This window comes from Chiloscyllium punctatum, chromosome 5, assembly GCF_047496795.1.
Source record: "Chiloscyllium punctatum isolate Juve2018m chromosome 5, sChiPun1.3, whole genome shotgun sequence".
Classification (NCBI taxonomy): domain Eukaryota; kingdom Metazoa; phylum Chordata; class Chondrichthyes; order Orectolobiformes; family Hemiscylliidae; genus Chiloscyllium; species Chiloscyllium punctatum.
This window is the reverse complement of record NC_092743.1, coordinates 88,638,758-88,782,936: the sequence shown is the minus strand read 5'-3', so window position 1 is coordinate 88,782,936 and position 144,179 is coordinate 88,638,758. Positions and strand designations below refer to the sequence as shown.

At 41.1% G+C, this 144,179-nt stretch overlaps 1 long non-coding RNA gene across 1 annotated transcript; it reads right to left on the bottom strand.

Annotated features, from left to right (window-relative positions):
* Positions 1-40,272: 40,272 nt before the first annotated feature.
* LOC140476751 (uncharacterized) lies at positions 40,273-109,403 on the bottom strand. Its single transcript, XR_011960589.1, has 3 exons — positions 109,283-109,403; positions 46,074-46,227; positions 40,273-40,690 (listed from the first exon to the last, which is right to left on the bottom strand). It is a non-coding gene; the product is annotated as an uncharacterized lncRNA (long non-coding RNA).
* Between the last annotated feature and the right edge of the window lie 34,776 nt (positions 109,404-144,179).

Sequence of the window (144,179 nt, the reverse complement as noted above, 5' to 3'; positions counted from 1 at the left end):
CTGATCCTTTCACTATCAGGATAGACTGCCTGAAACTACAGGACATATGGACTGTATGGACTGTAGAGGAGCTTGGCCTGCATTACAAATCTGGGTGGAATGGATAACTAAGGTCAAGCAGACAGTGCACATGTGGGAGAAAGGCTCACCATCCATTGTGCATGAAAACCCCCACATCAGGTGCAATGTCCTCTCAGTGTTGCCTCACATTGTGCAGGGCTGGCTCCTACCTCACTTCTGAAGTGTTTCAGCCTCTTGCACTTTATCAGGAGGTCAAAAATGGTGCACAGATGAAGGATAAGCATACCCATTGTCAATTTAATCATGATCATAGAATCCCTGACAGTGTGAAACCAGGCCATTTGGCCCATCAAAACCATTCTAACACTCCAAGGAGCTTCTGACCAAAACCCACATTTCCCATCACTAATCCACCTAATGTACATACCTTTGGATCGTGGGAGGAAACTAGAGCACCCAAATGAAACACACAGACACAGGGAGAATTTGCAAACTCCACTTAGAGTCACCCAAGTCTGGAATTGAATCTGGGTCCCTGACACTGTGAGGCAGCATTGCTAACCACTGCACCATTGTGCTGACTGTGATGTCTACACTGAACTATTGAAAGGTTACAGCTCAGAAGGAGACCACTCAGCCCATCATAACTGTGCCAGCTGAATAAATTAGCTGCACATTCTGAACTCAATTTCCACCTATGTGTGGACCAGCATCCAGCTATGTGTGGATCATTGCAATAAAGACATCCAATGCTGAGGTTCTATTGATTTTGTGTGCCATTAAAGGTGATTTTGGCCACAGTCAGTTTTGTGTGTCGCCCTACTAAACTGTCATTGAAATGTTCATGCTGATAAACACATCCTTTGACTACACAGTCAGCAGGCATGGTCGTAACTTTCATGAGCCCCTATAGCAAGAGAAAATGGTGAATCCTGTCAAAGAGTTTCCTGAGCAAATTGTCAAAATCATTTGAAAAATGCCTTATCACAAGACTTTCAAATAGACACCAAAATTTGACGATTCACGCTGTGGCTACCACTGATATGAATATCTCAGCAAGTGACCCAGCAATCACTTCCCAAGCTTCCCATGAAGTTCTAGGGTACACCTGATGAGATCCCTGATATTTATCCTCCTTTATGCAGTTTAAGATGTTTAGCACCTCCTCCTCTGTAACATGGACATCTTTCCAAATGTGCCGATTGATTTCCCCAAGTTCTCTAGCTCCCATATTTTTCTCCACAGTAAACACTGATGCAAGATGCTCATCACAAACTGGACTGTTCCCAGCCCCTCTGAGGTGACCATCTGGGGATGTATCGCCAGTCAGAGTGGTAGCACTTCTGAGGAAAAGTCACTTGACCCAAAATGCTTATTTTGATTTTTCTCCACAGACGCTGCCAGACCTGCTGAGTGTTTCCAGTAATTTCTGTTTTGTTTCAGATGCAAAATACTCATTAAATATCGCCCCATCTCCTGCGATTCCACATCTGTCCACATGTCATGTGTCCCTGAGCTCCAAAGTGAAGTCCCAAAGTGCTAAAGTGGCCTGACAGCAGGCATGTCGATGGTTTGTTCAGGGGCTGGTGGTTTGTTGATGGAACTTGCTTAGACAAAGGTTGGGAGGGGACAGAGTCCATGGAGCATGCAGGGATATTGTGGCAAGGACAGAGCTGGGTGAGGGTCCAGTGAATCAAATGTGAAATTGCTGCCACCAGGTAACTGCTCTGACCTTCTTGTCAGGAATTAGAGTCACCCAGTTATTTAGGGAAGAAATGGAGACTTGGAGACTGCACAGAAACGAGATGGGTTAAATGATAGTGAGATGCAAATACATGAAAATAAGATGGTTGCTGCTCATTAGCAAAATTCTGAACTTGCCATTTAAACACGAAGGGGAAATAGGACAATATTTTTCTTGGTGATGCTAAACTGATTTTTCCATTTTCACTGCATTTTTTCCAAATTTCTCAACATTGACTACACTATCCAGGGAGTGGAAAACTCCACTGCATGACATAGTTCATCAACTTGAAAGCCCTCTGTAATAAATAATTCCATGAATTAACTACTTTGACTTTGATATTGATTTTTTTGTCATGTGTATTTTACAGTGAGAATACAATAAGTACAGTGAAAAGCTTTCAGCTGTCAACACAATATATAACCATTTTGAATAATTTAAGCATAAGGAGAAAGAATGAATGATATAGCTTGACAAGAGTCCACCTTCAGAAAGAAAAAGCATTTCTCCTCATCTCTGTGTTCAATGGGCAACCCCAGATCCTGAGATTATACCCTCTGGCCCAAGACTCACTCACAAAGGGAAACAATCTTTCCATATCTACGCTGTCAAGCCCCCTAAAGGTCAGCTATACTTTCAATGATAATAGCAATAGCTTTTAGGGAATTTAATTTCCAAAAGGATCGAACCAATCAGATTGATAAAGGAAATCACTAGCTGAGGCATCATTCCTGGATATTGGTTAACCAAGTGGCCAGTATCGATATGTAAATCGTAGAGTCATAGAGATGTATTGCATGGAAACAGACCCTTCAGTCCAACCCATCCATACCGACGAGATATCCCAACCTAATCTAATCCCACCTGCAAGCACCCAGCCCATATTCCTCCAAACCCTTCCTATTCATATACCCATCCAGATGCCTTTTAAATGTTGCAATTGTACCAGCCTCCACCACTCCCTGTGGCAGTCCATTCCACACATGCACCACTTCTGCATGAAAAAGTTGCCCCTTAGGTCTCTTTTATAGCTTTCCCCTCTCACCCTAAACCTATGCCCTCTAGTCTGGACTCCCCCGCCCCAGAGAAACGACCTTGTCTATTTACCCTATCCATGCCCCTCATGATTTTATAAACCTCTATAAGGTCATCCCTCAGCCTCTGTCACTCCAGGGAAGACAGCCCCAGCCTATTCAACCTCTCCCTGTAGCTTTAATCCTCCAACCTCGCAACATCCTTGTAATTTTTTTCTGAACTCTTTCAGGTTTCACAACATCTTTCTGATAGGAAGGAGACCAGAATTGCATGCAATAATCCAATAGTGGCCTAACTAGTGTCCTGTACAGCCACAACATGACCTCCCAACTCCTGTACTCAATACTCTGACCAATAAAGGAAAGCATACCAAACGCCTTCCTCACTATCCTATCTACCTGCAACTCCACTTTCAAGGAGCTATGAACCTGCACTCCAAGGTCTCTTTGTTCAGCACACTCCCTAGGACCTTACCATTAAGTGTAAGTCCTGCTAAGATTTGCTTTCCCAAAATGCAGCACCTCGCATTTATCTAAATTAAACTCCATCTGCCACTTCTCAGCCCATTGGCCCATCTGGTCCAGATCCTGTTGTAATCTGAGGGAACTCTCTTTGCTGTCCACTACATCTCCAATAGGCCTCCTAATAGTCCTAGAATCGTTGAAGAAAGGATTGCGAAGATGATTCAGGAGAAGAGTGACAGTAATAGGGTGATTGTTATGGGCGACTTTAACTTTCCTGATATTGATTGGAAAAGCTATAGCTCAAGTTCGTTAGATGGGTCAGTGTTTGTGCAATGTGTGCAGGAGAGTATCCTGACACAATATGTAGATAAGCCAACAAGAGGTGAGGCCATACTGGATTTGGTTCTGGGTAACGAACCAGGCCAGGTATTAGAACTAGAGGTAGGTGAGCACTTTGGGGACAGTGACCACAATTCGGTGATTTTTACTCTAGTGATGGAGAGGGATAAGTGTGTACTACAGGGCAAGAGTTATAGCTGGGGGCAGGGAAATTATAATGCGTTGAGGCATGACTTAGGATGTGTGGATTGGAAAAGTAGATTCCAAGGCAAGAGCGTAATTGATATGTGGAACTTTTTCAAGGAGCAACTATTGAGTGTCCTTGATAAGTACGTACCTATCAGGCAGGGAGGAAAGGGTCGTGTGAGGGAGCCGTGGTTTAATAAGGAGTTGGAATCCCTTGTTAAATGGAAGAGGGTGGCCTTTGTAAAGATGAGGCGTGAAGGTTCAATAGGGGCGATTGAGAGTTATAAGGTAGCCCGGAAGGACCTGAAGAGAGAGCTAAGAGCAGCAAGGAGGGGACATGAAAGGTCCTTAGTTGGTAGGATTAGGGAAAACCCTAAGGCTTTCTATAGGTATGTTAGGAATAAAAGAATGACTCGGGAAGGAATAGGTCCAATCAAGGATAGTAATGGGAAGTTGCGTGTGGAGGCTGAAGAGATTGGGGAGGCACTGAATGAATACTTTTCGTCAGTATTCACTCAGGAACAGGACATTGTTGTCGATATGAATACTGAGGCACGAATAAGTAGAATGGATGGCTTTGAGATATGTAGAGAAGAGGTGTTGGAAATTCTGGCAAGGGTGAAAATAGATAAGTCCCCTGGGCCTGATGGCATTTATCCTAGGATTCTCTGGGAAGCAAGGGAGGAGATTGCAGAGCCATTGGCCTTGATTTTTGTGTCCTCTTTGTCTACAGGAGTAGTGCCAGAGGACTGGAGGCTAGCAAACGTGGTTCCCTTGTTCAAGAAGGGGAGTAGGGATAATCCTAGTAACTATAGGCCAGTGAGTCTCACTTCTGTTGTGGGCAAAGTCTTAGAGAGAATTGTAACGGATAGGATTTATGCACATCTGGATAAGAATAATGTGATCAAGGATAGTCAGCATGGTTTTGTGAAGGGCAGGTCATGCCTCACAAACCTTATTGAATTCTTTGAGAAGGTGACTAAGGAGGTAGATGAGGGGAAAGCGGTAGATGTGGTATATATGGATTTTAGTAAGGCGTTTGATAAGGTCCCCCATGGTAGGCTACTGCAGAAAATACAGAGATATGGCATTGAGGGTGAGTTGGAGGTTTGGATTAGGAATTGGCTGGCTGGAAGAAGACAGAGGGTAGTAGTTGATGGCAAAGGTTCATCTTGGAGTGCCGTCACTAGCGGTGTTCCGCAAGGATCTGTTTTGGGACCATTGCTGTTTGTCATTTTTATAAATGACCTGGAGGAAGGGTTAGAAGGTTGGGTGAGCAAGTTTGCGGATGATACGAAAGTCGGAGGAGTTGTAGACAGTGAGGAAGGATATGGCAGGTTACAGCGGGATATAGAGAAGCTGCAGAGCTGGGCAGAAAGGTGGCAAATGGAGTTCAATGTAGCTAAGTGTGAGGTGATTCACTTTGGTAAGAGTAATAAAAAGATGGGGTACTGGGCTAATGGTCGGATACTTGGTAGTGTGGAAGAGCAGAGGGATCTTGGTGTCCATGTACACAGATCTCTGAAAGTTGCCACCCAGGTAAATAGTGCAGTGAAGAAGGCATATGGCGTACTGGCTTTTATTGGTAGAGGAATTGAGTTCCGGAGTCCTGAGATCATGCTGCAGTTGTATAAGACTCTGGTGCGGCCGCATCTGGAATATTGTGTGCAGTTTTGGTCGCCATACTATAGGAAGGATGTGGAGGCACTGGAACGGGTGCAGAGGAAATTTACCAGGATGTTGCCTGGTATGGTAGGAAGATCCTATGAGGAAAGGCTGAGGCACTTGGGGTTGTTTTCATTGGAGAAAAGAAGGTTTAGGGGTGACTTGATAGAGGTGTACAAGATGATTAGGGGGTTAGATAGGGTTGACAGTGAGAACCTTTTTCCACGTATGGAGTCAGCTATTACAAGGGGGCATAGCTTTAAATTAAGGGGGGGTAGATATAGGACTGATGTTAGGGGTAGGTTCTTCACTCAGCGAGTCGTAAGTTCATGGAATGCCCTGCCAGTAGCAGTAGTGGACTCTCCCTCTTTATGGGTATTTAAGCGGGCATTGGATAGGTATATGGAGGATAGTGGGTTAGTGTAGGTTAGGTGGGCTTTGATCGGCGCAACATCGAGGGCCGAAGGGCCTGTACTGCGCTGTATTCTTCTATGTTCTATGTTCTATGTTCTAATATTGGTGTCATCTGCAAACTTATTTACTGTACCTCTCATGCTTGCATCCAAATCATTGATGTAGATGATGAGAAGTAGCGAACCCAGCACCGATCCTTGTGGCACTCCACTGGTCACAAACTTTCAGTCTGAACAACAACCCTCCATCACCACCCTCTGTCTTCTACCTTTGAGCCAGTTCTGCATCTAAATGGCTAGTTCTCCTTGTATTCCGTGAAATCTAACCTTGCTAACCAGTCTCCCATGGGGAACCTTGTCGAACACCTTATTGAAGTCCATATAGATCATTTCTACTGCTCCGCCCTCATCAATCCTCTTTGTTACTTGTTCAAAAAACTCAATTAAGTTTGTGAGACATGATTTCCCACACACAAAATCATGTTGACTATCCTTAATCAGTCCTTGCCTTTCCAAATACATGTACATCCTGTCATTCAGGATTCCCTCCAACAACTTGCCCACCACCGATGTCAGGCTCACCGGTCTATAGATCCCTGGCTTGTCCTTACCAGCTTTCTTAAAAAGTGCCATCACGTTAGCCAACCACCAGTCTTTTGGCACCTCACCTGTAACTATCGATGATATAAATATCTTCACAAAAGGCTCAACAATCACTTGCCTAGTTTCCCACAGAGTTCTAGGGAACACTTGATCAGGTCCTGGGGATTTAACCACCTTTGTGTGTTTCAAGACATCCAGCACTTCCTCCTCTGTAATATGGACATTTTTCAAGTTGTCACCATCTATTTCCCCACATTCTACATCTTCCATGTCCTTCTCCATATTAAACACCAATGCAAAATACTCATTTAGTATCTCCCCCATTTTCTGAGGCTCCACACAAAGGCCGCCTTGCTGATCTTTGAGGGGCCCTATTCTTCCCTAGTTACCCTTTTGTCATTAATGTATTTGTAAAACCCTTTGCATTCTTCTTAAATCTATTTGCCAAAGCTATCTCATGTCCTATTTTTGCCCTTCTGATTTCCTCTTAAGTATACTCCTACTGCCTTCATACTCTTCTGAAGATTCACTCGATCTATCCTGACCTATGCTTCCTTCTTTTTCTAATCAAACTCTCAATATCTTTAGTAATCTATCATTCCCTATACCTACCAGCCTTTCCTTTCACCCTAACAGGAATATAATTCCTCTGGATTCTCGTTAACTCGTTTCTGAAGGCTTACCATTTTCCAGCCGTCCCTTTACCTGCAAACATCTGCCCCCAATCAGCTTTTGAAAGTTCTTGCCTAATATCGTCAAAATTGGCCTTTCTCCAATTTAGAACTTCAACTTTTAGATCTGGTCTATTCTTTTCTATCACTATTTTAAAACTAACAGAATTATGGTCACTGGCTCCAAAGTGCTCCCCCACTGACACCTCAGTCACCTGCCCTGCCTTATTTTCTAAGAGTAGGTCAAGTTTTGCACCTTCTCTAGTAGGTACATCCACATACTGAATCAGAAAACTTTCTTGTATACACTTAACAAATTCCTCTCCATCTAAACCCTTAACATATGGCAGTTCCAGTCTATGTTTGGAAAGTTAAACTCCCCTACCAGAACCACCCTATTATTCTTACAGATAACTGAGACCTCCTTACAAATTTGTTTCTCAATTTCCCGCTGACTATTAGGGGGTCTATAATACAATCCCAATAAGGTGATCATCCCTTTCTTATTTCTCAGTTCCACCCAAATAATTTCCCTGGATATATTTCCAGGAATATCCTCCCTCAGCACAGCTGTAATGCTATCCATTATCAAAAATGCCACTCCCCCTCCTCTCTTGCCTCCCTTTCTATCTTTCCTGTAGCATTTGTATCCTGGAACATTAAGCTGCCAGTCCTGGCCATCCCTGAGCCATGTTTCAGTAATTGCTATGGTGTCCCAGTCCCATGTTCCTAACCATGCCCTGAGTTCATCTGCCTTCCTTGTTAGGCCTCTTGCATTGAAATAAATGCAGTTTAATTTATCAGACCTACCTTGTTCTCTGCTTTGTCCCTATCTTCCCTGACCGTTGGCCTCAGTTCTTTTCTCAATCATACTAGTTTCAGATTGATCTCTTTCCTCACCATCTCCCTGGGTCCCACCCCTCCCACCTTACTAGTTTAAATCCTCCCGAGCAGCTCTAGCAAATCTCCCTGCCAGTATATTAGTCCCCTTCCAATTTAGGTGCAATCCGTACTTCTTGCACAAGTCATTTCTGCCCCAGAAGAGATTCCAATGATCCAAAAATGTGAATTCTTCTCCCATACACCAGCTCCTCAGCCATGCATTCATCTGCTCTATCCTCCTATTCCTACCCTCACCAGCTCATAGCACTGGGACTAATCCAGATATTACTACTCTCGAGGACCTTCTTCTTAAATTCCTGCCAACTCTCTGTATTCTCCCTTCAGAATCTCATCCTTTTCCCTTCCTATGTCTTTGGTTCCAATGTGTACAATGACCTCCTGCTTGCCCTCTCCCCCTTGAGAACATTTTGTATCCTCTCTGAGGCATCCTTGATCCTGACACCAGGGAGGTAACACACCATTCTGATTTTTCGCTGCTAGCCACAGAAACGTCTGTCTGTGCTTCGGACTAGAGAGTCCCCTCACGCAATTGATCTGTGGTAGGTGATTTATTTCAGAAGGGATCTGGGTGAGCCCAATTGTTTTCTGTCTTAAAGTTAACAAAGCTCAGTAGTGATCAATAACACAATGATAACTACAACCTTTTTGTTTTGGGTACATTTCAAGTTAACCCACAAAACGCTTTCTGTGTGGAGGGAGTCCTGAGGGATAGGATTTGCACATATTTGCAGAGTCAAGGAGTCAAGGTACTCCCTCCTTTATTGGTCAGTGCATTGAGTATAGGTGTTGTGAGGTGATGTTGCAGCTGTACAGGACATTGGTTAGACTAATACTGGAATATTGCATGCAATTCTGCTCTTCCTGCTATAGGAAGGATGTTGTGAAACTTGAAAGGGTTCACAAAAGATTTAAAAGGGATGTTGCCAGGGTTGGAGGATTTGACCTATCGGGAGAGGCTGAACAGGCTTGGACTATTTTCCCTGTTGACGGCTGAAGGGTGACCGCATAGAAGTTTATAAATCATGAAGTGCTTGGATAGGCTAAATAGACAAGGTGTTTTCCCCAGGGTAGGGGAGTCCAAAACTAGAGGGCATAGATTTAAGGTGAGAAGGGAAAGATTTAAAAGGACCTAAGGGGCAACTTTTTCATGCAGAGAGTTGTGCATGTATGAAATGAGCTGCCAGAGGACGCAATGAAGGCTGGTGCAATTACAACATTTAAAAAGGCATCTGGAGGGGTATATTGAATAGGAAGGGTTAAAATGTAAATAGCAGCAATATTGTCCCATTCAAAAGGTCTTTGAATTATTGTTAGGATTTCAAGTATTGTTCACATGAAGTTCTATTTATGTAATGGTGTAAAGGTTAATGCAAAGATGTTACATGTTCGTGGCTGCCTACTATTCTGATGAGATAAATATTTAGAAGCTTTTGTGGGAGAAAAAGAACTCAGCTACTCGGGTTTGGTCCAGGAAATCTGGTTTGCCTCTTTGACAGGTAACAATTATAGGGTAATAGTTTGCCTTAAAGGAATGTGACTGTTTGGGGCCCAGTCCCAGAGGGATCTGGTTTACCTGTTAGCAGGTGGAGTCTGTATGGTTTAGGTAAGTAGGCACACACTACATTCCACAGAGTCAATTTACTGTTCAAGGCACAAGAATAACCGTAGGGTAAATGAGGGTTAGCTGAAATAAGAGATTGCCAGAATTTAATTTTAAACTTTAGACAGATTCTAAAGAGTACTACCCCTGCAAGCACTATATGTGATGCATAAAATTTGTCTTTTATAAGCGAGCACTCTAAGAAATTTCCATAATATCCAGCTTAATTTGGAAATACAAGTTAATAAAACACAATCATAAATGATTTGTGTGTGCTTTTCAAAAAGTTGTCTGTTTTGCACCGTTTGTCCCTTTTAGTAAACATGTGAATGCTGCGAAATGAACATTTTGCATAAGAACAGTCAGACTGATTGCATAATTTAAGCACATTACATGCAAATGCCCAACTGAGTATTTTAGTGCAAAATTTATTGTGCAGTATGAAATGTGAAAACTTTTAACCCAACGTGAAAATTGTAAACAAATAAAGAACTGAATAGGACGTCAACATCTGTTTCCTCTCCCACCAACAAAAAAAAACAGAATTGCCGCCCTTTGTTTAAAGGTAAAGCTGTTGTCTTTCATCTTAATCATCTAATGAAGTTCCTGATCCTGAGCCATAAACTCCTGCACTGTCTTCTTTTATTTAAATGTGTTTTTTGCTGGCTGCCACATGTATATGCAATGTAAAATTTATTTTTAGGAAATGTGATTATTATGAGGAGTTCCTAGTTTACAATATATGGAACTGAAGATTATATGTGAAATAAAAGGATTTCTAAAAGGAAAGTCACATTTAATCAACCTCATTGAATTCTTCACTGTAATAGAAAGCATATACAGTGTATGTGGACTTTCAAAAGATCACAGATAAGCTGCCACCTCACAGGAACCTCTTAGGAAAGATCAGGAAGAATCCAGTCTGGGATCAGGTGGAAGAATGGGTTTAAAGAAAACTCAAAGCACATGGTGGGAATTAAAGGAGGTTTCTCAGATTAATTGGTGTTCTCCCAAGATCTAGCCGGGACTACTGATGTTCACTGTATGAAGGTGTGATTTTGTATACAGATGATAATGTGGAAGTGTGCGCTGAAGTACATTAAGTCACAAACAGGTTTGCAAAGTCAGCTAAGAAATGACAAATGAAATTCAAAATAGTAAAACGTGAATTGGCTCACTTTCCGAAAGTCATATAATGAGCACTTATTCCTTGCAATATAAGAAACGAAAATTGGATAGATGAAGAAAAAGGTCCGGCAATTCAGGTCAGTAAATCAACATTAGTAGGAAAATGTGTAAAATGTTGAAATAAAGTTCTGCAGTTAATTTTTACAGGAACAGCAAAAAGTAAATGTTGACTTTACCTGGAAGCATGGTTAGGGAGGATTACTGTATCTTGAACAGCATCTCACTTCCACTAGAATTGATACATTGAAGTAAATGGTAAGATTTAACAAGAAAAAGAAAATATTGTGGGGAAAAGTATCCACAAGTAGGAAAAGAATACAGTAACACTGACTTTATGTGTTAGATGTCAGGTTTACTGAATGCAACTAGGCTTCAATTTGTATGTCATTTGAGTGATGATAGATTACTTACAGTATGGAAACAGGCCCTTTGGCCCAACAAGTCCACACCGACCCGCCGCAGCGCAACCCGCCCATACCCCTACTTACCTAACACTACAGACAATTTAGCGCGGCCAATTCACCTGACCTGCACATCTTTGGACTGTGGGAGGAAACCGGAGCACCCCGAGGAAACCCACGCGGACACGGGGAGAACGTGCAAACTCCACACAGTCAGTCACCTGAGTCGGGAATTGAACCGGGTCTCTGGCGCTGTGAGGCAGCAGTGCTAACCACTGTGCCACCGTGCCACCCAGATAAGAGAAAACATTGAGAAATAAATCCTCTTTGCAATATGCATTACTTTTTTTTATTAAAGAGTCTTTCTTTGGTTGCAAACCAAAACGGTACAGAAATTGAACAATTACCTTATAGTTTTCTGACTTTAGGAAGCTTAATTTCTTCTGTCACAGCAAAATTGTATATCCATTTTTTACAACTGTGTTTTGGGATCCTGCTGTGCATAAATTACTCTTCCAAAGTATTTCATTGAATTTCCTCTTTTTAGCCAGAAGTAATGTTTTAACCTCGAACCTAATGAGAAGTGGTCAGCCACTGATGTTCTTCAATGGGTCTTGTCAAAGATCTATCAGTGCCTAAGATATAATCAATAAATGTTTCAAAAGACATTCCTTATCAAACATTATGCGATGGCCTATGGATATTGTCTCTAGACTTAATCCAGAGACCCAGGTAATGTTCTGGGGAGCCAGATTCAAATCCTGCTACAGCAGATAGTGGCATTTGAATTCAATAAATATCTGGAATTAAGATCCTGTGAGAACCAGAATCCATTGTTTATTGTTGGGAAAACCCATCTGGTCCATTAATGTCCTTTAAGGAAGGAAACTGCCATCCTTACCTGGTCTGGCCTACATCTGACTCCAGAACCACAGCAATGTGGGTGACTCATAACTGCCCTCTGGGCAATTAGGTATGGGCAATATATGCTGGCCTAGCCAGCGATGCCCTCATCCCGTGAATGAATAAAAATAATTACAGTGGCTGGAAAATTATAGAGCAATATCTAGGATAGTTTGTCCTGTTACATATGAAAGGGACACACGAGTAAGACTTAAAGCAGAAACAATGGTCCTCTCAGTCAGGATAGCTTCTTCTGACACACAGTCTGAATGATATAGGCACAGACATTTTCAGCATCTGTCAGCATATAATTGTTTGGGGTTAATGACTAGGTGGAGAGCCTGTAGCCTGTGGTGTTGTTGCTAATTGTTATGATGACAAAAGAATGTGGTGTTGATCTGTGAGGCCACTGAATTGATCTGCAATAATTACTGGTCCAGTCCAGAGGCTAACTGGACTCTTTGCTGCTAATTAAGACCCCGAGGCAACTTTGGTTTTCAGTCTGAAGAGCATTTGTAATAACCTGTTGATAATATTATGTGCTTTGTGATGTTTAGCAAAGAGTGGTAAGACCAAAGAAAGCAGAAACTTGCCAATTTTGTAAATACAATAAGACTAATTTTTAATAAAGGCACTCTGAGAGAATGGGCCTAATCATTCCAGAATCTGGCAAAGTGTCTTTTTTTTGGTGAGTTTTATGGAGGGCTTCCTCTGTGAGGCCTGGTGAGTTTTCTTACACTATTGTCCCAGATTTGCCTAATTAACTATGTGCCACACCCCTATGGTATGCACTTGTTGTATTCTCCCACTCACTTGCTACTACCAGGAAGGGATTTCTGGCATTACGTCATCTTTAAGGGCCAGTCAAGTGCTGGCATCTGGAACTGTCCTGCATGTTTCAAGTAATTTGCTCTGGACGTAGCGGAGAAGGGGAAATTGGTGCTGTGCTTTGCAAAGTCCTGGAAATTCCAATGGATGGAATGGTGTAGAAGAGGGTGTTGTCTTCCCCAAGGACTGACAGAGGAAGCCATGACACCAGCCCCTGCCTGGACTGACGTTGCCACTCAGATCAGTGCAGTTTCCACAGACTGAGAAATGCCCAGCACTGTAGGAAGAAGGTCAATGGCCTTCTCTGCTTTGCCAGGCTAATTGCCACTATCTTCTCTGTGCTACGTCACACTCTCTCCATCTCTCATAGTGCACTTTCTGGTGAACACTTGCTGTTGCACCTCAAAGTTGACAAGGAAGAAACATCACAGGTCACTGCCAATTGGAAGACAGTCAAACACCAGACACCTGGCCAGCCCAAGGCAGGAGGGCACCCCATGGGTACTTGCAGTCAGGGACTTCATAGAAATGCACAAGCAGACACAGGAGCAGCAGGAAGGTTTATCCAGGGCACTGGGAAATTGAACAGCACTGCGACTGAGACCCTCCTGCTTTAGGCATGCAATTGTCTGACTGCCTCCAGACTGGCTGCCTTTAGACAGCCAGGTCTAGCAGCCTTAGAGCCTGCTGGATATATGTATAGATCAGCACTCCAACATATTAACCATTGGTGCTCAACACCAACAGCAAGACAAGTGGCGAATGAGGAACATAGAACATAGATCTATTCAGGAACAGGTCCTCCAGCCCATTCAGGTCAGTGCAGTTTCTACAGACTGGTAAAATGCCCAGCACTAGGGGAAGAAGATGCTAAGTCTGACTCCTTTCTAAACTAATCCCATTTACTTACACATTGTCTGTATCCCTCTATCACTGCCTATTTATTTATCTTCTAAATGCCTCTTACATTTTGTTATCATACATGCTTCCACTGACCCCCCCGGCAGCACATTCCAGGCACTTATCACCCTCTGTCTAAAAAAACTTTCCTCGTACATCTCCTTTAAACCTGTGCCAGTTAATACGTGACAATTTCACTCCAACTATCCAATCCTGTTCATGCCTCTCATAATTATATATAATTCTCAGGTCAGCCCACAGCCTCTGACCCTGTAGCAAAAACAATCCAAGTTTGTCCAAACTCTCTTTATAGCTAACACATTCCAATCCAGGCAGCACTCTGTCCAAAACCTCCACATCCTTCTTATAGTGCAGCAACTAGAACTGCACACAATGATCCATATGGGGCCAAGCTAAAGTCTTATTTGGCTACAACATGATTTGCCAACTTTTATACTCACTGCCCTGACTAATGAAGGCAAACGAGCAATTTGCCTTCTTTACCACCTCATCCACTTGATTTTGAACTTTCAGGGAGCTATGGACTTGCACCCCAAGATCCTTCTGTATGTAAGTGCTCCCGAGGCTCTCATTTAATATGTACTTCCCTTTTGCGTTTGACCTCCCAAAATACATCACCACAGACTTGTCCACATTAAACCCCATCTGCCATTCCTCTGCCTAATTTTCCAACTGATGTAAACGCTGTTATATCATTTGATAACCTTCCTCACTATCCATAACTCCAACAACTTTTGTGTCATCTGCAAACTTATTATTAGATATGCAATGCTTCTCCTCTATCCCTTCAGTTAAAATGCACTACGTCACACTTCTCGGTATTAAGTGTTCCATGACTGTTTTTATCCACTTGATGTTCTTATTCCCCCTGTCTTTCATCTAGTCTTGTAGCGGGAGGGTGATTGTTTCTTCAGCTTCAGACCCAACTAGTCCTGCTGTACTTTTTGTCATCTGGACCAGAGTGATCAGTGTTAGCAGGTCATGACCGTGTTATGTCTCTGAACTCTTGTTGTCTCTGATGATGCTGACGATACCCCCCCCTCAACTAAACTGATCACCCAGCTGAAGAATTCCACCCTTCTTTCACCAGATTCCACTCGGGCAGCTTTCACTAATCTTCCTCCTTTTTTTGCACCTCACTTGCACACATGCTTAATATTTGAATGTTTGATTTATTTACTGGGTATAGCCCATGACACTCCAGAATTCAGTATTCTTGCTTTCCTGGATTAAAACATTTTCTATGGAGAATCTGTAAAAGCCAAGATGTTCCAAAAATCCTATTAGTTTTGATGGGTGAGGCATGGCGATGCCTTGTTATGTCCTGGCATCAGCAAGTGCAAACTTCACGAATCTCAATAACTTTCTATTTAAAATTCAATTATAATCAATCACAGGTATTCAAAATTGGACTCATTGACAACAAAACTTCACTTATGAATTTGGTTCTGAAGATGATCCACTAAAGTTTGGTAGAAGATTTGTAGCTCGGGTGCTCGTTGTTGTGGTTCTGTTCGCCGAGCTGGGAATTTGTCTTGCAAACGTTTCGTCCCCTGTCTAGGTGACATCCTCAGTGCTTGGGAGCCTCCTGTGAAGCGCTTCTGTGCTGTTTTCTCCGGTATTTATAGCTAACACAGGTATCGACCTGGACCCAATATACCGGCCACTGCAGTGGACAGCTCGAACTGACAACCGGAAGTGGCAGAGACAGGCCACTATAAATACTGGAGAAAACAGCACAGAAGCGCTTCACAGGAGGCTCCCAAGCACTGAGGATGTCACCTAGACAGGGGACGAAATGGTTGCAAGACAAATTTCCAGCTCGGCGAACAGAACCACAACAATAATCCACTAAATCTGAAAATTTCTCTCAACAGCCTCTTGCACTCACACATTCAGTCACACACACAAGCTTTGTAAGATTACGCAAGACCTTGGGTAATAATAATAATAACAACAATAAGTTACCAAATAGAACTGTCCCTAGAATTTAAACCTGAATTTAAATTTAAACCATACTCCCCCTACTTTTATCACCCTTTTACTATTGATATGCTTATAGAAAATTTAAGGATTTCTTTTCATGTTAGTTGCCAGTCTTTTTTCATAATCCTTCTTTGCTTCTCATACTTTCTTTGATACCTTCCTCCAGAACCTACTGTATTCAGCTTGGTTCCCAATTCTATTTACTACCTGATACCTGTCATGAGTGCATTTTTCTTCTTTTGCTTAATTTTGATCTCCTTTGCCATCCAGGAGACTCTAGATTTATTTGTTCTGCCTTTCCCTTTTGAGGGAATATACCTTGTCTGTGCCTAAACTATCTCCTCTTTGAAGGTATTCATTTGTTCAGTTCCTGTTGTTTCCACCAACCTTTAGTTCCAGTTTATTTGACCCAACTCTGCCCTTGTCCCATTGACACCTGTTCTCTGCCAGTTGATTAATCTTAATCTAGAAAATTCCTTCTTTTCCAGTACTGTAATGCGTCCCTTAACCAAAAATGTCACCTCTCTTCCTTTATCCTCCTTTCATATCCTCTCTGAACATCTTGTAATCTGAAATATTTAGCACCCAGATCTGCCCTTTCTTAAGGCATATCTCCATTATCACCACAACATTGTAATCTCACAAAATTATCTGTGCCTATAACCTTATTAACTATACCCGGTGCATTCACATGCATATGTAGTGTGACCTTGATTTCAACTGCATGACGACATCCATTGCTCTCACTCCACCAATTACCGCATTACCTCTGTTATAATGCCATGTGCCTGTCACACTATTTTGTGTGCCTGGTATTACTTCAATTATTCACTATTGGTTCCCACACTTCTACTGAGTTAATTTAAATCCTAACCAACAGCATGAATAAAACACTCTGCAAGGTGCTCACTCCCAGCTCTGTTCCAGAGCAAGGAGTTGACCTCGACCGAGTGTTGCAGACTGGCACATTTCAAAGTCCAGGATTACATGCTGAAGGACACACCAAAGCCTGGCACAGCCAAGGCACAGTGGGGAAAGACCACTGGGGTTTTTCTGCCAAAGTTAAATGGGTGTCTGTTCAGTTATCAGACCCTCTTGATGCCTCAAATGCACATAAATATAGTCTGGTTCAAGTAAGAGATGCCTTTGGTTTTTTGGATGGAGTCAAGTGGCAATGTTTGTTTGTTTCCTTGATATGTCACTGTACAGAACTGAGTTGCAAACTATGTATATATAAAAAGTTATTTTTTATGAACAAATAATATTTTTGAACTTAGAATAATGTCGGGCTTGTACAAGTGCAATGTCCCCCAATGCCCTAGGAATCTAAATGCTTCCCTCTTGCATCATCTTTCCAGCTACTCATTCATCTGTCTTACCTTCTTATTCCTGAATGTGGCTTTGGGAGCAATATGGAAATTCCTGTTTTGGAGGTCCTGTTTGCTAATTAACTATATCCCTAAATTCCAATTGCTAGGTCACATCCCCTTTCCTACTGACTTCAGATATTTGGCAATGAAGTGTGCTTCATGGTCTGGAAGCTGTGGCTGCATTTGCATTTTTTGTTGCAGGACACAGTTTGCAAGATTCAGCACAGGAAATGGGCAGGACCACCAATATATTTGAGGAACTTAGCAACAAAGCTGCTGAAAATCATGAGGCAGTTTAAACCCCAATAATATCAGCTGAGGCCATTAAAAATCAACCCTGATGAGGACTGCTTGTGAGCTGACCTACGTAGGTGTATCTGATATGAAGCAGCACTTTCAGGTATAGTATTTGGCCTTTCAGGATTGTGTGGTGCACACAATTTAACCAAAAGAGAACTGTGTGATAGTGTTTGGACAAAATAGTCAAGGAATGCATAGTAGAGCAAAGGCTACAAACATTTCTGAAAAGCAGTACTGTTCAATTCTTCAAGCACAGGATGAAAAGCTACCGACTTAAGTGGTGGCTGTGGTGGTCTTTTTATTGATCCGCCTGGCATTAACAGCTTCCTGGATACTCTGTTGTGTGTTGGTATCCATAATAAACTATCATATTTCTTACACCTACGTAAGATAATATATGTAGCTTACAGAAAGAGGGCTGGCTGTGGCACAGAACAACAAAAGGTTTTCAGACTAAACTCTATACACTCTCATTGTGCAGCACAGAGTTGCTGACATGTGCAGTGATGTGAAGGGAGTCATGAGCTGTGCTTTCTTTATTCTCCAGTTTTTTTTCTCACCAAGTTCCCTTCTCTTCTCTCTCGGCTGACAGTGGTCATCCACAGCTAACTGGCTGCTATTGTCTGTGAACATTAGAAATATACATCAGTCCCTTTAGTCTGATTAATTCAATTATACCTGATCCATATCTCAACTTTGCTTCCCACTTGTTTCCTTAACTAGTAACATCCTCAGCAGAGTAAAAACAATGACTGCAGATGCTGAAAATCAAATACTGGATTAGTGGTGCTGGAAGAGCACAGCAGTTCAGGCAGCATCCAACGAGCAGCGAAATCAACGTTTCGGGCAAAAGCCCTTCATCAGGAATAAAGGCAGTGACCCTGCAGCATGGAGAGATAAGCTAGAGGAGGGTGGGGGTGGGGAGAGAGTAGCATAGAGTACAATGGGTGAGTGGGGGAGGAGATGAAGGTGATAAGTCAAGGAGGAGAGGGTGGATTGGATAGGTGGAAAAGAAGATAGGCAGGTCGGACAAGTCAAGGAGACAATAAGTGAGCTGGAAGTTTGGTTGCCCCGTGGCCCAACATTTCAACTCCCCCTCCCACTCTGCCGAGGACATGGAGGTCCTGGGCCTCCTTCACCGCCGCTCCCTCACCACCAGACGCCTGGAGGAAGAACGCCTCATCTTCCGCCTCGGAACACTTCAACCCCAGGGCATCAATGTGGACTTCAACAGCTTCCTCATTTCCCCTTCCCCCACCTCATCCTAGTTTCAAACTTCCAGCTCACTTACTGTCTCCTTGACTTGTCCGACCTGCCTATCTTCTTTTCCACCTATTCACTCCACCCTCTCCTCCTTGACCTATCACCTTCATCTCCTCCCCCACTCACCCATTGTACTCTATGCTACTCTCTCCCCACCCCCACCCTCCTCTAGCTTATCTCTCCATGCTGCAGGCTCACTGCCTTTATTCCTGATGAAGGGCTTTTGCCCGAAACGTTGATTTCGCACATCCTCAGCAGAGCTTACTGTCTGGTTGTACACTTTTTTTCTTAAGGTAAAGGTAAAATTGCCATAGTCTCAGAGGACTGCATTTTCCTTACAGAGCAATAACTGGTGGAGAGTTTAACTTCAGGGTCACCATATCACAGTTTAGAAGGAATGTTCAAGGTGAGGTCAGCTAGTGCAGGAATTGAACCTGTGTAGTTGGCATCACTTCGGTGTCCAGCTAACTGAACTAGCCAAACCTCCTGTTCTTAAACACATCAATTAGGTCTCCACCCTTTCTTCTTTACTCAAGGGAACTCAAATCTAGGCTATGCAATCTGTCTGCATAGCTCAGTCCTTGCAGCCCACTATTTGGCTCCTCCATAAACATGTGCACAGCTGACACTTTGCTACACATACTCAGAGTTGCACTAAGTCTTGTTCACTCACCACTTCTCACTGAACATCAGGTCACTATCAGATAATGCTTCAAGTTTTAAATTCTCAACCTTCATGGCCTTACTCGTCAATAACCCTGTAGTTTCCTCCAGCCCTGTAATGCTCTGAAGATATCTGATCTCTACTAAATCTGGTGTCTTGCATTTCCCTAATTTTAACTGCTCCATCATTGAGCTGTGACTTCAGTAGGCCCAAAGCTCTGGAATACACAAACTAACCCACCCCTCCACTGTTACAAGGCATCCCTTAAGAGCTACTTCTTTTTCCAAGGTTTTAGCCATCTGTTCTGTGGTTCAGTGTCAACTTTGATTTGATCATTAATTCACCTAGAAGGTGTCTTGGGATATTTTACAATTTGCTATGCAAATTTAGTTGATGTTGTTTCAAATCAGACCAGGAAGAGAAAAGGAGGAAAGAGAATGTAAGAGAAAAAGAAGAGGCCATTGGAAACAAGAAGGGAGGATATCCATTTTAAAGCATTAGGCCATTGATGGGAGCCCATGTGACAATTGGAAATTTCTATCTTCATGAGGATTTTCTTGATGTAAAACTGGAGCTGTAAGCACAATTAGCTGAAAATCTTGCACTGAGGATTTGACCAACATTGATTGCTCTGAGTACAAGCACTAATTTCAAATCAGTTGTTATGATTTGCAGCCAGTTTTCAAAGTTGAATAGAAATAATAATTCAAATTTTGCTCAAAGAATGAAATTAAAATAGGAAGCAAACCAGAGAATTAACTACAGAGAGTGGAAAATGCATGACTGCATTGAAAAGGGAGCTCAAATCCATTTCTCCACCTTGCAGCTTGCTTCAGGGGAGGAATATTATTAAATTCCATCATGGAGACTGAAATTTCTTTTTAAAACCATGGTTCGACTTTCCCCTCAGTCCTGGTGAAAATAGCTGATAAGCCCTGATATCCCAAGTCCCACCCCGAACACGGCACATCTCACTTTTGCAGGGGGGGTGGGAAATGATATCGCCTGGCATTTTCATATGTGCGGTTCATGGGAGAACCTGGCTGTCAATTGAACTCAGATGTTGCATTCTAGAAGGGAGCCATCTGACATTTGTAGAGCAGACCTGGTCGGGGGAGGGCTGAACCGTGTAGGGGCATTTAGAGATCCAGAGAACATCTTGACGAGGTGAGATGTAACACTTTTGGCTCTGCTCTCAGAATATCTTTGGTGGAGATCAGGTGCCCAAAGGAGAAGTAAGATTGTCTTTTGAATCAATAAAAGGAGGCATAAGAAAATATGTGTGTGTGTAAAAAGTACATAAACGCTTTACTCATTGGAACTATTAAAAGGCCTGTCAAATCAAACACCAAAATTGTAAGAAGCACCTAAATGAAATTTGTTACTATAAGGCATTATTGAAGGAATATAAAAAGCAGTAAATTAGGCTCTTATAAGTGAGAATAATCTTTCAAGATAGTGAAGTCAACAAAAGACTCTTTGCACTGTATCTTATTGAACATTATTTTATCTAATCTCTGCAAGTGTACCAAGGTCTTCTCATGATGGATACTAAATGTGTTGGCAAGGATAGGAGAAAGGGAAAATAATGATGGATGGGAGGACATGGGTTCAAACAGGGACCATAAAGGGCCAGGGAGTGTTTCTGGAGGTGCATAAGATGACATGGAAAGTCAGGCATACATTATGGGTATAGAAGAGTATAGGATAGCATGGATGGCATGAGAATTCATTGAGGTTGTTTGGAGATAATGTTCAGGCCACCTCTGCACCCAGCAGTCTCCTCAGTTTGTTTGGGTTTCTTACTTTAATCCAGTCTGCCTCCTGACCTGAAAATCTGACACCCGAGCAGCCATTGTTAAAGTTGGGAATTATTCCACCTCCACACAGCAAACATGGGAACAAACATCACTTCAAATGTTGCCAAGGGCATGTGAATGAAAAAAATAGGAGAAATGTCATGAGGTGAGTTAATTAAATGTAATTGAAATTGAAGGATTTTGTTCAGATGTGGAATATCACATTGTTTTTATATCAAGTGCAGTCAAAGAACAGAAAAGGTTAAATATTAATGAATAGTTACTTAAAATCTCTACAGAGAGCATTTAAAGAAAAATTTGTCATTCAAAACTCAGATTATTGAGTACGCCTTTCTTTTCCTCAAAAGAAGGATCTACAATATTAGCATAACTTCAAGGTTAAAATATATCTGAGGATCATTATGTTATCACCATTTAAATCAGTTAAGAACACAGATCAATTGAACTAATTCTCAGGAGCTTTGTAGTTTTGTCTAGGGCAAAAATAGAGCCACTCAATAGGAAGTAATACATGGTGTATAGGAAGCATTGTTACGGCTAGAATCAAGCTCAATGATAACAATTCCTCACATAGTATTAGCTATTTGACTGAAGTTGTAGAGTGTATACAACATCCAGCTAAGAGTTAACAACCTTCAGGAAAAAATGGAAAGAGGGATAAATTGGCAAGAGACAAAAACATGGCTTATGAAAAATTAATTTATTAAAACTTAATCAGATCATCGAACCACATGTCTATAGTGAATTTGTTTAGTTTTGTAAAATTCAGCAGTAGTTGGCTTTATGGTGCATAAAATAACCCAGAATACTGTTGTAAAAGCAGCTGTTGTTTTATGGGATGTAACTGAATGATGGATGGATTTTTGGAATTCAGTGGGATTAAAAATCCTGACATCTCCAAAAGTCTGTCACTTTTACTCCCCTCTACAGCTGCCATATGCATGCCATTGGCAGGTGAATTTTGATTTCCTACAGGGCAGTTGGCATTGAATTAACAAAAAAAACCTCAAATATGAATACATTACTAAAATTTTCACACTATGTTTAAGAATAAAAACCATCCAGAAATAAATAATTGTACCCAATCATAAACCTACCAATCAAACTAGTACCTTGGTTAGTTTGACAGTTGAACAGTCAGGGTCAATCTATTGTCCAAGCAAACATTAAAATTGCCCATTTCAGCAATCTGACTATGTCGCTGCATCTTCCCATTGATCTAGATATGCAGCTTATCCAGCCACTGGTAGTCCATCCAAAGCCTTTGACTTTTTTGAGATATTGTTTTATTCCTGGTTTGTTCAGTCAGGGCAAAGGGTATAATATCAATGGTTTACAGTGATCCCTGCTAAAATTCTATATGTCACTCCTTACTGTTGAATCACACATACATGAAATGACTATGTTGCATAAGAAACGGGGATGATTGTGGTCAAAATTAGCCGATCTATCATTTTCCTTGCTGAGACCTGTCAATTCAGCTCAGGGCATAGATTGAATTTGGGATCCTTCTGTTTTGTGTGTGAGACAGTGTGATTTAATTTAACTTTGAACTATTGGGGAAATAAACCAGAATGCTAATTCCATAGCTGAATTACTCTAACATCAACAGGTACATGCAACTCTTTGGTGGTTCCACCTAAACCTTGATCCTATATATTAATGTCCTTATCATTATTTTTTCAACTAGACATTTTTCTAATGATTTTCCAAAGATCACGCTCACATTGTTTTTTCCTTCCATCTACATGGCAGAAGTACCTTTCACAACAAGTGAACAATCTTCCTCGCCCTATTCTGAAGAAGGGTCACTGGACTTGAAACGCTAACACTGCTATTTCTCCACAGATGCCACCAGTCCTGCTGAGTTTCTCCAGCAATTTCTGTTTTCATTTCAGATTGCCAGCTTCCTCAGTGCCCTGTTTTATTTTATTCTTCCTGATCCCTCTTTTTTTGCCCTCACCATTTCTCTTCTCATGTATTGCATAACCAGACGGATTCAAATGAAAAGTGCTTGTGTTGCCCTGAAACGATGGATAACGTCATGAACCATAATTACTCAGTTCCTGTGCTGACTCATTAGCACCATTAAATGTAACCTCTGTCCAGTTTTTCAAAACGCAAAATTCAAATATTTGTGTGTGGTAAATTATTCGCTAAATTGAGGGGGGCTATTATTACTCTACCATTGACGTTATTACATAAGATCTTTTCTTTAGTAACAAATTACTTTTGTTCAGAAATTGGTTTTAGTAAAGGACTACATTTTAAATGCAATAAGTTGGTTTCACTATCTCTTTTCCTGTCAGATCCTGTTCAAATAGCTTTTGTCACTGCCCTAAGTACACACTGCTCTGAAATAACTTGCTCCCTTTTGGCATTAAAGTTTGAGAGAATAATAACTTGCTACTTCTTTATGTACTTGTAAATATAAATCTGGTGAGCACTGTACAGCTTTGGAGTTAAAATGTCCTCAGAGGTTGATGTATAATGTGAATGAGTGTGTGTTTCTGATTTATGAGAGGACAGAATACCACACCATCATTCCTGTCATGAGGTATGGGTTGTTAGGCAATTACTGACCAAAGACCTAATAGTACACTGGACGTGGCTTTAATTGATTAAAATAAATCACTGTCTCACACTCAATGAGAGAATTTTGTCTGAGAAAGCTGTCTGCCAATCTGATTGGCCATTGGTTCTATAGCCCCTGGAAGGTTACAATGATGATGGACAAGTCAGTTGCTCCAAAGGACAAAGAAGATACTGAAAAGGAGGTGACCTCCTTTCCTGCCAGACAACAATATTGGGGACAGATCAGGGATGGCTGGGAAGGTGATAGACTTGCTAACCACCTGCTTTATTTTACAAATCCCCATATTGAAATAGAAATAGCAGAAGATTGTAAAATTTAGTCCAAAAATTTATTCTCTCTCTCTCCCTTTCAATAAACTCTCCACCCTCAGTTTGTATCCAATCTACTGGAGTGTTTCTGGTCTTAGAAGCATTAGAAATAAGATGGATGAGCTTGAGGCTCTTTTGGAAATTGGCAGATACGATATTGTGGAGATAACTGAGATGTGGCTTCAAGTGGACAGGGCCTGGGAAATGAATATTCAAGGCTACACGTGCTATCGTAAGGACAGACTCACAGGCAGAGGGGGTGGGTTGGCCATGTTGGTAAGGGATGATATTCAGTCCCTTGCGCGGGGGGACCTAGAATCAGGGGATGTACCGTCAGTTTGGATAGAGCTGAGAAATACTAAGGGTAAAAAGACCCTCTTGGGAGTTATCTACAGACCCCCAAACAGTAGTCTGGATGTCGAATGTAAGTTAAATCAGGAGCTGAAATTGGCCAGTCGTAAAGATGTTACTACAGTTGTTATGGGGGATTTCAACATGCAGGTAGACTGGGAGAATCAGGAAGGTATTGGACCTCAAGAAAGAGACTTTGTGGAGTGCCTCAGAGATGGATTCTTAGAACAGCTGGTGCTGGAGCCAACCAGGGAGAAGGCAATTCTGGATCTGGTATTGTGTAATGAACCAGAATTGGTCAGGGACCTCGAAGTGAAGGAGCCATTGAGAAGTAGTGACCATAATACAATAATCTTCAATCTGCAATTTGAGAGGGAGAGGGTACAATCGGAAGTGACAATATTTATGTTGAATAAAGGGAACTATGGAGTTATGAGGGAGAAGCTGGCCAAAGTTCAATGGTGCAATACCTTAACAGGGATGACAGTGGAGGAACAATGGTGGATATTCTGTGTATAATGCAGAAGTTGCAGGATCAGTTCATTCCAAAAAGGAAGAAAGATCCTAGGGGGAGGCATGGGTGGCCATGGCTGATGAGGGAAGTTAAGAAACATATAAAGTTAAAAGAGAAAAAGTATAACATAGCAAAGATAAGTGGGAAAACGGAGGACTGGGAAGCTTTTAAAGAACAACAGAGGATTACTAAGAAGGAAATACGCAGAGAAAAAAATGAGGTACGAAGGTAAACTGGCCAATAATATAAAGGAGGATAGTAAAAGTTTTTTTAGGTGTGTGAAAGACAAAAAAATGGTTAAGACTAAAATTGGGCCCTTGAAGACAGAAACAGGGGCATATATTATGGGGAACAAAGAAATGGCAGAAGAATTGAATTGGTACTTCAGATCTGTGTTCACTGGGGAAGACACAAGCAATCTCCCTGAGGTAACAGTGGCTGAAGGACCTGAACTGAAGGGAATTTATATTTGCCAGGAATTGATGTTGGAGAGACTGTTAGATCTGAAGGTTGATAAGTCTCCAGGGCCTGATGGTCTACATCCCAGGGTACTGAAGGAAGTGGCTCGAGAAATCGTGGATGCGTTGGTGATTATTTTCCAGAGTTCGATAGATTCGGGACCAGTTCCTGCGGATTGGAGGGTGGCTAATGTTGTACCACTTTTTAAGAAAGGTGGGAGAGAAAAAGCAGGAAATTATAGACCAGTTAGTCTGACCTCAGTGGTAGGAAAGATGCTGGAGTCTATTATATAGGATGAAATTGCGACACATCTGGATAGTAGTAACAGGATAGGTCAGAGTCAGCATGGATTTATGAAGGGGAAATCATGCTTGACTAATCTTCTGGAATTTTTTGAGGATGTAACTCTGAAGATGGACAAGGGAGATCCAGTAGATGTAGTGTACCTGGACTTTCAGAAAGCTTTTGATAAAGTCCCACATAGGAGGTTAGTGAGCAAAATTAGGGCGCATGGTATTGGGGGCAAAGTACTAACTTGGATTGAAAGTTGGTTGGCTGATAGGAAACAAAGAGTAGTGATAAACGGCTCCACTTCGGAATGGCAGGCAGTGACCAGTGGGGTACCGCAGGGATCAGTGCTGGGACCACAGCTTTTTACAATATATGTTAATGATATAGAAGATGGTATTAGTAATAACATTAGCAAATTTGCTGATGATACTAAGCTGGGTGGCAGGGTGAAATGTGAGGAGGATGTTAGGAGATTACAGGGTGACCTGGACAGGTTATTGTGAGTGGTCAGATGCATGGCAGATGCAGTTTAATGTGGATAAATGTATGGTTATCCACTTTGGTGGCAAGAACAGGAAGGCAGATTACTACCTAAATGGAATCAATTTAGATAAAGGGGCAGTACAGAGAGATCTGGGTGTTCTTGTACACCAGTCAATGAAGGTAAACATGCAGGTACAGCAGGTAGTGAAGAAGGCTGGCCTTCATAACAAGAGGATTGCGTATAAAAATAAAGAGGTTCTTCTGCAGCTGTACAGGGCCCTGGTGAGACCACACCTGGAATACTGTGTACAGTTCTGGTCTCCAAATTTGAGGAAAGACATTCTGGCTATTGAAGGAGTGCAGCGTAGGTTCACGAGGTCAATTCCTGGAATGGCGGGATTGCCTTACACGGAAAGACTGGAGCGACTGGGCTTGTATACCCTTGAGTTTAGAAGACTGAGAAGAGATCTGATTGAAATATATAAGATTATTAAAGGATTGGACACTCTGGAGGCAGGAAACAGGTTTCCGCTGATGGGTGAGTGCCGAACAAGAGGACACAGCTTAAAAATATGGGGTAGACCATTTAGGACAGAGATGAGGAGAAACTTCTTCACCCAGAGAGTGGTGGCTGTATGGAATGCTCTGACCCAGAGGGCAGTGGAGGCCCAGTCTCTGGATTCATTTAAGAAAGAGTTGGATAGGGCTCTCAAGGATTGTGGAATCAAGGGTTATGGAGAGAAGGCAGGAACAGGATACTGATTAAGGCTGATTAGCCATGATCATATTGAATGGTGGTGCAGGCTCAAAGGGCAGAGAGGCCTACTCCTGCACCTATTGTCTAATGTCTATTGTCTTTGCAGAAGTGGATCCATTCCTAATTTGATGCCAAAACATCACATTTTCTCTTAAGTGTCCACTTATCCATTCTGACTTGTTGTTTCACAACACTGTTCCTGGTGAATTCCCCATAATCTGATAGCCTGGTACTTTTTTTCTTCATAGTAAATGATGGGAATTCAATTTTTTACTATACTAGGACCCATGAACTCATCTTCTTACTTGTCCTACTTGCTGTCAAAACTCAAAACACCACCAATCTTCTTACTTTAACTTTCAAAATCTAATGTTCACATCAGTGTAGGATTGTTAAGAAGTAAATACAGTTAAGCATTCTACTTCTTATCACCATTAATATGTCATAATTTCCATAAACTCCTTTATGATACTAAAGGGGCATTCTCAATTGCTGTTCTCCAGTTAATGTCATTGGTTAAACTAACAAGTCAAATGATTATACTCACTTTCTGAATGATTTTCATTTATTGTTACATGTATTTGGGAAAAGTGTTTTGTTTCCACAATCTGACACCATTTTGTATTACAAAATGCATAAAAGTTCAACTTTACAGTCCTTCTTGTCAAGCATGGTGCTGGGATTTTTAAAGGTGTTCAGGGTTTCTGCCTGGTGTTCTGGTCTCCAGGCTGTAATGAAATCCCATCCCAGGTCCAATTGATGCCCCAGGAATCCTCAGCTCCACTGCTGCCATTTTGTCAACATCGCAAGTGGTTCTGTTCCAGGCCCACCATGCAGGCTATCACCTCACTGACATTGCTAGGAGTGCTGCTCTGGGCCCACCATTCAGGCCGCCACCTCACTGGCATTGCTAGGAGTCCTGCTCTGGGCCTACCATGCAGCCAAAGCTCCAGCCACCACTTTGCCAAAACAGTTAGGTATAGCCAGTCAGGGCCTACTGCAACCATGAGCAACCACTGGAGCTGCCACCTTTGCCATGAATCATGCTCCAGCCTCCTTCATGATGACATCTCCTCCGCCACCGATGAGAAAAAGATGAAGGAGAAGAAAGAAGATGAAAAGGAAAGAGAAAGAACAATGAGGCCGACCTGAGTGGACAACTCAGGAGCTCAAACATTACCTACCTTTCCAGTGCCACCATCTTGTCTCAGGTTCTTTCTGTTCCCACATTAGGAGAGGACCAAAAGTGTTAATTTCATCTTTGTGTTTTGTACCCAAAATTTGACATTGTATTGGACTCTTTTCATTTCTGGTTTATTTTTATGCTTTTAGAAAATCATATCCTTATAATCTGCATTGTTTTTACAGCACTGCATGCAGGTAATCTTTCTAGATAACTGTTATGACATTACCGAGAGTTTTGCATTACAAACTGCCTTTCTCAGCTCGTTTAGCTAACTCAGTCTGATAAAACAGTAATTATTTGTGATGAACAGGAAATAAAGAAAAAAAAGGGACCTTGTATGCATTACACAGAAAAATAGAGCAGGCAGGGGCAGGTTACTGAATTAAACAAGGATTGTTATTAATTTGAATTTTGTGGAAATCTTGGATCACTCTTGCCTGAGTCTGACCTATCCCCACCCCATACCCTTCAAAATATCAATGTAATGTAGAAGATTGTTGCTGTGCATCTCCAGAGGTAGCCTCTTGTCAATCAAAATCTCATTCTTTCCCAGCAGCACCTTATCATTCACCCCCCATTGGGGTTCAGTTTTGAACTGCACAATGTAAAAGAAGACTGGTTGTAAAGTACATAATTTTCTCTGCTCTTGCTGGAATCGTCAGCCACTGTGGGCCTGCACATGTCCAGGAGTTAAAATGTATTTTTTTCAAACAATTTGTTTATTCAATAATAGTGTACCTAACTCGATGAAATGACTGCTGTAATAAATAAACTTTGCTCTATCCATTTTGATGTCTTTTGTGTTTGGTTTGGTGTCTATCTGAGATTGAGTCTGTGCAAGAACATGAATCAGACTACCTAGAAGAATAGGCAGAAGTGGGTACTGCAGATGCTGGAGATTAGAGTGAAGATCAGAGTGGTGCTGGAAAAGCACAGCAGGTCAGGCAGCATCTGAGGAGCAGGAAAATCGACGTTTCGGGCAAAAGCTCTTCATCTACCTAGAAGAATAGCCGAGTTAGTACTGGAAAATCGATGTCTGATCTAGTAGATTATGAACAAGAACTGCAGTCAGACCAAACCCGAGAAGGAGGACAAGCAGAGGCCCCCTAGGAAATATATTTTGAATTGTGTGAACAACATTAAGATCTGTTGACTCTGGCTTCATGACATCACCTCCTCTGTCCATGTACTCAGGCCCAACACTCCCAAGATTGGTCCTAAAACATGTCTATTTTAAGGATTCTACCTTCCCATGCCAACTGGAAAGCAACAGATAGCTTCTTCCCCGGAATTGTCCTGGAGATGAATCTTCCTTTCCTGGGGGCTCTAGGAAAATTTCAACAAGTTGGCGACTCTAGAATGTGCCATGCAGAGGACCAAAAGAAGGTGAGGCAGAATGTGAGATACCGAGGACCTGAAACTACAGACAAAAAAAAGGATTTCTTTCAACTCAGTTATATGCAATTAATGGGAAACTGCAAAATATTGGTTTTGGGGCTTGAACAAATCGGCTGCATCTTTCTCAGTCTTGTGTTCTCTTTCTCTTTTCTGAGTTCTCATGCATCATTGGTTGAGATTGTCCATGTCATGTGGTTAAGTCAACTCTAGATAGTAAAGCATCTGAAAAATTAACAATGAAGGTAATCAGTAAGACTTAGAGAGTTTACTCATTTGAATTTTCTTGAGCTAGAAATTGTGATTGATCTATTAAGAAGTGATTACAACTTAAAATAACATGTAATATTAAAACATGCTGATCACCATGAATTGGAATTCCCAAATTGCTATCAATCAATAATGTTGCGGTTCCACTTTGGCTTATAGATATCTGTCACCAATAAAGTAATGAAGGTAATGATCAGATAATAAAAACAACAAGTCTGCCCTTTTTGATCGTTCTCAACGTCTCATCACTTTGTTCTATAACATTGCTCATTCACATTTTACTTGATCCTGTGCTTTATGCCAGTAGTGTTACCTGAACTTTAAGGTGTTGGTTTGGAATATCTCGGACTGTGGGTGTTGACACATACACTGTCCCTGAGGCTGCTTGCTTCTTATCTCTAAGTACAGCTCTTCAACCCCTTATGTACTATAATACGTCTTTATTTATGCATGTTCATAGAAGTTGTTAGGTACAACTCTAGTGCAGTGTCCAAGACCTCTCCTTTCACATACTCATTCTAGCCTGATGTCTTCTACCTTACTGATGTCATGTCAAAATAACGTCTTCATGATTTACATAAATCTCATTGAATCACTCTTTTGTCATCAGAAATATTTCCAGGTTTGAAGTTCTTTTTTCTCAAAAACGTAATAAATAATTGAATTTGGCATTCAACAATATTACTGCCTTTCCCCAGTCCAACCTTTAGCACTTAGTCAGACATATTGCCAGCTTATATTGCTGCGCCCACCACTGCATGAGAGCTTGGCTGCCTCTGGGGGCCTGTGACTGATATTTGCATATCCTCTGTACGAGGCTAGTGCATTTGGCAGGGCAGTCTGTCCTGGACCTGCTGCTTGCCTTTATGGTGGATGCAGTGCTCACATCACATGTCCCTTCCTGATTCTGACAATACAAAGACCTCAGGACTCTGTATGTTCCTGCTCAATTCAGCTGCATTGTTTCCTCTGGGTATTTATTCCCCTGGATTCATTGTGCATGCAATTAGGCTTTTTATTGCAGTTCTATGCAATACTCATTTGTGCTTTTAAATTGTTTATTTATTATCATTTTTCCCAATAAAATAGGACTAGGTTTAAAAGAAAACTAGAGACTTGCAATGAAACAATGACTTCCATGGCCTGAAAACATCCCAAAGTGTTTTACATCCAATTACATCCTTTTGTAGCGTTGTTACAATTGTGAAGTAGGCATGCAGTTTTTCTAGTTCTCAGCTGTATACAGATGATTAGAACTTCAGTTCACATACTTACAATCACTTATACAGTAATTCATGATTGGGAATTGCTGTTCCTCTCTTTCAATATTGCAGTAATTTGGTACAGTTTATGTAGCTGCAGATGTTCACCATGTTATCAGGCTCTATTTTGCATCACAGATGTGAGACAGCATTTATTGATTTTATAAACAGTGAGATTTATTTGAACTTAATTCAATATTTGTTTTTGTAGTGTTCAATAGGTTTCTAGACAGTTAATTTTCAACAAGATATTTCAGAATATTATTCATCTTGATTTGATTTGAGAAACTAATGCATCATAAACCAATGCAGCATTTGCATCACTAATATTCATCAATTTATTCAATATCAGATTATCATAATGTAAGGTAAACTGAGTTTTCTGCTGTGCATTTGTGAAAGACACCCAAAATACAGCTAAGTATTGTTCAGCTGTGAGTAAAATCTGGTTATCATTTTGCTCGTTCACTTTCTGTGCAGGAATTACTCATCAATGTCAGCATTACACTGTCAGGTAAAAAGGTATTTGGATGATTGATTTAAGCTTACAAGCAGCCAGCAAGGAAATACTTGACCGCACAACCCCCTCATCCACTTTCCATGTGACAACACATGAGCCAAATGGAATCATGAAAATCTGGGATTTAAAAAAGATAAAACATTTGTTGAGGAACTACTGAGACAATCCACAATTTTCACACAGTCTGCTTACACTTCAAATCACTGCTCCCTGGGTCAGTCCAGTGAAACTTTAATAACAGTTCTGATTTGTGTGAATGAAGGTTAAAAATCCCAGTCAAGATCTCTTGTTCCTCTAGATTGCCCCTCCGGTCTTTATACCTGTCATCTGAAGTCCTGCTGTGACATATTTTAAAAAGTCTAATCTTCCTCTTTATAGTTCTTCTGACCTATAAATTCCTTCATCACTTCTTTCAATTGGAACAGGAACCTGCCCAAAATCCATCCAAAATACAAACAAGTTCTGACTCAGGATAATAGTTAGAATGACAAAATAGTAAGCCAAAGATCTACATGCTGTGATACCACTACAATGAGCAGTACCTGTATTCACTGAAGATTGCAATGCACAGTATCATTCACAACTTCAGGTACTGAAGCTGTTCTTGATCATCTGCATCAAGATCTGGACAACTTTCAGGCTTAGTTTGATTTGCAGCAAATAATATTTGTGTCATACAAATGCCAGGCAAATAATAACCGTTAGGTAAAAACAAGGACTGCAGATGCTGGAAAACAGAGTCTCGATTAGAGTGGTGCTGGAAAAGTACAGCAGGTTAGGCAGTATCCGAGGAGTAGGAAAATCGACGTTTTGGGCAAAAGCACTATAATAACCGTTATCAACATGAGGCAATCTCATTACCTCCCTGTGTTATTCAAAGGCAGTACACATTAGCAACTGATAATTGTATAATTTAAAGATTGACTTCTGGTCTCCTTCAACAACTTGTCAAACATTTAAGACAGTATTCAAAGTTAAAAATCTCACAGCACCAGGTTCTAATCCAGCAGGTTTGTTTGGAAGTACGGTATTAGCTTTCACAACACTGCTACTTCATCAGGTAACTAGTGGGGCAGGATCATAAGACACAGAATTTTATAGCAAAAGATCACAGTGTTGTGCAATTAAAATGACATATTGAATAAACCTAGGTTGCTGTTAAGTATTTCATCTTTTAAAATGGGTTGCAGGCTTTGGTTATTTAATATGTAAATCCTAGAACTTCTTTTAAGTCACATTATTGAGATAATTTAAGATTTTATAAAAGAAAGGTGACACCCCAGCTCAGATAATGTATTAAAGCTATGAGGTTAGAGTCTATTTTTAAGATGGTAGCAGAGTTCCTTTGTTTACATGTAAAGTCTGGAAACTAAGTATGCTTTTTAAAACAGAAAATTACAACTTGAGTGGATTTTTGTGAAGAATAGGTGAAGGTAAAAATAAATCATCAGGGTAAGATTATTTGCCAAAGCTCTCAGCGTCTCAACCTTGTGACTAGTGGAAGAAAAAAGTTGATATGCGGACAAGGATTAAATCCCTCCCAAAGGGGAAACAGATATGGTCTTGGCATTGCTTCCTGACAAAAGCAAACTTAGAAGCAAAATATTTTATGAGCTAGAAGTCCACCAGTTGGATATTTAAGCTGGTTTGGCTCTGCTATTAGGTTTCATGAGTAACATTTATCAGAAATATGATCCAACAGAAGCCTATGAGGCATAGACAGACTTTGTTAGATTTTGAACAATGGATGGTCATTCAATCGAAGAATATACCTGGATTCTAAAAAGCTGTGTAAATGATTACAGAAATGCAAAGTGGGCATTCCGCGTTCAACACTAACTGGATTGCTGGACTGGGGTTAGTGTTTGATGTGGACATGATCATGCTCTTAACTAAGAGTTCTCAGAAAGAGCCTCCCTTTGGAGCAGATGTCTGCTGCTTTGAAAGGTTTCCTGGGGAAGCAGTCATTTCCAACAGTCTTATGACATTAACGGGACATGGAGGGCTCGATGATTGTGGCATTTCCAAATTGTCCTGATGCTGGACAAATGAGGTGTTCCAAATAGAGGAATGAGAATCAAAGCAATTGTAGCAGATCTGAATATCACAGCTGATGACTAAAACAGAGAGATGGTGGTATGGTCACTGGACTAGTTACGGTACGAGCCCTAAGCCATGGCAGCTGGTGAAATTGGATTTCAATAAAAATCTGGAATAAAACCTAGTCTCATGGTGACTATATAACCATTGTCAACTGCTAGAAGAACTCATCAATGGTTCACTAACATAATTTAGGGAAGGAAATCTGCCATCTTAGATGTCTGGCCTACAGAAATGTGGTTAACTTTTAATTGTCCCCTCTGAAATGACCATAGAAAGTCAATTCGTTCAAGGACTACTAGGGATGTGCAACAAATGTCAGTTTGCCAACAACCTCTGCATCCTGTACAAGAATAAAGTGTTAAAAACTGGAGAAACAATAGTAGGTAAATGAACCCCAGAGTACCTGGGGAACAGTTAACCAGTGCCTCACACGTATCTCTCTTTGTGATTAACTGTCCAAAGTTGAACAAAGTCGATTCTCAAAGTGACATACGATAGTTGGAGGCTAATGATGATGAATCTGAAGGAATTATACTAGGCACAAGAAGCTTTTCTCTGGTGTTGAGTGTATTAGTCACAGATTCACTTAAATGTGTGGTATTAAGTAATAGTTGCATCTCGACAAGGTGTGGAACAGAGGATTGATTGCAGTTCAGGTAGTTTGAAAGTTCTATGTATGTCAGCTTAGGTAATGACAACACAATGAAGCCCTTTTATCGGTGCTGGTGTAGTTTCAAGGGAGATAATTTGTGTTTGTCTTCCATGAAAAAAGTACAGGCAAAACTGGACATGGAACATGATAAAAGAAATTCATTCTGAAATGTAAGGGCACCTGCAATTTCCTCAAAGTTTTACAAAATCTGGTGTTACTAATCAGAATGTTAAAGATTCCAGTGATCTATCATTAGATGAGTGGAATCAGAGAGAAACAAATACTGTGAACGGTCTTAAAGTCATACAGCCAACTGGCTACGTTTCTTGTTAAAGTCAAAAATTGTACAAAAGGGTACACATTGGTTGATGAGGGGTATACAAGGCTCATCAAAAAGATTAGTGTACCATGTGCAACAAGGTGCTAGATCATACTGGCGTGTCCAATCATTTTGCATTGGAACTTGACTTTAACAAAGTACATGTACTTGTTGTGGATCTGAAGATATGCAATAAAGGGATGGCACGGTGGCTCACAGCACCAGGGACCTGGGTTTGATTCCAGCTGTGGGCCACTGTGTATGTGGGGTTTGCATGTTCTCCCTGTGTCTGTGTGGGTTTTCTTCAGGTCCTCTGGTTTCCTCCCACAGTCCAAAGATGTGCAGGTTAGGTCAATTGGCTACGCTAAATTGCCCATAGGTGTTCTAATTTTTTTATAAAAAAAGAGACAGAAATAATTTCATTTTACAGTTTGTAAACATAGCTATCAGGCTTGGTCTTTCTACAGCACTACGATGAAAAAGGACAAAGGGGTGATTATAATTATAGCCATAGAGAAGTAAATAGGGGCCTGACTTGGAGCCCTGGGTAAATACCTAACTGATAATGGAGGGGAATTTGCTGGTGATGAGTTTGGAGATTTGTGAAAAATAAACATTGTCATCAGGAGTACCACAGCAGAAATGTCTTTCAGAAATGAACTCTGAAAGTATTCAAGCAGTGATAGATGAAATACTGCATAGAATCTTTGCAGATCCACCAAACTGCAAGTTAAGAATAGCAAAGACTTAAATTGTTCATGCAAAGGATTCAGTGCAGATGATTGAATCCCTATCAACTAACGTATGGGCGAAATCACAAATCATTTTGTGTGTTGGACAATAATACCTTGTATATTTACCATTTACATGCAGGAGGAAGGTTTTCCTCAGGGCTGAGTTTGCAGAGAAATTATTTGGTGAGTTTTAAGACATCAAGTAAGGCTGTCCAACATAGGCTTTCAGTTTGGGAATTCTACAAAATTAGAAATGGAAGGAATGTTAGGAAAGCAGGTGTGATAGTAAGACAGAGTTTATCCATCTTGGCAACCAAATAATTAAGGCTCATTCCTCATGGTTCGTCAGTATTGATTACAAACCCTTAGAATCTCCGCCAGCACAGAAAACTGTAGTGAAGGAATGATCCTATGGGATCTGAGGAAATTTAGCTAATTGGATGCAACATTGGCTCAAAGGCAGGAGTCGGAGGATGATGGTTGAGGTGAGTTTGTGTCACTGAAAGCTTATGTCCAGTGGGGTTCCACAGGATGTTATTTGTGATATATATAAATGATTTAGTCTTGAATGTAAGAGGGTTGATCGGTAAGCTTGCAAATAATATGAAAATTGGTGGGATGGTAGATAATGAGGAGGATAGCACCTGATTACAGGAGGATGTAGATGGGCTGATCGGTGACAAATGGAATTCAAGCCAAATATATGTGAGATGCTGCACTTGGGCAGGACATGCAAAGGCAAGGGAATACATGATGAATAGTAAGGTCCGGAGGATGAAATGAACCTTGGTTTGCATGTCCACCAGTACCTTAAGGAGTGGAACAGAGGTGCCCTTCATTGCATTGATCATGCAGCTGTTGGCAGATATTAGTTTGATCAATGTTATCAAAGTGGCTAAGGATCTGAAGGGGTTAATGTTGAAGTGTGTTTTAAACATCACCCCAACGATGACATGAGACAGAATTAGGGGGAGAACACCTTTGTATCTCAAAGGACTATCATTTGGGTCATCCTCATAACTATCATAACTGAGATTGTTATATCAATGTTACTTGTTGCAGGTCACTATCATGCAATAAACTTCATCTAACACAAGAGTCTTTTCTCATCCTAGCCAAATCCTAGCCACCCATCGCCTGAAGGAAGAATATCTCATCTTCTGCTTTGGGACCCTCGAACCACACAGCATCAACATCGATTTCGCCAGTTTATTCATCTCCCCTCCTCCCTCCTCATCTCAGATCCAACCCTCCAACTCGGCACTGTCCTCCTGAAACGTCCTACCTGTCTCTTTCCCTTCCCAACTACCTGCTCCACCCTCATCTCCAACCTATCATCATCAACCCCTACCTGCATCCACCTATTGCCTTCCCAGCTACCTTCCCCCAGACACCTACCACATTAGACAAAGCAGGCTCTGTAGATTCCTATCAAGAAAGAGGTTGGTGACAGCTGATGTATCCGATAGCTCATAAAACCTGTTGAGAATGATCTTATTCAGCATAGTCAGCATGGATTGCAAATGGGAGTTTATGTTTGGTGAACTTATTGGAGTTTTTTGATGGATGTGTTTTACATAGATTTTTAGATAATATCCCCACAGGAGGTTGGTTAGAAAAGTTCAAGTACACGGGATAGGAGGTAATGTTCTGGCATAGATTGAGAATTGGCTAACAGACTGAAAAAACAACAAGTAGAAATAAATGGGTCATTCTCACATTGGCAGACTGTAACCAGTTGGGTATCTGGGAACCAGCTATTCGCAATATATATATCAATGATTTTGAGGAACCAAATATAATGTTTTCAAATTTGTGATGATACAAAGCTAAATTGGAATGCATGCTGTGAGGAAGATACAAAGTGATTTTAGCATGATTTGGGCAAAATTAGTGAATGGGTAAATGGCAGGTGGGATGGAAAAAATGTATGGCTTTCCACTTTGTTTGGAGAAACAAACGAGCAAAGTCTTTTTTTAAAATGAAGAGAAGTTGGAAAGAGTAAATGTACAAAGGGATTTGGGTATCCAATGAATAAGTTACTGAAAGCTAACACGCAGAAGCAGCAAGCTAGTAGGTAGGCTAATAAAATGTTAGCCTTTATTGTAAGAGGTTTTGAGCACAAGTCAAGGAGGTCTTCCTTCAATTGTATCAGAGCTTGATTAGACTGCAATGGGATAGTTTGTGCAGTTTTAGTCTCCTTATATCAAGACAGATTTTATTGCCATAGAGGAAGTGCAATGAAGGTTCACCAGACTTGCTCCTGAGATATTGGAACTGTCTAATGAACAGAGATTAGACAGACTGGGACAAAGTTTTGATGAATGACAGGTGATCTCATTGAAACCTATAAAATACTTAAAGGTACAACAGAGTAGATGCAGGTAAGTTTCATGGACAATTTTTCTCCGCCAGACCTAGTGTGTTTTCTCACTCTATCATCCCAAACTCACCTCATTAACATTAACAATGTACAACACTCCTATGGTGCACTGTCCATTCAATACTAACCCAACTCTCCCACTCACCGTAGGTAGAGGTACCTGCCATTACCAGGATATTCCAGGATTCATAGCACTGATGCTATATTTGGATGCTAGCCATGAACTTGGAGTCAAGCAATGGCAGTGTATAGTTGCTAATATATTTATCTGTATCATTGTCCATGTATTGAGAGGACAACCACAAACCAATACTTCTCAGGGCACATAGGTGGCATGACAGACACTTCCTCACACATACAGCCACATACCCCAAATGTTGTTAACCACATCTCATCTTACAATGCTCCAAGTCCCAGCTATTTCCTACTGTGGGCCAGCCTTTTCCTATTGTTTAATATGGAACCTTCACATAAAGAAAAGCCTTCAAACACTTTAAAACAGTCCCTGGCATTCAACAACAATTGCTAACAGAAAACAAACAGAAACTGCATTTACAATGGAGATCACAAATAGATTGTTCATCTTTCCAGCAATAAGGGGTGGCACTGCTGCCTCACAGCGCCAGGGACCTGGATTTGGTTCCACCTCCTAGCAACTGTGTCTGCATGAAACAAAAACAGAAATTGGTGGAAAAGCTCAGCATGTATAGCAGCATCTGTGGAGAGAAATCAGACCTAACGTTTCACGTGGCCCTTCCTCCTGTGTTGATATGGGTTTCCTCTGGGTGCTCTGGTTTCCTCCCACAGTCCAAAGATGTACAGGTTAAATAGATTGGCCGTTCTAAATTGCCCATAGTGTCCAATGAAGTGTAGATTAGGTGGATTAGTCATGGAAAATGCAGGGCTATAGGGATGGAGTGGGGCTGATGGGATGCTCTTCAGAGGTAAAAACAATTACTGCAGATACTGGAAACCAGATTCTGGATTAGTGGTGTTGGAAGAGCACAGCAGTTCAGGCAGCATCTGAGGAGCAGCGAAATCGACGTTTCGGGCAAAAGCCCTTCATCAGGAATAAAAGCAGTGAGCCTGAAGCGTGGAGAGATAAGCTAGAGGAAGGTGGGGGTGGGGAGAAAGTAGCATAGCATACAATGGGTGAGTGGGAGAGGGGATGAAGGTGATAGGTCAGGGAGGAGAGGGTGGAGTGGATAGGTGGAAAAGGAGATAGGCAGGTAGGACAAGTCCGGACAAGTCATGGGGACAGTGCTGAGCTGGAAGTTTGGAACTAGGGTGAGGTGGGGGAAGGGGAAATGAGGAAACTGTTGAAGTCCACATTGATGCCCTGGGGTTGAAGTGTTCCTAGGCAGAAGATGAGGCGTTCTTCCTCCAGGCGTCTGGTGGTGAGGGAGCGGCGGTGAAGGAGGCCCAGGACCTCCATGTTTTCGGCAGAGTGGGAGGGGGAGTTGAAATGTTGAGCCACGGGGCGGTGTGGTTGATTGGTGCGAGTGTCCCGGAGGTGTTCCCTAAAGCGCTCTGCTAGGAGGCGCCCAGTCTCCCCAATGTACAGGAGACCACATTGGGAGCAACGGATCAGTGTGGACTGGATGGGCCAAATGGTCTGCTCCTGCACTATAGGGATTCTATGATGTATAAGAACTTTACATTCACTATACTAATCACAACATTTGCCTCTCATCTACAGGAACCAGGTGTCAATGAAGTCCTGTCTTGCTTCTAACACCCAATGCTGCAGTGCTTTATCATGATGAGAGTGATGTTCCACCTGCTCAATGTTCTCACTTTCTTCCTTGGACGTCTGCTCTGCTCTTCAATCTCACTATCCCACTTTGCCTTCTTAAGTTGTATCGAGTTTATACAACACACTCTATGGACTGTGGGTGCATTCTTGATGAAGGGCTTATGCCCGAAACATCGATTCTCCTGCTCCTCGGATGCTACCTGACCTGCTATGCTTTCCCAGCACCGCACTTTTGACTCTGATCTCCAGCATCTGTAGTTCTCACCTTCTCCTACACTGTGTGGACTGCACTGCAAGGAGCCCCCAGATTTGCTCAAGCAATGTAACTTTGTCTTCAGGAGGCCTATTGGCAACTCAAGCACGGTCCTCAGTAGTGGTCGTGGGCTGCATAATAGAGTCAGTAGCTATGATCACTCAGGAGGGGTGCACTGTTCAGGACTGCAGGGAGAAGGCAGGGAAGTGACTGTGCTGTAACCATTCTCTAATGTTGTGGAAGAGATGACAATGCAGAATCAGCACAGGCAACCATCTTGATATGAACTCTGCTCCCCTGACCTGATTTCCCTCAAGTGGAGAGATTGAATTGCTCGTTGAATATATTAGATATGATTAAAATAGCAATGGCCAAAACAAAAGCTAGTCCATGTCAGCATCATTTATATGAAAAGAAAGACATCTGTTTCTAAAGCAGTCCTCAAGACATTAGGATTTCCAAAGATGTGTTAATGACAATGCTTTCAGAATCTAGTCACTGTTGTCATGCAGGTAATACAGCAAGCAGTTTTCACCATGCAAGGTATCTCAAACAATAATGTGAAAATGACCAGATAATCTATTTCAGTGATGTTGTTTGAGTGTTAGGAATTCGCAAACAGCAATGTTACAATGACCAGATAATCTCTTTCAGTGAGATTCTCTGAAGGATAAGTAGCAGAGTTAACTCCCCTGATCTTCCTTAAAATAGGTTTCTATTCATCTGTAAGACAATTGGGGTGTCAGGTTAATATCTCATGTGAAAGATGGCATCTCCAACCATGCAGCACTGGTGTGTCTGGAGTTATATCTGTGGAGAGAGAAACAAAGTGATCTGATATGACAATAATCACCACCACTTCCACCCCCACCAGCGCCATTCACCTGCATTCTGCTGACACGGCCCCCACAGACCCCCCTGTCACTATACCCACACTCCAGAACCCCGAGGGCAACATTACCCCTGCTCATGCCTCCACCCCCATTCCCCCCACCATCACACCCACTCCAGGTACTGGCTCCGACCCCACTCCCAGCTCCACACCCACACCAGATCACAGCTCCCGGCCCTGCCGAGTTTTCACCATCCCTCCAGACCTCCCACTCACTGAGGACGAACGATCAGTCCTCAGCAAAGGACTCACCTTCATCCCCCTCCGTCCACGCATCAATGAATTTAATACACGACGTGACATCGAACAATTCTTCCGTCGCCTCCGCCTCCGAGCTTACTTTCACAATCAGGACTCCCGCCCACCTTCCGAGGACCCCTTCGCCCACCTCCAACACACTGCATCCACCTGGACACCCCGCGCTGGCCTATTACCTGCCCTCGACCTCTTCATTTCCAACTGCCGCCGGGACATTAACCGCCTCAACCTGTCGTCCCCCCTCCCCCACTCCAACCTCTCACCCTCACAACGCGCAGCCCTCCAATCCCTCTGCTCCAATCCCAACCTCACCATTAAGCCAGCGGATAAAGGGGGCGCAGTGGTAGTCTGGCGCACTGACCTCTACACTGCTGAAGCCAAACCCCAACTCGAGGACACCTCTTCCTACTGCTCCCTTGACCATGACCCCACCCCCCATCACCAAACCATCATCTCCCAGACCATACAGAACCTCATCACCTCAGGAGATCTCCCACCCACAGCTTCCAACCTCATAGTCCGGGAACCCTGCACTGCCCGGTTCTACCTCCTTCCCAAGATCCACAAGCCTGACCACCCTGGCCGACCCATTGTCTCAGCATGCTCCTGCCCCACTGAACTCATCTCTACCTACCTTGACACTGTCCTATCCCCCCTAGTCCAGGAACTCCCCACATACATTCAAGACACCACCCACGCCCTCCACCTCCTCCAAGACTTCCGTTTCCCTGGCGCCCAACGCCTTATCTTCACCATGGATATCCAATCCCTCTACACCTCCATTCGCCATGACCAGGGCCTCCAAGCCCTCCGTTTTTTCCTCTCCAGACGTCCCCAACAGTACCCTTCCACTGACACTCTCATTCGTTTGGCCAAACTGGTCCTCACCCTTAACAATTTCTCCTTTGAATCCTCCCACTTCCTCCAGACCAAAGGTGTAGCCATGGGCACATGTATGGGCCCCAGCTATGCCTGTCTCTTTGTTGGCTATGTAGAACAGTTGATCTTCCGTAATTACACCGGCACCACTCCCCACCTCTTCCTCCGCTACATTTATGACTGCATTGGCGCCACCTCGTGCTCCCGTGAGGAGGTTGAGCAATTCATCAACTTCACCAACACATTCCACCCTGACCTTAAATTTACCTGGACTATCTCTGACACCTCGCTCCCCTTCCTGGACCTCTCCATCTCCATTAGTGACGACCGACTTGACACTGACATTTTTTACAAACACACTGACTCCCATAGCTACCTGGATTACACCTTTTCCCACCCTATCTCTTGCAAAAATGCCATCCCGTATTCCCAATTTCTCCGCCTCCGCCGTATCTGCTCCCAGGAGGACAAGTTCCACCATAGGACACACCAGATGGCCTCCTTCTTTAGAGACCTCAATTTCCCTTCCCACATGGTTAAAGATGCCCTCCAACGCATCTCGTCCACATCCCGCATCTCCACCCTCAGACCCCACCCCTCCAACCGTAACAAGGACAGAACGCCCTTGGTGCTCACCTTCCACCCTACAAACCTTCGCATCAACCAAATCATCCACCGACATTTCCGTCACCTCCAAAAAGACCCCACCACCAGGGATATATTTCCCTCCCCATCCCTTTCCGCCTTCCGCAAAGACCGTTCCCTCCGTGACTACCTGGTCAGGTCCACACCCCCCTACGACCCACCCTCCCATTCTGGCACTTTCCCCTGCCACCGCAGGAACTGTAAAACCTGTGCCCACACCTCCTCCCTCACCTCTATCCAAGGCCCTAAAGGAGCCTTCCACATCCATCAAAGTTTCACCTGCACATCCACCAATATCATTTATTGTATCCGTTGCTCCCGATGTGGTCTCCTCTACATTGGGGAGACTGGGCGCCTCCTAGCAGAGCGCTTTAGGGAACATCTCCGAGACACCCGCACCAATCAACCAAACCGCCCCGTGGCCCAACATTTCAACTCCCCCTCCCACTCTGCCGAGGACATGGAGGTCCTGGGCCTCCTTCACCGCCGCTCCCTCACCACCCGACGCCTGGAGGAAGAACGCCTCATCTTCCGCCTCGGAACACTTCAACCCCCAGGCATCAATGTGGACTTCAACAGCTTCCTCATTTCCCCTTCCCCCACCTCATCCTAGTTTCAAACTTGCAGCTCAGTTACTGTCTCCTTGACTTGTCCGACCTGCCTATCTTCTTTTCCACCTATTCACTCCACCCTCTCCTCCTTGACCTATCACCTTCATCCCCTCCCCCACTCACCCATTGTACTCTATGCTACTCTCTCCCCACCCCCACCCTCCTCTAGCTTATCTCTCCATGCTTCAGGCTCACTGCCTTTATTCCTGATGAAGGGCTTTTGCCCGAAACGTTGATTTCGCTGCTCGTTGGATGCTGCCTGAACTGCTGTGCTCTTCCAGCACCACTAATCCAGTATTTGATTTTCAGCATCTGCAGTCATTGTTTTTACAATGCAGCATAAGAGCTGAGTTTGAAGAAGTTGAGGATTTATTTCCCCCCAGGAATAGGAATAAAGTAGGCCATTTGGCCCATCAAGAGTGCTCTACCATTCGAGTAGACTATGGCTGGTATTCTATCTCAATGTCAAGATTGAAAAGCTTCAGCACATGTACCAATAGGTTCAAGAACAACTTCTTTCCTGCTGTTATTAGACTGTTGAATGGACCTCTCAAATTTCCAACCTAATGTCAATCTTGCTTTTTGTGCACTTTCTCTGCAGCCATAACTTTGTATTCCTCGCTCTGTTCAATCACCCTGTGATCTTTGTACTGATCTGCCTGTACTGCACGCAAAACAAAACTTTTCACTGTACCTAGGCTCATGTGACAATAATAAATTGAATTAAATCAAATCTTTTACCACACTATCCTTGTCACTCTTGATACCTCTACTATCTAGAAATCTATTTATTGCTGCCTCAATATGCTCAATAGCTGAATTTCCACAGTCCTCTAGAGTGGTTTTTTTCTAATGATTTATCTCTCTAAATGAAGAGATTCCCCCGCAGCTCAGTCCTAAATGATTCATCGTTATTCTTTTTCCTGCTTCTATAATTCTGGCTGGGGAAATATCCTTCCTCTATCTATCCTGTTGATCCCTGTCAGAATAAGATCATAAGATCATATGACATATCAGCAGAAATTAGGGCATTCAACCCATCTAGTCTGAACTGCCATTCAATCACGGCTGATAGGTTTCTCAACCCCCATTCTCCTGCTTTCTCCCCATAACCCTTGATCACCTTGATACTCAAGAACCGACCTTCATCTTAAATATACTTAATGACCAGGCCTCCTCAGCCTTTTGTGACAATGATTTCCTTAGATTCACCACTTTCTTGCTGAAGAAGTTTCTCCTTACTTCCAATATAAAAAGTCTTCCATTTACTCTAAGGATGTGCCTTTGGGTCCTAGTCTCTCTTGCCAGTTGAAACATCTTCCCAACATCTACTCTGTCCAGGCCATTCATTATTCTGTAAGATTCAATTAGATTCCCCTCTCATCCTTCTAAACTCCATTGAGTAGAAACCCAGAGTCCTTAAATGTTCCGCATATGTTAAGCTTTTCATTCCTGGGACCATTTTCATGAACCTCCTCTGAACCCACTCCGGGGCCAGTACATCCTTCTTAAGATATGGGGCTCAAAACTGTGAACCATACTCCAAATGTGGTCTGACCAGAGCCTTATAGCGCCTCAGAAGGTACATCCCTGCTTTTATGTTCAAGTCCTTTCGAAATAAATGCCATCATTGCATTTGCCTTCCTCACAACAGACTCAACCTACAAGTTTACCTTGAGAGAATCCTGCACTAGAACTCCCAAATATCTTTGCACTTCAGACTCCTGAATTTTCTCCCCATTTAGAAAATAGTCCATGCTTCTATTCTTCTTACCAATGTGCATGACCTCACACTTTCCCATATTGTAATCCATCTGCCACTTCTTTGCTCACTCTCCTAACCTGTTCAAACCCTTTTGCAGCCGCCCTGCCTCGTCAACATTACCTGTCCCTCTACCTATCTCTGTATCCTCTGCAAACTTAGCCAGAATGCCATCAGTTTCTTCACTTAGATCGTTCATGGAGAAAGTGAACGTCTGTGATCCCAGCACAGACCCTTGTGGAACATCACTTGTCACTGAATTTTCCATTGTATTATCCCTCTTTCTTTTAAACTCTGGGGGATATAGGCCCCTTCTCCTCAATCTCTCCTCATAGGATAGTCCCATCATTCCAGCAATCAGCTTGGTGAATCCATTCTTGGAGGTTATCATTCTTTAGGTAAGGGGACAAGAACTATATACAGATATGGTCTCACCTAGGCTGCATACAACTGCAGCAAGACTTCTTTATTCCTGTCCTCGAATCATTTGCAATAAATGCCAGTGTGCATTTTGCCTTCCCAATCGCTTGCTGCACCTTGAACCCAGCTTTCAGTGATTTAAGAACAAGGAAATAAGTCCACAGATTAAATTTAAGTAATTTCAGTCAAAATGTGTCTGTAGTTGTTATGATTTGGAGAGGCTGGATTGAGGTGTACAAAGTTAAAAACCACACAATTCACCTGATGAAGGAGCAGCACTTCAAAAGCTAATGCTTCCAAATAAACTTGTTGGACTATGATCTGGTGTTGTGTGATTTTTAACTCTGTAATTGTAATCACCTTTGCTCTCTTATTACTGCAAAAAAAGTTACCTTCAATTTTTTTCAGCCAGGTTGGCTCAGCATGTTCAACATGCATATGTTTTTCACTGTGGAATGTCCAGGCTGATGGTTCTGTTTGGCCAAATTATGCAGAAGATTCATTCCATGAATATTTTGCATTCTGTTTATCGGGCCAATTCCTCATGTGGATTAGTGGTGCTGGAAGAGCACAGCAGTTCAGGCAGCATCCAAGGAGCTTCGAAATCGGCGTTTCGGGCAAAAGCCCTTCATCAGGAATACTCCAAAACGTCAATTTCGAAGCTGTGCTCTTCCAGCACCACTAATCCAGTATCTGGTTTCCAGCATCTGCAGTCATTGTTTTTACCTCAATTCCTCATGTCCCAGGTGTTGGAAATATACAATGAGCTTCAAGCATTAATTCCATCCTTTGCAGATAGGCGTTCTGAACTTCATTGTTGTAGACTTTCATTTCTAAATGCTGCCTTAGGTATCATCAACCTGCTTCCAAATCCACTGATCTGTGGGAAAAAGAAAAATAATTCCACTGTGATGTGTTATTTTATAGTTCAACCCTATTGTATTAAAATCTTGGTTATGTAGCCCAGTCACCACTGAAGCAATATGTGTTGTGGATGACCATAACATGTAGGGGTAGAAGAAGGCCATTCAGCTCATCGAGTCTGCTCCACCATTCAATGTGATCATTGGTCAGAGTATTGAGTACAGACATTGGGACAACATGCTATGGACATACAAGACGTTGGTAAGGTCATAATTGCAGTACTGCATATGATTCTGGTTCCCCTGCTATAGAAAGGATGTTATTAAATTAGAAATGGAGCAGAAAAGATATACAAGAATGTTGCTGGGACTGAAGAGTTTGAGTTATAAGGAGAGACTGGATAGACTGGGACTTTTTGTCCTGGAGCATCAGAAGCTAAGGGGTGACCTTATAGAGGTTTATCAAATCATGTGGGACATACATAAGGTGAATTGCCAAGGTCTTTTTCCATAGGATAGGGGAGTCTAAAACTAGAGGGCATAGGTTTAAGGTGAAATGGGAAAGATTTGACATGAATTGAATTGAATGATTTATTGTCACTTGTATTCAACAAATAAATAGAATGAAAAATGTAATATGTTGCCACACTCCAGCACCATTTTGAGTTACAGAAGATATTAAAATATAACTAGAATATGATTAATAACAGAGTTCTCTCTCCCTTTTTGTGCTCTGGACAACATCGGATGGGGTGTCCCCAAGGGCTCCATGCCCACCAACACCCCGGCATCACAACCCATTTCAGGAGGCCCTCTATTACTCCACCATCAGGAACACCACCCTGGGCCTACTATACTGCTGTCACAAGCTCTCCATGCTGGGCTCGCTCTCCCCAAGGACTCAACTCTTCTCACCATTGCCACACATGGTCGGGAACCAGGTCCACTCTTGCCCTGCTGAAGACACAGAAAAGGCCTCCAAAGAGAAAGAAAAGAGAAAGTGAGCAAAAGAAAAGGACAAAAGCAAAAAGCTGAAGTTAAACAAAAAATCAAAGAAAGCAGACACGTCCTGGGCCAGGAGCTTGGACACATCACCACTGCCATCTTGGACCAGACACCAGACACGTCAACTTTTTCACCCAGAGGGTGGTGTATATATGGAATGAGCCACCAGAACAAGTAGTAGAGGGAAGTATCATTACAACATTTAAAAGACATTTGGACAGGTACATGGATAGGAAAGGTTTAGTCGGACATGAGCCAAATGGGACTAATTCAGTTGAGGAAACCTGGTTGGCATGGATGAATTGGTCTGAGAGGTCTGTTTCCATGTTGTGTGACTTTGTGACTCTATGGCCGATCGGATGATCCTCCACTTTTCTGACTTTATCCCTATAACACTGGATACCCTTATGGACGTGCACTCAGATCCTGCACAGACCAGCTGGCAGAGTATTTGCAAAAAACTTTAACGTCTTCATACTATAATGTGAGGTTCCTGCTTGCTTCAAGAAGACTACTATCACCCCAGTGCCTTAATGACTACTGCCCAGTGGCTCTAACATCCATCGTTATGAATTCTTCGAGAGGTCAGTAATGGCACTCATCAACTCCAGCCTCCCAGATTGCCTTGATCTGCTACAAGTTAACTACCATCACAATTGATGCATGGCAGGTGCCATTCCTGGGAACATCTGGATAACAAGGACACCTACATCAGACTCCTATTTATTGACTTTAGCTCTGCCTTCAGCACCATAATTCCAATAAAACCCATCTTCACACTCTGAGACCTAGGACTCTGCTCCCCGCTTCTGTAATTGGATCCTTGACTTCCTGACATATAGACCACAATTAGTAAGGATAGGTGACAACACCTCCTCCACAACAATCCTCAGCACAGGCTGCATGCTCAGCTCCTTACTATACTCCTTATACACTCATGACTCTGAGGCCAAATCCAGCTCTAATTCCATTTACAAATTTGCTGATGACTCTACTGTAGTAGACATGATTTGTAGGTTGCATTTCAAACAACGACAAGACAGAGTACAGGAAAGAGGTAGAGAGGTTATGCAACACCAGTCCTATTAGCTCTTCTTACCATTCAGGACTGCAAACACTCCAAAGAAGTGAAGCAGTTATATAATTATATTTCTTCCAAATCAGTACATTGTACTCACTGCTCACTCCATCATAGCGGATCAGTCACAGATTCATGAAACACCTCCATTCAGTGCAACCTGACCTTCTGATCCCTTGACATTCTAATACTCTGTCCCTCAGTCCCACTCCCACTTTGACCTTCCTGCCCCTGACTAACAGGTCAAGTTGAATAAAAGTTTGAGGAAGCTTACTGTTGGATTAGACTTTTCATACCTTCCCTTAATCAATATTGAGTTCATCAACTTTGTTCAAAGCTACTGCACCCACCTTTTTTTTTGGACAGTAGCTCTTGATAATAAATCAGGGCTGGAGGTTGCCAGTTACTCAGCACCCATCTTATCATTCTTTATATGTCCCTATTGACTTGTAGCATCATTTCTTTCAACATTTAATCACTCCTGTCTTCCACGAAAACAAAATCCTTCTCTTTCACTCTTTTTCCTTTCCAATTCAACTTTTTCTCATCTTATGTTTGTCATGCAGGTAAGATTTTCCAGTTTTGCTGGAAGATCATCAACCTGGAACATTAATTCTGTTTCTAGAGTCATGGAGAATTACAGCATGGAAACAGATCCTTCAGTCTAACTTGTCCATGCCGACCAGATATCCTAAATTAATCTAGTCCCATTTGCCAGCATTTTGCCCATATCCCTCTAACCCCTTCCTATTTATGCACCCATCCAGATGCCTTTTAAATGTTGCAATTGTACCAGCCTCCACCACTTCCTCTGACAGCCCATTCTTTGCATGAAAAAGTTACCCCTTAGGTCCCTTTTAAAATTTATCCTTCTCACCCTAAACCTATGCCTGCTAGTTCTGAATTCCCCCACCTCAGGGAAAAAAACCTTGTCTATTTACCTTATCTATGCCCCTCATGATTTTATAAACCTTTATAAGGTCACCCCTCAGCCTCTGATGCTCCAGGGAAAACAGCTCCAGTCTATTCAGCCTCTCCCTATAGCTCAAACCATCCAACTCTGGCAACATCCTTGTAAATCTTTTCTGAATCCTTTCAAGTTACACAACATCCTTCCTGTTGGAGGGAGACCAGAACTGCACACAATATTCCAGAAGTGGCCTAACATGAAATCCCCAACTCCTATACTCAATGATAAAGAAATCCTCTCCACTGACTCTATCAGATCTACTGCAAATGTCCAGGAATTTCTGTTTCAATTTCAAACATATAATCGTTCAATGAAGAATGCAGGAGGCCATGCCAGGAGGAGTACCAGACATGCCAAAAATGAGATGTCAAACCTGGTGAGGCTACCAAACAGGACTAGTCATAGTCATAGAGATGTACAGCACGGAACACTTGTATGTCAAACAGCATAAGCAGCAAGTGATTGATGGAGCAAAGCAGATCCACAACCAATGGGTCAGATCTCAACTCTGCAGCTCTGCCATGTCCAGTTGTGAATGGTGGTGGACAGTTAAACAAATCACTGAAGGATGAGTCTCTACAAATGCCCCCAATGTGAATGAGCCAACTGCAAAAGATAAAACTAAAGCATTTAAAAGTACCATCAGCCAGAAGTACCAAGTAAACAACCATCTCGACCTCCTTCAGTCGTCCCCAGCATTAACAGGTGCCATTCTTCAGCTAATTCAGTTCACTTTACATGATATCAAGAAACAGTTTGAGACACTGGACCCTGTAAACATTCCAGCAATAGTACTGAAGATTTGAGCTCTGAAACATGCTGTTACCATAGCCAAGTTACAACAGCTACAACATGACATCTACCAACAATGGAAAATTGCCATATATGTCCTATGTATAAAATGCAGGACAAATCCAACTCAGTCAATTACTGCTTCATCAGTCTACTCTCAATTATCAATAAAGTGATGGAAGGTGTCATCAACAGTGCTATCAAGCAGCACTTGCTCAGTAATAATCTGCTTCATGCTGTCCAGTTTGACTTCCATAGGGCCACTTAGCTCCTAACATCATTACAGCCTTGGTTCAAAGATGGACAAGAGAGCTGAATTCCAGAGGTGAGGTGAGAGTGAATATCCTTTACATCAAGACTACATTTGACCAAGTGTGACATTGAGGACCTCTGTCAAAAATGGAGTCAATGGGAATGGGGGGAAACTCTCTAATTGTTGAAGTCATGTTGACACATAGGAAGATGGTCATAGTTACTGGAGGTCGATCATCTCAGTTCCTGGAATTCTTCAGGATATAATCCTTCAGAGATGCCTGATACAGGAGTCATCCCTCTGGATTGAAAAATTGCACATGTCACACTGCATTTAAGAAGGGCAATATAGGAACACGAGGAAATTATAGACCAGTTAGCCTAAAATCTGTGATGGTGAAATTGTTGGGGTCTATGATCCAGGGTGGGTTAATAAACACCTCAAAAATTTTTAGTTAATCAGGGAGAGCCAGCATAGATTCATGACAGAAAGGTCATACCTGACAAACCTCATTGAAATTTTGAATAGTTGAAATGGGTACAATTACAACATTTAAAGGGTATATTAAAAGAAGGGTTTAGAGGAATATGGACCAAATGCTGGCAAATGGGACTAGATCAGATTGGGATGTCTGGTCTGTGCTGACGAGTTGGCCTGAAGGGCCTGTTTCATGCTGTATGACTCTCTGGTTCCAAGACTAAGGTAATGGACAGGGTAATGTCCAAAATTGGATTTGTTTTGTGGACTTCCAGAAGGCATTTTATGAAGTCCCACATCAGACACTGTTTGCTAAGGTAGAAGTTCACAAAGTTGAGAGCAAATTACTGACATGGTAGTATGCGACAGGCAATAAAAAGTTGGGATAATGGGTAAATGTTCGAATGGCAGGATGTGACCAGTGGTGTCCCACAAGGATCTATGATAGAACCTCAATTATTCACTTTACTTATTAATGACTAGATAATGGCATAGAAAGTCACATATTCAAACTTGCTGCTGACACAATGTTAGGTGGCATTATGTAGATGATAGCATCAAATTACAAAGGTATATTGACAGACTAAGTACGTAGCAGATGGAGTTCAATGTAGGCAAGTGTGAGGTTATCCATTTTGCACTGAAACAAGTTAGATCAGGGCATGAAGTTAAATACAGTCAATGTCCAAAGAGACTTGCGGTTTGAGGTGAATAGATTTTCAAACTGTCATGAGCAGATACAAGTGAAAGCAATCTTGTCCTTTATATCTGGAGGACTGGAGTTTAAGGATTCAGAAGTTGTGCTGCAGTTATGCAAAACCTTGGCTAGACCCATTTGGAGTATTGTGATCAGGTCTGGGCACCACACCTAAGGAAGGATATATGTGTCTTGGAGAGTGTACAAAATTCGTTTACAAGAATGAAACTTGGACTTTAGGGTTTAAGTTATGAGGAGAAATTACGTAAATTTGGCCTGTTTTTCCCCAGAATTAACAAGGTTAAGGAATGACCTGACTGAAGTCTTCAAGATATTAACAGGAAAAGAGGAGGTAGATAAAGATAAAATATTTCCACTGGTTGAGGATTCTAGAATTGGGGGCATAGTCTAAAAATTATAACCAAACCGTTCAGGAAGTATTTCTATGCACAAAGAATGGTGGATGTTTTGAACTCTACTCCACAAATGGCAATGGATGCTGGATACATAGTTAATTTTAAACCTGAGATAGATAAGTTTTTGTGAAGCAAGGTATTAAGGGGCATGAACTAAAGGCAGGTATATGAAGTTAAGTCACAGATCAGCCATGATGTCATTGAGTGGTGGATTGACTAAACAAGATGCTTAATGGCCTATACCTGTTCCTATGTCCCAGGTCCAACCAACTTAAGCTACCTTCATCAACAACTTTCCCTCCACCATATGGTTATAAGTGGAAATGTTCAGTGATGATTGCACAATGTTCAGCACCACTCATGACTCCTCTGACACGAAAGCAGTCCATGTCCAAATGCAACAAGACTTGGACAATACCCAGGCTTTGGATGAAAAGTGGCAAGTAACATTCGTGCCACACAAATGCCAGGCAATGGCCATCTCCAACAAGAGGCAATGTAATCACTGCCCACTGATATTCAATGGTGTCACCATCACTGATACCCTAACTATCAACAGCCATAGAGTTGACATCGATCAGAAACTGAACGTCCAGAAGGAAAATAATAAAACCTGCAAATGATGCATAATGGTCCAGCTAGTTTTGTATACCTTAGAACTCCTGTTCATTCAGTGCCGTTGGGTCAAAATCCTGGAATTCCCTCCGGAATGATATTGTGTGTCTACCTACAACAAATGGACTGCACTGGTTCAAGATAGAGTCATAGAGTCATAGATATATACAGCATGGAAACAGGCCCTTCGGTCCAACCCGTCCATGCTGACCAGATATCCCAACCCAATCTAGTCCCACCTGCCAGCACCCCAGCCCATATCCCTCCAAACCCCTCATATTCATATACCCATCTAAATGCCTCTTGAGAAGATTACATTACAGTGTGGAAACAGGCCCTTCGGCCCAACAAGTCCACACCAACCCACAGAAGCACAACCCACCCATGCCCCTACATTTACCCCTTACCTAACACTACGGGCAATTTAGCATGGCCAATTCACCTGACCTGCACATCTTTGGACTGTGGGAGGAAACCAGAGCACCCGGAGGAAACCCACGCAGACACGGGGAGAATGTGCAAACTCCACACAGACAGTCGCCTGAGGCGGGAATTGAACCTGGGTCTCAGGCACTGTGAGGCAGCAGTGCTAACCACTGTGCCACTGTGCCGCCTACTGCCACCGTGCCTCTTAAATGTTGCAATTGTACCAGCCTTCACCACTTCCTCTGGCAGCTCATTCCATACACGTACCACCCTCTGCGTGAAAAAGTTGCCCTGAAGGTCTCTTTTATATCTTTCCCCTCTCACCCTAAACCTATGCCCTCGAGTTCTAGACTGCCCAACCACAGGGAAAAGACTTTGCCTATTTACACTATCCATGCCTCTCATAATTTTGTAAACCACTATAAGGTCACCCCTCAGCCTCCCTCCGAAGCTCCAGTGAAAACAGCCCCAGCCTGTTCAGCCTCTCCCTATAGCTCAAATTCCTCCAACCCTAGCAACATTCTCGTAAATCCTTTCTGAACCCTTTCAAGTTTCACAACATCTTTCCAATAGGAAGGAGACCAGAATTGCATGCAGTATTCCAACGTGCCAAACCAATGTCCTGTACAGCTGCAACATGACCTCCCAACCCCTGTACTCAATGCTCTGACCAATAAAGGAAAGCATACCAAACGCCTTCTTCACTACCCTATCTACCTGCGACTCCACTTTCAAGGAGCCAAGAACCTGTACTTCAAGGTCTCTTTGTTCAGCAAAACTCCCTAGGACCTTACCATTAAGTGTATAAGTCCTACTAAGATTTGCTTTCCCAAAATGCAGCACCTCGCATTTATCTGAATTAAACTCCATCTGTCACTTCTCAGCCCATTGGCCCATCTGGTCAAGATCCTGTTGTAATCTGAGGTAACCCTCTTCGCTATCCACTACACCTCCAATTTTGGTGTCATCTGCAAAATTACTAACTGTACCTCTTAAGCTTGCATCCAAATCATTTATGTAAATGACAAAAAGTAGAGGACCCAGCACCGATCCTTGTGGCACTCCACTGGTCACAGGCCTCCAGTCTGAAAAACAACCCTCCACCACCACCCTATGTCATCTATCTTTGAGTCAGTTCTGTATCCAAATGGTTAGTTCTCCCTGTGTTCCGTGAGATCAAACCTTGCTAATCAGTCTCACATGGGGAAACTTGTCGAACACCTTACTGAAGTCCATATAGATCACATCTACTGCTCTGCCCTCATCAATCCTCTTTGTTACTTCCTCAAAAAACTCAATCAAGTTTGTGAGGCATGATTTCCCACACACAAAGCCATGTTGACTATCCCTAATCAGTCCTTGCCTTTCCAAATACATGTACATCATGTCTCTCAGGATTTCCTCCAACAACTTGCCCACCACCGAGGTCAGGCTCACTGGTCTATAGTTCCCTAGCTTGTCGTTACCACCCTTCTTAAACAGTGGCACCACGTTAGCCAACCTCCAGTCTTCCGGCACCTCACCTGTGACTATCGATGATTCAAATATCTCAGCAGGAGGCCCAGCAATCACTTCTCTAGCTTCCCACAGAGTTCTCAGGTGCACCTGATCAGGTCCTGGGGATTTATCCACCTTTAACCATTTCAAGACATCCAGCACTTTCTCCTCTGTAATCTGGACATTTTGCAAAATGTCACCATCTATTTCCCTACAGTCTATTTCAGTATGTGGATGTTGATTCAGTATGTGGATGTACCTACGAGAGAAGGTGCAAACCTTCACCTACTCTTGGGAAATAAGGCAGGGCAGGTGACTGAGGAGTCAGTGGGGGAGCACTTTGGGGCCAGCGATCATAATTCTATTCATTTTAAAATAGTAATGGAAATGGATAGACCAGATCTAAAGTTGAAGTTCTAAATTGGAGAAAGGCCAATTTTGATGGTATTAGGCAAAAACTTTTGAAAGCTAATTGGAGGCAGATGTTCGCAGGTAAAGGGACGGCTGGAAAATGGGAAGACTTCAGAAATGAGATAGCAAGAATCCAGAGAAAGTATATTCCTATCAGGGTGAAAGGGAAGGCTGTTAGGTATAGGGAATGCTGGATAACTAAAGAAATTGAGGGTTTGGTTAAGAAAAAGAAGGAAGCATATGTCAGGTATAGACAGGATAGATCGAGTGAATCCTTAGAAGAGTATAAAGAAAGTAGGAGTATACTTAAAAGGGAAATCAGGAGGGCAAAAAGGGGACATGAGATAGCTTTGGCAAATAGAATTAAGGAAATTCCAAAGGGGTTTCACAAATATATTTTGGACAAAAAGGTAACTGGGAAGAAAATAGGGCCCCTCAAAGATCAGCAAGGCGGCCTTTGTGTGGAGCCACAGAAAATGGGGGAGATACTAAATGAATATTTTGCATCAGTATTTACTGTGGAAAAGGATATAGAAGCAGTTATAAAATTACATTAGGAGTCAGCATTCAAGTGGTTATAAAATCTCTTCCGGAATCAGTATTCAGTGGTTTAAAAATTACACCAGGAGTCAGGATTCAAGTGGTTATAACATTACATCAGGAGTCACGATTCAGGGGTTATAAAATTACACCTGGAGTCAGGATTCAGCTCTCATAAAATTACATCAGGAGTCACAATTCAGCAATTATACAATTACTGCAGGAATGAGGATTCAGTGGTTACACAATTACATCAGGAGTCAGGAATCAGCGAATATAAAATTACTACAGGAATCAGGTTTCAATGGTTATAAAATTACATCAGGAGTCAGGATTCAAGTGGTAATAAAATTACATCAGGAATCTGGATACAGCTCTTATAAAATTACATCAGGAGTCACAATTCAGCGATTATAAAATTACATCAGGAGTCAGGATTTTCAAGTGGTTATGAAATTACATCAGAAATCAGGATTAAGCAGTTATAAAATTACATCCAGAGTCAGCATTCAAATGGTTATAAAATTACATCAGGAGTCAGGATTCAAGTGGTTATCAAGATACATCAGGAGTCAGAACTCAGCGATTATAAAATTCCTTCAGGAAACAGGATTCAGTGGTGATAAAATTAAATAGGAATCAGGATTAAGTGGTTATAAAATTACATCAGGAGTCAGGATTCAAATGGTTATAAAATTACATCAGGAGCCAGGATTCAGCGATTATAAAATTTCTTCTGGAATCAGGATACCGTGGTAATAAAATTACATCAGGAGTTTGGATTCAGCAGTTACAAAATTACATCAGGAATCAGGATTCAGTAGTTATAAAATTACTTCCAGAATCAGGATTCAGTGGTTATAAAATTACATCAGGAGTCAGGGTTCAGCGATTATAAAATTACATCAGGAGTCAGGATTCAAGGGGTTATAAAATTAGATCAGGAGTCAGGATTCAGTGGTTATGAAATTACATCAGGAGTCAGGATTCAGGTGATTATAAAATTACTTCAGGAATCAGGAATCAGTAGTTCTAAAATTACTTGAGGAGTCAGGATTCATCGATTATAAAATTACATCCAGAGTCTGGATTCAGCGGTTATATAATTACATCAGGAGTCAGGATTCAGTGATTATAAAATTACATCAGGAGTCTGGATTCAAGTAGTTAAAAAATTACATCTGGTGTCAGGATTCAGGTGATTATAAAGTTACTTCAGCAATCAGGAATCAGCGATTATTAAATTACATCAGGAATCAGGATTCAGTGGGTATATAATTACATCAGGAGTCAGGATTCAGTGGTCATAAAGTTACATCAGGAGTTAGGAATCAGCGATTATAAAATTACTTCAGGAATCAGGAATCAGTAGTTCTAAAATTACTTGAGGAGTCAGGATTCATTGGTTATAAAATTACATCAGGAGTCAGGATTCAGCAGTTATATAATTACATCAGGAGTCAGCATTCAGGTGATTAAAAAGTTACTTCAGCAATCAGGATTCAGCAGTTATAAAATTTCATCAGGAGTCAGGAATCAGCGATTATAAAATTACTTCAGGAATCAGGATTCAGTGGTTATAAAATTACATAAGGAGTCAGGATTCAAGTGGTTATGAAATTCCACCAAGAGTCAGGATTCCGCGGTTATATAATTACATCAGAAGTCATGATTCAGCCATTATAAAATTACTTTCAGAATCAGGATTCGGTATTTATAAAATTACATCAGGAGTCAGGATTCCGCAGTTATAAAATTACATCTGGAGTCAGAAATCAAGTTGTTATAAAATTACATTAGGAATCAGAATTCAATGGTTACAAAATTACATCAGGAGTCAGCATTCAAGTGAATATAAAATTACATCAGGAGTCTGGTTTCAGCGATTACAAAATTACATAAGGAGTCAGAATTTAAGTGGTTATACAATTACATCAGGAATCAGGATTCAGTAGGTATAAAATTACATCAGGAGTCTCGATTCAGTGGTTATAAAATTACAACAGGAGTGTGGATTCAACAGTTATAAAATTACATCTGGAGTCTGGATTCAGTGAGTATAAAATTACGTCAGGAATCAGTGGTTACAAAATTATATCCGGAGTCTGGATTCAAATCGGCATAAAATTACATCAGGAGTCAGGATTCAGTGCTGATAAAATTACATCAGGAGTCAGGATCCAATTAGTTATAAATTACATCAGTAGTTAGGATTCAGCAATTATACAATTACTTCAGGAATCAGGATTCAGTGGTTATAAAATTACATCAGTAGTCAGGATTCAGCAATTATAAAATTACTTCAGGAGTCAGGATTCAGTTGTTATAAAATTACTTCAGGAGTCAGGATTCAGTCGTTACACAATTACATCAGGAGTCAGGATTCAGGTGATTATAAAGTTACTTCAGCAATCAGAATTCAGCAGTTATAAAATTACATCAGGAGTCAGGATTCAGTGGTCATAAAGTTACATCAGGAGTCAGGAATCAGCGATTACAAAATTACTTCAGGAATCAGGAATCAGTAGTTCTAAAATTACTTGAGGAGTCAGGATTCATTGGTTATAAAATTACATCCAGAGTCTGGATTCAGCGGTTATATAATTACATCAGGAGTCAGGATTCACCAGTTATATAATTACTTCAGGAGTCAGCATTCAGCGATTATAAAATTACATCAGGAATCAGGATTCAGTGGTTATAACATTACATAAGGAGTCAGGATTCAAGTGGTAATAAAATTACATCAGGAGTCACAATTCAGCAATTATACAATTATTGCAGGGATGAGGATTCAGTGGTTATACAATTATATCAGGAGTCAGGAATCAGCGAATATAAAATTACTACAGAAATCAGGTTTCAATGGTTATAAAATTACATCAGGAGTCAGGATTCAAGTGGTAATAAAATTACATCAGGAATCTGGATACAGCTCTTATAAAATTACATCAGGAGTCACAATTCAGTGATTATAAAATTACATAAGGAGTCAGGATTCAAGTGGTTATGAAAGTACATCAGGAGTCAGGATTCAGGGGTTATAAAATTACATCAGGAATCAGGATTAAGCAGTTGTAAAATTACATCCAGAGTCAGCATTCAAATGGTTATAAAATTACATCAGGAGTCAGGATTCAAGTGGTTATCAAGTTACATCAGGAGGCAGAACTCCGCGATTATAAAATTCCTTCAGGAAACAGGATTCAGTGGTGATAAAATTAAATAGGAATCAGGATTAAGTGGTTATAAAATTACATCAGGAGTCAGGATTCAAATGGTTACAAAATTACATCAGGAATCAGGATTCAGTGGTTATAAAATTACTTCCGGAATCAGGATTCAGGGGTTATAAAATTACATCAGGAATCTGGATTCAGCTGTTATAAAATTACATCAGGAGTCAGGATTCAAGGGGTTATAAAATTAGATCAGGAGTCAGGATTAAGTGGTTATAAAATTACATCAGGAGTCAGGATTCAGTGGTTATAAAATTACATCAGGAGTCTGGATTCAGCGATTATAAAATTTCTTCTGGAATCAGGATTCTGTGGTAATAAAATTACATCAGGAGTTTGGATTCAGCGGTTACAAAATTACATCAGGAATCTGGATTCAGTGGGTATAAAATTACATCCGGTGTCAGCATTCAAATGGTTATAAAATTACATCAGGAGTCTGGATTCAGCTGTTATAAAATTTCATCAGGAATTAGGATGCAAGTGGTTATAAAATTAGATCAGGAGCCAGAATTCAGGTGGTTATAAAATTACATCAAGAGTCAGGGTTCAGCGATTATAAAATTACTTCCAGAGTCAGGATTCAGTGGTTATAAAATTACACCAGGAGTCAGGATTCAGAAATTATAAAATTACATCAGGAGTCATGATTCACCAATTATAATATTACTTCAGGGATCAGGATTCAGCGATTATAAAATTACATCAGGAGTCAGGATTCAGCGATTATAAGTTTACTTCAGCAATCAGGATTCAGCAGTTGTAAAATTACATCAGGAGTCAGGATTCAGCAGTTATAAAATTACATCAGGAGTCAGGATTCAGGTGATTATAAAGTTTCCTCAGGAGTCAGGATTCAGTGGGTATAAAATTACATCAGGAGTCAGGATTCAGTGGTCATAAAGTTACCTCAGGAGTCAGGATTCAGTGGGTATAAAATTACATCAGGAGTCAGGATTCAGTGGTCATAAAGTTACATCAGGAGTCAGGAATCAGCGATTATAAAATTACTTCAGGAATCAGGAATCAGTAGTTCTAAAATTACTTGAGGAGTCAGGATTCATTGGTTATAAAATTACATCCAGAGTCTGGATTCCGCGGTTATATAATTACATCAGGAGTCAGGATTCAGCAGTTATATAATTATATCGGGAGTCATGATTCAGCCATTATAAAATTACTTTCAGAATCAGGATTCAGTGTATATAAAATTAGATCAGGAGCCAGAATTCAGGTGGTTATAAAATTACATCAAGAGTCAGGGTTCAGCGATTATAAAATTACTTCCAGAGTCAGGATTCAGTGGTTATAAAATTACATCAGTAGTCAGGATTCAGTTAGTTATAAATTACATCAGTAGTCAGGATTCAGAAATTATAAAATTACATCAGGAGTCATGATTCACCAATTATAATATTACTTCAGGGATCAGGATTCAGCGATTATAAAATTACATCAGGAGTCAGGATTCAGCGATTATAAGTTTACTTCAGCAATCAGGATTCAGCAGTTGTAAAATTACATCAGGAGTCAGGATTCAGCAGTTATAAAATTACATCAGGAGTCAGGATTCAGGTGATTATAAAGTTTCCTCAGGAGTCAGGATTCAGTGGGTATAAAATTACATCAGGAGTCAGGATTCAGTGGTCATAAAGTTACCTCAGGAGTCAGGATTCAGTGGGTATAAAATTACATCAGGAGTCAGGATTCAGTGGTCATAAAGTTACATCAGGAGTCAGGAATCAGCGATTATAAAATTACTTCAGGAATCAGGAATCAGTAGTTCTAAAATTACTTGAGGAGTCAGGATTCATTGGTTATAAAATTACATCCAGAGTCTGGATTCCGCGGTTATATAATTACATCAGGAGTCAGGATTCAGCAGTTATATAATTATATCGGGAGTCATGATTCAGCCATTATAAAATTACTTTCAGAATCAGGATTCAGTGTATATAAAATTAGATCAGGAGCCAGAATTCAGGTGGTTATAAAATTACATCAAGAGTCAGGGTTCAGCGATTATAAAATTACTTCCAGAGTCAGGATTCAGTGGTTATAAAATTACATCAGTAGTCAGGATTCAGTTAGTTATAAATTACATCAGTAGTCAGGATTCAGAAATTATAAAATTACATCAGGAGTCATGATTCAAGTGGTAATAAAATTACATCAGGATACTGGATACAGCTCTTATAAAATTACATCAGGAGTCACAATTCAGCGATTATAAAATTACATAACCATTTGAATCCTGACTCCTGATGTAATTTTATAATCGCTGAATTGTGACTCCTGATGTAATTTTATAAGAGCTGTATCCAGTATCCTGATGTAATTTTATTACCACTTGAATCATGACTCCTGATGTAATTTTATAATTTCTGAATCCTGACTACTGATGTAATTTATAACTAACTGAATCCTGACTACTGATGTAATTTTATAACCACTGAATCCTGACTCTGGAAGTAATTTTATAAATCGCTGAACCCTGACTCTTGATGTAATTTTATAACCACCTGAATTCTGGCTCCTGATCTAATTTTATAACCACTTGCATCCTAATTCCTGATGAAATTTTATAACAGCTGAATCCAGATTCCTGATGTAATTTGGTAACATTTGAATGCTGACACCGGATGTAATTTTATAACCACTGAATCCTGATTCCTTAAGTAATTTTATAATCGCTGAATTCTGACTACTGATGTAATTTATAACTACTTGGATCCTGACACATGATGTAATTTTTTAATCGTTGAATCCAGACTCCTGATGTAATTTTATAGCCACTGAGTCCTGTCTCCGGAAGTAATTTTATAATTGCTGAATCCTGACTCCTGATGTAATTTTATAACCACTTGAATCCTGACTCCTGACGTAATTCTATAACCACTTAATCGTGATTCCTGATTTAATTTTATAACCACTGAATCCTGACTCCTGATGTAATTTTATAACTGCTTAATCCTGATTGCTGATATAATTTTATAACCCGTGAATCCTGACTCCTGATGTAATTACATCAGGAGTCAGGATTCAGGGGTTATAAAATTATATCAGGGGTCAGGAAACAGCGATTGTAAAATTACTTCAGGAATCAGGATTAAGTGGTTATAAAATTACATCTGGAGTCAGGATTCAGTGGTTATAAAATTACATCAGGAGTCAGGATTCAGCAGTTATAAAATTACATCAGGAATCAGGATTCCGTGGTAATAAAATTACATCAGGAGTTTGGATTCAGCGGTTACAAAATTACATCAGGATTCAGGATTCAGTGGCTGTAAAATTACTTCTGGAATCAGGATTCAGCTGTTATAAAATTACATCAGGAGTCAGGATTCAGCAGTTATAAAATTACATCAGGAGTCAAGATTCGGGGTTATGAAATTATATCAGGAGTCAGGATTCCGTGGTTATAAAATTACATCAGGAATCTGAATTCAGTGGTTATAAAATTACATCAGGAATCAGGATTCAGCAGTTATAAAATTACATCAGGAGCCAGGATTCGGGGTTATAAAATTTCATCAGGAGTCAGGGTTCAGTGGTTATAATATTACATCAGGAGTCTGGATTCGGTGAGTATAAAATTACATCAGGAGTCAGGAAACAGTGGTTACAAAATTATATCCGGAGTCTGGATTCAAGTGGGCATAAAATTACATCAGGAGTCAGGATTCAGTGGTTATATAATTACATCAGGAGACAGGATTCAGACGTTATAAAATAACATCAGGAGTCAGGATTCAGCGATTATAAGGTTACTTCAACAATCAGGATTCAGTGGTCATAAAGTTACATCAGGAGTCAGGAATCAGCGATTATAAAATTACTTCAGGAATCAGGAATCAGTAGTTCTAAAATTACTTGAGGAGTCAGGATTCATTGGTTATAAAATTACATTCAGAGTCTGGATTCAGCGGTTATAAAATTACATCAGGAATCAGGATTCAGTGGGTATAAAATTACATCAGGAATCAGGATTCAGAAGTTATAAAATTACATCAAGAGTCAGGAATCAGTGATTACAAAATTACTTCACGAATCAGGATTCAGTGGTTATAAAATTACATAAGGAGTCAGGATTCAAGTGGTTATGAAATTACACCAAGAGTCAGGATTCAGTGGTTATAAAATTACATCCAAAGTCTGGATTCCGCGGTTATATAATTACATCAGGAATCAAGATTCAGCCATTATAAAATTACTTTCAGAATTAGGATTCAGTGTATATAAAATTACATCAGGAGTCAGGAATCGCGATTAGAAAATTACATCAGGAGTCAGGAATCCACGGTTACAAAATTACATCCGGAGTCTGGATTCAAGCGGTTATAGAATTACATCAATAGTCAGGATTCATTGTGGATAAAATTACATCAGGAGTCAGGATTCAAGTGGTTATAAAATTACATCACGAGTCTGGATTCAGCGATTATAAAATTACATCAGGAGTCAGGAATCAGTGGGAATAAAATTACATCAGGAGTCAGGAATCAGTGGGAATAAAATTACATCAGGAGTCTGGAATCAGCGATTATAAAATTACTTCAGGAGTCAGGATTCAGTGGTTATAAAATTACATAAGGAGTCAGGATTCAAGTGGTTATGAAATTACACCAAGAGTCAGGATTCAGTGGTTATAAAATTACATCCAAAGTCTGGATTCCGTGGTTATATAATTACATCAGGAGTCAAGATTCAGCAATTATAAAATTACTTTCAGAATTAGGATTCAGTGTATATAAAATTACATCAGGAGTCAGGATTCAGCAGTTATAAAATTACAACAGGAATCTGGATTCAACGGTTATAAAATTACATCAGGAGTCAAGAATCAGCGATTATAAAATTACTTCAGGAATCAGGAATCAGTAGTTCTAAAATTACTTGAGGAGTCAGGATTCATTGGTTATAAAATTACATCCGGAGTCTGGATTCCGCGGTTAAATAATTACGTCAGGAGTCATGATTCAGCCATTATAAAATTACTTTAGGAATCAGGATTCAGCGATTATAAAATTGCATCAGGATTCAGGATTCAAGTGGTTATAAAACTTCGTCAGGAGTCTGGTTTCAGCGGTTATAAAATTACATCAGAGTCTGGATTCAGTTGTTATAAATTTACAGCAGGAGTCAGGATTCTGTGGTTATACAATTACATCAGAAGTCAGGATTCAGCCATTATAAAATTATATCAGGAGTCAGGATTCAACTGTTATAAAATTACATCAGGAGTTAGGATTCAGTGGTTATGAAATTCCATCAGGAGTCAGAATTCAGTAGATCTAAAATTACTTCAGGAATCAGATTTCAAGTGCTTATAAAAGTACATCATGAGTCAGGATTCAGCAATTATAAAATTACTTCAGGAATCAGGGTTGAAGTGCTTATAAAATTACATCAGGAGTCAGGATTCAGTGATTATAAAATGACTTCATGAATCAGGTTTCAGTGGTTGTAAAATTACATCAGTAGTCAGGATTCATCTATTATAAAATTACATCAGGAATAAGGATTCAGTGGTTATAAAATTACATCAGGGAACTGGAGTCAGCGGATATAAAATTACATCAGGAGTCAGGATTCAACTGTTATAAAATCACATCAGGAGTCAGGTTTCAGCGATTATAAAATTACATCAGGACTCAAGATTCAGTGGTTATAAAATTACATCAGGAGTCAGGATTCACTGGTTAAAAAATTAGATCAAGAGTCAGGATTCAAATGGTTATCAAGTTACATCAGGAGTCAGGATTCAGCGATGATAAAATTACTTCAGGAATCAGGATTCAGTGGTTAGAAAATTACAACAGGAAACACGATTAAGTGGTTATAAAATTACGTAAGGAGTCATGATTCAGTCATTTTAAAATTTCATCAGGAGTCAGGATTCAAGTGGTTAGAAAATTACTTTAGGAGTCAGGATTCAGTGGTTATAAAATTACATCAGGAATCAGGATTTAGTAGTTATAAAATTACAGCAAGAGTCAAGATTCAGTGCGGATAAAATTACATCAGGAGTCAGGAATCGCGATTAGAAAATTACATCAGGAGTCAGGAATCCACGGTTACAAAATTACATCCGGAGTCTGGATTCAAGCGGTTATAAAATTACATCAATAGTCAGGATTCATTGTGGATAAAATTACATCAGGAGTCAGGATTCAAGTGGTTATAAAATTACATCACGAGTCTGGATTCAGCGATTATAAAATTACATCAGGAGTCAGGAATCAGTGGGAATAAAATTACATCAGGAGTCAGGAATCAGTGGGAATAAAATTACATCAGGAGTCTGGAATCAGCGATTATAAAATTACTTCAGGAGTCAGGATTCAGTGGTTATAAAATTACATCAGGAATCTGGATTCAGCGATTATAAAATTACATCAGGAGTCATGATTCTGTGGTTACGAAATTACATCAGGAGTCAGGAATCAGTGGGAATAAAATTACACCAGGAGTCAGAATTCAGCGATTATATAATTACATCAGAAGGCAGGATTCAAGTGGTTATAAAATTACATTAGGAGTCTGGATTCAGAAATTATAAAATTACATCAGGAGACATGATTCAGCGAGTATAAATTACATCAGGAGTCAGGATTCAAGTAGTTATAAAATTACATCAGTAGTCAGGATTCAGTGGTTATAAAACTACATCAGGAGTCAGCATTCAAGTGGATATAAAATTACATCCGGAATCTGGATTCAGCAATTATAAAATTACATCATGAATCAGGATTCAGTAGTTATAAAATTACATCAGGAGTCAAGATTCAGTGGTTGTAAAATTACGTCAGGCGAAGGATTCAGCTGTTATAAAATTACATCAGGAGTCAGGATTCCGCGGTTATAAAATTACATCAGGCGACATGATTCAGCGATTATAAAATTACATCAGGAGTCTGGATTCAGCGGTTATATAATTACATCAGGAGTCAGGATTCAGCAGTTATATAATTAAATCAGGAGTCAGGATTCAGTGATTATAAAATTACATCAGGAGTCTGGATTCAAGTAGTTAAAAAATTACATCAGGTGTCAGGATTCAGGTGATTATAAAGTTACTTCAGCAATCAGGATTCAGCGGTTATAAAATTACATCAGCAATCAGGAATCAGCGATTATAAAATTACATCAGGAATCAGGATTCAGTGGGTATAAAATTACATCAGGAATCAGGATTCAGAAGTTATAAAATTACATCAAGAGTCAGGAATCAGTGATTACAAAATTACTTCACGAATCAGGTTTCAGTGGTTATAAAATTACATAAGGAGTCAGGATTCAAGTGGTTATGAAATTACACCAAGAGTCAGGATTCAGTGTTTATAAAATTACATCAGGAGTCAGGATTCAGCAGTTATAAAATTACAACAGGAATCTGGATTCAACGGTTATAAAATTACATCAGGAGTCAGGATTCAGCGATTATAAAATTACTTCAGGAATCAGGAATCAGTAGTTCTAAAATTACTTGAGGAGTCAGGATTCATTGGTTATAAAATTACATCCGGAGTCTGGATTCCGCTGTTAAATAATTACGTCAGGAGTCATGATTCAGCCATTATAAAATTACTTTAGGAATCAGGATTCAGCGATTATAAAATTGCATCAGGATTCAGGATTCAAGTGGTTATAAAATTACATCAGGAGTCAGGACTCAAGCAGTAATAAAATTACATCAGGAGTCAGGAATCAGCGATTATAAAATTACATCAGGAGTCAGCATTCAAGTGGATATAAAATTACTTCAGGAGTCTGGATTCAGTGGTTATAAAATTACATCAGCAATCATGATTATGCAATTATAAAATTACTTCAGGAATCAGATTCAGTGGCTATAAAATTACATCAGGAGTCTGGATTCAGCGGTTATAACATAAATTCAGGAATCAGGATTCAGTAATTATAAAATTACATCAGGAATCAGGATTCAACGGTTATAAAAGTACATCATGAGTCAGGATTCAGCGATTATAAAATTACTTCAGGAATCAGGGTTGAAGTGCTTATAAAATTACATCAGGAGTCAGGATTCAGCGGTTATAAAAGTACATCATGAGTCAGGATTCAGCGATTATAAAATTACTTCAGGAATCAGGGTTGAAGTGCTTATAAAATTACGTCAGGAGTCTGGATTCAGCGGTTATAAAATTACATCAGGAGTTAGTATTCAGTGGTTATAAAACTATATTCGGAGTCAGCATTCAGGTGGATATAAAATTCCATTTGGATTCAGGATTCAAGTGGATATAAAATTACATCAGGAATCTGGATTCAAGTGGTTATAAAATTACATCAGGATTCAGGATTCAGTGGTTATAAAATTACATCAGGAGTCAAGATCCAAGTGCTTATAAAATTACATCAGTAGTCAGGATTCAGCGATCATAATATTACTTCAGGAATCAGGATTCAGCAGGTATAAACTTTCATCAGGAGCCTGGATTCAGCAATTATAAAATTATATCTGGAGTCAGAATTCAGGTGGTTATAATTACATCAGGAATCAGGATTCAGCTGTAATAGAATTATATCAGGAGTTAGGATTCAGTGAGTATAAAATTACATCAGGAGCCTGGAATCAGTGGTTACAAAATTAGATCCGGAGTCTGGATTCAAGTGGGCATAAAATTACATCAGGAGTCAGGATTCAGTGGTTATAAAATTGTATCAGGAGTCAGGATTAAAGTGTATATAAAATTACATCAGGAATCCAGATTTAGCAGTTATAAAATTACATCAGGAGTCAGCATTCAAGTGGGTATAAAATTACATCAGGAGTTAGGATTCAGAGGTTTTAAAATTGCACCAGGAGTCAGGATACAGGGGTTAAAGCATTACATCAGGAGTCAGGATTCTGGGGTTATAAAATTACATCAGTAGTCAGGATTCAGCGATTATAAAAATCCATCAGGAGTCAGGATTCAGTGGTTATAAAATTACACCAGGAGTTTGGATTCAGCGATTATAAAATTACACGAGGTGTCAGGATTCAAGTGGTTATAAAATTACGTCAGGATTCAGCGATTATAAAATTACATCAGGAGTCGGGATTCAGTGGTTACGTATAAAATTATATCAGGAGTCAGGATTGAGTGGTTATAAAATAACATCAGACATCAGGAGTCAGAATAGTGTCTCTGAAATTCCAATTTGCAACAATTAAAGAGATTGCGATCTGGGTCAGGCAGGCACTTTGGTTGCCTCAAGATGACTGGGTGAGAATAAATCTGGAAAAGTGCAGTTTGCTTGCAGGGCTGCTTATCTGGCAGTTTAAATAGGAATTTAGGAACAAGAATTGGCACTTCACTTCCTCATGCCTGTTCTGCTATTTAGTTAAATCATGGCTGATCCATATCTTAACTCCATTCACCCACCTTGCTTCCATAATCTTTAATGACAAGAAATCTCAGTGTTGGATATTTTACATTAACCCAACCTCAGTAGTTTTCCTGACAGAGAGAGTTTCCAGATTTCCATTAGCCTTTGTGTGAACAAACAGCCCCTGGTATCACAGACAATGATATCAGCCCTGGCCAACATTACTCTCTGATCCACCCTGTGCCTGTTGGACAAGGTGGCTTAAAATTGTCCCACAGGATTTGGTCTGAACAGTGTTGCTGACATAAAATTGCTTTAGCATTCCCTATTTAATGTTGAATTCCTCAATGGTACTTCACTCTTTGTCAACTAATTATTAATAGACGTAATCTGTTCTATTCCTTATTCAGCTTTGATTGTATCAGAATATTGTTTGTGCTCTCTGCGCTCTTCGTTTAAGTTCCCTTTTTACATGCATCATGTACTTCGTGACTAAAACAACAAGGAAGGTTTTCTTTATTTCAGAATATTAAATACTGCGGGCACTGGAAATCTGAACAGAGAACACTGGAAACATTCAGCGCTTCAGGCAAACCCGGTGAAAGGAGCAAAACATTTGATGCTTCAGGCTTGGCCTTTTTCTCATGATTTTAATAAATATTTGGATGACATACGGAAAGGACTACAGCGAGGAATAGATTTTATCCAAAGTTGTCCTTTTCCCTCTTTCTGCTTCTGAAAGGATTGACTGTAGTAAAGAGGCATTCACTATTCAAGCACAAATGTGGAGGGGAATTGTTGTCAGGCTATTTAATCAGAGAGAGCAATCACAGACAAGCCCAAACCATTCCTCATCTGCTTCAGGAATTGATAGATAAGGGCCAGCAGCAAGAAACTAACTGGAATTTTCTCCTCCTGATTCAGGGAGAAAGTGAGTGGGATTTTTGAGGCCAGTTCATAGATCTTTACTATCTGGTGCCCCAGCTGAAGTCAGATAATGTAGTAATATTGCACTGTGACTTAAAGAGCTGAGCCACTGGACAACTCTTTAAAGAAAATGTTTAAATGGATTACAGCCAGCAACAACAAACATGGCTTGCATTTATATAGCATTAACTTCATTGAACATTCCAAGAAGGATTATAAAATAACATTTAAGACCGAGCCATATGAGGAGATATTAGTGCAGATGACTAAAAGGTTGAGTAAAGAAGTCAGCTGTGGACTGTTTTAAATGTGGAAAGTAAGGTAGAGAATTGGAGATGTTTAGGCAAAGATATTTGATGTTTGAATTATTATTGTCATGTGTACCTAGGTACAGTGAAACATTTTATTTGTGTGTAGTACAGGCAGCTCATACCATACAAAGTACATTGGAGTAACAGAATAGAGCAAGGAAAGCAATATTATAGCTGCACAGAAGGTGTACAAAGAATAAGGTCAACATTAAATTTGAAATTTGAGAGGCCCATTCAGAAATCCAGTAACAGCAGGGGAGAAGCTGTTCTTGAATCTGTTGGTACACGTGTTTAAGCCTTTGCATCTTCTGCCCGACTGAAGAGATTGGAAGAGATTTTAACCAGGACAGGTGGGGTCTTTAATTACGTTGGCTGCCTTTCTGAGGCAACAGGAAGTGCAGAGGAAGTCAACAGATGAAAGGTTGCGTAATGGGCTGGGTTGTGTTCAGAACTCTCTGTAGTTTCTTACGGTCCTGGATACAGCAGTTTCCACACCAAGTCCATGATGCATCTGGATAGAATGCTTTCTACTGTGCATTTATATAAATTGATAGGGGTCATTATAGATATGCCGAATTTCCTTAGCCTCTTGAAGAAGAACTCTAGAACTCAAGTTTGTGGATTAGTGGTGCTGGAAGAGCACAGCAGTTCAGGCAGCATCCGAGGAGCAGTAAAATTGACGTTTTGGGCAAAAGCCCTAGAACTCAAGACCTTACACACATGGCCACTAGTGGTGATGCCATTAAAGTCAGGAGGAGTGCAAGAGGCCAGAGTTACAGGAGTATATCTATCATACTGATTTGTAAGACTGCAAGATGCTATAGAGATAGTGAGGGATGAGGTATGGTAGGATTTCAAAAAAAGAATGACAAATTTAAAATTGAGGCATTACTTAAACAAGGGTTCATATTGACTAATGAACAGTGAAATGATAGAATCCCTACAGTGTGGAAGCAGGCCATTCAGCCGACTGAATCCACACCAACCCTCCGAAGAGCATCTCTGCCAGACCTACACCCCCACACTATCCCTGTAATCCCACATTTCCCATGGTTAATCCTCCTAGCAAGTGTGATTTGGTTTGCATTAGAACATACTCCTTGAAAATGGAGTCTCAGGTAGATAGAATAGTGAAGAAGGTGTTTAATATGTTTTCCTTTATTGGTCAGTGCATTGAGTATAGGAGTTGGGAGGTCATGTTGCAGCTGTACAGGACATTGGTTAGGCTACTTTTGGAATATTGTGTGAGATTCTGGTCTCCTTCCTATTGGAAGGATGTTGTGAAACTTGAAAGGGTTCAGAAAAAATTTACAAGGATGTTGCCAGGGTTGGAGGATTCGAGCTGTAGGGAGAGGCTGAACAGGCTGGGGCTGTTTTCCCTGGAGCATTGGAGGCTGTGAGGAGACCTTATAGAGGTTTATAAAATCATGAGGGACATGGATAGGGTAAATAGATAAGGTCTTTTGCCTGGGTTGGGGGAATCCAGAAATGAAGGGTATTGGTTTAGGGTGAGTGGGGAGACGTTTAAAAGGGACCTAAGGGTGTGTATGGAGTGAGCTGCCACAGGAAGTGGTAGAGGCTAGCACAATTACAGCATTTAAATGTCATCTGGATGGGTACATAAATAGGAAGGGTTTAGAGGGATATGGGCAGATGGGACTAGATTAATTTAGATATCTGGTTGGCATGGATAAGTTGGACCATAAGGTCTGTTTTCATGCTGTACATCTCTATGACTCAAAGACAGACTGCAGAGATCTCATGTTTACAGTGACCTGCAGCAACTTAAAGGGGATACAACAAGTATAATGGCATGTGAGAAGAATTATGGAAAGTTAGTAATCCAGCAGGGGGATGGGAACCAAAATTGTAGGTCGAGTATAGAAAAGGTTGAGAGTAGGGAGGTCCGAAATCAAGTTTCAGGGATGCAAGGTGGCACTGGCAAGCAAGAAGTTGGTTTGAAGTGTATCTACTTCAACGCCAGTAGCATCCAGAATAAAGTGGGTGAACTTGCAGCAGGGTTGGTACCTGGGACTTCGATGTTGTGGCCATTTCAGAGACATGGATAGAACAGGGACAGGAATGGTTGTTGCAGGTACCAGGATTTTGATGTTTTAGTAAGAACAGAGAAGATGGTAAAAGAGGGGGAGGAGTGGCATTGTTGGTCAAGGACAGTATTGCAGTTGCAGAAAGGATGTTTGGGGACTCGTCAACTGAGGTAGTATGGGCTGAGGTTAGAAACAGGAAAGGAGAGGTCACCCTGTTGGGAGTTTTCTATAGGCCTCCAAACAGTTTCAGAGATGTAAGATAGCAAAGATGATCCTCGATAGGAGTGAGAGAGACAGGGTAGTTGTCATGGGGACTTCTACTTTCCAAATATTGACTGGGAACACTATAATATGAGTACTATAGGTGGGTCAGTTTTTGTCCAGTGTGCGCAGGAGGGCTTCCTGACATAGTATGTAGACAAGGTAAAAACAATGACTGCAGATGCTGAAAACCAAATACTGGATTAGTGGTGCTGGAAGAGCACAGCAGTTCAGGCAGCATCCAACGAGCAGCGAAATCGACGTTTCATCAGGAAAGGCCAACGAGGGGAGAAGCCACATTAGATTGGTACTGAGTAATGAGCCCGGCCAGGTGTTAGACTTGGAAGTAGGTGAGCAGTTTGGTGATAGCAATCACAATTCTGACATGTTTACTTTAGTGACAGAAAGGGATAGGTGTATACCACTGGGCAAGAGTTACAGCTGGGGGGAAAGAAAATTACGAAGCGATTCAGTAAGATTTAGGAAGCATAGGATGGGGAAGGAAACTGCAGGGGATGTGCACATTAGAAATGTGGAGCTTATTCAAGGAAAAGCTCCTGAGTGTCCCAGATAAGTATGTACCTGTCAGGTAGGGAGGAAGCTGTAGAACACGGGAGCCATGGTTTACAAAGGAAGTGGAATCTCTGGTCAAGAGGAAGAAGCAGACTTATGTTAGGATGAGATGTGAAGGCTCAGTTAGGGTGCTTGAGGGCTACAAAGTAGCCAGGAAAGACCTAAAGAGAGAGCTCAGAAGAGCCAGGAGGAGACATGAGAAGTTGTTGGTGGATAGGATCAGGGTAAACCCTAAGGCTTTCTATAGGTATTTAAGGAATAAAAGAATGACGCGAGCAAGATTACGACCAATCAAGGATAGTAGTGGGAAGTTGTGTGTGGAGTCAGAGGAGATCGGGGAAGCACTAAATAAATATTTTTCGACAGTATTCACTCTAGAAAATGACAATGTTGTCGAGGAGATTACTGAGATACAGGCTACTAGACTAGGTGGGATTGAGGTTCGCAAGGAAGAGGTATTAGAAATCCTGTAGAGTGTGAAAGTAGATAAGTCCCCTGGGCTGGATGGGATTTATCCTAGGATCCTCTGGGAAGCCAGGGAGGAGATTGCCGAGCCTTTGGCATTGATCTTTAAATTGTCATTGTCTACAGGAATAGTGCCAGAAGACTGGAGGATAGCAAATGTGGTTCCCCTGTTCAAGAAGGGGAGTAGACAACCCAGGTAATTATAGGCCAGTCAGCCTTACTTCAGTTGTTGGTAAGGTATTGGAAAAGGTTATAAGAGATAGGATTTATAATCATCTGGAAAAGCATAATTTGATTAGGGATAGATTGCACGGTTTTGTGAAGGGTGCCTCACAAACCTCATTGAGTTCTTTGAGAAGGTGACCAAACAGGTATTTGAGAGTAATGTGGTGTATACGGATTTTAGCCAGGTGTTCGATAAAGTTCCCCACAGTACACTATTGTACCAAATGCGGAGGAATGGGATTGTGGGAGATATAGCAGTTTGGATCAGTAATTGGCTTGCTGAAAGAAGACAGAGGGTGGTGGTTGATGGGAAATGTTCATCTGGAGTCCAGTTACTAGTGATGTACCACAAGGGTCGGTGTTGGGTCCACTGCTGTTCGTCATTTTTATAAATGACCTGGATGAGGGCGTAGAAGAGTGGGTTAGTAAATTTTCAGACGACACTAAGGTTGGTGGAGTTGTGGATAGTGATGAAGTATGTTATAGGTTACAGACAGACATAGATAAGCTGCAGAGCTGGGCTGAGAGGTGGCAAATGGAGTTTAATGTGGACAAGTGTGAGGTTATTCACTTTGGTCGGAGTAACCAGAATGCAAAATACTGGGCTAATGGTAAGATTGTTGGTAGTGTAGAGGAGCAGAGAAATCTCAGTGTCCAGATACACAGATCCTTGAAAGTTGCCACCCAGGTTGACAGGGCTGTTAAGAAGGCATACAGTGTTTTAGCTTTTATTAATAGAGGGGTCGAGTTCTGGAACCATGAGGTTATGCTACAGCTGTACAAAACTCTGGTCCGACCACACTTGGAGTATTGTGTACAGTTCTGGTCACCGCATTATAAGAAGGATTATAAGCTTTGGAAAGGGTGCAGAGGAGATTTACTAGGATGTTGCCTGGTATGAAGGGAAGGTCTTACGAGGAAAGGCTGAGGGACTTGAGGCTGTTTTCGTTGGAGAGAAGGAGGTTGAGAGGTGACTTAATAGAGACATATAAGATAATCAGAGGGTTAGATAGGGTGGATAGGGAGAGCCTTTTTCCAAGTATGGTGATGGTGAGCACGAGGGAGCATAGCTTTAAAGTGAGGGGTGATAGATATAGGACAGTTGTCAGAGGTAGTTTCTTTACTCAGAGAGTAGTAAGGGTATGGAATGCTTTGCCTGCAATGGTTGTAGAGTTGTCAACTTTAAGTACATTTATGTCGTCATTGGACAAGCATATGGACGGACATGGAATAGTGTAGGTTAGATGGGCTTCAGATTGGTATGACAGGTCGGCGTAACATCGAGGGCCGAAGGGCCTGTACTGCGCTGTAATGTTCTATGTTCTATGTTATCTCTCTGCAAAGTTCCTGCAAATTCTGCAGGGATGATATCGTTGAATCGTAGAGTAGTTATAGCAAAGAAAGAAGACTACTCAGTCTGTTGAGTTCATACTGGCTCTCTGAAACTGTGCTCCACTAGTCCCACTTCCTCACCCTTTCCTCTTGGTCCTGTAAATAGAACATAGAACATAGAACAATAGAGCACAGAACAGGCCCTTCGGCCCACGATGTTGTGCCGAACTTCTATCCTAGATTAAGCACCCATCCATGTACCTATCCAAATGCCGCTTAAAGGTCGCCAATGAATCTGACTCTACCACTCCCACGGGCAGCGCATTCCATGCCCCCACCACTCTCTGGGTAAAGAACCCACCCCTGACATCTCCCCTATACCTTCCACCCTTCACCTTAAATTTATGTCCCCTTGTAACACTCTGTTGTACCCGGGGAAAAAGTTTCTGACTGTCTACTCTATCTATTCCTCTGATCATCTTATAAACCTCGATCAAGTCACCCCTCATCCTTCGCCGTTCCAACGAGAAAAGGCCGAGAACTCTCAACCTATCCTCGTACGACCTACTCTCCATTCCAGGCAACATCCTGGTAAATCTTCTCTGCACCCTCTCCAAAGCTTCCACATCTTTCCTAAAGTGAGGCGACCAGAACTGCACACATTACTCCAAATGTGGCCTAACCAAAGTCCTGTACAGCTGCAACATCACTTCACGACTCTTGAATTCAATCCCTCTGCTAATGAACGATAATACTCCATAGGCCTTCTTACAAACTCTATCCACCTGAGTGGCAACCTTCAAAGATCTATGTACATAGACCCCAAGATCCCTCTGTTCCTCCACCTGACCAAGAACCCTACCATTAACCCTGTATTCCGCATTCTTATTTGTTCTTCCAAAATGGACAACCTCACACTTGGCAGGGTTGAACTCCATCTGCCACTCCTCAGCCCAGCTCTGCATCATATCTAAGTCCCTCTGCAGCCGACAACAGCCCTCCTCACTGTCCACAACTCCACCTATCTTCGTATCATCTGCAAATTTACTGACCCACCCTTCGACTCCCTCATCTAAGTCATTAATAAAAATTACAAACAGCAGAGGACCCAGAACTGATCCCTGCGGAACTCCACTTGTAACTGGACTCCATGCTGAATATTTACCATCTACCACCACTCTCTGACTTCGACCGGTTAGCCAGTTTTCTATCCAATTGGCCAAATTTCCCTCTATCCCATGCCTCCTGACTTTCCGCATAAGCCTACCATGGGGAACCTTATCAAATGCCTTACTAAAATCCATGTACACTACATCCACTGCTCTACCCTCATCCACATGCTTGGTCACCTCCTCGAAGAATTCAATAAGACTTGTAAGGCAAGACCTACCCTTCACAAATCCGTGCTGGCTGTCCCTAATCAAGCAGTGTCTTTCCAGATACTCGTAAATCCTATCCCTCAGTACCCTTTCCATTACTTTGCCTACCACAGAAGTAAGACTAACTGGCCTGTAATTCCCGGGGTTATCCCTATTCCCTTTTTTGAACAGGGGCACAACATTCGCTACTCTCCAGTCCCCTGGTACCACCCCCGTTGCCAGTGAAGACGAGAAGATCATTGCCAACGGTACTGCAATTTCCTCTCTTGCTTCCCACATAATCCTAGGATACATCTCGTCAGGCCCGGGGGACTTGTCTATCCTCAAGTTGTTCAAAATGTCCAACACATCTTCCTTCCTAACAGGTATCTCTTCTAGCTTATCAGTCCGTTTCACACTCTCCTCTTCAACAATGCGGTCCCTCTCGTTCGTAAATACTGAAGAGAAGTACTTGTTCAAGACCTCTCCTATCTCTTCCGACTCAATACACAGTCTCCCACCACTGTCCTTGATCGGACCTACCCTCGTTCTCGTCATTCTCAGGTTTCTCACATACGCATAGAATGCCTTGGGGTTATCCTTGATCCTATCCGCCAAGGATTTTTCATGCCCTCTCTTAGCTCTCCTAATCCCTTTCTTCAGGTCCCTTCTGGCTATCCTGTATCCCTCCACTGCTCTGTCTGAACCTTGTTTCCTCAACCTTATGTAAGCCTCCTTCTTCCTCTTTACTAGACATTCAACCTCCCTCGTCAACCAAGGCTCCCTCACACGACCATTTCTTTCCTGCCTGATCGGTACATACATATCAAGGACACGTCGTATCTGCTCCTTGAAAAAGTTCCACATTTCCACCACATCCTTCCCTGACAGCCTATGCTCCCAACGTATGCTCCTCAAATCCTGTCTTACAGCATCGTAATTTCCCTTCCCCCAATTGTAAAAACTTCCTTGTTGTGCACACCTATCTCTCTCCATAACCAAGGTGAAAGTCACAGAATTGTGGTCACCATCACCAAAATGTTCACCCACGAACAAGCCCACCACTTGTCCCGGTTCATTACCGAGTACCAAATCCAATATGGCCTCCCCTCTGGTTGGACAATCTACATACTGCGTTAGAAAAGCTTCCTGGACACACTGCACAAACACCGCCCCATCCAATCTACTTGATCTAAAGAGCTTCCAATCAATATTTGGGAAGTTGAAGTCGCCCATGACTACGACCCTGTGGCTTCTGCACCTTTCCAAAATCTGTTTCCCAATCTGTTTCTCCACATCTCTGCTGCTATTGGGGGGCCTATAATAAACACCCAACAAGGTGACTGCACCTTTCCTATTTCTGACTTCAGCCCATACTACCTCCAGAGGCAGATCCCCCTCAAACTTCCTTTCTGCAGCCGTTATACCATTTCTAATTAGCAATGCCACCCCCCCTCCTTTTTTACCACCCTCCCTAATCTTACTGAAACATCTGTAACCAGGAACCTCCAACAGCCATTCCTGTCCCTCATCTATCCATGTTTCCGTGATGGCCACAACATCGTAGTCCCAGGTACTGATCCAAATATTCCTCTTTTAAGTGCTTATCTGAAAGCCATGATGAGTCAGCACCAGTACCATTTCAGGTGGTGTATTTCAGATTCTAGCCATTTGTTACATTAAACAATTTTCCCTCATGTGGTCTTTGAACTTTTGCAAATCACCTTCTCCTCCCAAACAGCATTGCTTTAAAAGAGCTGTCGTTTGCACAGTGGTAGTGACCCTATATCTACCCTGCTTTTCCAATCTACCCATATAACCATTCCAGGAAATCTTTTCTGCACCCTGTCTAATGACTTTGCATTCTTCTTAAAGTGAGCTGCTCCACATTAAGCACAGTACTCCATTTAAGGTTGAACCAAGATCCAGTAATAGCTTATTGTAATTCTGTGTTTTCTACTTCTCTACTTATAAAGTCCAAGATTCCAAATGCCTTATTATCCAACTTCCTTGCACTGCCACCTTCCATGATTTGTGCACATACACTCAGGTCTCTTTGTTCCTGCACCCCCCTCTATTTTCCACTCATTCTTCCTGCCAAACGATATTCCTACATCAATCTGGTTTAGATTTCCTACAGTGTGGAAACAGTACACACCGACCCTCCGAAGAGCTACCCACGCAGACCAATTTCCCTCTGATTAATGCAGCTAACACTACGGGCAATTTAGCATGGCCAATTCACCTAACCTGCACATTTATGGACTGTGGGAGGGAACCGGAGCACCCGGAGGAAACCCACGCAGACACGGGAGAATGTGCAAACTCCACTCTGCACTAAATTTCACCTGCCCTATTCTAATAGCCAGTCTGTATCCGATAAATATCTTTCATTATCCTCCCCATTGTTCATGATGTTTCAAGTGTGCCATTGGAAAATTTTGCAGTTGTGCCCTGTACAGCCAAGTCTTGGTCATTCATATATATTCCGAGAAACAGTGGAATTAACAACCTCCCTTGAGGACTTTAGTGTGTGTCTGCTTTCAGTTCAAAATGCAAACACCTGTCACTACTCTCTGCTTTCGGTCACTGAGACAATTTTATATCCACACTGCCATTGTCATTTTTATTCCATGGCCTTCAGTTCTGTTGAACACATCAACCATATTAGTCTCATCAAGATTTGGTAGGGCAAATCAGGGCAGGTCTTATACACTTAATGGCAAGGTCCTGGGATAGTGTTACTGAACAAAGAGACCTTGGAGTGCAGATTCATAGTTCCTTGAAAATGGAATTGCAGATAGACAAGGTAGTGAAGAAGACATTTGGTAAACTTGCCTCTGTTGGTCAGTGCATTGATTATAGAAGCTGGGAAGTCATGTTGCAACTGTATAGAACATTGGTTAGGCCACTTTTGGAATACTGCATTTAATTCTGATCTCCCTGTCAGGGGAAAGACATTGAACTTGAAAAGGTTCAGAAAACATTTACAAAGATGTTTCAAGGTTTGGAGGGCCAGAGCTATAGGAAAATCCTTAACAGGCTGGAGCTATTTTCCCTGGAGTATCAGATACTGTGGGGTGACCATAGAGGTCTATAAAATCATGAGGGGCATGGATAGGGTGAATATTCAAGGTCTTTTCCTTAGAGTGTCCATGTTCAAAACTAGAGGACATAGGTTTATAGTGATAGGGAAAGATTCAAAAGGGACGTAAGGGGCAACTTTTTCATGCAAAGAGTGCTGTGTGAAAGGAATGAGCTGTCAGAGGAAGTGGCGGAGGCTGGTACAATCACAACATTTAAAAGGCATCTGGATGGGTATATGAATAGAAAGGGTTTAGAGGGCCAAATGCTGGCAAATGGGACTAGATTAATTTAGGATACCTGGTTGGCAAGGACTAGTTGGACCGAAGGATCTGTTTTCGTACTGTACATCTCTATGACTCTTTGACAGAGGTCAGTTGAATTGTCTAATTGGGAGCAAGCTCCCATTACCTGCCATGTTACAGTGGGAAGAGGCTGTACTGATGACAAATGGCACAAGTTCCCAAGGAAAACTACTGCTGAGTCAGCAGAAGGATGGTACCTGGAGCAATGTGAACTCAAAGATATTATGAATGACTGGAAAAGGGTTAATGTCATTCAGGAAGTGGGTGGCATTTTTGATTGATCATTTGGCAGCAGGTCCAACACTACCTTGCAATAACTAGCTAATGAGTTCACAGGAGTATAGGGCCATCTAATCCGGTGTGCAAGATGGGAGGTCGGGTGCAGATAGTCAGTGGCAGCTGATGCTCCAGCAAGTGCTACCTGCCCTGGATCACTCAGGCCATCTTCCCTAGAATCAGAGAAATGCCTCAGCAAGTCTGGATGGAAATGCAAAGGAGGTCAGCAGCTATGGAGTCACCTCTTGAATCTGCATCCAGTACTGCAAGTATGCCAGTGATTTTATTTACCTTGTCACGCTGTGTGACAAAGCTTGTGGGTGAGCTGCATAAAGAGAAAGTGGCCTTCCAGATGGTGATAAGGGGATGACAACATATCCTGTTGGAGACATGGCTGCACCTTGGTTAGCAGCCTTGCTGCTTTTGCTGGGCCCCACCTGATCCCTGCAGTGTGATTATCTACAGGTCACATTCGTGTGTCCCCATTTTGGACTGTTGGTGTCTCATGGGCATTATATTTGAGTCTATGGGGACACCAAGCCTTTGTTTTTGTGGCCACAGACAAAATGGCACACAATAACAGAGATAGGCGAGGTCTGCTTAGATTTGACAGCCTCATCCTCATACAGGATGCCTCAAAGTTTTCAGGGCAGCAGTGTGGTTGTGGGTGGTGAGACAAGAGTGCTAACCCATGAGGATAAGAGAAAAAGTAAAAGTGAACAAGGGCATATCCAGCTCACACAAAAGGTGCAGTGCTCATGTGCTAGTTGCTGGATATATGGAGTTGAATGAGGGTGGGCATCCTTCACTGCAGGGTAAAAGATATGGGTGCAGCCACCTCTGATCGGTCAGATTGCCACACTTTATTTTTTCTGGGGCGTTTTCTTTAGTACGATCTATCTACTTCCAGGAAAAAAAAATCCCATCTTGTAGAACTGCTGGACAAATTGGAGTCTTTATGTATAGCCTTCTTCAGTTTTCCCAGCAAAATGTATGATTTCTGTCAGGATTTCACCCACTCCATCAGTCAGCTTATGTCCTCTTAAATTCAATGACCATACTCTTCGCAAACTCCCAAACTGTGTGTCAACTGCAAGTTTTGAAGTTATGCCCTATACGTCTCAGTTTAAGTAAAATAATAAGTATCCAGAAAGGGATGGTTCCAGGGCAGATACCTCTGATATATATCTTCTGCCTTTAAAAGCAACTGTTTAGCCCACTGTCTGTTTCCAGTCACTTGTCTCATTTTGTATGCTTGCCATTACTGACCCTTTTGTTCCATGGACCTCAACTTTGTTTCAAAACCTATACTATGTGGCAATTTATCAAACTCTTTGGAAGTCCATAAATAGCCCAACAAACATATTTCTCTTATCAACCCTCTTTGTTATGTCACCAAACATTTAATCAAGTTAGTTAAACATGATTGGTACTTACCAAATTCACATTTGATTTCGTTTGTCAACCTTTAACCAGCCCTTATGGTTTCGAGAAGCTTTCTCACATCTCAGTGACTGGAGATGACATGCCTGTATTACCTGTCAGGCATATCCTTACATCCTTTTCAGAAGAAGAGTCAGATATTTGCAATTTTCCAGTCACAAGAATCTTGTAGTTTGTGACTCCTTGAAGACTGTCGAACATCTACAAGGCACAAGTCAGGAGTGTGACAGAAAGCTCCCCACTTACCTGATGACAACTCCAACAATACTCAAAAAAAACCCACCTATCTGGAAGATACACTGCAGAAATTCACTGAGCTCCTTACACAGGACTTTCCAAACCCACGATTGCTACCATCTAGAAGGTCAAGGGCCAAAGTTAAACGTGAACACCACCACCTAGAAGATCCCTTCCAAGTCCCTTACCATCTTAACTTGGAAATATCTCACTGTCTCTTCAGCATGACTGGGTTAATCCTAGAATTCCCTACCTAACAGCATTCTGGATCTACCGACATCAAATGGACTGCAATGGTTCAAGAAGGCAGCTCAGCACCACCTTAATGAGGGCTACTGGGGATGGGAATCATGGCACCCACATTTCAGCACAGAATAAAGAAAGGAAAATAATTGAACAACATTTACAAATGGCTTAAAACAGCAGCTTCCAAGATGGCTGAATATTTACATAGCTGTACACTAAAAATTCCAAAACTATTCATCCTGTCTAGAAGTAACCCACCAGAATCAATCAACTTTAATGATTCTGAATGGCCCATTCACAAAACATCTAGACAGCACCTGTGCATTCAACTGGATGTGAAGCAAGCCATTTGATACAATCAGTTAGCATAATGGATTCTGGATGAGAAAAGACCCCTCCAGCCATAATCTAATTATTTTTAAACAAAGGGCCTGGAATCAGCTTGCCGTAAGTAGAATTGGATGGTTTGTCAAAGGGGATCAAGTGACGAGCAAATTAACATTCTTTATGTTTTAGGAGACCATCATTCTCCATACCCGTCAGAAGCATAATAGAGACCCTCATTTTCTCTCGTTTTCTCTCTCCACTAATCCTGGAGCCTGTAGTCACATGCTGTGATCAGCACCTTAAAACAATTAACCCAGCAAACCAGAAGGTAAGATAGAAATCATCCATGAACATTGTTAAATTGTCACGACACCAAATCCAGAAAGATCATTGAGTCCAAAATCACCCAAGTTATCAATCTTAATTTCGAACTGACTCTTAAGCAATTCCATTTTGGTACTTACTTCTGTGTTTGCGTGTAAATTTTGTGAATGTGAGAGTTAGAGTGCTTTTAAATTATTTTTACATATGAGTTGTAAAATAGAGTATACATTTTTGTTTTAAAACTTGAGAAAATCTCCCAGGGTTTTGCAATCATAGTGGTTACATATTTGGACTGAATAGGCAAACAAATTAATAAATACCCAGGACAATACCCAGGCTTCAGCTAAAAGTGGGAAATAACATTTGCACCACACAAAATCCAGACAATGAACTATCTCTAATAAGAGACAATCTAACCATTTTCTTTTGAATTCAACGGTCTAATCACCACTGAATTCCCCAGTATCAATATCCTGGAGGTTACCATTGTCTAGAAACTAAATGGGAATAGCATATAAATATGCTTGCCATAGAATGAGTTGTTGAGGACTCCAGGTCTCGATCGGGTTTAGAAGGATGAGGGTGGGATCACATAGAAACTTGCAGAATACCGAGAGGTCTGGATAGAGTGGACAGGGAGAAGGTATTTCCACTAGTAGAAGAGACCAGGACCTGAGGGCACATCCTCAAAATGAAGGAATAACCCTTAAGAACTAAGATGAAGAAGAATTTCTTCAACCAGAGGGTGGTGGATCTGCGGAACTCATTGCTGCAAAAGGCTTTGAAGGTCAAGTCATTGAGTGCATTTAGGACAGAGATAGATAGGTTGTTGATTAGTAAGGAAATCAAAGGTTATGGGGAAAAGGCAGGAGAATAGAGGTGAGAAATAGATCACCAAATGACCTAGCTCTGCTCCTATATTTATGGTCTTAATACACTGGCTACAAGAGTAGGTCAGAGTCTAGGAAACCTGCACTGAGTGACTCACTTCCTCACTCCCCAGAGACTGTTCACTATCTGCAACACAGAAGTCAGGATTCATAGAGTCATAGAGATATACAGCATACAAACAGACCATTCGGTCCATCATGCCCATGCTGACCAAATATCCGATATAAATCTAATCCTATTTAACAGCATTTGGCCTTCTAAACCCTTCCTATTCAAATACTCATCCAAATGCCTTTTAAATGTTGTAATTGTACTATCCTCCACCACTTCCTCTGGCAGCTCATTCCATACTCGCGCCACCCTCTGCATGAAAAGGTTGCCCCTTAGGTCTCTTTTATATCTTTCCCCTCTCACCTTAAACCTATGTCCTCCAGTTTTGGACTCCCCCACCCAGGGGAAAAGATTTTGCCTATTTACTCGATCCATGCCCCTCATGATTTTATAAACCTCTGTAAGGTCACCCCTCAACCTCCGATGCTCCAGGGAAAACAGCCCCAGCCTATTCAGCCTCTTCATAAAGCTCAAGCCCTCCAACCCTGGCAACATCCTCATAAATCTTTCCTGAACCCTTTCAAGTTTCACAACATCCTTCCAATAGGAAGGAGACCAAAATTGCACACAATATTCCAAAAGTGGCTGAACCAATGTCCCACACAGCCACAACATGACCTCCCAACTTCTTTACTCAATGCACTGACCAATAAAGGCAAGTATATCAAACACCTTCATCCTTATCCTATCTACCTGCAACTTCACTTTCAAGGATCTATAAACCTGCACTCCAAGGTCTCTTGTTCAGCAACACTTCCCAGGACTTTACCATTAAGTATATCAATCCTGCCCTTATTTCCCTTTCTGAAACCTAGCACCTCACATCCTCTACTTCACTTGTTCTTCAAGGTAGTAGAGGTTATTGGTTGGAAGATGCTGTCGACTGAACCTTGGCATGTTCTGAAATTTGAATACTTTGGAATTCCCTATCCTAGAGGACTGTGGAAGCTGAATTATTGATTATGCTAAAAACAAAAATTGATATATTTCTGCAGTCTAATGACATTGTCACAACGTAGAGATAGTGTGGCAAAGTGGCACTGAGGTAAATGAGTAGCTGTGATCCAGGTGAATGTTGGCTTGAAAGGTTGAATGGTCTATTCCTCTTCCAGTGTCCCAGTACTGCATTTTGGTACAGCAAATAACTGAATTAGAAACAAATCTGTTCACTATACTAATATAAATCAATCCCAGCTAAGCTTCTTTATTGACAAAACCATTCAACCTTCTGGAATAGAGAATGAAACCAAAGCCCTGGCTCCAGACTTTGGGAAGGCAAATATTAGCTGTGAAGTACAAGTTAAAATTGAAATTTCAGCTGAATCTACTTGAAGGTTCATAGACATAGTGAGTTTTTTTTTAAAGTTCAGGAATATTAGCAAAGCTGCAAACAAAATATATAATCAGAGAAGACTTACAAATACACCATGTCCTATTAGTACAATCATGGGTTTCCTCAGATATTTGGGATAACTTTAAAGGATATAAAATTCTTACATTTCTTCCAGATCTAAAGAATATAATCAAGCAAATCTTTGAGATCATCATTGCAAGATGCAGTCCCATGTTTCAATCTTCATTAAATCTATGGTCCTATGAAAAACTATATTTAAAATCTTATATCTGTATACATTACACTTGCCTAGAAATTTACTTCTGTTTTCACATTTCTGCATTGACTTTTTTTCCATTATAAAGCACTTATCTGCATTTACAATAAAAAATTCTCAATTAAACATTTTTCCACTATTGTGTGGTGGAATACTGATCACGTGCAGCTCCAACAACTCTCAGGAACCTTAACACCATCCAGGACAAAGCAGCATACTTAATTGACACTACATCCAAAGATATTCACTCCCTACACCATAGACTCTCTATAGCATCAGTGTGTACTATCTACTAGATGCATTATAGAAATTCACCAAGGATCCTTAGAAAGCACCTTTCAAACCCATGAATATTCCCATCTAGAAGGACATGGGAACACCATCAATTGCAAGTTCCCTTCCAAGGCACTCACCATCCTGACTTGGAAATATATTGCTGTTTGTTCAGTGTTTCTGGGTCAAAACGCTGGAGTTCCTTCCTAAACAGCACTGTGGATCTACCTACCACAAGTGGACTGCAGTGGTTCAAGAAGGCAGCTCACCACCACCTTCAACTAGGGGTGATAAATATTGACTGGAGAAAGTGAGGACTGCTGATGCTGGAGATCAGAGTTGAAAAGTGTGGCAACCCAGTCAGTGATGTGCATATCTTTTGTGTGAATAAAAGAAAATTATTATTTTTTTTAAATTAAGAAACCTGCTGCTGTCAACCAAGGAATGGAAAAAGAGGGGAGCCATCTACCACTTCTCAACTGACTGTAACACTTCAGTACAACCAACCTTTCTAATGAATCCTCTCGATCAATTTTTAGCCCAACCACGATTTCACAATAACTCCTCTTTCACAATGACTTCTCAATGATTAACACTGTTGCCTCACAGCGTCAAAGACCTGGGTTTGATTCCACCCTCTGGCCACTGTCTCTGTGGAGTTTGCACATTCTCCCCTAATCTGCAACAATTTCCTTCAGGTGCTCTGGTTTACTCCCACAGTCCAAGGATGTACAGGTAAGGTGGGTTAGCCATGGGAAATGCAGAGTTACAGGGATAGGTCTGGGTGGGATGCTCTTCAGAGGGTCAGTATGGACTCGATGTGCCTGCTTCCATACGGTAGGGGTTCTATGATTCTATGACTTAGCAGCAGCTCCTTGGACTGAACAGTCGGCACTAGCACCATTTCTCTTTTTGCTATGTATAAATGATTTGGATCACAGAAAACAGACTGGAATTTATAGTTCTAATACTGATCATTCTAAACTGGAAATAGTAGTTTTGTTTCTAATTAAGCTTTCAGACACATTATGACAAACCACTGAAGCAAGTAGGGCCTAGTATGCATACCTCCTGGACCAGAGTTGAGGACATTACCACTGCACCACAAGAGCCCTCCAGGAAGAATAGCTTTTTTTCTATTTTTGAAAAATATATACAGAAGTGCTCTAAAACACAACAGAATGCATTACTTTCCATTACTAAACAGGGAGGAGAAAGTGAGGACTGCAGATGCTGGAGATCAGAGCTGAAAAATGTGCTGCTGGAAAAGCGCAGCAGGTCAGGCAGCATCCAAGGAGCAGGAGAATCGATGTTTCGGGCATAAGCCCTTCTTCATTACTAAACAGCCCATGGTATTGCTCATTTAGTAACCAGCACCAGTAAATCATCCATGTTTCCCAATTGATTAACTTACATTTGAAGCCCATTAAAGGCAATGCAGACCATCAAAATGAGGGAGAGGTAGGGAGGTCGCTAAATCAAAATGGATTTACAAGGGGATATAAAACACTGGAAAAGAACATTTTTGTTAAATCAACTTGTTCAGACACATGTCTGGGGCAGGTGGGACTTCAACCAAACTTCCTTGCACAGAGGTAGGAACACTACCACTGCACTACAAGAGTTCCTGGAAAGAATTGTAAACTGTGAGGATGGAATTAATCAGCTGCAACATGTGCATGCAAGTGGGTGGTGGCAAATAATATACACAAGTGATACATTCAAAAGTCCAAAGATGTGGTGGATTGGCTATGCTATAGTGTCCAGGCTTGTGCAGGTTGGATGGATTAGCCATGGGAAATGCAGGTTACAGGGATAGGGTAGGGGTGTGGGTGTGGGTGGCATTCTCATTGGACAGTTGATGTGGAATTGATGGGGCAAATGGCCTGTTTTCACACTGTAGGGATTCTATGAATTATCATTCTATCATTCAGGCAGCAGCAATAGGGTGAGATGGTATCTACATAATGGTACCATTCTAAAGAGCTTTCAGTGACAGTATGGTCTGAGGGTGCAATTGGATCAATTGTTGAAGAGGTTAGGATAGATTAGAAGCTGCATAGCAAAGCATATGAGATTGTGGCCTTCATAAATTTAGACATTGATTACAAAATCAGAGAGGTTATGTTGGAATTTAACGAAAAAACGTTTGATTCAGCCCCAACCAATTCTGGTCTTCACACTTTATGGAGGTGCGAGTCTTTGAAAAGATGCAGAGAATATTCACTTGAATGCTTCCAATGACAATAAATTTTATTTCGAAGGTTATGTTGGAAAAGCTGTTAAACACTACTATCAAATCTCTCTTCAATGTAAGATTATGAAAGACTAGGAGGAACTGTTCCCATTAGCTGACAGTACTAGGGAAACATAGATTTAAGGTGTTGAGCAAGTGACAAGGGGAATGTGAAGAGGACATTTTTAACATAGTCAATGACAACAACTTGGAACTGGTACAAATGAGAATGGTGAAAGTGGAAACAAACTATTATTTCAAAAGGAAATTCAATAGGCAATTGAAGAAAATAATCATGTAGAGCTAAGATAGTTGAGGGGGAAGTAGAACTGACTGGTTTCAATGGGCCAATTGGCCGCCTTCTGTGCTGTAAATGATTCCATGTACTTATCAAGCTCCTCCTTCTAGATTCCAATTTAAGCCTCACTACAGGGCTTGGGCACAAAACCTAATGCTGACATTCCATGCTGGAGGTAGAGGAAACATTACACTGCGTGAGATGTTTTGGAAGATATGTAAAACTGGGGCGTCATTTGCAAGCTTGGGTGGATGTAAAAGATTCCATGGCACGATTTCAAAGATGAGCAGGGGAGTTATCGCTGGCTAATTTCTCAATCAATGCCACAAACAGCAGCTATCTGGTCATTGTCACAATACTGTGTGTGGGAATTTAGTCAGTACATATTAATGCCACATTTCCCATATTACAACAGAGAAAGAACGCTATAGGGAAAGTTTTTGAAATGTTCAGTGGTCATGAAACTCCATGCAGATGCAAGGTTTTCTTTTTCCTGAAATTAATTTGTGCTATTCAAATGGAACAGAAGGACTCCTTTACATTCAGAACACAGTTGAACCTTCTTTGCCTGTATTCCTGTTTGTTTAGTTACATTTTTTCCATTGCAATATCCTCCCATACTGTTCCCTGCTTTTGTAGCTCTTCCCATTACTTTGAAGCTCACTGAATATCAAGTTTTAGTTGAACTAATCACAGCCCCACCCTGCTCCCCACCCAACCCCCTGAACAGAATCCTCCAACCTAACTTGGCAATGACCCTTACTGAGCTCCAATGAATAGAGTTGTTGTAGGAACAATGAGTGTGACTGATCTCTGGAAAGTCAAGCTATCTTATATTGTCTTCAGGACACTGGTCCAGATGCCCAGTCTGAAACATAATCTAGCTACTCTGCTTTCTTGAAAACTTAACCCGTTGAGAGCTAGATTTATTTCAACAAAAGTATGCTAAATATATATTACACCAAAGTCCCTCTGTCACATCATTATTTGGAACCTAAAATGTGAAAAGTGCCTCTAACCATAAACTGTGCTGTTGGATTATTGATTGGTAGGAGCCATTCACATCTTCATCAGCCTGGCATTTATTTTCCTCTTCTTCTGAGAAGTGACATTCCCAATGGCAAATCCTCTATTGTACTCTTTCTGACATGGGCAGGAGTTGAAAAGTGAGCTGCGAGGAGCAGAAAATATCATTCCCGGTCAACAAAAACAACTGGGAAAGAAAAGTTTTAACTGCATCTATTAATGTTGAATCCACAACATCTTGGACTGATTAACATCACATATGTCGAATCATTGGGCCAAGTGCTCTTTCCCATAATGCATGATATTTCTAGACAACTGTTTTGTACTGGCACCAATAAGAAATAAGTGAAGAACAAAAGCCAACAATGAGTAAAAACATTTTAAAAATGGTAACTATGTACAAACTGGAATGCATTCCCTGAGAGCCTGGTGGAGACCAATACAACTGGGGCTTTGAAACGGAATTGGAAAATACTAAAAGAGGAAAGAAGTGCAGGATTACGGAGAAAGGGTAGAGCATGGGGACTAGCTGAATTATCTTTGCTGAGAGCTAGCAAGCACATGATGGGCCAATTACCTCCTTCCTCACTGGAAGCCTTCCATGAATCTAAACAAGTTGAAAAGTTGAACATTGGCCCACTAATTGCTGGTAAGTGAAAGTGCATGTGTTATTCAGTAGTACAGATTTAGGTTGTGATGCCCCTACAATTTATAGGATTCTGATTTAGACAGTGCCTATGCTTTGAAAGTATTTTCAGTAGTTGTAACGTGATTTAGGACATCCTGTGTTGTGACAGGTGCTTTGAAAACTTCTTTCATTCCTCTTGTTGCTCAATGGAAGATTCATTAGTTCCCCAGTACCAATCAAATAGGTGAGGATGTAAAATTGGTCACTCTTCATTTTGTTGGCTGTATTCTCCTCCTTAAATAATGTGTGCGTATGCTGTTGCAATCAAGCTTCATGACAATGACAGACTTAACATTATGCATTTTCCAACCATATCACCTAAGCCATACCGGGAGTTAATGCCAACATTCATGACCAGTTTTACTTGGGTAAGAATAAGTCCAGGAAATACTGCAACATCAAGCAATGAATTGGCAGGTCCCCATGGGTGGAACTTGTCAATTCATCAGAGCCATTTTTCGTAAACTTGAAACTGTCATGGTTAAATTTTTGCCAACACCTGTCAATTTCCATCCATGTTCAAAGGAGTCATGCATGTGTAATCCAAATCAAAAATGATCTTTTTGACTCCTCCAAGATATTTCATATTGCTAGATTTCACTACTTTGCGGCACGGTGGCTCAGTGGTCAGCACTGCTGCCTCACAGTGCCCTAAGGACCCAAGTTTAATTCCACTCTTGGATGACTGTCTGTGTGGAGTTTGCACATTCTCCCCATGTCTGCGTGGGTTTCTTCCCGGTGCTCTGGTTTCCTCCGACAATCCAAAGATGTGTCGGTTAAGTGGATTGGCCATGCTACATTGTCCATAGTGTCCAGGGATGTGTAGGTTAGCCATGGGAGATGCAGGGTCATGTGGGTCTAGGTGGGATGGTCTTCAGAGGGTCAGTGCAGACTCTATGGGCCAAATGGCCTGCTTCCGCATTGCAGGAATTCTATGAATATTCTCGTTACAAATATGTTAACATGTAATTCCTTTATTCAAGTCTGTTCGCAGTCATGCGGCAAAGATCTTGTAAGATGAATCCCTTTTGTGCACAACTTCCACTCAATAAATCTCCCAGCTAAGCATGGTCATCTTAATTATGAGAACTAGTTTCAGTCAATATTTTTGGATAAAAATAGTTTGAGGGGATTGGTGCTCTTGTGCTGTTTCCTTCACTTTACATACAGGTGGCTGGTTTGTTTGCTGCCTTCAGGCGGATTTGCATGTGTTACCTATTCAAACTGTCTGTTCAATAGGCAACAAAAGGCACCTTCTTAAAGAGTACACAGTTACACTTAGGTGCCAGTATTATGTAGTTTCTCAGTAAATAAGAACTGCTTCTTTCTACAGTAAGGTTATGAAAAATTCTTTGTCAGCCAAGCACAAGATTTGACTTGACTTGATATATCCATCAAATGACAGATGTGGCTAAGGACAAGAGTTCTGTCCAGGATATTTGGTTTTGGCAGCATTAAAATCACTAGTATAACTTCAGAAGAAGGAGGCTATCAGTTATCAGATTTGCCCTCTGGGCAATCAGGAGGCCCTCTTTCCCCTTCACTAAAGAGGAATAACATATAAATAAAAACTGAGTTTAAACTATGCACGTCATTTCAAATTTCACATATGGTGTATTGTGAGATTTTAAAAGCTAATTTGAGTATAAATATGCTTGTGGGTCATATTGCACAAAGTCCTATTGCTGCAATAAGCACTGCTATTGTTCTGCCCTATTAAAACATTTACAATGTGAAGGTGACCTGAATTCAGATCCTGAAGGGCTAATTTTGTTTTTGTGACAAAACTGCATTGACAGAAAAACATAAAACATGTGTAAAACGAATGATTTATAAAACAGTTCTTAGATTATAATTTTATCTTATAATATCTATGCTGCACTATCTACATAATGTTTGAAAGGCAGGTTCTTAGAAATCAACAGGACCACAGATTGCTGCAGTTCTGCCACTTGACTGTGATCTCTGTGTTCTACCTTTATTCCTTAATTCTGGATTTGTTGGCCTATTAACATGTTATTTCTGTGCACTGCTTTTTCAAAAAAAAAAATCTGCAGTGACAATGCTGCTTTCTTTCAGGTAGATTATCTTGTGTGGAAGTTTAGGCAGGAAGTTTAGTAGATTATATTTATATTCTGTGGAAGTCCTTCTGAAAAAAAGTTGGAAACCAATGATATATTTAACTACTGTTGCACAATACAATCTGAGATGTAGGTAGATCTAATAATACTTGTCAATAAGAACCTGTACAAAGGGAAAAGAAATGCATGGATGTATATTTCAATATGAGGTGCCCCATTATTTGGATTAGGCCTGCCTCTGACAGTTACCCAAAGGTTTATGGAAATAAGTGAATTATTTGTTTAAACAACAAAAAAGCATTAGTAGCTGTCCAATTGGCTTTGGCTGGAGCTAGCTGGCACAGCTTCAACTGTGAGCCCTGAATAATTAGTTTAGGCTTAGAGGAGCCAAAGTTCAAGAAAAACAGAATAGAATCCTATTGCCAATCAGAGGCTGGGAGTTCTGCAGCAATAATTCACTTCCTGACTCCTCAGCCCAGTGGCAGAGGACAGTGACAGAACCCTCTCTGCTTGCCTGAATCTGTGCAGCCTTAGTAACATTCAAGAAGTCTCACACCATCCAGAACAAAACAGCCTGCTTGATTGCCACCCCATTTAATACCTTCAACATTCACTTCCTCCTCCCCTACCAATGCACAGTAGCAATAGTGTGTACTATCTACAAGATGACCTGCACCAAGGCCCCTTTGATTGTACCTTCCAAACTCGTAACCTCTATTATCTAGATGGATAAGGACAGCAGGCATAGGGTACCATTTCCAAGATTAAAATCATTGACACACTACACTGTGGAAGCAGGCCCCTTGGCTATTGGGACAACACTGACCCTCTGCAGAACATCCCATCCCCCTTTCCTCACCCCCACCCCCACCTCCATACCCCTAACCCAAATCTCCCCCTACTCCCCCAACCCCACGCACCCCCTAACCCTACACCACCCATAGCTAATCTACCGAACCGACACATCCCTGTACACAATGGGCAATTTAGCATGGCCAGTCCACCTAACCTGCATCTCTTTGAACTGTGGGAGAAAAGCAGAGCACCCCAAGGAAACCAACGCAGACCTAGGGAGAATGTGTAAACTCCACACAGACAGCTGCCTGAGGGTGGAATTGAACTCGTGTTGCTGGTGCTGTGAGGCAGCAGTGCTAACGACTGAGCCCACATGCTGTCTTCTCCAAACCAACCACTGTCCTGTTTTGAAACTGGATCAGCATTCTCTCACTGCTGCTGCATCAAAATCCTGGAACTTCCTTCTTAACAGGAATGTTGCCTTCTTTACATTTCAAGGACTGCGGTATTTCAGGAAGGCAGTTCACCACCAATTTCTTCAGGGCAATTCATGATCAGCAATAAATGGTAGTTCAGCCAACAATGCACCCATCCCACTTCTGAATAAAAAAATACAATATTGATTTTTCTTCATTTTCTATCAAGTGTTTTTATCTTTAAATAGTAAAGGTAAGATTGGCTTGCTATGGTTTTTTAAAATCAATTCCATTTTTGTGCGACATGGGCATCACTGGCTGACCAGTCAGTGGCTGCTCTTGGTGGTGAGTTGCCTTCTTGAACATCTATAGTCCACCTGCTGTGGGTTGACCCACAATGCCATTAGGGAGTGAATTCCAGATTTTTGACCCAGCGACAGTGAAGGAACAATGATATATATTTCCAAGTCAGGATAGTGAGTGGCTTGAAGGGGAATTTGAAGGTGGTGGTGTTCCCATGTGTCTGCTACCCCTGTCCTTCGAGATGGAAGTGGTCTGGGGTTTGGAAGATGCTGTCTGAGGATCCTTGGTGAATTTCTGCAGTGCATCTTGGTACTCAGCATCGGCAGTGGAGGGAGTGGATGCTTGTAGATGTAATGTTAATCATATGTGCTGCTTTGTCCTGGATGGTGTCAAGCTTCTTGAGTGTTGTTGGAGCTGCACCCATCCAGGCACGATCCTGACTAATGCATTGTCGATCTTGGATGGGTTTTGGGGAATCAGGAGGTGAGTTAGTTGCCACAGAATTCCAAGCCTCTGACCTGCTCTTGTAATCATAGTGTTAATGTGGTAAGTCCAGCTGAATTTCTGATAAATGGTAACCCACAGAATGTTGATAGTGGGGGATTCAGTGATGGTAACACCATTGAATGTCAAGGGGCAGTGTTTCAATAGTCTTTTATTGGTGATGTTCATAGCCTGGCATTTGTGTGGTGTGAATGTGTTGAGTATGTCTTTCCAATTGGGACAGAGTCAGAAGTCACAGGACATTGGGTTATAGTCCAACATCCAGCAGTGCTCCGAAAGCTTGTGATTTCATATAAACATGTTGGACTATGACCTGGTGTCGTGTGACTTCTGACTTTGCCCACCCCAGACCAACACTGGCACCTCCACAATTGGGATACGGCAGGACTTCTTCCGATGTGGGAAATCACCCCTGATGGCTGTATATCCAGGAGCTGGCATGTAAGGAGTTGGCCTCCCTGGGCAACCTCGGTGAGTGAGGCCAGCGACTTACTGGTGAGTCACTGGTGAAGATAGTCAACTGCCAAGCTGCCTGAGGAAAATACTTTCTTGTTGCAAGATGCAAGGAATATATGAAGTCCGAAATATTTGAAAACCTTTGTGAGAAGAAATTATGTGCACCTTATGGAGCAAGGCATCAAAGTGAGCGACCAGAAAGCTATAGCACATCTTATGATCAATAACTAAATTCAAATGTTTTGACTCTGTTTCAACTGGGTTAAAGTATTAAACTTCGAATGGATGGAAATGTTAGTTTTCCCTATGTTTACCTTTCATTAACATCAAGGTTACAGACCAATGCATTTACATCAAATCACCAAAGTCACCTCAGAATTTCAACGATGAATGAAATTGGTGCAAGTAACACAAAATGATGTCCATACTCACAAACAGAAATGTGACCTTGTTGAATTATGTATACTAACTATTAACAAAGCGATAGCCTAAAGAATGGGGGAGGCACAGGTCAGTAAGCCAACTTGATGGATGGAATTCCACAAGTGAAAAGTGAGAATTCTGCAAAAAGGTAGAAATTTTTCATCCCTGTAAATCCTTCCTCTTGCTGAAGCAGCCTTTGTGTGGCCATACTTTGACAGCATTTGCACTGGTCCCCTCTTCATCTGGACACTTTAGTTGATCTTAAAATACTGAACCTTAGGACCTGAAAGGGCTAATGCAGGAGTGTTAGTGGAAGCCATGTTTCCCTCATTTAATTTTAATCCAATGCAGATGTACTTTGAGTTTTTAGATGTGTTTTTGGCTGTCAGCTGTTTTCTCCAGAAATGGATATATCATGGGTTTGACAGTACATGACATTTCTAAGTCTTGCAGACATTCCAAGTCTACAAGAAAACTAGTGGGACAAATCTGTGAATCTTTCTTTCTTTCCAAGGTAGCATTCCTAGTTGATTATTTTCTCCCAGCTCCTACCCTTTGCTCCATACAGCTAATGCGATTGTGATTGAATATAATTAGCTACATACAAATCACAGCATGAACTTAATTGTTAGTCATTGTAAATATACTCTGAATTGCGCAATAATTTCTCCTTGATATTTGTCCAGTTAGGACACAATCAGGCTTACTGCTCTTGCCATCATTGATTGAGTACACTTAGTGTTCGCATTTGAACACACATTCTACAAGCAGCACTTGGAGCAAAGTACATTAGAAATACTCCGGAGGGACGTACATTGCGTATGAGGAGAATGTAAGTAGAGTTAGAATGAGAATTACAATTCAACGTTCTTGTCATCTGTACTCACATGCGAGAGTACATGAGTACAGGGAAAAATGTACACTGTCACCATTCCATCTTAGGTACAAAGGTATTTAGGTACAAAGTCTTAGATTCAAAGTGGAAATAAAATAAAGTTAAAAGCCTTAAATATCACAGTCCTTCTTAGCATTAAGTAAAAAAGTTAAAATAAAAGTCAAATGTTCAACAGTCTTTCCTAAGTGCTTAGCCATGCTGAGTTTGTACTCTTTACAAGGACTTGATTTCCTCCACTGTGGCCCACTGTCTGCTAGATGTCGGGCTGCCTGCTCTCAATACCTCCACAGAAGCCAGAACCGTCGGTTTACACAGCCTAAATGAGTGAGCAAGGACATAGCAGATGGAATTTAATCTAGATAAATGTGAAGTTATCCACTTTGGTTAGAAAAACTGAAATGCAAAGTACTTATCAAACTGTGAGAGACTGAGGAAATATTGATGTTTAAAGGGACCCGAATGTCCTTGTCTCAAAGTCACTGAAAGCTAACATACAAGTGCGGCAAGAAATTAGGGAGACAAATGATATGTTGGCCTTCATTGCAAGGGGATTTGAGTACAGGAGTAAAGTTGTCTTGTTTTAATTGTCATTGTTGGTTGTCCCTCAATCCAGGGACGACATGTCCTCAGAGTCATGTACTCTTGCTGTGGGTCTCCATGTGACTGACCTGCAGATCTTTGGGCAAATTGATTCATGTACATTCAGGTACAGAAGCAATTAGGAAGAGAAATGGTATTTTAGCCTTTATTACAAAAACAGTAATACATTTGAGTAAAGAACTCAGGTTATAATTGTACAATGCCTTTGTGACGCTACGCCTGGAGTACAGAGTACATAAATAAAATCAGAAGTTGCTGGAAAAGCTCAGTAGGTCTGGCAGCATCTGATAAATCAGAGAGAAATCAAAATAACTGGGTTCTGGGGAAGGGCACCGGCCCTGTAACTTTAACTTTTCATAGATGCTGCCAGACCCGCTGAGCTTTTACAGCAACTTCCGTTTTTGTTTCTGATTTACAGCATCTGCAGTTCTTTCAGTTTTCATTTTGTACAGTGTGCAGTCTTCATCTCTTCACATAAGCTGTATGGGTGGATGGTTGGGAGGAAAGCAGTGAAACTAGACAAGATCCTTAGGTGACAGGGTTATCCTGGGTGGACTTATTGAATAGACTAGGTCTACATTTCCTTAAATATAGGATGTTTCCCATAGCTCGAGAGTGGGCTGCTGAAAAAGCACAGCAGTTCAGGCAACATCTGAGGAGCAGGAGAATCGACATTTTGGGCAAGAGCCCTTCATCAGTAATCTTTCCAATAGCTGGCATTTCTTGTAGTCATTGTCTCGGAATAAGTTGTTGACAATTGGAGGTGGAGAATGTTATAACGGGAAGAGTTATGAAAGAGTTAAGAGCAGAAGAGTATGTTCCAAAGAGTTGTGGATGTTGGGCGCATTCAAGACAAAGTTGATAGCTTCCTGGAATTAAAGAATGTGTTTAATGTGGGAAGATGGATTTGAGGTGGAATATCTGACGTCATCATATAGAATGGTGGAGTAAACTCAAAATGCTAGTCCTCATGCTATTTGCTATGTTCTTAAAATAGTGAGCAAATCCTTAAGATTTGTGTTCTAAAGTACCCAGACTGAACCCAGGCTGTAATGAGAATGGTACAACGGTATTGTCTCTCATCAAAATGTGGGTAAATATATTATATTCACATTGTTAACAACATACTGATTCAATGCTTTCAATTGTAGTCCAGGTGCTCTATATGTTTTCAATGTCAATACATCTTGTAACTTAATAAGGAGTTTATTTTGTGATAGAAGACTGTACCTAGTTTAATTCACGGAAGTGAACTACCTTATGGCTATTATCAGTCTCAATTTCAGACAGATATGACACCATTATTATAAGAGGGAGATACTTGGTAGAAATGTAGGGGTTCCAAAAATGGGATGAGGATCACATTTGTGTAACTAATATGCAGTTAGGAAATGTCAGTTGATTACAAGGTAGGCTGTGTGCCAACTTGGAGTTTCCTTCACATTTCAATGATTTCAGCAAGCAGTCAGTGCTACATACTATTGTTTAGTGGGATGCATCAGTTGGGGGACCACTGTGAGCCAGCTTAAAGCCCCTTTTAAAGGGGTAGTGCATTGTGGCTGGAACAAGGGCTGGTTGAAGCCTAGATTAGTATGATCCTCAATAGTTTTGGGTGCTGCACTAGAGGTCTTGGGGACAGAGGTAGAAAGCAAGAGAAATAGCCAGTGTCCACAGGAGACATTCCATAGAAAACAGTAGAAGCAGATAGATGTAGAGTTCAATGTCAATGATATGGACACAAAAAAAAATCAATGATCTCACATGAGTGGTCAAGGTCAGAGAATACATCTTCAAATTCTATTTGTGCCAACTGAACACTGAGTTTATTGGATCAGAAAGCTGCCAATATAATACCCTTATTCAAAAAGGGAGGGAGGCAAAACATAGGTACAACGTAGGCCACTCAATATCTGACATTTGCAAAATGTTCATGCTGAACCTCATGCATTTTGGTGAAGACTGAGTTGTGTTGACTTTTTTTGCAAGGTTTCTCACTGCAAGGCCTAATGAGTTCTCTTGGCCTATCTTAATAGATTTGCCTTATTATTTATCTACCCTGCCCAATGGCATCTCCCACATCCAATTTTGTACAACCCCTCAGCTCCAAATCATTGATATTTCAATCTTCAATTAGTGCTTGTTCAAACAGTTGTTTACACAATGACTGCAATGGGTGTCATACAGTCACAGAGTCATAAAGATGAACAGCACTGAAACAGACCCTTTGGTCCAACTCATCCATGCCAACCAGATATCCTAAATAAATCTAGTCCCATTTGCCAGCATTTGGCCCATATTCCTCTGTACCCTTCTTACTCATATACCCATTCAGATGCCTTTTAAATATTGTAATTGTACCAGCCTCCACCACTTTGACTGGTGCATTCCATACACATACCATCCACTGCATGAAAAAGCTGTCCCTTAGGTCCCTTTTAAACCTTTCCCCTCTCACCTTAAACCCATGCCTTCTAATTCGGGACTCTCATACCCCAGGGAAAAGACTTTGTCTACTTACCCTATTCACGCTCCTCATGATTTTATAAATCTATATAAGGTCACCCTCAGCCTCTGACACTCCATGGAAAATAGCCCAAGCCTATTCAGCCTCTCCCTATAGCTCAAACTCTCCAACGTTGGCAATATCCTTGAAAATCTTTTCTGAACCACTTCAAGTTTTGCAACATCCTTCTTATAACAGAGAGAACAGAATTACACACAATATTCCAAAACTGACCTAACCAATATCCTGTACAGTTGCAACATGACCTCCCAACTTCTCTACTCAGTGCACTGACCAATAAAGGCAAGAATACCAAACACCTTGTTCACTATCCTATCTATGTGCGACTCCACTTTCAAGGCTGTATGAACCTGTACTTCAAGGTCTCTTTGTTCAGCAACACTCCCCAGGACCTTACCATTAAGTGTATAAGTCCTGCCCTGATTTGCCTTTTCAAAATGTGGAACATCGCATTTATCTAAATTAAACTCCATCTACCATTCATCGGCCCATTGGCCCATCTAATCAAGATCACATTTTAATCTGAGGTAGCCTTCACTGTCCACTACACCTCCAAATCTGTTGTCATCTGAAAACTTACTAACCATGCCACCTATGTTCACATCCAAGTTATTTATATAAATTATAAAAGGTAAGCTATTTCCTTTCAAAATATACAGCCACTCTTTCCAACAACGGTTTTAAGATACTCTCCCACTTCAGTCGACAGTGTTTTTTAAAATAAACACTAAATAAAAAAATAAGGCCCTTACAACTGTGAGTCTTTAATGGGTAGTTGACGAAACAAAGTGCTGAAAGGTAAGGTATGGCAAAGCATGCAGGTAAGCGTTAAATGGCAGGTAGACCGTGAGTAAGCAACCCTGAGATGCTGCCTGGTCCACTTGGTGAATTGAGTGTCGGTCCTAGTGTGCAGTGTCCTTGCAGCAGCCTTTTAATGGTCTGCCCAAAGTGCAGCAAGGCAGTTGAGAAGCACATTGCAAGTGAATTGGTGATGTGCCACAATAGTTTGAAGAAGCTGGAACAGGACCAAAACCAAATGTCTGTGGACATGGGATACATGCAGTAACAGTCCATGGAGAGTGTCCTTAAACATTGGTGCTGAATGTCCAAGATGGAGGTGTGGAGGAGCAAGCACTGAGTTGGAGTCTTTAATTTCGGAAACCTCGATGACTATTTCCACCCAATGGTATTAGAATAGAAGAATGCATATTGATAAGAAGAGATTACATAAAATTGTTAACAATAAACCCCATTAATAGTCCTCCTTTTGTTCACTAGAAAGAACCTTGACATTTGGACCTCTGTTGGAAAATGCATCAAGAAAGGCCTTGCTTGACCTATCTGGAGTACTGTGTCTGGTTCTGATCATCCTGTTATAGGAAGCATATTATTAAGTTAGAAAGTGTTCAGAAGAAATCTACCAGGATGTTTCAGGAATGGAGAGTTTGAGTTACAGGGCGAGGCTGGATTGGCTGGGACTTTTTTTACTGGAATGTAGGAGGCTGAGGAGTGACCTTACGGAGGTTTATAAAATCATGAGGAAGGGTGGACAATTTCAAGACTAGGGGACTTTTTCTAAGGTGAGAGAGAAATATTTTAAAAGATGAAGAGCAATTTGTTTACACAAACAGTGGTTCATGTGTGCAATGAATTTCCAGAGGAAGTGGTGGATGTGGGTATATTTACAACATTTAAAAGTCATTTGGATAAATTCATGAATAAGAAATGTTTGGAGGGACATGGGCCAGATGCAGTCAGGTGGGACTAGTTTGGTTTGGGATTATGGTCAGCATGGACTGGTCGAGAACTGAAGGGTCTTTTTCTGTGATGTATGACTCTATAACTCTATGTTTCAATGACTCTGTGACTCTTACCCATTCTCTGAAAATTTCTCGTCATATCCAGGACCTTATGACATTCCACTCATCATGTTTGCTACCAAGATACTAAGCACTGAGCTGTATGACTCATGCTTAATGGTCATGCACCATTGCACATTCAGGGAGTGTCATCTCTTTTCGCTCCAGTGTGGGGCAGTGTTGATACTGGCAAAGCAATGTTCCTGTTGTCTCTTCTCACTCATTTTTCTCTGGCAAGAGAACAGGAATCATTACTCTCACTGAATAGAGAGCCTCAGTCTTTTACACAACGCCTAATAACAAACCACAAGACATTCGAAGAATCTCCAGCTCCAGCCTGGAATGAGAGAGATCATAGCAACTTGTTATACAGCGTCGGGTGTCACCTTCACAGTCACTGACTCTGTGCAGCACTCGGCCTGCTCAGAGTTTTTCTCTGTAGCTGCTGTAGGTGGTAGATTTCAGAGGAAGCGTCCTTTTTAAAGTGTTGAAATTGCACACATTACCCCTCCACCCTCCTGCTCTCCATGGTCTCTGTTCCCTCACCGGGTCACACTACATTTGAAAGGGAGTACCCTTTAGTGCAGACATTGCTGGGAGCAATTGATATTTGTGAAAACCACAAAGTCAAAAAAAGATCCTTCAGCACGTTGACCGTACACTCCCTATCTACCTTTGAAACCTTAAACAGCAACAGAAAACAAAAACTGCCATCATCACCACCACACGTTTGGTATTTGTTTACCACCCTTATCACAACAAATGTTCAAGGCATTTCCTAGGAGCATTAGTGGGCAAAATTCAACACTGAACCACATTCAGACACTCAAAACATGTAGTATCAAAACAACAGTTAGAAGAAATCTACCAGCAGCTAAACTGTAAGTGATTGATAATCCCTTTGAACGTCACTGATGGGTGTTCTTTCATACTGCTGAATGTATATTCAGCTGTGTGAGATTAAGGAAGGGTTGTTAGCTGGAACACTGAGCTCCAAAATAACACCACTGATGTAAAATCAGCTTTGCACATTGATTGACTTCATAGCCAACCTGCTCTGCCCTATCGCCAAGGCTGTTCATTACACGTGCTAATGCCTTCACCAATGTGGTGTCATTCATTCATGTGACACAGAGCTTTGTGCCAAGTCACAGTGGCAATAACATGTACCATGTAGAAGATGCACTGCAATGCCACACAAAGATTTCCGCAACTGGAAATTCAAACATGTAGAATTTCAGATATATTGAACACTCAGAATATATTCTGCTATGTTATTTTCCCTTCCAAAATGAATAATTTCACATTTTGTTCCAAAGTACTCAATCTGTTCTGTCATGTTCTTATCCAATCACCCAACCTATAGAGTTCCCTAGCAGCAAAGGCTTATTTACATTCCACCCTATAAATTTTCAAACTCCAAAACATTTCCCTTAAATAACAGCATAATTTTCCAGTTTACAGCAAGTCCAAGCCTGGTTTATTTGAAGGACTGAGTGGCATTTTCCTGTTCCTTTTTCTTACATTTTTATCTTCTCTTTGGTCAATCGATTTCTTGGAGCTTACTTACTATTCTAGTAAAGCTTTGATCACCACTAGTGAAGTTGCACATTTAACAATGCTAGCCATGACATGCTTTCATTGCAATACATGTGAAACTTGTCAGAGCAAGTTGCCATAGTTCTTTTACAAGCCTGCCTGTTGCAATGTACCATGTATGCAGTCTACCATGAGACAGATACATGATAAAGTATCATAACTGAAAAGAAACAGCAATGCAGCAGATTTAACAGAAAAACAAGTCACAAGATGTTTCTCAGTGACCTTAAGTTACAATAACAAGATGCTGAGCCATAGAAGAGTCTACCAGAGACATGATCAAAACCATGAGTGTTAAAGAAGGCCAAAAAGAGCAAAAAGGAGTGGGAAGGTTTCAGATGGAAATTCTAGGGTGATGTTACTAAGTAGCTGAAAACAGCACAATAGTAGTGCAGGAGAAAGTGAGCACAGCAGATGCTGGAGATCAGAGTCAAAGAGTGTGGTGCTGGAAAAGCACAGCTAGTCACGCAGCATCTGAGGAGCAGGAAAATTGACATTTCAAGCATAAGCCCTTCATCAGGAATTCTGATGAAGAGCTTATGTTTGAAACGTCGATTCTCCTGCTCCTCGGATGCTGCCTGACTGGCTGTGCTTTTCCAGCACCACACTCTTTGACAATAGTCGTGCAGGATGAGAGCAAGGTTGCAAAGATCCAGAAGAATAAAAAATTAAAGAAGTAAAAATTAAAGGGGTAGAATTGAAGCATATGTAGGCAAATGATAGGATCCTAAAACAAAAATGAAAACGTAAAACTTGAGGCGGTGACGAAAGGGAATCAGAGTGGTTCAGTGAAGAAGTGAGCGATAGGCAAGCAGGATAATTAGGACATGGACAAGAGTTTTGAATGAACCTGGAGTACTTGGTGTACATTAGCCTGGAGATAATGAATGTAAACTCATGTATTTCACTGAGAAATGGACTGAGGCTTGGACAACGATAATTGGTGTTATGCAGATGGAGGTGGGTAATAGAGAAGATTTTTGGTACAGCCTGAATCACTATTAAGGGCAGGGAATGGAATGGAATGGCAAGTAGACTTTGGAGCAAGGGCCAAAGTCAATAGCTTCTGTCCTTACTGTGCTTAGCTGGATGAAATTGTGGTCCATCCAAAATTCAGACAAGCCACACAAGACTACAGAGGCAGCAGAAAGGTCAAGACATTGGGAGGAGAAGAACAGGTGTCTTTAGCACATATATGAAAAGAAACTGCATGTTACTGATTGGTATTAGAGCATTGCTTTTTGGACTGGAGATATTTGACCAGCAGCACGCCACAAGGATCGATGTTGGGTCAATTGCTTTTCCTCATTTACATAAATGATTTAGATGTAAATTTAGAAGGCATGGTTAGTACGTTTGCAGGTGACACCAAAATAGGTGGTGTTAGCAGACAGTGGAGACATTTATCTCAAAGTACAATTGGATCTTGATCAGATGGGCCAATGGGCTGAGGAGTGACAGATGGAGTTTCATTTAGATAATTTAAGGTGCTGCATTTTGGTAAGGCAAATCAGGGCAGGAATTATATAGTTAATGATAAAGCCATGGGGAGTGTTGATAAACAAAGTGACCCTGGGGTGCAGGTGCATAGTTCCTTGAAAGTGGAGTCACATGTAGACGGGGGGGTGGTGAAGAAGGCATTTGGCTTGCTTACCTTCATTGATCATAAGACTTTGGAGGTCATGTTGTGGCTGTACAGGACATTGCTGATGCTACTTTTAGAAAACTGTGTACAATCCTTGTCACCCTTCTGTAGGAAGAATGTTGTTAAACTTGAAGGGGTTCAGAAAAGATTTACAAGGATGATGCTGGGATTAGTGGGTTTGAGCTATAGGGAGAGTCTGAATAGGCTGGAACATTTTTCCTTGGAGCATAGGAGGCTGAGGGGTGATCTTCGAGAGATTTATAAAATTTTGAGGGGTATGTATAGAGTGAATAGCCAAGGTCTTTTTCCTAGGGTGCAGGAGTCCAAAACTAGACGGCATAGGTTTAAAGAGAGAGGGGAAAGATATAAAAGAGACCTACAGGGCAACTTTTTAACACAGAGGGTGGTACGTGTATGGAATGAGCTGCTAGAGGAAGTGGTGAAGGCTGGCACAATTATGACATTTAAAAAGCATCTGGATGTATATATGAATAGGAAGAATTTTTAGGGATGTGGGCTAAATGCTGGCAAATGGTTCTAAGTCAGATTAGTATGTCTGGTTGGCATGGACGAATGAACTGAAGTGTCTGTTTCTGTATTGTATGACTCTATAACTCTTTGACTATGTCTTTGAACACACTTACTAATGGGCAGCATAAAGATGGGGAGCCAGGATCCTCAGGGTCTCCCTGGGTAAAAATGCAGTGGTGTATTGTGAAACAATGTTTCAATGTTCTGGTAATGATCAGCCAGGTAAGAGTAGAAGTTTTTTTGAAAAATTGTTTGCGGGATGATTTGGCAAGGCTGGCATTTATCGCCCAACAGGCAGTTAAGAGTCAACTACATTGGTTTGAGTCTGGAGTCACAGGTAGGCAAGACAAGGATGACAGATTTCCTTCTTTAAACAATAGTAGTCAACCACACAAGGTTTTACAATGATCAATAAGTCAACTTTCGATTCCTGATCTTTAGTCAATCGAATTTTCAGCACTTGCCAAGGCAGGATTTGATCCCATGTCTCCAGAACATTGGCCTGGGACTAGTCCAGTGACATCATCACAACACCAGCCACTCTCTACTTTGGGGGTAGACCTACAGAGATAAAGAAGATGGTTTGAACTTGATAAAGGCTGCAGAGTTGTTGAGGAGGGTTTGTGAGCGGTAACACCCTACAGTTGCAATTAGTGAGAATAGTGTACCTGGTTAGGGCAGTTTCAGTGTCGGAACACAGAATGAAAAACTGATTAGAAGGATTTAAACTGTATTTGTTGGAAAGGCTGTCATTGAATTAGAGATGACAGCATGTTCAAAATTTTGGAAGGGAAAGGGAGATTGAAGGTGGCATGACAGTGAGTGAAGTTAGAATGTATGACGATGAGTTTTGTTTTGAGGAAAGAATGGACAAAAATAATTAAACTGTATATATCAGCCATGGTCCTCTGACAGCACTTGTGGCCAATCAGAAGGTTGTGGGTTTAGGTCCCCCACAGAAAATTTGAATACATACACTGGACTGATATGTTATTGTTGTCCTGTAAATATGTTTAAAGTCAACTCAGATGTTAAACTGAGACTTTGTATGCCTTGGTGGTAGACATATAAGGTTCTATTGTATTATTTGAAGAAAAGATTTTTTTCACTCGCAGGATGAGGGCATCACTGGCTGGGCCAGTATTTATTACCCATCCCTTAATGCCTAGAGTGCAGTTAAGCATCAACCACATTGCTGTGGGTCTGGAGTTACATCTAGTCCAGACCAGGTAAGGATGACAGATTTCCTTTCCTAAAGGATGTTATTGAATCAGCTGGGCTTTCCAATAATTGACAATGGATTAATGGTCATTGTTAAAAATCACACAATACCAAATTACATTTGAAAGTACTAGCTTTCAGAGTGCTGGTTCTTCATCAGCTAGCTGTGGAGCAGGATCATAAGACACAGGATTTATAGCAAAAAATCTTAGTGTTATGCAACTGAATCAATATATTGAACAAACCTACGTTGCATAGTCAATGTTAGAACCTTAATTCCAGATTCGTTTTGTGAAGTCCAATCCCACCATCTGCCAAAATGGGATTTGAACCCAGATGCCTACAATATTAGCTGAGATTCTGTATTAATTATGCAGTGATAAAACCACTAGGACATTGCTTCACCTATAGAGAAACTTTCCTGGTTTTCTTGCCAATATTTGAGACCCACTACTTCCATGATGACTGTAAATGGTAATGATTTAATCAAAGTATGCAGAGTACTAGATTTACCTATGCGATGGAATCAGGTTAAAATAATGACCAGGTTTCTGCATTTAACAAGAACTAACTTGTTTTACAAATAAGTAAGTTCCACCCACAACTAAACCAACCTTGAACTATCAACTTATAACTAATTATGAAGTATAACAATACTAACTAAAACTCTAACTCCCGTATGGATCCACATATGTATTGTTCAGTTCCACAGTCACTGGTTAGAGGCAAAAGCATATATCAAATGATGGGAGAGGATAACTGACTAATTCAAGTCGACAGTCACTTTGCTATAGAGAGTTTCTGGTTCTTTCAGCCTGGGGTCTTTTGCCCCTGGGATTGCTCACACACACCAGCTACCCAGGAACCAATCAGAGAATTTTCATCAGACAGATGATTTCTGGCTTCCAGATCTGGTCACAATCTTACAAACCAATCAACAATCTGTTGTCAGTCGAATTTCAGTCTGGGTACACAAAACGAATCTGCAATTTAGAGATGTACAGCATGGAAACAGGCCCCTTGGTCCAACTCATCCATGCTGACCAGATATTCTAACCTAACCTAGTTCCATTTGCCAGCACCTGGCGCTTATCACTCTAAACCCTTCCTATTCACATACCTCAGTCCTGGGCCATCTTATCTCTCCTTCCCTGTTGTTTGCAAAGCAATACTATAACACAACTCACAATGAGTTCCAGCAACTATTTTTTAAAGAAGTGCAGTAATACCTTCTTAGTCCTTGATTTAAAAAAGAGTATTGTTTTCAACTTTGAGATCGGTTCATTTATCTCAAGTGTTATTTGAGGTACACTGAATGTGTATATTTCTCTACAAAATTACAACTGAATACATTGGCTGTCAAGTTCTTTGTGATATCCTGGGGTCACGAAAAGTGCTACATTAATACTAGTTCATGTTCCTTCCTTCTTGGTATTAAATTTTCAGTAATTTATCAAAATCTACACCGGGTGTCACATCTAGGGTTAGGCTAGCAGAAGAAATGTAAGAAGCCAATACTGTTTGATCTGCTACACTTGTTGATCTGCGACTCTTGCTAAAAATGCAATCCCCTAAAAGTGGAATGAGCAAACAGTATCAACTCATTGCTGCCAAAAAAAGACAGCAGTTGCTCGGAGCACTCAATTACAGGTGACCAGCATTTAAAAAGGAACAGAAGGAAAAGCAGAGGTTACTTGTGGTCGTTAATAAATGGGGAAAAACTTACCATGGATGATTTGGTGAAGGGGGAAAAGAAACATTCGGTTACGTGTAAGAGCTGTTCTGATTGTAAAGGCAAAAACACAAAAGACAGAAAATGCAAAAATAAAACACACACACACACACACGAGAGAAAGGCAAATGTTTGCCTGGAAAATAGGAGATAATTAAATATCTGGAGCTGTAGTAACAATATGAAAGAACAATTAAAGACAAATGGGGCAAGGAGAACAGAAAGAAACCTGGCAAAGTAGGCTCCCGCAGTTCTGATGCCTGAGAAAGGGAAGGAACGGGTTGATAAAAAAGCTGCAGGCCACCCACCATTGGATACAGGATTGCCATGTCACTGGGCTAGTAACCCAGAGGTCCAGGCTAAACTGCTGAGGATGTGGGTTCAAATCTGTGGGCATTTTCTCAGCTGGATCAGGATCAATTTGTGCTGGCTCCTTCTCAGAGATCAACTCTCCAAAAGGGATTAGAGCAAGGAAGGAGAACAGAAATGGACAAATCAAATAAGCAGCAGCCTGCAACAGTTCTATATGCTGCTTCCACCACCTCCTCTGGCAACATATTCCAGGCACTCACCACCCTTTGTGTGAAAAACTTGCCTCACACATCTCGTTCAAACTCTGCCCTCACATTTGAACCTGTGTCCTCTAGTAACTGACCCTTCCACCCTGGGAAAAAGCCTCATACTTTCCAATCTATCCGTGCCATTCACAATCTTATAAATGTCTATTATGTCATCCTGCATTGCAGTGAAAACAAACCCAAACTTGATAAAAGTGAAAACCTGAAGATCAGATATGGTGAAAATGCTTTGTTGCCTATACAGAGGTTGAAACCATTCAGCTTGCTTCTAGCTAAGGGCTCTTTGGCCACATCTGCCTCTGATTGCTCAAATCTTTGGTATTTACATAGGAAGGTGAATCAATGGAGTCTCTAATGGTAAAACCAAAAATGACACACATTGATGATGTGTGCCCAGATTTTGTACTCATGTTATGGACCAGACCAAACACCCTCAAAATATATGCAGAAGATAGCCTAGACCCTTACTTATTCTTATTTTTAAAAGGCAAGTGCCAGTTCTGGATGCAATTCAATTAGCCAAACTACCAGTCTTGAAGCTTTACACACTTTATTCATACACTGTAGTTAAAATATAATAAAAGAAACAAGAAATTGGAAATAACTTAACACTATTAGAAAACTTAGAATAATAGATTATTTAACTACTAAACAGTAACTGTACCAATATAGTAACATCCTACAAACACATCCTTGGCAAAGGCAAATTCAGTAAAATAGATTGTCTCACAGGCAGTTCGCCAGACCAGGAGGAAAGCATTAAGAGAAAACTCAGAGAGAGTGTGGCAGGGAGAGATGTACTACAGCTTCCAAACCCAGCTTCAAGAATCCAACATTTGCTACAGAAAAAATGAAACAAAAAATTCTAGTACTGGGAGCTTGATCCCATCCATTCAAGCTGCTTCTATTGTTCCAACTTAAAAAAAACCTCCAAGGCCTCACAAACTGTTTATTTTATTGAATTTAATAAAGAGCTCTTCACCTCATTATTAAAGCCTCTCCTCAAATACTGCCATTTACAAAAGCAAAGCCCAGCTTTACAATGCCCAGCCACTACAAGGGATCTGGAGCATGTGTGAGCAGAGCTAGCAGTATCTACAGTCAGTCAGATTGAAGAATTCTTAGGCACCCTGGTGGTAAACACCTCAATAATATGCCCTTCGTGTGCTCCAATTATGAGTCTCTTAGTGAGGTAACAGCATAGTTACGTTTCTGAGGAGCAGAGCAACTCAGGCAGTGACTTCTTGATTACTACATTTTCTGCACAGGTATGGATGTTGCTGTTTAATTTACTCTTTAATAATAGATTACCTTGTCGCCTTTCTGTTGCAAAATCTTGGCCCACCTAAATGATGCTGAGGAAAATAACTCAGTGTTAATTTTCCAGCTGTCCACCGGGAATGGGTTGACCAACAGTACCATGAGTTCAGCTTTATCTTCAGTCATTCATAGCAATACCTGCAAGTGTCTGAGTGCAGGGTATTCATCCTGAGGCTTAAACAGGAGCGGCCTGATCTTGGTGGCTTACGTGAATTTCTCCAGTTGTGCTCAGTGTTAATAACTCTGGGCATGAAGGTGATAACCAGGATAATTTACATCTCATCTTTGTGCACCACTTCGCAATGCCGCGGGTCTTAGTTCTGTTCTCCTTCATGTGCAAACTTTATATACTATGAGTTGCAAAATGTTAAACTGAAAAATTGTCAAATTGTAGCATTGTACCTACTCTCCTGTCACAAAATAAAATGCTGTGGTTGGAAGGGATACAGGGCACCAATTTAGGTTTGCTTCATAGCTAGGAAATGGAAGGTATTTGTTTACATTGAGTACACAGTACAGAAACAGGCCACTTAGCCAAACCAGTCAATGAAAGCCCCTGTGAGACTCGCACCTGTTCCCATCCTTCCTTCTTTAACAATCAGCAGTTCATTCTTCCTCATTTATTTGCCTCGCTTCCCTTTGAAAGTATCTAAACATTTTGTTTCATGTACTTCCCAGTTCCACAGCGAGTTGCCATGAGTTCCACACTCTCAGCACTTTGTGCTGAAAGAACCTTCCTCTGGCATTCTCTATTTGATTTTTTTCTGTCCATTTTAGACTCTTAGAGTCACAGAGATGTACATCATGGAAACAGACTCTTCGGTCCAACTTGTCTATGCCAACCAGATATCCTAACCTTATCGAAGCCCACCTGCCAGCACCCAGCCCATATCCCTCCAAACCCTTCCTATTCATATATCCATCCAGATGCCTTTTAAATGTTGCAATTTTAATTACCTTACATCAATGACCTCTAGTTCTGCTGTTCCCAAAGAGTAGAAACATTCTCCCTATTACAGTCTTCATAATCCTAAAGACGTTCAGCATGCCACACTTGACTCTCTACAAAAGAAAAGAGCATCAGATTGTTCAGTTCTTCCTGCTTGCAGTCCCAAATCACAACAATGACTGGACTTCAAAAGTATTTCTTTGGTTATAAAGCACTTTGGGACATCTAGTGGTCATGAAAAGTGTTTTATAAATACACTCTGGTTTAATAGATTGACCAATGAATCTACTGATTTATCTGCCTATCAACTAACCTTCCTGCCTTTCAATTTACCGGGGCCAAAATAATTAAATTTCTTCAGGACTCTTCTTGAGAATTTCTTGAGGGCTAGTTTTTGATTGTTAGGGGCTCACTTTTGACTTTCAGAGATTCCTTTTTCACTCTCACTCCCTCATTTATACAATTATGTTGGCTTTTTTTGGGTAGGTGCTAGTTTCATTGAGTTTCATGGGAGGTTTCTCTCTGCAAGGCCCAGCAAGATTTCTCACCACATCTTAGAATAGAATCGAATACAATAGAATTGAATAGAATAGCCTTCATTGAGTGCTGAGTGCTCATTTGTCTGCTCAAATGAGTGCTGAGAAAAGTCTATAATGTCGCCTCTCAGCACCATCCTAGGTACACGGTACCTAGGTAGAGATACTTTAAGGTGTTATACAGAATTGAAATAGTAAAGAAAAAGACTAGCATGGGAATATGGCGCTTAAAAAGTCCAGAATGGGAATATAAAGTGTCTTTAAAGTACTCAAGTCATTGTCCTTTTTCACTGAGTCCATGCGCATTGGGCTTCAGAACATAAAGCCACGCTGCTTCCACATGTTGGCCTCTGTGTAGGACTCCCCCACCTCCCCCCCACCCCCCCAACAGCTGGCCTGGGTTCACTCTGATCCCGCTCACCCTACAGCCACAACTCGCTTCCAGGACTCGGCCTGCAATTGCTCTGCTACCAAACTCACCTCATTAACTATCTACCCCCATCAGCTATGTGCCCCCTTTCGTCTGGTTCCAGCCACATTCTATCACTCACCATGCCAGGAGCAAGCTGCCAGTGCTGGATACCCTGGAATGGACGGCCATCCTTGGTTCCAGCATCATTTTTAACAGAACGTTGTATGCCCGGATATATACCATTAGTCTACAGCTGCCCAGTCTCTTTCCTGAAATTCACAGCGAACATGGCAAACAAGGAAATGTTGGCATCTCACTTTGCAAGCAGCAATCTGGAGGTGCTGGTGGATGGGATGTTACAGAAGCAAGATGTCCTCTTGTCCAAGGAGCATCAGAGAAGGCCACAACTCCAGACCATGCCAGTTTGATCCAAAGCTACCACCCAGATCAGTGCAGTTTCAGCAATCTGGAGGAATCCACAGAAATGTAGGAAGAAGGTCAATGACCTTCTCCACTCTGCCAACCACCATCTTCATAGAATTGATTCAGCACAGAAGGAGGCCATCCTGTACCAGCTCTTCAAAGAAGCATCATTCTTTAATACCAATCTCCTGCTTTATCCATACACTCTTGCGTACCACTTCAATCCAAATAATCATCCAATGTCCTCTTGAATGCCTCAATTGAACCTTTCATAGAAGAATCCCTACAGTATGAAGAGACCATATGGCCCTTCATGTCCACACTGCCCCTCAGAAGAACATCACACTCATTCTTGCTCTTATGAATGGGAGAGTTTCTCCCTATCTACTCTGCTCAGCTTACTCGTGATTTTGGATACTTCTATCAAATCTCCACTCAGCCTTCTGTCTGCAAGGCGAATAGTCCCAATTTCTTCAATCTATCCCCATCACTGAAGTTTCTCATTCCTGGAACCATTGCTGGAATCACCTAGTCTTCAATATCTCACACTTACCCTCTCTCTTCTGCTGCACACTCCTCTCACCAACACTCATGCTCTACCATTCATTGTTGCCTGCAACATCTTTCCTCACTGACTCACTCACCTTCCCTCACTGACAGTGTGCTAATCTTCCAGGCTTTGTGCCAAAGACTGTGTGTGTGTGTGTGTGTGTGTGTGTGTTTTTGTGTGTGTGTGTGTGTGTGTGTGTGTGTGTGTATGCGTGCTTGTGTGTATATGCGGGCGTGTGAGGAGCATGTTCTGAGATTCTGTTGCATACTGACCAACATGGGGCTTCTTCACATCCAGAACAAGCTGATGTTGGGAGGTATTCACTCTGACTTCCATGTGGAGAATTCTCGCTGCCTAGTTTGCTTGTAGTACATGATAAGATAGAGAGCCTTGCATTAATGAAATGAAATTTGCTAGCTTGCCGTGATTCCTGGAATTTAGTTAAAAGATGCACCAGATCTTTCCTGATGATAAGGTCGACCTTGTTGGAGTTGTTGAATGATTCTGCCACATTTATTGCCATATTAGTCAGCTCCCTTTAAGATTCCACCCAATGCACCAATACTTTGTGTACTTATGTTGACGTGTGGGACATTTGGACATGCACAGTAGTAAAACTAAAAGCATAATCAGTATCCTTGGTGTTATCAAACTTCCAATAAATGGAAATTCATAACCTTTAAGGAAAACATGAATTTCATAGATACCATATAATTAAGTTGGCATCATGTTCTTCAATAGACATCAGACAGCAAATATTAAATAGCAACAGAAGTATTTTTTCAGTAGAAAAGTTCAGAAAAGTGTGATTGGAGAAGGCAGCTCCTCACTATTCTTAACTTCTACACATGGGAGAAAATATTCTTTCATCACCATTTCATTGATATTCCCATGGAATTTTGGGCAATCCAGGATGAACTTACCTCCATTTTGAGTGGTGCTGCTAACCTATTGATCCATTGATCAATTGATCTGTTGGTCCACTTATTGACATATTGACTTACCACTCTTCAGGCATACTAGCCTGCCACCTATCTACCTGTCCATCAATCTACTGTCCAATCTAACCAGCTGACTATTCATAAACCTGTTGTACCAACTTACCAACCTATTTTCTGTTCTATTGACCTGGGTTTGATTCCACCCTCAGGCAACTGTCTGTGTGGAGTTTCTCCCTGTGTCTGCATGGGTTTCCTTTGGGTGCTCCAGTTTCCTCCCACAGTCCAAAGATGTGCAGACTAGGTGGATTATCCATGGAAGAGGCATCATTACAGGGATAGGGTAGCAAGGGTGGATCTGGGTGGGATGCTCTTCTGAAGGTCAGTGTAGATTTGATTTGATTTGATTCATTGTCACATGTACCTACGTACAATGAAAAGCTTTGTTTGTGTGTGCAACAGATTGGGTTATTGAACTGAGTAAGGCATGCAAAGTTACAGCTGCACAGGAAATGTACAAAAGCAAGATCAGCATTAGAGAGGTCCATTCAGCAGTCTAATAACCGTGGGGAAGAAGCTGTACTTGAACCTGTTGGAACGTGTGTTTAAAATCCCTTATCTTCTGCCAGAAGAGGTTGGAAGAGAGCATTACTGGGATGGGAAAGGTCTTTGATGATGTTGGTTGTTTCTCTGCAACAACAAGAAATGTAGATGGAGTCAATGGATGGAATGTTGACTTACATGATGGTCTGGGCTGTGTTCACAACTTTCTGTAGTTTCTTACAGTCCAGGGCAGAGTAGTTGCCGTACCAAGCCATGATACACCCAGATAGAATGCTTTCTATGGTGCATTAGTAGAAGCTTGTGAGAGTTCTTATGGACACGCCAAATTTCTTAAGCTGTCTGAAGAAGAAGAGGCATTGTTGTGCCTTCCTGACTGTTACATCTATAAGGGTGGCCCAGAACAGGTGAATGATTGATTGAATTGAATTGAATTTATTGTCACATGTACCAAGGCCACAGTGAAAAAGCTTTGTCTTGTGAGCAATACAGGCAGATCACAGAGTTAAATAGCATACGTAAGTAAATGATAGGTAAACAGTGGCAAAACAAAAACAGTGGTACAAGTGAATGTTAAAAGTTTGTGAGTCCATTCAGTATCCGAATAACAGTAGGGTCAAAACTGTTTTGAAACTGGCTAGTGCACGTGTTCAGGCTTCTGTACCGTCTTCTTGATGGTAGAGGTTGTAGAAAAACATTGCCAGGGTGGGATGGATCTTTGAGAATGCTGGCGACCTTTCCTTGACACTAGGCCTGGTGAATGGATTCTGTAGATGGAAGGTTGGCCTTTGTGATTGTCTGGGCCTAGTTCATCACTTTCTTGAATGGTACAGTTGCTATACCAGGTAGTGATACATCCAGGCAGAATGCTCTTGATGGCATACCTATAAAAGTTGGCAAAGGTATTCGCCATGATGCCAAATTTTCTCAGCTGCCTGAGGAAGAAGAGATGTTGTTGGGCCTTTGTAACCAGTGCGTCCATATGAAGAGTCCAAGAAAGCTTGTTGTGGATAACTGGTCCCAGGAGCTTGACACTCTCCACTCGTTCCTGTAAATGGCATTAGTCTGGTATTTGGTGACGCAGTCATGGGTATACCGTGAGTACAGTAGGGGGCTGAGTATGCATCCCTGGGGGGCTCCAGTGTTGAATGTGCTAATGAGGATGAAATATTGTCCCCAGTCTTCACTGATTGTGGCCTGTGAGTCAGGAAACTGAAGATCCAGTTGTAGAGAGTGGGGCTTAGTCTGAGATCATTAAATTTAGTCATCAGTCTCGAGGGGATAATAGTGTTGAAGGCTGAACTGGAGTTGATGAGTAGATTCTTACATAACTGTCCTTGTTGTCAAGATATTCTAGGGAGGAGTGAAGGGCAAGTGATATGGCATCTGATGTGGATCTGTTTATCGTCGTTCCTAGGAATTTGACACACTCAACCCTCTGCACCTCAGCTCCATTGATGTAGATAGGACCATGTCCTCTCCTTTCTTCTTGTAGTCGATGATCAGCTCTTTAGTTTTCGTGACATTGTGGGAGAGATTGTTATCTTTGTACCATGACACCAAGCATTCTATCTCCTTCCTGTTTTCTGTCTCATCATTGTTTGATATCCGACCTACAAGGGTGGTGTCATCAGCAAACTTGTTGGTGGCAATCAGACAAAATTTGGCCACATTGTCATGAGTGTACAGGGAATACAGTAGGGAGCTGAGTGCACATTCTTGCAGGGTGCCAATTTTGAGAATGATCAAGGTGCTGTTTTCTATCTTCACTGATTGTGGTCTGTGGGTCAGGAAGATGAGGATCCAGTTGCAGAAGGCAAGGTCTCAAAATTTAGAAATTAGTTTGGATGGGATAATAGTGTTGAAGCCGATAAGTAGAAGCTTGATATAGGTATCCATGTTATTCAGATTTTCCAGGGATGAGCATAGGGCTAGGGAAATGTTTGGCCATGGACCTGTGGTTCTGGTAGGCAAATTGCAAGGTATCAAGCCAGGTTGGGTGGTTAGAGTTAACGTGGACACGATGGGCCAAATGGCCTGCTTGCACATTGTAGGGATTCTGTATACAGTACTTACTAACCCAACCCCTTACTGACCCAACTACCTACCTTGCTGGCTACTTCCCAACTGTTTTTCTCATGATTGGGAGATCAGCTCTTCATGTTATTAGATTTTCAGATAAGACAGGAAAATGAAGAATGGGTAGCACTTTGAGTAAAGATAGTATTGCAACATTATTGAGAAAGGTCATAGATATGGAGAAATAACCATCTTTTGGCTGTTGTTGTTTTCAGTACTGGGCTTTTCAGTCCTATTTTGAGTAGTATCAGACTTGGCTTTGCATTTTTCAGAAGGCCATTTGACTTACTGAAATCTATTTATTTTTAATAGCCTCCACATCCTTGGACAATTTTAGCACGGCCACCCCACCTAACATGCATATCTTTGGACTGTGAGAGGAAACCTATATTGACACTGGGTGAATGTGCAAACTCCACACAGAGAGTTACCTGAGAGTGGAATCAAACCCAGGTCCTTAGTACTGTGAGGCAGCAATGCTAACCACTGGCCATTGTGCCTCACCAAATGTCAATTCAAGGTTCCTTTGAACCTCTCAAATAAATTTAAAAGACCCCTTGGAATAATTTGAAGAAGAACAGGGAAGTTCACCTCTGCCCAAGCTAACAATTTATCTCCTGAATAACATAGCCAAAACTGATAATCTATTCACATATCTTACTGTTGTTAAACAAAATACCCCTGTGCTCAAAGCATCTTTACAATAGTGACTACTCCTCAATAGCACTGCAAGAAGCACTTTAAGACTTCTTGTAAAGATGAAGCATGCTATACAAATGCAAGTTCTTATTGTCCACTGTTTAATTGCTGCTACCTGCCTGGGGGATTTCATTTGTGAAATGAACAGAGGAACAGCAAGACAAGGATATAAATTTTTGAGATTTCATAATTAGATGTTCAGTTTGTGGCTCCTCTTTTTGTAGTAAGAATCTTCAAATTACCCAGAAGCAAAATATTGTATCTAAAAGGTATAGCAATATCAAAAGCCCTCTCTGCCAGTCAAGCAAACTTCTGGAGCAACAGGACAATTCTCAAATCCTTGATATGTTTTCATTGTGTCATATGGTTTAAACTGATCATGGGAAAAGTAAGTTCATTAATGAATGAACTCATACTTAGGTAATTAAGCATGAGTCATACAGAACTGACTATGCCAGAACAAAAACCAGTTTGACAGAAATTAAGTGAAACTCTTTTTCAATGACTGAGTATTTACCAATTCATACTTATCCAAACAGGGACTGACCTTGCACCAGACTTTTTTGTGCTTCTTTAGTCTTTTCCCACTTTTAGAATGGTGGAACATACTCACTTTCTGAAGGTTTCTTTGGAAACTGTATAAGAGACATATTGATAAGATAGATTTGTTCTATGCTTTCTGTTTGGACAGGGTGACAGAGAAAATGTTGAACAATACATGATGCAATTTGGACCAAGTGTCCACCACATCAGAGAAAAAGGTGCCCATTTATGGTGCTTTGTCCTTGATCCATAGAATGCTTGAAATTGCAAGCAATGGATAACCATTTCAACAAGAGTGCTTTTTCAATATTAATGTGGAAGGTCTACCCTCTAGGGCTCAAGGAATACTTCAGAGTAATTAGACAACAGTGGAAATTTAATAGACATTCAATAAAAACAAGATATGCTATCAATAAACAGCACACACCTTATCTTCTGGGTGCTATGCCAAGGAACCCACTCAGAGAGCAGGGACATCAACATTGATAGCAATTAGCAATTTGCATGCCTTTTTACAGAAAACTTCCAATGAACAACTATTACACTTTATCTGGCATGAAAAGGTTGTCTTATGAGGAAAAGTTGAGTAGGTTAGATCTATACTCGTCAGAGTTTGGATAAATGACAATTGATCTGATTGAGACATGTAAGATTTTGATAGGATTTGACAGAATGGGTGTCCCCTCTTGTAGATACAGAGGAATCTGGAATTGCTTAAAAATATGGAACTGCCCATTTTATGACAGAGAGGAGGATGAATTTCTTCTCTGAGAAGATCACTAGTGCTTGAAATTCCCTTTGCCAGAGAGTAGTGGACTCTGAATGTCTTCAAGGGGGAGTTAGATAGATATTAGACCATAAGATAAAGGAACAAAATAAGATCATTTGACCCAATGAGTCTGCTCTGCCATTTGATCATGGCTGATATGTTTCTCAATCCCATCTTCCTGCCTTCTCCCTGTAATCCTTGATCTTCTCACTAGTCAAAAACCTATCCATTTCTGTCTTAAAAGTACTCAATGACTTGACTTCCACAGCTCTCCGTGGCAATGAGTTCCACAGATTAACTATACTCTGGTTGCTGGACAAAGAAACCAAGAGGGGAGCAGACAGAACAATGAAGTTATGACCATAGGCTGATCAATCACGATCTTACTGACTGGTGCAGCGGGCTTGATGACAATAAAAAGGGAAGGAGTCTGACTGTCTGAGGGTGGAATGGCCACCAGTCATTGAGGAGCTGTTAACAGATTGGAGATGGGGTGATTTGTGTTCCCTAAAGGGCAGAAGTCTCATCCCCAAAATAGAATGAAAAGCTGGCAGCTCTCAAAATACTTGTTCCAGCAGGAAGGTAACCACTGCCAGCACTGCATGTGAGCCATGAGGAGGCAAACTGAGGTGGATCACTACTTCACACATGGTAGCAGCAGGTGAGGCTATTAGGGGCAGGCATTGAGGAGCTATGGAGAAAGGGCAACTTAAGAAAGGTATTAACAGCTTTGAACAGGAGAACCCCGAATGGGTGTGGAGCCAGTTAAGGATGGATACTCCTCTCCCCATCCACCATCAGTCCGCAAAAGAAGTGTAGATGCTGGAAATCAGCAACGAAAACAGAAATTGCTGGCAAAGCTCAGCAGGACTGGCAGCATCTGGAGAGAAAGCAGAGTTAATGTTTCGAGTCCAGCGACCCTTCCTCAGAACTGATGGTAGCTAGGAAAAAGTTGGTTTTTGCGTGGGGGTGGGGGGGGGGGGAATGGATCTGGATTAAACTGCAGATGGAGGTAGTGTCCAAAGAGAGAGAAGAACAATTAGACATACAAAAGAGTGGATAACTGTCTAACCCAGAGTTAAAAATCACACAACACCAGGTTATAGTCCAACAGGTTTAATTGGAAGCACACTAGCTTTCGGAGCGACGCTCCTTCATCAGGTGATTGTCACTCCAAAAGCTAGTGTGCTTCCAATTAAACCTGTTGGACTATAACCTGGTGTTGTGTGATTTTTAACTTTGTACACCCCAGTCCAACACCGGCATCTCCAAATCATGTCCAACCCAGGTGAGTGATTAGCTGCTAATGGTGTCTATTAGTGGCTAACAATGGGTTGTGTGTAACAGAAGGGCTGATGCCCGAAACGTTGATTCTCTTGTTCCTTGGATGTTGCCTGACCTGCTGCGATTTTCCAGCAACACATTTTCAGCTGTGTGTAACAGTAGACCATGTGATATCTAGGCGAAAGTGAGGAGAGCAGATACTGGAGATTAGGGTCGAGAGTGTGACGCTGGAAAAGCAAAGCAGGTCAGGCATCATCCGAGAAGCAGGAAAATTGACATTTTGGGCAAAAGCCCTTCATCATGAAAAAGCCTGCTGTGTGTGGGGGGTTAGGATAAGGATGTGGGAGAAGGTGTTTCAAGACCTAAAATTGTTGAACTCAATATTGAAGAAGACTGCACATTCTCAAACAGAAAATAACGTGTTGCTCTTCTAACCTGTGCTGAGTTTTGCTGGAGCACTGCAGCAAGTCTGAGACAGATTTTCTGAAGTGCAGGCAACATGCAACAGCTCATAGCTACCCATAGTCCTCTGGAACCTTCTTCCATTTCCCATCTCCCCTGACTCTATCCTTTCTCCCAATCCCACCTCCTGTTGTGCATTTACTATCCCTCTGGATCTTCCACTCTCTGATGCTGAATGTTCTATACCCAGCTAAGGTCTGAGTTTTTTCCTTTTGCATCTTCACCTTAATGAATTTCGGGCGCATTATGACACTGGACTCTTCTTCCATCATTTTGGCCTCCATGTACATTTCTTTGGATGACAGTCCTCTCCCCATTCCACAGAGCCCTTCGCCCACCTTGAATACTCTCCATTCAACTGGACCCCTACCTTTGGTCATTTACCTGCACTGACCTGTTCATTGAGAAACATTGACATGACATTGGTCACCTCAATTTCTCTGCCACCTCCCCCCCTCACCCATTCCAAACTATCTCCCTGGAACTGACTGCACTCCAGGCTCTCTGATCGAACCCTGACTTTGTAATTAAGCCTGCCAGTAAGGGTGGTGCTGTTGTAGTCTGGCAAACTGACCTCTACATCGAAGAGGCTGAGTGCCAGCTCGCAGACACCTCCTACTATCTCCCCCGGACCATGATCCCACCATGGAACACATTGTGTCAAATACAGTCACCAACCTCATTTTCTAGTGAGAAGCTGGCCACCAAATCCACTACAATCCACTGACTCCCACAATTACTTTGACTATACATCCTCAAACACCCTGCTTCCCATTCTCCCAGTTCCTCTGTCTCCATCACATTGTTCTGATGATGCCAAATCTAATAAAGGGGCCTCGGAAATGTCCATCTTTTAGCTTAACCAAGGATTTTCCAATACCGTAATTGACAGGGCCCTCAGCCAGGCCTGACCCATCTCCTGCACTACAGCCCTCACCCCCTCTTCCCTCAATAGCAATAGGGTTCTCCCTCGTCCTCACCTACCATCTTACCATCTTACATTCTTAAGGCTCAAAGTTCAGTAGTAATTAAATTGCGCCCAATTCACGCTTTCAAAGTCAAAAACTAAATTCAATTTACAGGTACATTTAAACTTGCACAATGTTGAAATAATAGCTCCTGTCTGCAAGGGGTTGGAGCTCCTTCACTTCCTTTTAATTCCCTATTGCTTCTTTGTAACACTTCCTTTGCTGTTGATGAGTCCTCCTCTTTGCCTCTCTGGTGATGTTGTTTTTCCAAGCACAGAGAGCTTTCTTCTTATTGTTGATGAGGTTTTGGATGATGTTGTTAGCCTCATTGAACCAATTTTGTTGTTTCCTGATTTGTGGCTGATGGTTTCTTCAAATCATGAGTTGTTGGCTGTCTTCAGCTTTTTCCTGATTTCCTCCACTCAATTAAAATAAACTCTTTGGATATTTTGATGAAGATTTTTGTCTCTATCTTCGACAGACTAAATTGAAACAAGTACAAGTACAGTAATGAGCGAGGGGGTGAAAAGGCAAGGGGTTCAGCAATTTCATTGGAAGGTGGCATGGAGGTGGGTGGGAGTGGCACTGTTAGGAATAATGGAGGAGTCGCCAAAGACATCCGGAGGGAATGGTACTTGAGGAATGCTGACAGAGGAGGAGAGGGGAAGATATGCTTGGTGGTGGTATCTTGCTGGAGATAGAGGAAATGACAGAGGATGATCCTTTGAATATGGAGTCTAGTGGGGTTCAAAGTGAGGACAAGTAGAACCCTATCATTGTTCTGGGAAAGAGAGGAAGGAGTGACTGGAGATATGGGTTGGACAAAGCTGAGGATCCTGTCAGCCACAGGTGTGGGAGTCCTCATCTGAGAGAAAAGGAACACCCATGGTGGAAGGTGGCATCATCAGAACTGGGAAAATGGAAAGGAGTCCTTGAAGGAGTAGGCTGTGAGGAGGTGTAGTTGGTTGATGGGTTTATAGTGGACATATTTGTAGATATTTATAGATAGCTTTGTTCTTTTCACCTCTGTTTTTCTTTTCTGTAATAAACTTTTGTTTTATTGTTAAAACCAAATCTCCAGGCTGAAGCCCTTATGTTTCAGCGAAAGAAGTCATGTTGAATTAAAAAAGGCAAAATATGATCTATTAGTCCAGATTTCATTCTGGGATCTGACCTGTCAAGTCATTACTCTCTGTCGGGATTCTGTAATTCCATGGTTCTATGAACATCAGTAGGGATCATAGCAATAGTTCTCTCTGAAAAATCACACTATGAGTCCTTTTCTCTGCAGCTGCTCACTAAGTGATCTGTGCATTCTGTAGTTTTCTGTATAAATGGTATGCATATGGAAGCTTAATTTGATTCTGAATTAGTCTTCTAATGTGGTTGATATATTTTGGGGATCTTTTAGTTCTTTGACTATTAATCCTGATAAATTAAGTCTATGTAAATCTCCATTCCCAATTGCTAAGCAAATCTTTGTGTTGCTTATCTGCATCAGACATGCCAGAATCTAGAACCCATAGCTGAAAGCATAGTTGAAACGTTTTAATTTGCGTTAATTTAACAGAAGTTCTGCTGTGTCCCAATTTAAACTATTGATTTTGAGGACATTGTAACAATATGTCTTTGGCTATCACTTGCTATCCATCCAGCACACACGCTGGTCTTTTGCTTTTCTCAATTAGGTAAAAGTGGCCCCTTCATAGTGGTTTGTCTGCTACCCATAAAGCTCTGTTTACAATGCTCTCTGGTGCTGTAACAAACAAAGACAGACGGTTGTCTTTCACATGTCAGCATGATTTAAAACTGTCGACCATGTGTTTCACCTGTAGGTTAATTTGCTTGCTGACTGTTCAAGAAAGATAGGGTTCATCAACACTGTTCATTATGTTATGTTTATGATAGTTGTCCATTAATCATTCGTTCATCATGAATTAATTAACTCCCTTGGTTATTTTATTTAAATCAGGTTTATACATGATGAAGCAGGCTTTACAGAAACCAACTGATTTCTGTATGTGCAGCTTGCAAATACAAAACAGACTAACTGCGAACTGCTAGACAGAGGCATGACACAGAATGCAGACAGCTCATGACATCCTTAAAGGCGAGATCTCTTAAAGGTAAGGTGTACATACAACATGTTTAACCTTAGCATCACTAAACATTGCTGTTGAACAGGCCTAACATTCCCTGCAATTTGGAAATGATCTTTATTGGCCAATACTAGTTAAACAGCATGACCTGTCTCCTAATAAACAACTTTTGTTACATGTACTGACTACACTAGTCTTACCAGTGCCTGCAGGCAGTATTTGATCTGTCATTCCAAAAGATGGCTGGAAAACACTCAAGTAAAATGACACACAATTGCAGTTGAATTTTCTACTTCACATGAGCTACATAAAAGAACAGCATACAGTTATCCAGTAAGATCTTTTCATACCAAAAAAAATCTATCCTTGCCACCATTTCAGGCAAAAATGGATTTTCAGGCGATCTGTCTGTAAGATGCCACTTGTTATACCTTCCTCTCCATATGGTCCTCTGGAACTATGGTGACTTTACCTTCCTCCAGACAAGACTTTGATCTATTGAGTTATCAGTTAGTTCCCATCTTGAATAAAATATCATCTCCTTGATGTGTAGTTAGTCATTCAGCTAAGCCCCTTTCGTTGTGTACTGAATGAAAACTGTCTTATCATAATAGCAGCAAATGCCTAGAGTCAAGCTTAACAAATCCCATCATCTCAAAGCCAAAGAGTTCTGTGAAAGTGATCAAGTTTCACACTCTCAGACGTAGTGAGAAACAAAAACATTTCTGAGTAGGCAGAATGGAAAAATAATATCATCCTCAGCAGCAGAAATCACTCAAGATGTTTTACACACTGCATGCTCATAAATCCCTAGCACTAGCCTCCACTGCTGATTCTAACAACAGATGTGGCTTATGATTCTAAAGTTATCCCAACTGTTATGCGAATGAAAAAGTAGAAACTTACAGCTGAGACACCGTTGGCTCTCGTTGTCATGTATTTAAAGGATGTAATAGGTATGTCACAGAAAAGATACTGCAAGGAGATAGGAAAAGTTGAATTTTGGGACAAAAATCTAGCAGAAATTACTTTCTTCTCTAAAAACATTACTCAACCTGATTCATCATGGAAATGATACTAAAAAATGCATAGATATGGTCCCCATTTTTGAATATATTAACTCATTACATGGCATTACATTGCCAATTTGCATTTATATTAACACCAGTAGAAGCTGAGTCATTGAATGTGCCCATGACTGGGCTAGATGGATTTTTGTTTGATAAGGAAGTCATAGTTGTAAGAAATGAACCAGGCAAGGAGTTGAGGTCATAGAACCCCTATTGAATGGCTTCAAGGTATCAAATGGCCGATGCCTGCTCCTAATCCTTGAGTTCGTGAATAGTACTTTCAGTGTATAAAGGCATTGCTGTGTCTGATAACTTGTGTAACATGATGCTTGCCAATAAACAACATTTATTATAAAATTCAAATGAATGTTTAGCCTTACATGAGGATCACAACGTTGTTAAATCTTAACATATGAATGAGATGTATGTCAGATTTTTCTGTAATGTTGGAACTAGTGGAATGTTGCACACAGATCCCTAACTCCGAATTCCCATACATTTTCATTTGCGTTATGATTCTTCACTGTAACTAACATTAGATTTTCCTACTCCTCGGATGCTGCCTGACCTGTTGTGCTTTTCCAGCACCACACTCTTGATTCTAATCTCCAGCATCTGCAGTCCTCACTTTGGCCTAGATATTGGACATGTCTAGCTAACTGAGCAAACCCCCAGTGTATTTGAATAAGGCAATAGTGACAGAATGATGTTACAAGGCACTTTCTTTTATTATTAATGCTGGACACTGCTACTTTGTATTTCTGTCATGTCAGCTTTTAACAGGCATCCTGGGAAATACAAAATTGTTAAATACTTAAATGAAGAACTGGACACAGACATTTTACATCTCATTCTTGTGGGCGGCACGGTGGCACAGTGGTTAGCACTGCTGCCTCACAGTGCCAGAGACCTGGGTTCAATTTCCCCCTCAGGCAACTGTCTGTGTGGAGTTTGCACTTTCTCCCCGTGTCTGCGTGGGTTTCCTCCAGGTGCTCCGGTTTCCTCCCACAGTCCAAAGATGTGCAGGTCAGGTGAAATGCCCATGCTAAATTGCCCGTAGTGTTAGGTGAAGGGGTAAATGTAGGGGAATGGGTCTGGGTGGGTTGCTCTTTGGAGGGTAGGTGTGGACTTGTTGGGCCGAAGGGCCTGTTTCCACACTGTAAGTAATCTAATCTAAATTCATCTAAAAGCTGGCAGCATCTTTCCTAATCCTCACTGCTGAAATATTAAGACATGAGCAAATCATTGAAATATTCATATTTTCACTCTTGAAAATATCCAGTTTACTTATCTTGAGCCCATGCTTGAAATACACTTGCTTAATTTAATGAGAATATATTTTTAAATGTATCACTCAGGTGAAGTGCCAATATATCGTGACCTTAGTGCCAATTACTCCAAAATCACTCAAGATCTTTTTTATCCCTGCCATCAGGTACCTTTTAGACCATTTAACAATTGCAGCCTAAATGAGGCAGAAGCAAGGTGAGGAACCTGGCTATCTACTTGAAAATTTGTGCCATGATTTCCATGCAAGGTAACAGAGCTGTGTTTTGAAGTTGTGGTTCATAATTTTCCCGCTAAACCTCCATTTCAGTCCAAGCAGCGTTAATGCAACTCATGAGAATAAGTAAGCAGTGCACGTTTTTCATTATGAACATCAAAGATGAATTACTAGATTTATTATTTAGATGACAAAATGTTTCCATAAAGGAGCCACAAATATGCACTTTGCTCATAACTCCTGTACAGTGTGGCAATATTTTGTATTATTGCTGTGCAACTGTCAAAGGTTAAGAAGGATGGATGGATTCTGCAGGTGACCTATTCAACAAGGGTACTGCCCAGGAGTATTCAACTGCAAGGGTACAGATATGCTTCGAAACATTAGATTAGATTACTTACAGTATGGAAACAGGCCCTTCAGCCCAACAAGTCCACACCGACTTTCCGAAGAACAACCCACCCAGACCCATTCCCCTACATTTACCCCTTCACCTAACACTACAAAACATCGATTTCCCTGCTCCTTGGATGCTGCCTGAACTGCTGTGCTTTTGCAGCACCACTCTAATCCAGAATCCGCAGTCATTGTTTTTACTACGAGCAATTTAGCATGGCTAATTCACCTAACCTGCACTTCTTTGGACTGTGAGAGGAAACTGGAGCAAACCCACACAGACACGGGGAGAATGTGCAAACTCCACACAGACAGTTGCCTGAGGCTGGAATTGAAGCCAGGTCTCTGGCACTGTGAGGCAGCAGTGCTAACCACTGTGCCACCATGTCACCTATTAGTCAATAAAACTGCAATCTTCATTGAATTAAATTATACTCACAATGCCTTCCAAAGCCTGTAAGTTGTCAATGTGATGGTTTACACATGGCCATGCATGTGAGTCACTAGATGTTTGTTAGCACAAATTAAATCATGTCCAATTTAAGATCCATTTTCTTCAATATAGTTGGGGAGAATGGGCAAGAACATTTGACATAAACAATACCCTATTCCTAAAGGTATTTGGCTTCCATTAAAACTTGGTCATGAGTGATGACATTCTCCCTAAAGTAGTTTGTTCTTCATTGAAGTCATGGTGCTTCTGCCTGCTAACAATTATAAAAGTGGACATTCTTCATGTCTGAGCCTGCATTTGAGTTTTGATTGACTATCAAAAATTGGGAGTTGAGAGGTCATGATATGGAAGTGCTGGTGTTGAACTGGGGTGGATAAAGTTAAAAATTACACAACACCAGGTTATAGTCCAACAGGTTTATTTGGAAGCACAAGCTTTTGGAGAGTTCCTCTTTCATCAACTGAGGTGGCTGCAGGAAAAGTGGGTTGCAAGAGTAAGGTGTGAGGGGTACTAACAATATAAAGTAGTTAAAGGTTACTTCACGTGGTGGAGATAAAATAGGCAGCCTAAGGGAAGTAAGATAGGCAGCCTAAGGGAAATGGCAAGGTGAAAGATTCAGTGGTGCGTACGAGTAGAAAATCTCAAATGAAGAAGGAGGTTTAGGGGAGATAGCAAGGTTTTGGATTCAGAGGAGAATGAAAAGCTGTTGAGATGGAGATTGAATTTGATAGGGATGCGGGATAGTTTGAGGGATTGAGGAGGGAAAACAGCTCAGGGCGGGGCTGTAGATAATGAGATTTTAAAAGAGAGGATAGAGACTAAAGTATTTAAAAGAAGGCATCAGGAACAAATGGAACAAGAAGATTAGTGAGTATCCCTCCCCCATTTGTTCACAGTTACAAAGCAAATGTAACCAACATAGAAAAAACTTCACAATGTGTTCGTTCTGTAGACTTTATTCACTCAGCTGCTGAAATATTTCCTGTGCTTTTTCTGACAATGGGGACCCTCAGCTTCATGTGTTGTTGTGTCTAGTGATGGAATGGTTTGCAGTCTTTACTGCTTGAAGTATTTTCTGGTATTTGGAATGTCATCCGGATTGGAATTAGCTAGACAGCTCCACAAAATCCTTTGTAGTTTCCTTTCAGGTCCGTAAGTCAGGACATTGATTCTCTGATTCATTGTACCATCTGACCACAACAAATTATCAATTGAAACAGTCAGACAAATATTCCACCAACAAATAAATCAATTTGCATTTGTATAGTGCTTCTCACAGCCACCTGATATCTCTTTACAACCAGCGAAATATTGTTTGAAGCATAAATGCTGTTGTAATGCAGAAAACACAGCAGCCAATCTGCATCGAGCAAGTTCCTACTAACAGCCTTGTGGTAATGACCAGAGAATCTGGTTTATTTTATGGTGCCGATTAGGGGAGAAATATTGACCAGGATATTGGGGGAGTGCTGTTTCTTCTCCTCACATTTGTTCCTAGGGCCTTTTATATTCAACAGAGCAGGCACATGAGGTCTCAGCCTATCATATCCCTGGTACTGCATTGGACCATGAACCTTGATTTTTGTACTCAAGACCTGGAGTGAGATTTTAAACTAGAATCTTGTGTCTCAAGCGTGAAGCAGCTGCTAAATAAATGGCAGTGACGAATAATGAAACATAAACCTTTATCTTTAATTGAACTTTCTTGCCAGGATGAGATATGACAGGTCTGATATTCCAACTCGGTTGGACAGTCATAAAGGTCAGGATACAGAGGTAACACTGTGTATGCACTGACAGAGAGCCCCAGGTCACCCCAAACATTTTCACTGAAGCCTATAAGGCGATGGGACTTTCACCAAACACTCAGCAAAGTCCACTTCCACCCTGCTCCCACTGCAAAACACTTATTCCCATTGATTCAAATCAAAAGTAGATATCTTGAAAAATGTGGAGCATTTCTGTGTCCTGGGAGCTTAGAGTCATAGAGGTGTACAGCATGGAAACAGACCCTTTGGTCCAACCTGTCCATGCCGACCAGATATCCCAACCCAATCTAGTCCCACCTGCCAGCAACCGACCCATATCCCTCCAAACATTTCCTATTCATATACCCATCCAAATGCCTCTTAAATGTTGCAATTGTACCAGCCTCCACCACATCCCCAGGCAGTTCATTCCATACACGTACCACCCTCTGCGTGAAAAAGTTGCCCCTTAGGTCTATTTTATATCTTTCCCCTCTCACCCTAAACCTATGCCCTCGAGCTCTGGACTCCCCAACCCCAGGGTAAAGACTTTGTCTATTTATCCTATCCATGCCCCTCATAATTTTGTAAACCTCTATAAGGTCACCCCTCAGCCTCTGACGCTCCAGGGAAAACATCCGCAGCCTGTTCAGCCTCTCCCTGTAGCTCAGTTCCTCCAACCCTGGCAACATCCTTGTAAATCTTTTCTGAACCCTTTCAAGTTTCACAACATCTTTCCGATAGGAAGGACACCAGAATTGCATGCAATATTCCAACAGTGGCCTAACCAATGTCCTGTATAGCTGCAATATGACCTCCCAACTCCTGTACTCAATACTCTGACCAATAAAGGAAAGCATACCAAACGCCTTCTTCACTATCCTATCTACCTGCGACTCCACTTTCAAGGAGCTATGAACCTGCACGCCAAGGTCTCTTTGTTCAGTAACACTCCCTAGGACATTACCATCAAGTGTATAAGTCCTACTAAGATTTGCTTTCCCAAAATGCAGCACCTCGCATTTATCAGAATTAAGCTCCATCTGCCACTTCTCAGCCCATTGGCCCATCTGGTCCAGATCCTGCTGTAATCTGAGGTAACCCTCTTCGCTGTCCACTACACCTCCAATTTTGGTGTCATCTGCAAACTTACTAACTGTACCTCTTATGCTCGCATCCAAATCATTGATGTAAATGACAAAAAGTAGAGAGCCCAGCACCGATCCTTGTGGCACTCCACTGGTCACGGGCCTCCAGTCTGGAAAAACAACCCTCCACCACCACCCTCTGTCTTCTACCTTTGAGCCAGTTCTGTATCCAAATGGCTAGTTCTCCCTGTATTCCATGAGATCTAACCTTGCTAATCAGTCTCCCATGGGGAACCTTGTCGAACTCCTTACTGAAGTCCATTTAGATCACATCTACTGCTCTGCCCTCAATCTTCTTTGTTACTTCCTCAAAAAACTCAATCAAGTTTGTGAGACATGATTTCCCACACACAAAGCCATGTTGACTATCCCGAATCAGTCATTGCCTTTCCAAAATACATGTACATCATGTTTCTCAGGATTCCCTCCAGCAACTTGCCCACCACCGAGATCAGACTCACCGGTCTATAGTTCCCTGGCTTGTTCTTACCACCCTTCTTAAACAGTGGTACCACGTTTGCCAACCGTCACCTCACTGTCTTCCGGCACCTCACCTGTGACTATTGATGATACAAATATCTCAGCAAGAGGCCGAGCAATCACTTCTCTAGCTTCCCACAGAGTTCTAGGGTACACCTGATCAGGTCCTGGGGATTTATCCACCTTTAACCATTTCAAGACATCCAGCACTTCCTTCTCTGTAATCTGGACATTTTACAAGATGTCACCGTCTATTTCCCTACAGTCTATACCTTCCATACCCTTTTCCACAGTAAATACTGATGCAAAATATTAATTTAGTATCTCTCCTATTTTCTGTGGCTCCACACAAAGGCCACCTTGCTGATCTTTGAGGGGCCCTATTCTCTCCCTTAATATATTTGTAAAACCCTTTTGGATTCTCCTTAATTCTATTTGCTAAAGCTATCTCATGTCCCTGTTTTGCCCTCCTGATTTCCCTCTTAAGTATACTCTTACTTTCTTTATACTCTTCTAAGGATTCACTCAATCTATCCTGTCTGTACCTGACATATGCTTCCTTCTTTTTCTTAACTAAACCCTCAATGTCTTTAGTCATCCAGTATTCCCTATACCTACCAGCCTTCCCTTTCACCCTGACAGGAATATACTTTCTCTGGATTCTTGTTATCTCATTTCTGAAGGTTTCCCATTTTCCAGCCGTCCCTTTACCTGCGAACATCTGCCCCCAATCAGCTTTTGAAAGTTCTTGCCTAATACTGTCAAAATTGGCCTTTCTCCAATTTAGAACTTCAACCTTTAGATCTGGTCTATCCTTTTCCATCACTATTTTAAAACAAATAAAATTATGGTCACTGGCCCCAAAGTGCTCCCCCATTGACACCTCCATCACCTGCTCTGCCTTATTTCCCAAGAGTAGGTCAAGTTTTGCACCTTCTCTAGTAGGTACATCCACATACTGAATCAGAAAATTGTCTTGATGAAGATGGAAATGCACAGTAAAATTCATCATTGGCTTCAGCCAACTGATATAAAGGGTATCCGAGGAGCAGGTTCATAAACCTGGTCAAGGTTTGCCAGGCAGCAATGATCTCCAGTGGGGCCGGATTTTAAGATATGTCCAATGTTTTATCAGGTCCAAATTGGCTCACAAATGGGCAGGCCTCCCCACTCCTCCCTCATTGTTGGTAAAATTACAGTGAGGCAGGGGCAGGTAGGCACCATGAATGGCGCATCTGGCATAGTACACAATTTTACAACTCTCCTCAACATCTCACCTTCACCACCCATCCCCCCGCCCCCCCCCAACTCTCCTCACTGCCAATCTCACAGATTTATAAAATCTAGCCCCTATCTCTAACCTCCAGCAATCTCACAAACTGTTTCACTGTTGATGGTTATTCTTTTGTCTGCATCGGCCTGAGGTCTTGCAATTCCTTCCTAAATTTTTTGTCTGTCCACCTTCCTGTTCTTCTTCTTTGAGTATCTACTTGTTCCAACAAGTTTTGGGCCTTTTTGTCCAAATATCACTAAAGGGAGAAAGTGAGGACTGCAGATGCTGAAGATCAGTTAAAAAGTGTGGTGCTGAAAACCAAACCTGGTCAGGGATGTGATGAAGAGTTTATGCTTGAAACATCAACTCTCCTCGGATGCCACCTGACCAGCTGTGCTTTTCCAGCACCAGACTTTTTGACTCAAATATCACTAAATGTGACTTTGTGTCAAATATTTCTTGATAATGCTCCTGCGAAGTGCCCTATATTACAATGAAGATGCTGTATAAATGAATATTATTGTTGATTATGTAATAACCTTTCTTAAAGCTTCGTTCTGAGAGGTTTCAAGCCATGTTTTCAAACCATAATCAAAGGTTGGGAGTTGTAAATCCTCTGGGATACTTCATTACCACAAATGGAGAGTTGCTAAAAGGAGAATTTTAAACTACATCACTGTCTCCTGAAAAGTGAGTTCAACCAGCCCTAACTGAGCCAGGAATACACCCAGTGTCAATATATGGATAATATGTTATTTTTCCTGAATTTAAGTGTTGCTTGGCCACAGTACCTTTGAAATAACACTCTGTGAAATTTTCTATTTTTCCCAGCCTTGGAGGTTGTGTGTGTCAGTTAATTTTCCAGAAAGGTGATTACATATATTTTAATAGTTTAAATATTTTGTTAATAATGTTTACATCTTTGCGTAAGCTTTTTTGCAATGAACTCATTTATTACTTGCTAAAGAAACCTCGCTGATTTGTTTCTGATATGGAGCCACATGCAGTTTGTTGGACATTAATGCATTAAAATTGACATTTTCACCTCCTTCTAAATTGAAACTTTTTTGACCTAGTGTGGAATCAGACATAGAAAGGAATCAATTCCCCATTCCTAACTTGGTCACAACAGTATGAATATTGCTAGCAGCTTTTGGGAGTTTGCAACAGATAAAGACTTAACACAATGAAAGTACAAACCATTAACATTTATTAACTTTAACCTATATATACAGCATGGTAGAGAAAGTCATCATTAATACCTTATTTCATCAGGTCTCTTGTAATTTGACATCACCATGTTGTAGTTCCTTATGTATACAATCAGTAACAACGGTTACAAGTATTGGTACAGCTAAACCTTTATTCAACAATTTCGGCTGTCTGTTTCCCAAGCCATTTACAACATAATTTCCTATTAAATAAATTATGGATTCACAGACTGTGGCAAAGACTGTTATTCTAAATAACTTCAGGGTAGAAATTTATATTTTTAAACTTTTCTCAAGTGAATTCTGAAGAATATTTATTCATATTTACAATTACCTAATGTTTCCCTTCCTTGTTACAAGGAGACTCACCAGTGAAAAGAACCCAGCATTGATTACCTTAATATAACACTGAATAATCACGAAGTCCTCTATCTGATCACAATTTAAATTTCTCAACTCTAGTTTAAAAAAGTTCCCTTCATTGACATAAACTTGGTAACATCTAAATGCATCCATACTGCACTTTCTCCATTGTTTTTACATCTTTCTTAAAATAGGGTGCCAAAACCACAACTACAATCAAATCAGAAATACCACTCTTTGGTGTATCCTCTACTACAGTCACTCATTTGATGTCATCTCAGCTCTTCAATGTAAATGGCTAGCAGTACATTGCCATCAAATCTCTCACTGTGCTTTATTTCAAACTCCCAATTTTGGAATGGGAAGTCAGCACCCACTTTTACTCATAGGTGAATGCATGGTTAAACTGATGGTGATATCCTCAAGTAATGCTGGGATCACACTTGTATTCGGCCCTCTCATAGCTCAGCTCACTGCTCCACTTGGCACTTAGCTCAGAGAGTGGAGCAGGGCAGTGAGCAGGAGGGACTGGGGCTGTGAGAACATTATAACGCCAGGATTTGAATTGAATTAAAAAGAATTTCTATTGTCACAGAATCAAGGAAGTGTTATGGTGCATATGGAGGCTGGCAGCACAGAGTTAAATATCTGTAAATAAACAACATTGGTTTAACCCTAGCTGGAGTTTTGCAGAGCAAGTTTCCCTCGAAACCCAGTGTAGTTATGCCATCTACTGGCAGTAATGATTGAGACAGTCAGCCTAAATGCAAATAAAAACTGTAAAGACTAAAAGTGAAAGAGAAGCAGAAAATGCTAGAAATATGCAGCAAGTCAATAACCAGTCGAAGGTGGAAAATGCCATTTAATGTTTCAGAATGGATAGAAGGATGTAAGAGAAGTCTAACATGGAGCTTCCCAAACATAAAGCTGCAAGAGTGAATGATACATAGGTATTTATTATACTCCCAAAGATTGAGAGGAAAAATGCTAAAAAATTATAAGTTAACAGGGGCAGTGACTGAGTGTAAGAATCAGTAAGCAACTCCTTAAAAGTGGGAGAGATGGAAACAAAGCATGATGAGAGATTTGATAGCACTAAGTCCGTATATTGGGTGAAAAACAGGCATGCAAGCATCAAATATGACAGGAAGCCTATCTTATTACTATCACTAGTTCCTGCCACCTCACTGAAACAAGAAATCTGTGCTGTTGATGTCTTTGATGTGCGTCTGGAACAGGAAGTCAACACCCACTCTGCCCATAGGTTAATGCATGGTTCTACTGATGGTGATATCCTCAAGTCATGCCGGGATCACACTCGTATTTGGTGCTTTCTCAGCTCAGCTCACACTTCCACTCAATACTCCAGTCACTGCTCCACTTGGCACTTAGCTCAGAGAGTGGAGCAGGGCAGTGAGCAGGAGGGACTGGGGCTGTGTGGACATCATCATCCCAAGGATTTGAATTGAATTGAAAATAATTTCCATTGTCACTGAATTACAGAAGTGTTATGGTGCACATGGAGGCTATTTGGCCCATCATGCCTGCACCAGCTCATTAAATAAGCTTGTCTAACGATTTCTGAAGAATAGTTAGTTATATTTACAGCTATCTGCAGTGTTGCTGGAGGTGCCATCACATGCATTGAAACTGCATGGGCTTTGGATGCATCCTCTGCAATTGTAGTATCAGCAAACACATCCTATTGATAATTGCAACAAGATAAGCAGCTAGGGCTGTGTATCTTACACACATGTTAAGCTCTTTGTATATAAAATGCAGAGAGTAATGATGGTTGAGGCATCCTTTGCATGAATCAGCATGCTCTGAGTTTCATGAGTATCAGCGTGGTCAACCATCCATCTTTAAAAGAATCATTGGAACCATCCAAGAAATAGAAAAGTATTTTATAAATAATTATTGTCCATTGCCACCTCCTTTTGGAATGTTACCTTTTCAAGGCAAGTCTGGAGAGAGTTATAGTGGTATATGTTGAGGTTCATTGTGAGCAGCTCTGTAATACAGGGCAGTGTGTTCCACAATGATTCCCAAGGATTCCCACCAAGGTAAACATCACTTGGTGAAAGACACTCTTTGGTCTGCTCAAAATTTGCTGGTTTTCAAAAAAAATAAGTTGTATACGACTGACTGTTTAATAGGGAAATTCATGGTATTGTAGTAATATTATTTGATTTGCAATATAGATGTTCAGGTAAATGATCAGGGAATACAGGTTAAAATCCTATCACAGAAATGTAGAATTTAAAATTCCAGTAATAATTCTGGAACTAAAAGCTACACTCAGTAATGGTAATCATGACAGTATTGCCAATTATTTAAAGGCAAAGGTAAGGTGCTATATTCCAGATGTAAATCGATTGGTTACACCATTCGGCTTTAAGAAAAACACACTTTATTCTTACACCTAAAGAAAACTAAAGAAAGAAGAATCGGTATAACTTTACCTCTATTGGAAATCTTAACAGAATAATAGATTATTTAACTACTAAACAGCAACTGTTCTAATACAGTAACATCTCATCACCACACCTTTGACAAAGGCAAATTCAGTAACTGGATTGTCTCACATGTGATGTTTCTCCAGTCAAGGAGAAAAGAACACCCAGAGGAAATTCTGGCAGAGAGCTAGAGAAGCTAGAACAGCTTCCAAAGACAACTTCAAAAACCCCAACAACTACTGAAAGCTAGACTAAAACCCTGGTTCTGTAGGAACCTGACTCCACCCGTTTATGCTGCATCTTTGTTCTAACTTACAAAAAAACCAGGGCCTCATAAACTTTACATTATTGACTTGGAAGACACAATTCGACACCTCTCTTCAAAAATAGGAGGATAAAATATGCCTCTCAAAGCCATAGTATCATCACAGAAGGCAACAGGATCAAATGAGAAGTTCAGAGTCTAACTGTTTCAGAATGGACAATAGATCTCCCACTAGACTGTGCGAAGAAGAGAGCCCAATAAAAAAAATCTGTTCATTTCATAGAAACTTATCAAATACTATAAAGGGATAGAAAGAGTGGATGCCATAAGATGTTGTCCTGATTAGGAAATCTAGAGTGAAGGGATGCAATTCCAATTAAATGGGAAGTCACTTGGGACTGAGATGAGAAGCAATATTTTTTATTCAGTAGGTTGTGAATGTTTAGAACACTCAATCTCCAGGTGTTGTGGAAGTTCAATCAATTACTTTATTTAAAGTAGAGATTTCTAAATATCAGTGATGTGAAAGGGTATAGGTTGTTTTGTTATAGCGTGCGTTTCGTCAGCTCGAATTGGCTATAACACGATTGACAAATTGTGGACGTTGTTTGGATAATGTGAACTTTCTACTGAACAGGTACAATGATTTTCTACTAGTAATCTTCTACAGCATGATTTTTTTTGATGGTTTAACACAGCATGGTTTTTTATACCGTGAGGTTACAGAGGAACACAACTGTCCTGTTATGACAGAATGCCCTGTATGATGGTGTGGGATAAAGGCACTGAAGTCAGCATCAGCCATTATCACATTAAATGGGGGAGCAGGAACATATGTCAGAATGGTATAATCCTCCTTACTATGTGGACATTCACTCCCACATGGTCTCAATAGCTTAGCCAAATACCAACAGGAGGGATTGGTGGTGGAAATTAACCCAAGACATCCCAGATGGTATCCAACACTCTGGACTGGGGAATACAGTGATTTATGAGAATCATTAACAAATATCTCTGAGCAAACATCTTCAGAATTAAAACTAGCTTTATTGTCACATGTACTCACATGAGTACAATGGAAAATTTACAAGTCAACACTTATGGCGCCATCTTAGGTTCAACGGTACCTGACTAAAGATTCTTAAGTACAGATTCTTAGGAATATATTTAACAAGTATAAAATCATAGGAATAAAATAGAAAAGTAAAGGAATAAAAAGTTCAGTAATTCACTCATTTAATGTCTTTCCTGCAAACACTTCCAACAAAGTGGATCAGTTTCTTGAAGTCAGCAAACTGCTTTCCAAATCCTGGTTATGTTTTTGTTTCTTTCCTGTGATGTCCTAATGTTATTTATATTCTAGATCTTTCTGTTGACTCCTCTGTAAATTGCCCTTCCTTTTCTTTATTGACAGTTGCCACTAGACAGTTGCCACTAGTGTAAATTTTCAACAATTCTCCATTAAATACACTTCAGCAGATGATTAGCTATCTCAGAATTCCTGCACATAGTGGCTTTCTTGAAATTAAGTTTATCTTCTCTCAGCGGACATGCTGTCACAGAAGGATTTCTTGCTCCTAAGACAATTCTACCTCTGATGAAATCATCCTTCAGTTTCCCAAACTTGCAAAGTTCAGCTAGATGTCTCAGTCCAACATAATGATCTCTCGTGTTATGCTCATAACATTATAATACCATTTGTAAAGGGCAGGAGTCTTTATTTGTCTTAGGGACCTTTTTTCTTATTTTCACAGTTTTTGGTTTTCACAGGCAGATTGATCATGGATTTTTTTTTGCATTCTCAGTAAATTATTTATTAGATAATGCATTCAAAAGATTGTGTCAATAAGTTGAGTAAATCAATGTGAGAGGCGTAACAGGGAAAACAGATGAACTCAGGGCATTGTTCGGAGCATCGGACTGTGATATCATAATGATTGGAGAAATTTGACTCAGGATGGACAGGACTGGCAGCTTAATATTCCAGAGTATAGATGCTATAGGAAAGATAGAAAGGGGAGCAAAAGAGGACGGGAGTGGCATTTTGATTTGTGATAACATTACAGCTGTACTTAGGGAGGACATTTCTGGAAGTAGGTCCAGAGAAATTATTTGGGTGGAACTGAGAGATAAAAAAAGGGAAGATCACCTTATTGGGATTGTCCTATAGATCCCACAATAGTCAGTGGGAAATTGAGAAGCAATTAGTGTTAAGGGCTTGGTTGGAGAAGGATTTATTAAGTGTGTACAAGAAACATTTCTGATTCAGGTATGTGGAGCTACTAGAGAAGGAGCAAAACTTGACCTACTCTTGGGAAATAAGGCAGGGCAGGTGACTGAGGTGTCAGTGGGGGAGCACTTTGGGGCAAGCAATCATAATTCTATTAGTTTCAAAATAAAGTCAGAAGTCAGACGACACCAGGTTATGGTGAAGGACGCCTAAAGGTTTTGAAGGACGGCCTCAGACTTCACCTGACGAAATGGCTACGCTCAGAATGCTTGTGATTTCAAATAAACTTATTGGACTATAACCTGGTGACATCCGACTTCTGACTTTGCCCACCCCAGATCCAACATTTGCGCCTCCAGCTCCGCATCAAGTTTCAAAATAGTGATGGAAAAGAAAAACCAAATCTAAAAGTTTAATTTCTAAATTGGAGGAAGGCTAATTTTGATGGTATTAGGCAAAAACGTTCAAAAGGTGATTGGGAGTAGATATTCGCAGATAAAGGGACAGTAGAAATGGATCCGGAGGGACAGGATTTACATGTTTTTTGGAAAAGCAAGGACTGATTAGAGACAGTCAGCATGGCTTTGTGTGTGGGAAATTGTGTTTTATTAACTTGATTGAGGTTTTCAAGAAATAACAAAAAGGATAGATGAAGGCAGAGCGGTGGACGTGATTTATATGGACGTCAGTATGGTGTTTGACAAGGTACCTCATGTGAGACTGGTTAGCAAGGGTAGATCATATGGAATAAAGGGAGAACTAAACATTTGGATAAAGAACTAGTTTGAAGGTAGAAGACAGAGGGTGGTGGTGGAGGGTTGCTTTTCAGATCGGAGGCTTGTGACCAGTGGTCTGCCACAAGGATCGGTGCTGGGTCCACTGTTTTTCGTCATTTATATAAATGATTTAGATACGAACATCAATGGCATGATTAGTACGTTTGCAGATGACACCAAAATTGTTTGTGTGATGCACAGCAAAAAAGATCATCTCAGAATACATTGGGACCTTGATCAGATGGGCCAGTGGGCTGAAGAGTGGTAAATGGAGTTTAATTTTGATAAGTGTGGGATGCTGCAATTTGGAAAGGCAAATCAGGGTAGAACTGATACACTTAAAGGTAAGGTCATAGGGAGTGTTGCTGAACAAAGGAACCTCAGAGAGCAGATTCATATTTCCTTTAATGTGGAGTCACAGGTAGACAGGATAGTGAAGAAGGCATTTGGCATGCTTGTTTTATTAGTCAGTGCATTAAGTGTATGGGTTGGGAGGTCATGTTGTGGTTGTACAGGACAGTGGTTAGACCACTTTTGGAACATTGCATACAATTCTAGTCTCCCTGCTATAGAAAAGACTTAGGAGGATGTTACCAAGGTTGGAGGATTTGAGTTATCAGGAGAGCCTGAATAGGCTGGAGCTATTTTCTCTGGAGCATCAGAGGCTGAGGGGTGACCTTATAGAAGTTTTTAAAATCATGAGGGGCATGGATAGGGTGAATAGTCAATGTCTTTTTCTGAGGGTAGGGGAGTCCAAAAGTAAAAGTTTTGGTTTAAAGTGAGAGGGCAAACATTTAAAAGGGACCTAAGGTTAACCTTTTCACACAGAGGGTGGTGCGTGTATGGAATGAGCAGCCAGAGGAAGTGGTGGAGGCTGGTACAATTACATCATTTGCAAGACATCTGGATGGGTATGTGAGTAGGAAGCGTTTAGAGGGATATGGGCCAAAAGCTGGCAAATGGGACTAGATTAATTTAGGTTATCTGGTCAGCATGGATGAATTGGATTGGTGAGTCTGTTTTTATGCTGATCAGCTCAATGACTCTATGACTCCATCTGAACTCACACAAAAATAGAATTTGAAGAATCCATCAAAGAAGGCATTTGGTATGCTTTCCTTTATTGGTCAGTGTATTGAGTATAGGAGTTGGGAGGTCATGTTGCGGTTGTACAGGACATTGGTTAGGCCACTGTTGGAATATTGCATGCAATTCTGGTCTCCTTCCTATCGGAAAGATGTTGTGAAACTTAAAAGGGTTCAGAAAAGATTTACAAGGATGTTGCCAGGGTTGGAGGATCCAAGCTACAGGGAGAGGCTGAACAGGCTGGGGGTGTTTTCCCTGGAGTGTTGAAGGCTGAGGGGTGACCTTATAGAGGTTTACAAAATTATGAGGGGCATGGATTGGGTAAATAGGCAAAGTCTTTTCCCTGGGGTCAGGGAGTCCAGAACTAGAGGGTATAGGTTTAGGGTGAGAGGGGAAAGATATAAAAGAGACCTAAGGGCAACTTTTTCATGCAGAGGGTGGTACGTGTATGGAGCGAGCTGCCAGAGGATGTGGTGGAGGCTGGTACAATTGCAATATTTAAGAGGCATTTGGATGGGTATATGAATAGGAAAGGTTTGGAGGGATATGGGCCGGGTGATGGCAGGTGGGACTAGATTGGGTTGGGATATCTGGTCGGCATGGACAGGTTGGACCAAAGGGTCTGTTTCCATGCTGTACATCTCTATGACTCTATGACTCTACAACTACCAACTACAACTAACTACAACTAGCATTCAGTTCCTATATACCACAATATTTAAGTTGGTAGAAAACAACAGATAACAACAGTTGACCACAATTTTTTTGAAAATAACTGATATATCTTCCGTACACTTTCACCAAAAATATACCTTCCACAAACTGGAGGGTCATAGCACATGAAGCTGACAATTTGCTAAGAAGCAAAGTTTATTATGCATGAAAGGAAAAAAAAATTATATTAGAGTTTTTAATAATGATCTTTATACAAATATCAGCAATAAAGATTCATCCTTTTTGGCCCGCAACAACAACCTTACAGATACTCAAGTCTCAGAGGAGAGTCATCCTGTTATTATGTTAAAGTTCCTTCTTAAGTTGACATGGCTATACTTGGTTTCTCTCTTTCAAATATCTGCATTCACTCAATGAGAACTTCTTTAGTTACTGTCTATGTAGAATTTGTACATTCTCCCTGTGTCTGCATGGGTTTCCTCTGGGTGCTCCAGTTTCCTCTCACAGTCCAAAGATGTGCAGATTAGGTGAATTGGCCATGCTAAATTGCTCATAGTGTTCAGGGGTGTGTAGGTTAGCTACATTAGTCAGGGGTAAATACAGGATAGTACGGTAGGGGAATGCGTCTGGGTGGGTAGCTCTTTGGAGGGTCAGTATGGACTTATTGGGGCCGAAGGGCATGTTTCCACATTGTAGGGATTCTATGATTCTATGTTTCTATGATTCTATGGTTAAACTGTTGACATGGCTCACTGAATTCTTAATTGGAGTTTCTTAAAGTCCTCTTCAACAGTCTTCTCTTTCTGAAGCTTCTCAGGCCTTATTTCTCCTGTCCTGGCTATACCAGATACTGTATTTTGATTGTTACAGATCTTCTTGTCCAGAAATAAACCTACACACACACTGTCTGAAAGAACCCTCCACACTCATTGAACTTCTGGATAGTTCTCTCTCTTAAGGAAAACAATTTCTGTCTGTCTCTGTCTGCTTGTGTCTGAGGGCATTTTGTTGTTAGATGTTGCCACGTACCTTGCAGCCTCTTTTAGGCCCACACACTCTGAGCAGCATATCCTCATTATGGACCCAGAAGAAATAACTCTCAACTCAGCAAAAGGCAGCAAGCTTTTAGCTCCTGGCCCTGACTCTTGTCAAAGGTGTCCCCGGCAACTTCTTCATTTCCATCTCTTACTTACCCAATTGGTAGTTCCTGCTCCAATGTTGACTGTTTCTCTTCAACATTGGAGCAGGAGCTAATGAACCTATGACTGAAGGAGCAGCTCCTCACTAATTCTACTATGAGGGCAACGTTTTGACATTAAATCAGGAGGAATTTCCAGTTCATTGTCCAACCTCTGTTCATGACCCTAGGAGCAAGTGGTGAAAAATTCTAAACCATAATGATCTATTATCATTTCTGTCCCATATAAATTTTCAAACTTAAGCTTTAATTATTTTTTATTTATTTTTTAAATAAGTGGTGTTGCTGCTCTTATTTACATATCATGACATCAGCGGTCACATGGGCATTGTAATCCACAGTGTACAAGGGTATTTAACTAAATAAAGTTGAAGAATAGGGGCCAATTCCTCTCCACCCTCAACTGAATTTTTAATCTCAGCTTTTTACGATCTGAAGGCCCATTATAGAGACCCGACCTGTCCCAGCAGGAAATGGTCAATGTGCAGATTGTTACTGACCCAGTGTGATATTGTTCACAACACCTATGTGGATAAATTATTCATTTGCCTGATGACCCTTTGGACAGGCAGTGGCTAACGCAGTAAAGATACATCCCAGCCAATATTATCGCCAAAATATCATCTAATGAAAATAGATGATCAGGTCATTACTGCAGTGCTTTTTATGCCATTCCTTAGTGCACAATTCACTTTTATATCTTCCCTATCCTACAAGAGTGACTACATTTTGAAATGACTTCATTGCTTGCCCAGCACGCTAAGACATCCTAAGGAGATGAAAGGTGTATATAAATGCAACTTAATTCTCCTTTCTATATAGAGAGTTGAGTGTAAAGTTGCCGATCCTCCTGGATGGTTGAAGGGCTGTCCTGAAAGGATGACTGGTCTCTCAGGAGCAATCTGTTGACAACCTGGAAGAGCAATACTTTGATGTTCCAGTTTGTATCTTATGATTCCAATGAGCTGATTGGCTGATTTCTGTTCTGTATCATTCCAGCTGGCTCCATTGGTCTGTCAGCTAATAGTACAGTCAGGCATCGCTCAATCTCTTGTGGCTGACCACTATTCCCATTCCGTTTTTAAAATTCTTTCATTGGACGTGGCCACTAGCAATTTGAAGCCTATTCCTACTTGTCTTTGACCTGAGTGGCTCAGAGGGTAGATAAGAGTTAATCACATTTGCTGTTGGCCCAATCAAGTAAGAACATTGGATTTCCTTCTCAAAACAGAATTCATCAACTGAATGGATATTTATGATAATCAATTAGTTTTATAGTCACCATTACTGAGGCTCACTACTACTCCAGATAGATGAAGGAAGGGCTGCAGATGTCATATTCATGGACTTTAGTAAAGCATTTGATAAGGTTCCCCATGGTAAACTAATGGAGAAAGTGAAATCACATGGTGTGCAGGGTGCTCTAGGTAGGTGGATAAAGAACTGGTTGAGCAACAGGAGACAGAGAGTAGTAGTTGAAGGGAATTTCACGAAATGGAGAAAGGTGACCAGTGGTGTTCCACAGGGATTGGTGCTGGGAGTACTGTTGCTTGTAATATACATAAATGATCTGGAGGAGGGCATTGTTGGTCTGATCAGTAAGTTTGCAGATGACACAAAGATTGGTGGAGTAACAGAAGGAAAAGAGAACTGTCAAAGACTACAGGAGAATATAGATAGACTGGAGAGTTGGGTGGAGAACTGGTAGATGGAGTTCAATCCAGGCAAACGTGAGTTGATATATTTTGGAAAACCTAATTCTAGAGCGAATTATACAGTAAACAGAAGAGCCTTGGGAAAAGTTGATGAGCAGAGAGATCTAGGAGTTTAAGGTCCATTGTACCCTGATGGTTGCTGCACAGGTCAAGAAGGTATATGATATGCTTGCCTTCATCAGCCAGGGTATTGAATATAAGAGCTGGGCAGGTCATGTTAAAATTGCGCAAGACTTTAGTTTGGCCGCATTTAGAATACTGTGTACAGTTCTGGTCGTCACATTACCAAAAGGATGTGAACACTTTGGAGAGGGTGCAAAGAAGGTTTACTAGGATGTTACCTGGTACGGAAGGTGCTAGCTATGAAGAAAGGTTGAGTAAGTTAGGTTTATTTTCATTAGAGAAGAGGAGATTGAAGGGCGACCTGATTGAGGTCTACAAAATCATGAACAGTATAGACAGGGTAGATGGAAATAAGCTTTTTCCCAGGGTGAGGGATTCAATAACGAATAACGTCTCACACTTTCAAGTTGAGAGGTGAGAAGTTGAAGGGGGATGCATGCAGCAAATACTTTACACAGAGGGTGGTAGGTGCCTGGAATGCATTGCCAGCAGAGGTAGTAGAGGCAGGCACAGCAGATTCATTGAAGATGCGTCTGGACAGATGCATGAGTAGGTGGGGAGCAGAGGGATACAGATGCTTAGGAATTGGGCGACAGGTTTAGACAATGGATTTGGATCGTCTCAGGCTTGGAGGGCCAAAGGGCCTGTTCCTGGGCTGTACATTTTCTTTGTTCTTTGTTCTTTAGTAGTTGAAGTTAAATCCCACGAACTGCCATGGTGAGATTTGAAGCACGTCTCCTTCGTATTAGCTTGAGCTTCTGGATTACTAGTCCATGTTGTGTATGTCTCACAGTCTGTATACCTTAAAGGGACAAGCTTGACATATCACTGCAGCATGTGACCTGAGGGTGTAAAGATGTCATAATTCCATCTGACCCCAAGATCATGGAGCATGCCTTCCTACTAGAAACACATACCTCTGTTACAGTCTATTGATTGTATCTTAACCCAGATATTCAGGAGTCTGGGTAATGAAGTGTTTGTAAATAATAAATAACTGTATTAAAGTCTGTTGGCATCTTCAAACCACAGTATCTACTTATTTTCTTTTGATATAGGAAACAACATAAGCATCATTGCACCAAGTAAAACACCAGGTCAGCAGGTCCAATACCTTGATGGCAGACATTTGGAAAAGTAATTAAAGACCAAATGGATAACATAGAATTAAGGCAAGGGGGCAGTTTCTCACCCTTTAGTAGCATTAATTTCTGATGAGTACAATCAGCTATATGAGGTGTAGATATGGCATCAACAACCAAGAAGACAGAGTGAATTTATTTTTGACTGAGTGTCAGTTCTTTCAAAATACAAGAAATTTCTGGGTGTACCTTACTTAAAAAAATAAAAGAGGCTGAAGTTACAACTGCAAACAAAATTAAAGGCTACAGACCTGTACTGAAGAACAGTGAATGCTTTACCTCTCCTCTCTCTTCAAAATATACAAAGATGAGAGACTACAATTGAAATGGGCCAACTGGACATGAAAGCACATCCTCCAAAATGTCCCCAGAGGAAGGTATAGCTTGAAAACACTAAAAAGAACATTTTTTTAACTTAGGAATGCTTACCTGTGCCATTACATCAATTAGTTCAGCCTTTTTCTTTCTCCAAGTCAATGTGAAAATAAAAAAAAGCCCATTTGATATCATCATTCCATATTTTGGCACAAAAGGTGGATGAATCCCCAGGACCTGATCAAGTGTATCTTAGAACTCCGTGGGAAGCTAGAGAAGTGATTGCTGGGTCTCTTGTTGAGATATTTGTATCATCAATAGTCACAGGTGAGGTGCCGGAAGATTGGAGGTTGGCAAACGTAATGCCACTGTTTAAGAAGGATGTAAGGAGAAGCCAGGGAACTATAGACTAGTGAGCCTGACCTCGGTGGTGGGCAAGTTGTTGGAGGGAATCCCGAGAGACAGGATGTACATGTATTTGGAAAGGCAAGGACTGATTCAGGATAGTCAACTTGGCTTTGTGTGTGGAAAATCATGTCTCACAAACTTGATTGAGTTTTTTGAAGAAGTAACAAAGAGGATTGATGAGGGCAGAGCAGTAAATGTGATCTGTATGGACTTTGGTAAGGCGTTCGACAAGGTTCCCCATGGGAGACCAATTACCAAAGTTAGATGTCATGGAATACAGGGAGAACTAGCCATTTGGATACAGAACTGGCTCAAATGTAGAAGACAGAAGGTGGTGGTGGAGAGTTGTTTTTCAGACTGGAGGCCTGTGACCAGTGGAGAGCCACAAGGATCGGTGCTGGGCCCTCTACTTTTTGTCATTTACATCAATGATTTGGATGCAAGCTTAAGAGGTACAGTTAGTAAGTTTGCAGATGACACCAAAATTGGAGATGTAGTGGACAGCGAAGAGGGTTACCTCAGATTACAACAGGATCTGGACCA